The sequence below is a fragment of the Anomalospiza imberbis genome, chromosome 17 (genome assembly GCF_031753505.1).
Source record: "Anomalospiza imberbis isolate Cuckoo-Finch-1a 21T00152 chromosome 17, ASM3175350v1, whole genome shotgun sequence".
In the NCBI taxonomy this organism is placed as follows: domain Eukaryota; kingdom Metazoa; phylum Chordata; class Aves; order Passeriformes; family Viduidae; genus Anomalospiza; species Anomalospiza imberbis.
In genome coordinates, this window is record NC_089697.1 from 11439847 (window position 1) to 11559413 (window position 119567).

The 119567-nt window shown below is 42.5% G+C and overlaps 4 protein-coding genes and 1 long non-coding RNA gene across 11 annotated transcripts; 3 read left to right on the top strand and 2 right to left on the bottom strand.

Moving 5' to 3' along the window:
* The first annotated feature begins 7307 nt into the window (after positions 1–7307).
* APCDD1L (APC down-regulated 1 like) lies at positions 7308–25133 on the top strand. Its single transcript, XM_068208006.1, has 4 exons — positions 7308–7793; positions 19259–19370; positions 20157–20715; positions 23045–25133. Exons 1-4 carry the CDS (start codon positions 7757–7759, stop codon positions 23807–23809), a joined length of 1473 nt encoding a protein of 490 aa, XP_068064107.1. The 5' UTR covers positions 7308–7756; the 3' UTR covers positions 23810–25133.
* Positions 25134–33113: 7980 nt separating this feature from the next.
* On the bottom strand, positions 33114–63537 carry VAPB (VAMP associated protein B and C). Its single transcript, XM_068208014.1, has 6 exons — positions 63195–63537; positions 47481–47633; positions 40039–40142; positions 37759–37839; positions 36484–36660; positions 33114–34350 (listed from the first exon to the last, which is right to left on the bottom strand). Exons 1-6 carry the CDS (start codon positions 63250–63252, stop codon positions 34192–34194), a joined length of 732 nt encoding a protein of 243 aa, XP_068064115.1. The 5' UTR covers positions 63253–63537; the 3' UTR covers positions 33114–34191.
* A 5458-nt stretch (positions 63538–68995) lies between these two features.
* Positions 68996–86374, bottom strand: RAB22A (RAB22A, member RAS oncogene family). Of its 3 annotated transcripts, XM_068208016.1 has the most exons (8): positions 85492–85862; positions 84415–84494; positions 80935–81016; positions 76874–76945; positions 76642–76748; positions 74731–74840; positions 73262–73389; positions 68996–71539 (listed from the first exon to the last, which is right to left on the bottom strand). In XM_068208016.1, exons 1-7 carry the CDS (start codon positions 85657–85659, stop codon positions 73292–73294), a joined length of 717 nt encoding a protein of 238 aa, XP_068064117.1. In that variant the 5' UTR covers positions 85660–85862; the 3' UTR covers positions 68996–71539; positions 73262–73291. The 3 variants fall into 3 exon arrangements, with proteins under 3 accessions (XP_068064117.1, XP_068064118.1, XP_068064116.1); XM_068208017.1 differs by lacking the exon at positions 85492–85862 and adding an exon at positions 86237–86374 and having other exon boundaries at positions 68996–73389; XM_068208015.1 differs by having other exon boundaries at positions 68996–73389; positions 85492–85860.
* A 98-nt stretch (positions 86375–86472) lies between these two features.
* Positions 86473–108154, top strand: LOC137484277 (serine/threonine-protein phosphatase 4 regulatory subunit 1-like). 5 transcript variants are annotated; one of them, XM_068207999.1, is made up of 21 exons: positions 86523–86615; positions 86711–86755; positions 90531–90574; positions 91255–91387; positions 91712–91818; positions 92421–92563; positions 93097–93243; positions 94800–94907; positions 96042–96107; positions 96706–96864; positions 97323–97516; positions 97852–98285; positions 98965–99197; positions 99758–99850; positions 100344–100529; positions 100811–100972; positions 101566–101666; positions 102758–102878; positions 103381–103515; positions 104194–104335; positions 105076–108154. In XM_068207999.1, the coding sequence occupies exons 3-21, from the start codon at positions 90556–90558 to the stop codon at positions 105228–105230; spliced, it is 2838 nt and encodes a 945-aa protein (XP_068064100.1). In that variant the 5' UTR covers positions 86523–86615; positions 86711–86755; positions 90531–90555; the 3' UTR covers positions 105231–108154. The 5 variants fall into 5 exon arrangements, with proteins under 5 accessions (XP_068064101.1, XP_068064100.1, XP_068064099.1 ...); XM_068207998.1 differs by lacking the exon at positions 90531–90574 and having other exon boundaries at positions 86527–86615; XM_068208002.1 differs by lacking the exon at positions 90531–90574 and having other exon boundaries at positions 86527–86615; positions 98965–99051; positions 99765–99850.
* A 2328-nt stretch (positions 108155–110482) lies between these two features.
* LOC137484266 (uncharacterized) lies at positions 110483–117315 on the top strand. Its single transcript, XR_011004805.1, has 2 exons — positions 110483–114076; positions 114404–117315. It is a non-coding gene; the product is annotated as an uncharacterized lncRNA (long non-coding RNA).
* Positions 117316–119567: the final 2252 nt, after the last annotated feature.

The window sequence follows — 119567 nt, forward strand, 5'->3', positions numbered from 1 at the left end:
AGCAAAAAGCAGGAGGAAAAAAACCTCTTGCAATTAGTAGTGGAAAATAAAATTAGGTTTTCAAAATTATTGTAGCCATATGTAAGACGGACTCCCTCACCACTGAAACCACGGGCAAAGCTTGGAGCTCTCTTTATACATGATCCCCAAATAGCTGGGAGCGATTGGGACGTTTTGGGTCCAAGCTATCCCATACAACCACATCAGAAAATACCAGAAAATATTTTCTCCACGTGCTCCCCCTCACCCCCCCCCCATCCTCATTCCCACAGCAAAAGGTTGTACATCCAGTCAAAAAGCAGTCCCAATCCATCATCAGCTATCCAAGGTTACATCCATCTTCTCTCAGGTCTTTTCTTTTAATAATGAGCTCTGCTCTCTGCTGACTTAATCCTCCTGAGAGCCATTGATTCACAGTTTCAAACAGAACATGGATAACATGAAAAGAACCATCTATAAAAAAATACAGATGGCCAAATTCACTGGCTAACCTGGACAATGTTCCTTTAAGTCTAAAACCTCTGTTGTGCTAAATACCCAGCTGTTAACAATCTCTTCTAGAGGCTATTGAACGCAGGAAGGACATGTTTTTAGCAATTAGAAAAATAATAGTACACTTACACATGGCAATATTTAGCAGAGTTTGTTTGGTTAATAGGTCAGCAGTTTCGGACAGTTGGTGGTTGTTATGGGGCAGCAAGGAGGGTTTGTGCAATAAGACATCCCAGCAAGAATGCTGAAGCCCCAGGTACCCATGGGACACCCTCAGATGAACATGTGCCATATAATCCAAAGCACTCTAAAGACACCCTCATTCCACAGCTTCCTTGTATATTTAAAAAAAGCTTTGAAAACATTTTTGATAGGTTTGTACAGTGTCAGGGAAAAGGCACATACATAAACCATAAAAAATGCACGCGGTGGAATGATGTTTTGGGCATATAAGGGTATTACACATGCAAGGCTTGAGCCGAAGCTCATATCCTTAAATAATTTTTAGATAGAGCAAGAATTTTATACGTGATTACGTGCTTTCCTCATGCCTTGCAGGAATATGCCATGCAAGGGGCTGGCCTGAGGCATGAGCAGGTGCATGTTTGCTGCAGAGATTTATGGTGCAGTCCTCACAGCAGCTTGAGTTTGGCTGGTGGCCTTTGTAATTTATCTCTGCTGATATCATTATGTGCCTTGAGAACATTTATTTTCCTCAAAGTAAAGAGTAAATGGTTGTTTTAACAAGAAGAAAACAAGACTTATTACAACAGCCCTGGACTAGGGACCACAGAAAGGCTTGGGTTTTTAACACGCTCCAAAATCAGTTTTGACAACTGCTTATGGTTACTATAGTCACCGAACAAAGATATGGTTATTTTACCTTTCCTCACTGATGGCCCAAGTTCCCTCTTATTTTCTCTGTCTTTTCAGAATGGCAGAGGCCATGCTTGGAGCTGCTGGAGTCAGACAGGTCTGTGCAGTTTTCTGCCTGCAGTGGTGCAACTGGCATGCTGAAATCTCACCCTGAAAATTGCATTACATAAAAGGATGTGAAAAAAGGGGCCATATCCAATCTAAATAATCCATCCATTGACCTTGGTGGTGGTTTCCAGTCTTTTTGGATTCATGGACCCCCATGGAGTCTCTGACAATAGACCTGCTTTTCTTGGTTATATATTTTGCAGAACCTTAAAATTAGTTCAGAGTCACCACAAGGCCCATAGAAAACATACATAAAATCACACATCTAAAGTATTTATAAGACACTAGCACCTAAATTCCTTCTAATGGGTGGGCATTAAAAAATCTTGAGGAGATTTTATTACTTGCCCAACAATCAGAGTTGGTATATGATTATGCTTCCTTGTTGTTTCTAAGCCACATTTTTGCCCTAAAAAACCAGTTTCAGCACAGACTACGTCTGTATCTATAGTAGATTCTCCTCTAGCCAAAGAGAGAGCTACTGGTGATTTTGCAATTCATCAGAATAAAAGCAATTTCTTTCCAGATTTGTTATTCTTCTCCCTTTCTGGCTATGGGCAGAAACATAAAAGAACAGGACCTCCCACTAATCTGAAAAATCTTAATGCTAGAGAGAAGTAAAATGAGATTTTCATAAGGAATCAGGGCTTTGGAGGTGTCAAGTGTTGGAATATGACTGTCCCAGCCCTCATGCCACTAGAAGGGAAAATGGAAATTAATGCTGGACTGCTGGGGTTGTGAGGGAAGCAGCATAACCACAGGATCAGCAGCAATTTTTTTGAACACAGGCCCAGTTTTTACTTTGGAACAAGAACTTGGACTCACATGAATTGTGTGAGGGCCTGGCCTTGGATAATCAGTGGGTGCTCAGTATCTGGCAGGATCCAGTCCATGGTGAACAAGAATCTTGGCCCAGATTTGAAACACCACTTGTCCTGCTTTCCAACCCCATGGTGTAACCACCAGACCACAAATGTCTTTCCTACTTTTTGCTGTTAAGAAAGAAGCGTCAGTTTTCAGGCTTGGAGAAACGTGGTGGACTGAGGGCAGGAAGGATCTGTCATTCATAAGAAAACGTGGGCTAGAATTTCAAGATTTATTTAAATTTTAAATTTCCTTATTGCTGATAGAGTCAGGGGGCAGAAGAAGGTTCCTTGCTCATGGCTCTCACTGCGGCATACAGTGAGCTCTCTCCTCTAGCTGCCTTTTAACATGTCTGCAAACACTAAGGACACATTTAATTCCTTCACACTTTGGAAAACAGTGGCACCTTGCACAAAATAGAAATCTGGCTCATTTTTGATTCTTCCTTCTTCCCAAGGCCCCAAAAGGGACCTTGAATTAATGCGTATTCCTGATTAGCATGATGATATAAATCACAGCAAGCTGCTTTCATGTGGAGATGGGAAGCCAGGCTCCAGAGTTCCCTGCAGTGCACACACTCTCAGCACATGTAGTGCAGTGACACCAAACAGAGATGCTGCTGCTGTCATGTGCTGCACAAACTGTTGCAATTATCTCCAAGGATGTGGGAACTTTATCTGTTTCAACCTTTTGCTCTCAGACATTATAAAGTTAATTATAAAATGTGCCAAGGGGGAGGCAAGGAGAAACCTTGTTAACCTTTTCTTTCTGTGGTTTTCCCCCCTCATTGCATTTACATTGGCCTTGAAGAGCTGGGACATTTTGCAGATGGTTTAGGGTCTATAAATTCTTATTTAAATCATCGTGAGCCAAGTATAACAGGTAGCAGCCCAGACTTCTCTAGAAAGGACAAACTCCAGCTAAGCATGTAAATAATACTCCAGTGCTTTTTAATATATAAATACATACACTGAGCCAGGTACTCTGCAGGGTTTATTCACATTTTCCTATTGTTGCTCTGTAAAATGCAGTGGGTATGCATTGCATGACTCCGCAATATTTTTTTAAAATACTATTTCTTAGTGAATAGTGCAAACTAACAGGCTAAAGGAAGGTGCTACTTCCTTCACTGCTCATCTCAGGTGGCTGGTAAAGACAACCAAAACACTGTCTTTATTCACCAAACCTCAAATGGCCGAGTCCAACGGGTTGCTGCCAATCATGGAAAAGTGAGAGGGAATTACCTGCTCCAGATCAGTAAGAAATGATGGTTGATCAAGGAGAACAATGTTATGCTGTGCTGAGCTGAGAGAAACAGGGTACTCATTTCTACTCATTTCTGCCCATTCCAGCTGGGAAAGGCCCTCAGACAGGCCCTGGTGGCACCTTTCACATGTCTGAGCAAGACATATCCTCCATGGCTCCGGTGTCGCTGTGGGGAAGATGCTGCTATCTTCCTCTAAATGTTTTGAGTTAATTAATAAAGACTCTGCACATTGTATTTTTCATGAAGAATCCTCTGCACATATTAACTATTTTTACTTAGAAGTGAAAGGAATAGCATTCCCACCTTATTTTTTTCCCCTGAGAAATTAAAGAATTTTTTCCAGGTTTGTTTATTTTTATATTTTTTAAAATAACTTTTTGTTTCAGTCTCAATCTTCCAACTGTGCACCATGGTCCATCTGTTGGTGAGCGTAAGACTGTTAAATGTATATAGCTCCCTCCAGAGTTTCCCAATGAGATTCAATGAAATTCCCTGAGGGACACCTAGCTCTTCTCCCACAAGTGCCCCAAAAGAGGGATATATTATTCAATTTCCACCCTTCCATAATATACACCCCTGAAACTGAAACAGAACACAAGTGGTTCTACCGGGTACATATTGGTTGTAAATGCATATACCCAGCACTTCCAGGTCACCCAGCACACCCCCTGGCATTCCCTCTTAGAGACAGGACTCCAGAAGCAGCATTGCTATGGCTTATGGCTTTTTGGGGACATGAGTCTCTACTCAGAGGATCCCTCTTTTCAGACAACAGTATTTTCAGACCTGTGGGCCGATCAGTCTTTGGTTTCCTGGCCTGCTGCCTTCACGTGTGGCTGCCTATCCTTGCTGTTCTGGCAAGGGGAAGAGAAAATATTTGGCCTTTGGGAATTGGACAACTCAATGCCCTGTATAGCTAACAAGAGTGCATGATCCTGAGTTCAAATATTCTGTACCTGTTTTGCACAGGAATGAATATTACACAAGGTGCCAGGCAAGTGAAGCATAGCTAATGTAAAAACACCTTGGTCTGGTTCCCAGTTACCCTGCAGCTGTGTTAGTATTTACAGCACTGCGAGTAAAGTACCCCTGAATCAGAATAGGAGCAGCTTTTATTCTCTTTGAATGCATAAATCAGGCCACATAGTTCTGCTGGAATTACAGGCTATTTGCACTCATTTGTCTCCCTCCACGTGCTTTGCCCAGCAGGTAGCCTGTAATTATTTGATAATAAAAATTATAGGCATTTTTACATTGCTGGTCCTCTGCAGGAGCCGAAGATTACCCAGCCATTTTTACACGAGCTGAGAATGCAAGCCTGATGTCCTGGCAGACTTCCAGGTTGGAAGACTCCATTGCCTGTCTAAATCCTCCTGGTATTTCTAACAGGCTGTGGCACTCTTCTCATCCTCCTGGGGCAGTGCGCGGCCGAACAGCTGCATCGCCGCGCTCGGGCAGCTCCGCAGCACCAGGGTGGCGGCAGGAATTCTTCCCCCCAAGAAAAGAGAAGGGCTCATGGCTCGCTTACTTTGATAAGGTCCCTTGGGAGCCACGGGGATGAAAGAGGCCAGATGAATGAAATCTATCGCTATGCCCATGTGATAAAAGCTTGCGATGGTTTACATATGATTATTAAAATTTTCAGACACCTGCGTGAAAATTACTCTGCTTTGGTTTTATTCCTCCCTCCAAAAAATGCTTTTAGAATACTCCAAAAGAAATCAAGGAGATTAGTGTTAGAGGCTGGAAGTGTCATATGAGAGGTGTGTAGCCAAAATAAAAGTTTGTTAGTGGTAAAAGATTACCTGTTCCATTATTTTTCCCATTTAAGTTAGCTATGCCTGAAAAGAGTAAGTGCTGGTTTATAAAGAAAACTTATTGCAAAACTATTTCTTTCTCTTTATTATCATTATAAAGGACAACTTTTTTTGCCTATGCATTTGAGAATTTATGTATTTGTAAATATAATAAAACTGCAGTGGTTTGGACATTTACCGAGAATGACTGGTTTGGGGAATTTGAGAAACAAAAAGAGATAAAAACATCAGCTAGAAAAAGGAGTGCCTGCATTACAAATGGACTTTGTTATTTTTTATCTTGGCAAGTATCATTAAACTTTAATTCTTTATGCACCCATGACAGATAAGTTTGTCCCACTTCGCATTAAAGACGTTATGCATTATTTTTGACAAAGTCATTAAACCCATTGCAGTGAGACCTCACCCCAGCACGCTGAAGGTCCTGCTTAGCAAATATGGGACTGTGGAATCCGGCCTCAACTTCTCCCCACTGCAATCAGCAGGAATACTGCTGTGAACCTGGAGACGAGCTTCCTTATTTTCCCCTAAAGTTTCCTTTTATTTGGTGAAACAGCCAGTTTCACCAGGAAAAGTGAGTGTGCAGGGTCCTGGGGTTCTGCCGGGGGCACACATGTGTTTTGATTTCTTTGCCTCATTTGCAAAAACTGAAACTAGGTTTTCAGTCTGGAAAAATGCATTAAACTTCAGCCTTTAGTGCCAGCACCATAAGTATTGACCTGGCAGAGCCATGGCAGCTCAGCCTCTTCCCTCACTGCTTCCAAAGGCAGCCAAGCCCTCACACTATGGGACACACGCGTTGTTTTATGTGCTCAAAGGGAGACAACAAGATGGTTTGTTGATACTCACCAAGACAAAGAAAAGTGTTATTCTGTCCCAGACACAGCTAAGTTCAGATTTGTGCTTTGCTTCATGACAAGAGCTGATTCTGAGTCCTTTGTCGGTTGCAGCTCTGTCCCACAGGCCTGGTTTGGGGAATGGAGAGGGAATGGTTGGCGTGGGCAAGTACCATCTGAGGTAGGCATTCTGACTTGCCCTCAAAGGGTCCCGTATTTCTTATGTGTAGAGGGTTGAGAGGGTTTTAAAGGGATTTACCCCATTCTTTTGATGGCCCCGGTGATAATGAAGGGTCTGAGGGTCTGAGGGTGCCAGGGACACAGTGGGCAGAAGGACCAGGCTGTGGGAATGTGGGGACAATCCCCTCATGGATGATCCCCATGTGGTATGGGGCATGAGGATGATCCCTTCATGGCATGGGGACAATCCCCGCATGGCCTGGGGCTGACGAGAAGATCCTCTCATGGTTTAGGGATGGAGGAATGATCCCCTCATGGCGTGGGGATAACAAGACGATCCCCTCATGGCGTGGGGATAGAGGGACGATTCCCTCATGGCGTGGGGATAACAAGACGATCCCCTCATGGCGTGGGGATAGAGGGACGATCCCCTCATGGCGTGGGGATAGAGGGACGATCCCCTCATGGCGTGGGGATAGAGGGACGATCTCCTCATGGCGTGGGGATAGAGGGACGATCCCCTCATGGCGCGGGGATAGAGGGACGATCCCCTCATGGCGTGGGGATAGAGGGACGATCCCCTCATGGCGTGGGGATAGAGGGACGATCCCCTCATGGCGTGGGGATAGAGAGACGATCCCCTCATGGCGTGGGGATAGAGGGACGATCCCCTCATGGCGTGGGGATAGAGAGACGATCCCCTCATGGTGTGGGGATAGAGGGACGATCCCCTCATGGCGTCCCACAGCGCAGACCTGGCCCGCGCCCCCCAACGGCCTCCAAGACCTGGGCTCCAGGGCAGCCCCACGGCCGCAGGTCGGGTGAGGTGGGGCCGGTCCCTGAGGGAGAAGCGCCAGCTCTGAGGCGGGCGCCCACCTCGATCTGTGGAGCCGGGCCGGGGCTGCCCTTCTCCTTCTCCTCCTCCTTCTCCTCCTCCTCCTCCCCCGCGTGTGCGGTGCGCGGCCGCATGTGGGGCGCAGGCGGCGGAGTCTCCACCTCTTCTGGCAGCGGGAACCTGTGGCTGCCAAGCTCCATTAAAGCCATCAGCAGCCGGGGGGACGCGCTCCGCGGCGAAGGCGGGGTGGGCTGCGGTGCTTTATTTTAAAATATATACTTTTCTTTTTTCGCCCCCCGCTTTATCCCTTCTCAAGGCTCGGGCTCAGCAGGACGCCTGCGGGCTGAAGCCGGGGTGCCGCCACCGCGGGCACCGGAGCGCCGGAGGCGGCCCATGGCCGCACCGCCGGGCGCCGCGCCCCGCTGAGCTCCGCGGGCACCGGCGGCGATCGCGCCTCTGGCCGGGACACACAGCGGGCACCATGGTCCGGTGCTGGTGGCTCGCAGGGCTGCTCGTAGGTAGGTGCCACCGGCGGCCGGTGCCGTCCCGCGGCGAGAGGACGGGAGGGCGAGCGGGTGGCGGAGTCGGGGTCGTACCCTCATGGGGCTCCCCGTCACCTCCCTCACCCATCCGGGCACAGTGAAGGGGACGGAGCGGCCAGGAGGGTGCAAGGAGTTGGAATGCAACCGAACTGACTTTATAGGGAGTGCAGAGGGACAGCGAGGAGTGTGCAAGAAGTGTGCGAGGAGAGCGCAGCGGACTGGGGAGCAGGATGAAGGAAAATGCAAGGGGAGTGCGAAGAGGGTGCAAAGAAGCGGCGAGGAGGGGGCGAGAGGACCAGGAGGAAGTCGCACGGCGGGTCTCGGTTGGGCCGGAGCCGGGACGGGGATCCCGGGGTGCTCCCTCCCGGGCAGAGGCACCTGGCGCCCGGAGCTCCCCGCTCGCCGCTCCCTGCCCAGGTCACCCCCGGTGCCCGCCCGGCCCGGGCAGGGTTTCCTTCAGCCTCGGTGCCCGCCCGGCCCGGGCAGGGTTTCCTTCAGCCTCGGTGCCCGCCCGGCCCGGGCAAGGTTTCCTTCAGCCTCGGTGCCCGCCCGGCCCGGGCAGGGTTTCCCCGCCGCGCTCCGGCGGAGTGCCGGGAGCTCCACAGCTCCACCGCCGCTCGCCGGGGCAGGGACGGGCGGGGAGAGCCCCAGAGCCCCGGGTTGCTGCCCCCGAGCTGTGGGATTGGGAGCGGCGACAGAACCCCTGAAGCCTTTTCCGAGTGAGCGCCGTGCAGGGATGCCAGAAGGGCTGGCGGTCCGGTGCTGAGCTGGCCAGGGAGGCGCTGGGCTGGGGCTCAGCCTCTGCCTCCCACCCGAGGCTCCCGGAGTGGTTGGGGTCGCTGCCCCCTCCCCAGAGGCAGTCGGGCATCCCCTTTGCCCCCGCAACTCGTTCCTGTCCCGAGTGTGGTTCACGGAGAGCATCGAGCAGAGTTTAGCTGCAGGAAGGGCTTAGAGGTGATTTTCACTGGAGTTGGGAATTCTCCCTGGGAGATTCCAGCACCTGCCCTGGCAAGGGACAACCTCACAAGTAGCCTCCTGCTCCAGGGACGTCACTCTGAGTCCCAGCTGTGCAGGCAGACTCTCGAAGCAGCACAAGTTGCATCTTTGCAGCTCTCTTTCAGAAAGGCATCTTTCAACCCCACGGTTCTTGGAGCAGTTTCAGAAGAAAAGGCTCTGGCTTAAGAGACCATATGGGAAAACAAAGGCAACCGTGCTGTGAAAAATACACAAAATTATTTCTGTTTATGACAAAGAGCAGAGTCTGAGGGAGACTCCTCCATCCTCAGACAGTATTTTCCTAGGAAATGCAGAGGAGACCCTTGGTTTAGACTCCTGAACAGAAGGGACAGGTGAAAGGAAGGGTGGGAGTATGTCCCTGAGGGACCCGTGCAGTCTGGACACTGAAAATCCAGGCACCTGGTTTCTACTGCTCTTTCTACCACTTAGTTCACTCATCTGAGGTTTTGGGCAGCAAATACCACATTGGATTGCCTCTCCAGCTCAGGGCTTAGTGATCAAGGCAAAAGAACTGTGTAGTGACAGCTATTGGACATTACTTGCATGAAGTGTAAAGGACCAGACTATAGAAAGAAATCTCTGAGCAGGGCACTTCTGTAGAGTTACTTTCCTGTTCTGCTTAGGTGTGACCTTTGTTATGTGTTGTTTGCAAAATAAAGCTGAGAAATATGAATCCTCTAAGTATCTTACTAGCTCAAGTTGCTCTGCTTAGGGATCTGTTATACTGCATTATGTAAGTTTACTCACTGAAGTCTAATTAGAATAATTCTTTCTTAAATCCTCATGCAGTTTCTCTTAGTCCAGTCTAACCTAAACTCTCTGTTTCTTGCATCTGATGTCAGTGAGAGAATTTCCATTGATTTCAGTAAGAACAGAAACTGAATCTCAAAATAACTGTTTAAATACCAAAGTCAGACCCAGAATTCATTAAAATCAAAGCAGGCTTTGCTCACTGCACTGTGAGCAAGACTGGCATTCTGCATTTTGCATAAGGCAGAACATTAGCATGAGCATGACACCAGTGCATAATTAGTTGAAAAACCACTTCAGTTAGGTAACTGGATGTGACTTTGGAGTCTCCTCCAGAAAAGAATCACTCATTCCTGGAAATGTCCCCAGAGACCTGCTGAGTTTTACCTAAGCTTTCATTGAAGTCTGTACATTCCAATAACACCGTGCTGATATTTTTCATGTGTAGCTTCTCCTACATGGTTTTAACATAAAAGATCTATTCTTGCTTTCAATGTTTGTTTTTAAGTTTGAAAGTGACAGTGTTGAGGTAAGATAAGATCACCAGTTGCATTCAGTTAAGAGATTAGCAAGAGAATCCCATAAGTGATAGAACAACACTCAGCATAGAGATGTGTGTCTATTTACACAATAATATATCTGTTCTTACTACTAAACCAACATCATTGTCTTTGATTCAAATATTTATTTGGTTAATGTTTACTTAGCTAATTTTTTTACCAAGTTAGTGGTTTCTATTCTTCATTTCTCATGCCAAAAAAAATCAACAACTAATGTGCTATGCTGGATTGTGTGATACGACTCTATTTGTTCTTTCAATAATTATAGGGTTAGCCTCGTTTCAAAGTATATGGATATAGATAAAAACAGGGCTGACATGTAAAAAAAGCACAAGTGAAAAAAATATTGTGTGGTTTCTATATTTTCCCCACAAGCACAAATTGTTGAGTAAGGAGATTTTCAAAAGCCAGAAATTGCTGTGAAGAAAACCAAAGCTGGAACCCAATGCTAGGGGAGGCTGCATCTGGCAGAACAAAGTTTGGAAAGAGGTTTTGCTTTCAGTGGGATCCTGTGTTTCCCCACAACAGAGCATATGTCATCTATGAAGACAACGCTTTCATGGGTGAGATACAATCACTGCTAAAATCAACCTCAAAATTAGGAAGCACCTATACAATGCTCTTACACAAGTGCTTTGGTTTTCTTACTCATTTGTTGAGGAAGATAAAGGTATGAAAGAAGAGCAACTTCCTGATTTTAAGATGGTGTATCTCAGATATAATAATCCCAAGAAACTGACAGTGAGAACGTGAGAATTTCAATGTGTAACCCTTCTCTTGTAGGCTAAGAGTGCTGCCAGAAACTGAAAATATGATTCATAGAACAGCTCCTTCTCTTCCCATTTTAATTTGTGTAAGATCTGAGGGGTTAGTAAGCTGCAATCTGTGGGGTTTTTTTTCTTTAAGGAGTTAAAAGGTCTCATGGTTTAAAATGCAAAATTAGAGAAGTTCTGTTTCTGTATCTTAGAAAAGCTCTGATATCTATTTGAAATGCCAGAGCTTCAGGGTGTTAAGTGATAAGAGGGTTGAAATCCATCATTATTTTTGAGTTTTAGCAGGGTGATGGTGTGATAATTGTGGCTTTCATAGTGGTGTTTTCTCATTTTCAGTGAATAGCTTATCAAATCATCACAGTTTGAATTCAGCTGAAACTGAATGCTGCAAAGAAGCTCAGCTCCTGTGGCACTGTTAGACAGATATTTGGATTGGTGCAACTTCTACTTACAGCTGGTGTGAGGGGACATAAATCAATAGGAGAAGTCTCACCACAGAGTGCTTGAAGAGATTTGCTTGAGTTTAGATTTTAAAATCTTGCTTTAAACTTGAGTGTATGTCAAGCACTGAAAAAGTCCCCCATGGTTTCTCCTGGGTTAATAAGAAACATTGACAAATGTGTGACATTTTGGCCTTGTCTAATTCCAAGACTGTGGTCTTTGGAAGCAGCATTCTCCTGGCACTCTGGGATCAATGTATACACCAAGCTCCCCACTGAGACAATTGGATTCACCTTGTTCACACTCTCACTAAATCCACAAGTGCTGGACACGGCAAGTTATGGCTTGGCTCTCCCCTGTTGATACGCAAACACAATGACATGTTATTTTTAAAGGTTTTCAGAGAAAAAAAAATCATATTTCCTAGTTAGGCTGCCAGGAAAAGACAGACAAAAATATAAATAACAGCAAGGTTTTGCTGCAGAAAAGCTCCCAGAGTTTGTTAGTTTTGAGTAGCACAAGTCCTGTTATTAGATTATGCAGCACGTAGGTTGAATGTCAGCTCTGATTTTAGCATCTGTCGGCAGAGTTTAGGAGAACTGGAACGCATCAAAACTTGGCTAATGTGGACAGGCTAAACAGTAGACTGAAATTTCAGGCTATCTAGAAACCACACCCAGACCCCAAAACACATGTTAGAAGTAACTTTAATTCTGTGCTCCAGCTGAACAAGTAACCTTTTTCTGTGGTCGCTTGTGGCTCTAAGTTAAACGTGTGCGTATTGCTGGTGTGGGCTCTGGATCAGTTTCCCTCCTTTCTGCAGAGCTTTTTTCCTGAGGATGCTTTCTGCTATGACTGCTTTTGAATGCCCATCTCATTCTTGGCTTTGCAGGAGCCAAGTAGCCTCAGAATATTAGATCCTATTAGATCCTATTTTTATTACTATAAACAGTATCCTTGCAGCAGCGCCAAGAGTCCTGTTGTGTTAGGTGCTAAATAAAGAGAGAACAAAAGGATTGTTCTTGCTTTAGTGGGTTTATAACCTAATTTCCTGGACTTAGATTTTCAGCAGTGAGTACTTGACATGGTAGGGACCTGCTGGGATTCCCGGCTGTGTCCAGCAGTTTAGTACCTATTGCAGTTGCTTAGGTCTCTATGTCCCGAAATGCCTTTGTGCATCCGGCCCTCATTTCTCGTCCCACAGAGGCCAGGCAGGGATTCTGAAGAGCAGGACAGTGAACAATGTGCTTACACAGGAGAGCAGCTGTCCCCCGTGGGAGCAGGGAGCTAAGGCGGCTCCATAGCAGTGGGAGACTGAAAGGCCACTCAGATTATCCTGCCAACTCCCTGCCAAGAGCGGGTTGTTCCCTGCTGAACTAATGCTTTGCTCAGTCCCTCAAATCCTGCCAAGCAAGTGGACTTACGTCCCCTACTACATTGTGCCTTGAGAAGTTCACTCTGCCTTACAAGCCACATGTTTTTCCTCTCTTCATTCACTCCCAACAGAATCTTTTTATTCACTGCAAGGAATTCCTTCCTTTCCTTGGTGTTTGTGCTTTGTGAATATTTATAGGCTGTTATCATATCCATCTTGCTCAACCAGGCTATATGTATTTTGCTCTTTTAATCTTCCTTTGTAACCCAATCCCTCCCACCCCCTCATCATTTTTTGTTGTTCTACTCTCAACCCCCGCCAGTTCCAGTTGCTCATTTTGCTTTGGGTAAATGCTGTATTTATGTTAATATTATGTGGTGGGTGGTCCTCTGCACTCTTGGTCCATGTGAGTGATTTAGACGTTTGAAATGAGGTTGACATTTTATAGCCAAGCCATGGCTGATTACTGGTTCTGCTCTTCAAAGCACTCCAGGAAAAAATATGCTTAGCCATCACTATTAAAAATGGCCATGATAGCCAGCAATAAAGTGTCTGTGCAGGGGTTCAGGGGTATTGCCAAAACCTGCATGGGTGCTCTATACATTCAAAACAACAGTGTGGCATTAATTTCACATCCATGTACTGTTTTTTCTGTTGGGTTTCCGGCTCATCTGAATTAAAGAATATAGATGTAATATGTGCCATTTGGTAAGAATGTGAATTCTGGTTAGAATTTAACTGAGCCATGATGGTAACCTGGGGTACCAATGTTCAGCCTTGGGCTGAATTATTTTGTTTTAGTTTTGGAAAAAAAAAATGCTTCCCCCCATGTGCTCTCCCCAGCTTCTCACTGGGAAGCACCCAGGGAGTTAGAGATTTCACTGTGGTCTCACCTATCTCACCAAACTGAAATCCAAACTTTCAGCAGTTCTCAAGTAAAAAAGCTCTAATATCACCTTTCTCTCCTTTGTTTTCTTTTGGGTTTTGGTTACATATTTACCTGTGCCAGACTTACATGGCAATACTGATCAGAGTTTAACACAAGTCATGGTATGTTAATGTTGTGAGTTCTCAGATTTTGGCTCACAGCAGGACCCTGTTCTCAACCCTCTTGTCCTCTCTCTTGTCCCTAGCTGGGCTGCCCAGTGCAGGGCTGGGCAGCAGGACAGGCTCTGAGCTAAGGGCCAGTTACCCCTGAGCTGACCACAGTGGCTGGGCCAGCTGGGGCCATTGGGCTGCCTGGAATTGCTGCTCTGCTCTCCAGTAAATCTTTTGACACTGACCAGTTTAGCTGTAGAAAAGCATAGACTGGTCTGAATCTGTGCAGCATCTGGGGTTGAGAAGGAGGAACATGAAGTGAAATGGCTCCTGTGTCTATCAGGACAGCAAGGATGTTGTGAGTAGACCTCTGTTGTTTAACCTAAGAGTGATGTTTTGGTGAGCATGAACTGCAGGAGAGCTCTTGGGAGGGTGGACTCACATCTGGCTCTCCTGTTTGGTGTGTCACCACAAGTCCTCTGTACTTGCTCTTACATGTCCTGCTTAGTTCACTCCATTTGAGAATATCATGAACTGTAAGGTCCTTTCCAACCCAAATCAATGTGTGATTCCCCCATCCCATTTCTCCTTCTTTCCTCAGACAGAGTGTTACTGTCAGTTTATGGGGATGGGCATCTTCTAAATAAGGTGCTGATGAGAACTTTTCTACTTACAGACTCCAGTAAAACTGGGACCAAGCCCTTGAATCCTATTTACAGTGTTAGGCTTGGTTGTCTTTGGGGTAAACAGCCAGAGAAGCTGTTTTAAGAAGCCATTTTATTTAAATGTAGTTTATACTGAAGATCTTTGGGGTACTTCTCTTTCCTCCCTTTCCCTACCACAAATCCCATCTGTCTTGACATCTGTTGCTGGACATGACACTTAACAAGAAAAAAACATGATTCCACGATTCCAAGAGCAAAATATTTTCTTCACAAGTGCCTTTAAAACCCCCAGGCAACTCACCACAAGCCCTTCACTATTTTAATATTGGATATGAGACAGAGCAGGCAGAGCTTAGAACAAAGCCAGGCTAAAACCATAGAACGGGATGTCTAAACTCATATGCCATTGTGCTAAATGTATGTAGTGAAAGTATGTTTTGAAAACTTCTCTAAAATCCCAAACTACTTGAGACTTTTGAGTCAGCTGACTTTCCTCTTAGGATCTGCAGGATTTCATGTGTGATTATGCTTAGCTGCACAGAGGAAACTCTGGGTGATGCTCTTCAATGATATTTGTGGGTAATACAGTTACTGTGCCAGCCCTCAGGGCATAACTGAGAAACATTTCGTGAATTCAATGCATTTTATGAATATCATGAACTGAGCACCAGATTGGTGAAACAGCTAAATGTGAATATACCCGTTTTGCAGACAAATAAGAGAAGGGATGAATAATAGAAATACTTTTCCAGAAACCAAACAGTGCTCCAGTGAAAGCACTGGCATCCTCCCTCAACCACTTGACCACATTCTGGCTTCAGTTCAGGGAGGCATTACTAATCAGGAAAAATGCTCATGCACTGGCTTAATTTCAAGCACATGCTTAAGTTTCACTGCAACCAATTAGACTTAAGCATCTGCTTAAGTCCTGTCCTGAACTGTGTTCAATTTGCATATCGGCAAAATGCAAGGTTCCGCTGTGATGCAGTTTTCCATCCCCAGTGGGTTATATTTAAATTTTATAACTTTATTATATTATATTATAAAATTTATCTCTTCCCACAGAGCTATTCTCTTGGGAATGCCTTTTTCTGAGTGAATTAAAGGCACCACTAACTTAATCTCCAAACAAATGCAAGAAAAATTGATTTGCTAAATACGACCATTTTGTTTGCTTCTAAAAGAATGCTTATTCCTTTAGTGGCTAACCCAAAATCCATTCTGTGTGCTCTCAGGAGGGAAAAATGCTAAAGAAACACTGTTTTGCTGTGTTAATGAAGTCTGTGTGGAAAAGTGTAATTCACTTATGCAAAATACATTGATATATTTCTTATCGCCTATTTCTTTCCAGTCTGAACATTCCTCAGAAAATATCAAAGCTTTTATGTCATCTCTAAATGAAGAAATGTGTAATGCTCCGTGACTTCAGGCTCTGATCTTATCCCTGTGAATGGGTGACTAACTGAAACATTAGAATTATAAATGGGAATGATAAATTCTGGCCATAGGAGGAAATAACATGTAACAGATTAAACAATCTAGCTCTGGAGGAGAGCTGATCCACAGTAACTAATTTGTTGCAAACTGTAATATATGCATTTTCTCCTCCATTTATGAAGAAGCAGATGTGTGACTCAACTTTGCTGTTTTCCAGAGTCAATTTGCTTGAGGGAGCACAAACAGGATTTGTTTCCAAGGAGGAATATGACAGCATTTCTCTCTTGGTTGATGGTTTTTTCCTTTAGAAGTGAGAAGTGGCTTCTGCATCTGGAGCACACAGCTCTTGTGTAGCACAAGGCTCTCATTTCCAGGCTTGGCTGTTTCCTCAAAATCTTCCACCTTAATTTTACCAACAATTTACTGTGAGGAGAATTTGAGAATTTCCAGTACTGCCCTTTTCATCATTTGATGCCATGGATCTGATTTTCCTGAAAGTAGTTTGTACAAGTGAGGGTTGGAATGGTTGGTCAGCAGCTGCTGCTGGTGCTGTTTGCTCAAGGCTTGGTCTGGTTTGTGCTGATGGCAATGACGAGCAGTTCCCGGCTCTGCCACTCCTGACTGCCTGAGTGCTCGTGCAGCCCCTTGCTCCGAGGCTTTGGGCTGGTCTTTGGGATGCAGCACGCACTGGGAGGCTGGGAAAAGCCCCTGTTTTGTCTAAGTGCTGTCCTGGGGAGCTCTCTGGAAACGCTTGTGGTTAATCGATACAGACGGACGGCAGAGCGGGCGAGGGGGAGAGATCACAGGCATTTTTTTAGATTTTCCTATGAATGAGGATTTTTGTCTTGAAGATGAATTGTGAATAATTCCTTCCTCCTGCCTGAGCACTCTATAGAGCAGTTAATTTGTGTCTCTCTTAAGAAAGAGGAGCTGCTCTGATGTGCTTTACCAGGGGCTGAGTAACAGAGTGACATATGAGTGACAGCCACTTTATGCCGCTCTTGGAATAGAGAGGTGCTCTAACTACAGAATTTACATCTGGGACTAAACTTTTCCAGCTTGAAAGGATATTTGGATCCGGTGGGGCTGAAGTATTTGAGAGAGAAAAAAGCAGCCACAAATTTTGGACACAAGCCAATAGCTTTTAGTTTGAGGATGCATCCAGCTTGGAGTCTTGTGCACAATTAAGTAAGACAAAATCCTTAGGAATTCCCATCATGTCAAATATTTACATTCTGAAGGGTTTTGTTTCTTTTGTTTTTTTTTTTTTCCTTTCCCCATGAAGTTTGATCCTGATTATAAAAATTCCCTTTTGTATTGAATGTGTCAAAATGCAGTGCTTGCATTGCCAAAGTGTCTTTGCTCCCAAACAATGTAGACTATTAGTGTTTCTGCCAAGGGTAGCACGAAGGGTTCAGCGAGATATTGAAGCTTCTGCTGCAATAAACACAGGCAGAGCTCAGTTTGTGAGTTGACCAGGTTATATTGTGTATATTTTATAGCTGCATTCTATGCATCTTTAGACTGCACTGATCTCTCTAGAGTCTTTCTGTGGTTATGGTCAAGAGCAAATTTGACCCTTATGTCCATTATTACCTCTAATACAAATACAGTTATTTTTTTAGTTTACTGTATTCTCTAGGATAATAATTGTGTGCTTGTTTGAAGTGTGGTTCAGTTTGGACTGCCCTTGTTCTGATGGCTCCCCAGTATTTAGGTCTCTTAGGGCAGTCAAATGAATCTTGGCATATTCTTGAGTGTGAGTTTGAAAAAAAGCCCTGGGAGTAGGGAGCACACAGGACCACGGAGCAAAGCCATGGCAGAGCTGGGATGAGGATACAGATCCCCAGCTCCTAATGGCTCTCCTAAATAGGCACCCATGGGGCAGCCTCACACATGCTGCAGCTACCAAATTAGAGGTTTAACTAATAGCAGTGGGTTTTGTCATCCCATATTTTCCCATTTTCACATGAAGAATCACAGGAACTGCACTTTAGGAAGCACGAGTGCAAGCAATTGTGAAGGAGTTGGCTGTGCCTGCTCACCTCGTCCAGCTCTTAAGGATGGTAAGAGCAGTGCAGTTGTGAGTCTGCTCCCAAAAGAGCCCTGAACTCTAATAATGTGTCTTTCCAGCTGTCTCATGCACTCCAGAGCAAGGGGAGGTACCAGAAAATGCAAGGCTGTTTTCCCTGGCCTTTGGGTACTGCTCTCCTGCTTCACTGGGGACTTCCCTTTCCAAGTGTTTATTCCTTTTGTGGTAGTTCAGGCTTTGTGTGCTTAAGTCTACACAAATATATTTCAAGTGACCTGTAAAACCTTCACAAATGGCAGCACCATAGTGAAGTGGCTGAATTTGTCCATCAGATAAAATTCTGAAGTTATTGAGTGGGAATCCCTCTCCTTTTAGAGGGGATTTAGTGGGGCTCCCTCTCCAGGAGCCTCTGACTTGCACAGCAGACATTTAATTACCAAATTCCCACTTTACTTGGTCCAGAGCTTGTATATTGTGACTCCGTGTGTTCGTCTCCTTGGCTGAGGCACGGGGTGTGCAAACCTTTCACATCCTTATTCTGTGGGAAGGTGACACATAGATATTGGAGCTTTTGTTCCAGGTGATAGGCAGGCTGGAAAGCAACCTGTGTCCTAACACTGGTATGGAGTGAATAAAAGTTGGCTTCAAAATGTCCAGCACACTCCTGGGTAAAATGCAAAGTACAGCTGGAGCAAACGAACTCCATCTGGGCTCATAAAGCCCTGGCTGGGCTGAGCTCCGCTGGGACCAGGGTCAGCTGTACCACAGAGAATCGGTGGGGTTTTGGGAGAAGCTTCACCGAGAGCTCATTCCATGGTACCACGAGGAGGGGAAATCCCAAGTTTCTTAGAGGAGCAAGCCCATAATGAGTGCCACAGAGTGCTTTAGCAAAGAGTGAATAATGTATAGGAATATATGTACATATGTGTGCGTGCATGCAAAGGTCTTCAGGATTTAGCTGAGTGTTCACACATTCCCTAAGCCAATAACATCCGTTGTTATGGGAAATGAGGTAAGTGACAAAATTACTGTCCTTATGGCGGGCGACAGGCGAGGCCAGCGTTCCCATGCTGTAATTCCCCGTTCCAGCCACTGCCTCAACAATAGCATAAGAGGGGAAGAACACGAACAAAGGGGACTCGCTTTAATTTGAGGATTTCATCTAAAAACCAGTTGGATTCAGATGAAACTCAAGTCGGAAAACTTGCGTGAAATAAACCCCCCTGTGTCCTTAGCTCAGGGTTTGGTGCTAGCGAGCCCGCCCGGGGTCCGTTCGTTGTGCGGGGGCTCGGCGGCCGGGGGGCTCCGCTCCGCGCTCCCCCGCGCTGACCCCGCTCCCGCCGTGTCCCGCAGCCTGCGCGGCCGCGGAGCCGCGCTGCCGCCAGCAGCTGCGCCACCTGCAGGACAGCGCCGGGATCGCCGCGCGGCTGCCGCCCCGCCTGGAGGGGCGCTGGGTCTCCACCGGGTAAGGCACCCCCAGAGACCGGGAACGCGCCCCAAACCCCGGGAAGGCACCCCAGTACCCTGGGAACGCGCCCCAAACCCCGGGAAGGCACCCCAGTACCCTGGGAACGCGCCCCAAACCCCGGGAAGGCACCCCAGTACCCTGGGAACGCGCCCCAAGCCCCTGACAGTGCACCCCTAAAACCACGGGGAAGATACCCCATACCCTGGAAAGGAACATCCATCTCAAAGCGCCCCAGATCCCCGGGAACGCGCCCTTAACACCCCGGGTAAGCCACCTCGTTCTTCTGGGAAGGCACCCCCATCCACTGGGAACGCATCCCCACACCCCGGAGGATCTCAGAATGGACCCCTAAAGGCCCCAGCCCCTCAGCACAGCTCCTGCCCCCAGTACAGCAAACTGTCAGGCAACAAGAAGAGAGTTTCCTTCTCCCCTTCCCCAAGCCCTCATTCCCATCTGGAGGAAGGCTGGGACCCCTGGCTGTCCCTAGAACCTCCTGCCACTTCCCCATCGGGGTGCAGCTCGAACGGGCAGAGCAGCCCTGATTGCTGCTGCCCTCCGCACTCCTCCTGTGGACATGCCTGAAGTGTAAGGGCTCTGCCCATCACTTTCAGATTTTAGTAGCAGATGCCCAGACTGTAAAGCCACCCAAGGGTGGCCACCATGTGTGGGAGGCTCTTGCCCAGGAAGCTGATTCCACCTCTGCTCGCCCCTCTCCCACATCCTGGCTGCCCTGGGAGGGATTTCTCCCCGTTCCGCCGTTGCTCAGCGCTGCCTTCCCTGCAGGTGTGAGGTGCGGCCGGGACCCGAGTTCCTGACCCGATCCTACCTCTTCTACACCAACCGGCTCTTCAAGGCTCTCCAGTTCTACTACTGGGACCCGTCCTGCCGCGACCCCTCCTACTCGCTGGTCATCAAGGGCAAGCTCCGGCTGCGTCAGGCCTCCTGGATCACCCGCGGGGCCACCGAGGCCGACTACCACCTCCACAAAGTGGGCATCGTGTTCCACAGCCAGAAGGCCATGCGGGAGGTGGCCTCCTGGATCAACCAGACCTCTGGCGAGGGCTGCCGTGGGTTCCTGCCCCCGGGACGCTCCTGGGCTCCCGGAGCCCTGTACGAGGTGCTGAGTGCCAAGACGGAGCGCGACTGCACCGCGGCGCTGGGCTTCGCCATGCACGAGCTGAGCCTGGTGCGCGTGGAGAGGCACTTCCAGCCGCTGCTGCAGCCGCAGCAGAGCGGGAGCCGGCTGGTGGAGGAGCTGTACCTGGGGGACATCCACACGGACTGGGGGGAGAGGCTGCACTACCGCCCCACCGGCTACCAGCGCCCCTTGCAGAGCGCCCTGGTAAGGATGAGGCCTTTGCACGGTCCCCTCACTGCATCAGGGCTTTGCCAGCCATTCCCTGGCTGTTCAAGTAGCACCTTGCAGCACTTGGGCCCCGCAGTCCCAGGGACACGTGGGTGAGGCAGCGCGGGGCTGCAGGGGTGGGATCCCGGGGCATGAGGGGCTCACCCTCTGCCTTCCTGAGAGAACAGGGTGGGTGAAAACTCAGCAGAACCAACATGGGAAACAAGCCTGCACTGACATGGGCCTGGAGCTACCAGCTTTTGTTTGGCCATGTTTTCCGAGGAAATAGTTTCCTTGTTTTCCGCATCAAAGTCAGTGAAGGCTTCAGGCTGCACATTGTTAGAGCCCGTCTGCTCTGCCCTTCATCTGCTCTGCCCTTCATCTGCCTGCCCTCTCCTTGCTCCTTGGGGTGTGCTCCAGGCTGAGGGGAGCAAGGGATCTGCCGTTAACTCTTCAGCCCTCGCTGCAATGCCAGTAGCACAGGAACTTGCCCCCAGTACAATAATGTTATTACACAGAAATCAGACTTCCATTTTGTCATACATAAAACTGAGCAGCAGACTTGGTTGCCTTTTATCCTATTTTATTTAGTTTTATAGCAACTTAGTTTATTCCCAGGAAAGCAGCTTTCTATCCAAATTAAAGCTGATCAAATTAGAAATGGTGGAGCAGTGAGATGAGGTAAAAAAACCTCTCTGAACTTTGCCAGATAGAAGGGAAATAAATGAAAAAAAATATTTTGGGGCAGCATTTCCCCACACCTCAAACTACACCGACTGATCTTTGAAAAACACAGAGAAACGCCCCTCTCCCTCTCAAAAGTAACATTCTCAAATTGGTTAAACTTGTATTATCTTGGGCCAAAACCATATATATGAGCAAAACCAGATGGTAAACATAAACACTTTAAAAAGTTAATTTAAAACCAAACCTAAAGATACTGAAATTCACTCTCTGAATACAGCCCTGTAATTAATCAGCCAACAGCTCTCCAATGGACCCGCACATGATGTCACCACTTGGCCATAATTAGAAGCTGCCATACATTAGAAATAACTTCACACGACTGGTTTAAGCAAGTAAGGGTTTTGGCTCCATGTCCATAGTGATAATTTTATTGGGCACAGGATTTTTCTTTTTTAATTTTTTTTTCTTATTTTCTGTGAACTGACATCCATTTGCCTGTGCTGGTGAGTTACACAGCTATGTCAGGAATTATTTTTTAACTCTCTTTTTGAAAATATCACTCTTTTCCCCTTAAATTTATATCTGTTTTAAAGAAACCCATTCTCCCCCAAATTACCTTTCATTATCAAAGAATTTCCTGCCGAAGGAGAGCATATATATTTGCCAACTTCTGGGATTATTTAGCCATAATGTACTGTGTACTGTCAGCACTCATTACTGTGACAGTAGCAGTAAAGCAAGCTGAAAATGACTAAATTACAGTAGACTCCAATCAACTTGCATGTAAATTACCCACCCTACAGTTAACTACTGAGTTATTTAACCTTCTTGCCTATGACAGTTCAGTAAAGATTAGCTCGTGTTCTAGAAAATTATATAATGTTCCAACCCTGCTTATTTAAAAATAAATCAGTTGTGATATATGAAGTACAAGAAAAATGTCCAAGCTACACAAAACCCCTGCTGGCAGCGGATCAGGGGCAGGGCTGGTTTGACTCAGAGCTCTGCACCGGCGGGGAAGCGAAGGTCAGGGCCTCCTTCTGCAGAGGGTCCTTTTCTTCTCCCGTTCTGGCTGCTGGGAAAACCCCGCGTGCCCCTCCCTCCCCTCCCGCCTCATCCCGGTCCTCCCCCGCATCCCTGCGTGTGGGAACACGGGCAGGGACCGGGCGAGGGGGAGGCACAACACCTTGGGCTGTCCTGGAGGTGCTGCAGCTCCAGGAGATCCCCACGGCCAGATGTCACGGCCTCCTTCATTGCCAAAATCTGCGGCGTCGTTCTGTTCTGGCACCGCCCTCACCCTCACCCAGCTCGCCATGGAAAACCGATGGGGAACACCCTGGGTGTCCCGAGGGAGCGCTCCCCGTCCTGGCAGCGGCTCTGCCCTTGCCCTGGGCTCCTCCCCGGGCTGTCCTCAGGCCGCAGGGCACAGCCCGGTGTCCTTGGGCTACCAGAATAGCAAAGAGCAGGGCAGCGCTTTATCCCCTTAATCTGCTCGGAGCCTCTGCCAAGCTCCCCGCAGTTCCGCACCCTGCTGTGGGCGAGGGGAGTCGCAGCTTATATTCTAGAAGGGCTTTTTTTGTTTGTTTGGTTTTTTTTTTGCTTCCCAGTTGGCAGAACTGTCATTTTCTGTCTCCTGCAGCACCACGTGCACCCTTGCCCGGCGTGTGGGATCATCTCCAGGGCCGATGAGCACCACCCCCCGCTCCTGCCCGCCCGAGCCGCGCTGCCCATGCAGCTCAGCGGCAGCTGGGTCAGCACCCACTGCGAGGTCCGCCCGGCCGTGCTCTTCCTCACCAGGTACTTCACATTCCACGGCAACAACCACACCTGGGAAGGGCACTACTATCACTACTCCGACCCGCTCTGCAGGCAGCCCACGTTCACCATCTACGCCTCCGGGCACTACGGCCAGGGCATCCCCTCCTCCAAGGTGCTGGGCGGCACCGAGCTGGCTTTTAAAGTCACCCAGGCTCGGGTGACGCCGATGGACCAGGTGACGGTGGTGATGCTCAACTCCTCGGAACCGGGAAGCTGTGGGCTGGCGGGCTCCTGGAGCGCCGGGGTGGAGCAGGATATAACACCCACGAACGGATGTTTGGCTCTGGGCATCAAGCTGCCCCACACCGAGTACGAGCTGTTCAAAACCGAGCAGGACACGCAGGAGCGCAGCCTCCTCTACATCGGGGAGCGGCCCACGGACGGCTCCAGCCCCGACAGCCCCGACAAACGACCCACGTCCTACCAGGCCCCTCTGATCCAGTGTGCCACAGCCTCAGAGGAGTTCTCCAACTACATTAGTCTGAAATACGTGGGAAGAAAGGATGCTAACGGGATCGAAGCACTAAAACCTTTGCCTGTGGCCTTTTTATTGTTTATAGCACTTCTGTTTTTAAGATGGGACTAGTTATCTCTCCAGGTACAGTGCAGAATTCAGATAAATCTTGGTGCTAGCGTGATTTTTATATCCTTCAAATGAGCACATCTGGAATCAGTTTTACTCAGATTTGGAAACACTTTTTAAAAACACCCAACAGTGAACGAAGCCAAGGAGATATGCCTGACTCCACACTGTTTGTCCTGTGGCTTTATTGCCTAATCTCTCCTCTTTGCGTGCAAATTTAATGTACTGACACGGATGCACTGCACATTGCAACAGATAATTTAGCAGCATGAGGGGGAAAAAAGTGACATCAATTAAAATTGCTCCTTTGAGCTTTTGACATTGCTAAGATTTAATCAAGAGCTTGATTCAGATGTAATTCAAACATCCAAAGTGTTGGCTGCTGAGTTTCTTTGAGGTTAAGTTCCCTCCCATCACACTCCTTTTTGCTGTTCATGCAAATTTAATCTGCAGAGTCAGTCAGCAATAAACAGTCAGCAAGTGTTCTTGAGAAGGGCACGGTTCACATGCCTCTCGCAGTTTACAGATAATTTCTGCACTTTGCCTGTGTATGTCACACACAGGGACCCACAAACACTTGGAGATGCCCAGAACAGCCCTCACAGAGGGCTTGACTTCTCCACCTGACCCTGGGCATAGATTACAGCAGATAGAAAACACTTCTGTGCACAACAGCTCCAAGCCACTGCATCCCTGCTGCGTTACCCCAGCTCTCCAGTGCAGTGCTGGCCTGGCTGAGCCATCAGCAGTGTCCCTGTGTCACTGCTGCCATGCCCGGCACAGCCACTGTCACCACGTGCCCTGGGAAGGGAAAGATCCCTCACCAGCCTTCTCAGGCCGTGCATTTCCACTGCCTCCTTTTCAGTTTCTGGCACAGCAGTTGTTATTCCAGCTCTCCTCTCAAAGTGTCACTTCCAGCCTCATTCCTGTACAGATGTTCTATAAATCTGCCTCTGGTGAACAATGAGCTGAAGAGATGCTCAGATCAGACAGCACAGTTAGTCAGGTCAAACTGATTCCTACTGACAAGCAGGACAAATGATGAAATTATATTCCCTGTCTGCTGCAGCTAAGCATCATATAACTTCCTCGAGAAGCCCTTCTCCAGCAGCTAAATCCTCTCCAAATAAGCCTATATATCTTACCCACAAAAGATATTTTGTTAAAGCAGCTATGCAATAGCCACCTTCTTAATGCTGTATTTACAAACTTGCAGCTTGTACTTAGATAAATTATGGGGTTTATAACACAAAAATACTTTGGGGGGATCTGTACATTAATAATTCAAATGAGATGCTTATTAAATGCATTACAGTTGTGACATAAATGTTGTCAGCATGTTCACATGTTCCAGGCATGACCCAACATTCGTCATGCACATGAACAGTTCTACTTGAAGGTGATACACAAAAGGGCCAGGCTTGGCTGCCTTGCCTTGGGTTCCCTCCCTAATCCCTGGAGACTTCAGCAGGCAAATCTTATTTCCAGTCTTGTCGGTTGTGCTTTGTTCCCTGCTGCTGCATGGAGATCCATGGGCAACTGGAGGTGATCCCATTGGAGGCGGTGTCTCCTTGGGGATGTTCCCATGAGAATGCTGTGAACTGGGGCCAGTCCTGGGCAGCTCAGCTGTAAGCTGTAAGCCATGCACTGGCAGAACTTTTCCTTCAGGAGTTTCCCATCACTGTGCTCACCACAGCTCAGGGAAAGGCTCCTGTGGCTCCCATCAGCACGGGTACCTGTTCTGCAGGACACAGATGCCCATGGCAGGAACAGGGAACAGCCTTGTGCTGCCTTTGGAGCGTGGGTGGAAGAGGGACAAGGCAATTCCTGCCCTACATTTACCCCCATGAATCAGAGTTGTGTGCAGATGCTCCTTTACACGGCACAGAAATGGATTAAACTTAACAAGTGCCCAGGTCCTGCATGGTGTAAAAGCTCTTACAAGGCCACAGATCCTTTCCAGGTGGGGATGGGATTAACGTGATGTGAAACACCATCACGCACTTATGCAATGTTAGCAACAAGCCCTTGGGAAGGCTCTGCCCTGCAGAAGCTCAGGCACCACTGGCTCCAGCAGCACCAGTGCCCCACTGCTCTGCTGGCTGAACTGCCCTCTGAAACCTCATCAGGAGCCTCCTTGTCCTCTTCCCCCCTCTAAGTACACCTCTGAGAGGAAAGAAACCCACAGAAGAGCTATTTGCATAAATATCATAACTTTTATTGTTCTCTTCACAGTTTTTGAAGACACATTCCTAAATTACACAGTTATTCTCTCTTAAGAATTTGTGCCTTTTTCCAATTTGAATTTGCCTGGCTTTGACTGCCAGTTGGTGATTCTTGTGTTGCTTTTTAAGATCAAAGAGCTGCAGTGTGCAGTATTTTCTGCCTGTGAAGGTACTAGTGCACTGTAATCAAGAGTCTCAATTCTGGTAGAAAAACTCAGCCAACTGAGTTTTCTCTCACCCTCTCTAAGGCATTTTCACACTCCACCAGTAATTTCTGAATCATATTTTTTGCATCCATTCCAATTACTCAGCTTCTCTTGTAGAATGTAAATTTCCAAATTGCATCCAAAATTCCCAACTCTCCCAGCTGAGACATACAGAAGGATAATCACTTACAGCTAACAGTAATTAAAAACAAGAACACATTCGTATTCATTAGGCTTTTACCCTGGGACTGCACTGGGAATGTACATGGAGCTGTTATTCATTCTGGTCCTGGCTATGGATATTTCTGCAATGTTTTATCAGCAGTCATTTTGTATCTGTGCTCCTCAGTGATCTGGAACCACTGAATCTGCCAGGTCCCTGCAGAACCCTTCTCTGGGCATCCCCATTTCATGGTGGTTCTCTCTGAACTGCAGCAGTGTGTGATTGTCAGGGAACACAGAGCTCTGCAGGGCCCTGACAGACCCAGCTCACTCTGATCCCAAAGAGAACTGAAACCCAAAATACAGAATGAGAGGACTTAAAACAAGCTCTGCCAGGAACATCCATCTCCTTTTCCATCCCTTTCCAGGGTGTCCCACTGTCCTGACCCACTGTCCACCCCCAGCAGCAGCTCAGACACTGCCCCAGGCTCCTTCTTTGCAAACACCGATCAAGGTTTCTGGGCCTCCTGAATTAAAAACTGCTAAATTTTAATCCTGAGCATTGCTAAGGAATGACATCACCTTTCCAGTTCTCTTACATCATCCTTACATTTTATCCACTGCATCTATTTCTTAACAGTTCTTGTCCTATTGGAGATTTCTTCTGAACTTCAGCTCCTCATCACCCTCTCCAACCACCCCAACCCACATTTTGCTTTTGCTTTGGGTTGTGCTTTCCTTATTTTCTACATTTCCTAACTCCCATTTTGAATGGATTGCTGTCTGCTTCCCTTTTTCTTATTTGTTTTATATTACTTTCCATCTAATTTTTCCCCTCATTTCATCACTGAAGTAGGATGGGCAGTTAGCCAAAGTTGTCCCCCTTCTCAATTGCAAAATTATTGTTTTTTTGGCCATTTAATACCTTTCACTTAGAAAACTGTCAATTCTACTTCAGTTTTTCATCTAATTTCCTCCCCACTCCCAGATCTTATATGAAATTTGCTCAGCTATGCCCTTTTGAAGCACCAATTACATTTATTAGCAGCTCACATGGCTGTTTGCTGAGCTCCACTGCAATCAGGATCCCAACCTCATTTCTGACATTCATTTATCTTTATCTGGCATAAACAAGACAAACCAAATAATTTCATCCTTCATGTCTAACACTGCTTCAGAAAAGCAGGTCTAGGATACAGACCAGGAGCTTTAATCCTGACTACTGGATTCCTTTCTACCACAAAACAAATAAATACGTTTTTACTGTCCCTGTGAAGAAAACCCAAGCCAGTGTGTGCTGGAAGTTGATGGTAACAGGCACATGTGTCTTAGTAAACTCTTCCACGTTCACTTCTCTTAGAATAATTTTTTAAAAGATTAATTTTTTTAACCACTCCAAAAAGCAAAAATAAACTAATTTCTCAAGTCTCAAACAATTTTCTGGCTTCCTGCACTGAGACTGAGCCTTCAGTACCTTCTTTAATATCACAATCTCCTCAGACAAGCTGCCTTTCCAATTTTCTGCTTCTTTAGCAGGTGCAGAAGTTTAAAGTGTGAGCCAAGTCTGCCAGACAAACAGTCCTGGGCCTGACACACAGCTCAATTAACAGTAACTTATTTTTCCAATTAACCACCTTCATGCCTCCCTGTTTAAATTTATGCATTCTAGATTTCCCAGATAAAATGAAACAAAAAAAATCTGAAGCACCTTTGGATACGTTAACGGCATTGTGCTACTGCTTTGTCTGAGAAACAATCCACATGGAATATCAGAGTCTGTCCCACACTCTAAATAAATCCACTGCACTGAACAGCAGGAGGAAGCTGCAGACAGAAAGGAGATGGGTGACAAGGCTTGCTGCTCCAAACTCCATGAAGAGCGAAGAGAAGGGAAAACAAAGAGGAAGCAGGAGGTGAGTGGCTGCGTGGGGTGGGGAAAGGCGTCCAGGAGCAGCCAGATCTCCATGCCAAGGGAGAGCCCTGCCAGGCAGCCCAGGCTCCCTGGGCCCGAGGCTGGGACAGGCAGGAGGGAAGAGCAAGCCTGGAAGGGTGATGGGAAGAAAGAGACCCAGATGGAAAACAGGCAGCAGGGAAGAAAAGCCATTTAAAGATGCTCGGCTGAACAAGGGTTTCCTTGCCAAGGAGCAGGGAAGGAACAAGGATGACTTGGCCTGGACCAGAGCGCTGAGGGAGGGAATGGAGTGAGATCTGACAGCTCAGGCAGAACAGAGCAGGAGGGAGATTGGGCAGCAGAGCCTCCAGCCCCCACAGAAACGCTCCTTTGGGCTCAGCACTGAGGCAGAGATTCCTGGCTCCAATCACACTTGTGTGTGGCCTCCCAGTGAAATGTGGAAACAGAAATTGCTGCTTCAGCTCCGAGTTCCTCCCCAGCACGCCAGGAGCTCAGGTCAAGAACGGGGATCCACACATGGAACACAAAGAATTCCCCCAGCACACACATGGGTTACACCCAACACCACAGTGTCACACTGGAAGTTCAACTTTTAAAAACCTACTTATACGTAACTTTAGAGAAATTAGGGTTCTCCAAGTCCAGGCACACAAGGCTGGGCACTTTTGGACAATTTCTGAGCAGCGTCAGCTCAATTTTTGATCACTGAAATGATCAGACACTGCAATGTACTCCCCAAACTCAGAGAGCACAAACCTGGTTCTGCCATTTCCTACCTCCTGAGTGCTTGACTTTGTACAGCCTTAATAATGGTCTTTTAAGAGTAGCTCTCTGTGGGTAATTGTGTGTGGGACATTTGCCAAACTAAACATGAGGGAGTTCAAGAGGCTTTTCTAATCTTGTGAGTTTATCCACTAAAGAAAAAGATTTGATTAAAAAAATGAAGTACAGCTAAACTGGGAACAATACTTTACTATGGGCTGTTCTTCATAGGCACTTCAGAATCTTGAAAAAAAATCCCACTAAATTAGGAACTTATTAAATCAGAATGAAATGTACCAATGCAGAAACATAAACAGAAATGCCAGATGTATAATGTCAACTTGTAATACACAGCTTCAATTAATTCTTCTTAATTCATTTGTTTTCTTAACTTCTTTTGTTTTGCTCTCTGGAAAAAGCCATTTTCTAATGGCAGATCACAGGAGGAAAGATCCAAAGTTCAAGTTTACTCCAAGGAAAAGCAGCCTCATTTCTGTGCTCACAGACCCCGCGTCCCTTTTGTACTTTTCACTCTGCAGAGGCTTCAGGACAAACTCAGGCCTGGACTGGGAGGCAAAGAGATCTATGTGGAAGTTCAGTAAAGGTTTTGAAGTTTTACTCTTCAAGTATAAATGTGAAATTAGCTCTTGAACAGGAACTGAAGCCACAGGAAATGGCAGAGTGACAGGCACACGGTCACTCAGCAAGCGTGCAGGTGCGTGCTCACTGGAGCACCACGTGCAAGATTCCTAGCTGGCTCTCACTTGTGTTATTTTAAAAATAATCTTCATTTATCCAGTAAAAAACCCCAACCCATTAATCAACCAGCTTTTATAGTTCAGCAGATGTGAGCAGTGGAAACACAATTACTTTGTTCTGTGAAGCTGATCTTCTCAAAATCCCAAACACATAAACTGAATTTCACTCACCACCTGCCACTTCTCAACTTGCTCACTCGAGGACTTGGGCCAGGGATGCTTCCCCATTCCCAAACCACGGCACAGTGGCTCTCCAGGCTCTGTGCAGCACCGGTGCAGCACCAGTGCAGCACCAGTGCAGCTGTGACCCAGCCACAACAAACAGGAGCTTCAGAGTGTTTTCTTACAGGGGCTTTAATTTCAAACAGAGGGATTTTTGGGGGTGCTTTTTTCCTCACTTACTTTATAGAGGAAACAGAACTCAGGATGTGGAATTTCAGGACATCACATAGGGGAAGAGAAATATAGTTTCAAACTTAAGAGCACTACAGTGAAGCCACTTTAGTGCCTGAAAATTAAGGACATTTCACTGAAGAGAAAGAAGTGCCATTTCCTGAAGAAAAGGGATGTCAGTTTTCTTCCACTGGGCAATGCAACATCAAGCATGCCAAGACATCAATGATCCATTCCTTGTGCACACCACGATGTAAAATTGCTGACAAGAACTGCAAGTTCACATGTGCAGCAGATACAAACCCTTCATAGTTTATTGACGAAAAGAAATTCTAGTGAATTGCAAAGTGAAGTTCCAACTTAATCCCACTAACAGCATTTCAGGAGAAAAAGTAACACCACCATTGAGCTTTACAATCCTGTATTTTTAGAAAATGACATTATGGTACATCAATCCCCCTCAACATAACATGACATGATCTTGCTCTTCAGCCCCCAGGCTACTCCCCAGTAACCTGAGCTGGTCCTGGCTTGCACATGCAGCTGTTCCAGCTGTGCATTCCCAGCTGACAACTGCCAATGCACAGCAATAATTATGATCATTCATGCACGAAGTATTTGCTTTAAGATGTGGAGAACTACATAAAAATAGAAGAAACCATTTTCCATTCCTTTCCCAGCACTAGGCTTCGAGATATTTCAGGTATGTGTTTATCCCAAATTAGCCCAGTGCACCAAGCAGCCTCTACTGGGTGTTACAAAAATCAACAATAAATGTGCAAGTGGTCATCTTAAAGTAACAGCAAGGACAATAATTAGATTAGCAATGACTTGATTTCTACTACCATGAATCAATCACAGGTTTCTAATATCTGATGTTGTGTGAGGACCCCAGACAATTATCTTATTTAGAAACTCTACATTTTGTGCACAACTTCCTAAGATATACAATGTCCTTCAGAATAATTCACTTTCTGTGAATACTTCATGAGAACATTTGCTCTTGTGTTGCCATGAAAGAAACAACTTACAAAAAGAGCCACGTGGCTTAAGAATACCCATCCAATCAATATTTGCATTCTATCTACAAACTGGCCTTTTAGGAACTGTGGAAGAAAAAAAAATCCTTAAGATTTCTCTCTACTGCCTATGAAAGAAGGGTTTGGTCAAACAGGGAGTGAGAATTCCCTTGATCAGAGACTTTATTTCAAGTTCAGCAAAGCAAAGCATTACCCAGACAATTCAGGGTTACTGTGTTTGGATTCTTGTCAAAAATGGTGAGGGAAAACCTCAGGATTTCGTTAAATTCCAAAATACAAGCAGTTAATTTAAGAGTCTTGTTTGGGACTGATGGTGGGGGTCAGCCCAGCTGCAGGTTACAGATGCTACCAACACTGAAATCCTCTCCTGGTCTCCTTGCTCAGTGTTTGAAGGGCCTGGAAAAGCATGAGAAGGTTTTCTGGGACCTCTTCATGATCCTGGAGTGCAAACACCAGGAACAACTTTGCTCATGAATGATCTACAGTTCCAGGCTGGCACAGATCACCCAAGAAGTCTCTGCTGAGCACTGGGGGAGGACAGAGCTGCTGTTGGCTTTGCCCTGGGCCAGCAAAGGCAGCTGTGGTAGCTTACACTGGGTGTAAAACCTGCCTGGAACATTACTCCAGATATCCTCACAGGAGACCACTTTAAACCTCCCCCTTTATCCTGCAGACACTGATTTTTTTTTAAACTAACCTCTTTTTGGCTGTTTTTAAGCAGAACAAAAGACTCTCAAAAACCCCTTTTTTTTTTCAAAGTGAATCATAAATTCTGATAAGAGAACAAGATATTTACAGCCACTTAAAAAAATCTACTTCATATCTCAGTCTCCCTTCAGCAAAGGTTTTCTCAAATATATTCTTCAAAGCCATGAAAATTAATTCTGCAGTATCACTCACGACCTTGTCTTTCTGACAAGAATGCTTCATTAGAAAGTTTTCTTCAGCTTCTACTGCCCAGGCAATACCTTCTTCTTAATCAATTCTGCCCAATTAGTCCCATAAACTCCCTCGCTTTGTCCGTTCCAGCTCATCTCCCACCTGCCCTGCCCTTTGCAGCCAGGCTGCAGTGGCTCTGTCCCTTCCCTCTGAGCAGACAAGGCACCAGCACTTTAAAATGCTAAAAATACACCTCTCCTTTCTATTGAATCTCCTAGAAATTCCAGACTCACGTCCATAAGCTGAACGCACCAATTAAAAGGTTTTTTTCCACCTATTTTTCTTACTGAGCCTCACATAAAACTTCACTTATTTGCACTTGCAGAGGAGGAAGCCCTTGAGACACAAGTGGGACAAACATTAAGGTCAAGGAGCGCAGCGGACAGGCTGCAACCCCCACCGCTCTCACAGAACCCCAGGAACAGGGAAGGAATGACAGAAGTCATTTGTAAAAGACTCAGCTTCATCTTGTAATATGCTACAACTAATTTTGTCACTGGGTGTTTTTGGGTCTACCATTTAAGAGTAGATGTGAATTTACCTGCTCAAAGACTGTTTAAGCTACTGAATCCATCATGTTAAAGCATATTGAGTTTGTTTACACACCTTGTGGTAAAAGGAAGCTTAGAAACAAAATCACCTTATTCTAAAAGTGCTGTCAAGTGTCTGAACTCCTGAACCCAACTAACCTGGAAAGTGGGATGTTACCTTGCACCTCAGCATGGTTACTCTGAACAGCTTTTGTGTGTCAGGCTCACGATGGGATGGTTTGGTTTGGTATTAAAATTAGTCTTGAAAAAAAGAAATTCAGCCTGAAATCAGACTGCAAGTTTCCTTATGCCATGAACAAAGCTGTTTCCTCCCACCTCTAAAACTGTGAGAACAGGACAAAAGTAACAAAGGAAACATTAATTTGGGGGCTTTATTTAATTTTTCTTTTCTTGCTTTTTTTTTTGTTTTTTTTTTAAGATGCTACATAGTCAAACAAGATTGGTCTTTTTACGGCATAGGACTAGTTTACTACTGATATTTTTGTTTCTCCCCTAAATAGACTTATTTACATACAAAAACAGTTTCCTGACCACTGTTTCCCCAATACTCAGATGATCAAAACTCCCAACAATTGTGTAGTGCCCAAAACACCAGGAGGCAGAAGAATCTTGCACCACTACAGCAGCAAAGTTTTAGTTCTTGTCACTGGCTTTGAACAGGTGCCTCTTCATACCACAAAGAATTAGTCAATTTCGTGATAATAATAAGGAAACATGAGATGAAATACATTAAATAAGTCAAATATGCATTAAACATCTCTGAATAACATTTTAATTCAACTAAATGAACCAACAGCAATGTAGCTTGGTCCCTTGGTGAGAACAAGGCATTGACCTTTATTCTGAACGAGCCCCTCGGTGCTGCCCAGCTCCCTCAGTGTTGCCACAGACAAGTCTTTGCAGCTTCTCACTCCTGATTTAAGTGCCAAGAAATTGGTAACTTGCACAGAGTTGAAGACACCGACAGAAACTGTTAAATTCATGAGCAGAATGGTGGATTAACGTATTTTACAGAAGTTATCAACACCTCCTGCCTAACCCAGCTCCAAACATCCCTAGGGCCAGCTCCAGCAGTGGAGGAAGAGGTTTTTCTATTTTCCTTTTTTTTTTCTTTTTTTTTTTTAAAAAGAGGTAATCCAGCAACATGTATCAGGGCCTAAGAATGTTTAAAATGACATATACAATATTCCATTGTAGTGTTAAATCAGGATTTTCTCCCCCCTTCATCACTGAAGCATATTCTCTTTCATTCATTCCCTCACCATACATTTTGAACTTTCTAGATTATGTTACATAGTATTTGTGCAGGGGTAATTTAAAGGCAAGACCTGTGAGATGTCATACATTAATTTTTTTTTTAAACATTGTTATGAATAAATTTAATCCAATGATATGGCAGAACCATCAAACCAATTTACAATTTCCAGCATGCTGCCTCTACAAGGCTATTTTTCCTATAATTACACCAAAGACAAAGAACAACACCACCAAAGCAAGTAGTCTGGAGCTGAGCCCTTCGTCCTTGACAGCAGCTGCAGAAGGAGATATTGGGCTGTTTGTCTGGGGTACCTTCCTCATCCGCAGTCCATCTTCTTCCTAAAGGAAGAGATGTTGATTATTTCTAAGCTTTAAATATTCACTCTTCTCATATTTCCTTAGGTGAGAGTTATAGAACAGGTGAAAGCGCATTTACAGCTAAGTTAGAGCTCTGTTTCCTGGATAATCCTGAGAAGGAAGGGTGGTGAGGCAGGAGGGGAAGCCACACGCTCTTGGAAGTTTTGTCCTGCTAAGGGAGTGGGGAAGCACTGAGGAACCCTGCAGGAACCCCTGTCCAAAGCCTAGCGATGGCTCCAGACCGTCAGCAAAATGATGGAGGAAATGCCATGAAGGTGCTTTTCTTGCTCTGTAACAAGAAAGGTGCTGCTGGGGAAAATGTTTCTCAGTATAACTAAGATGATGTTGCATGTTTTTCACAAGCCAAGGCAATTACACTCCTCATTCCCCGTGTCACATGTCACAAGCAGATCTTCCCAGCCCTTGAAGGGAAAGCAGCTTCCCCATCATATTAATGCTGACATTTTTGACATGAACCTAATGGCAATAATTAGGATATTTTCTTGATAGGACTTTGGCAGCTCACCTGATTTAAAGATGAGACAACAGATAAAACAAAGCAACACCAGCAGATATTCTCATTTCAGGAGGGAATGATGCTCCCCTCAGCTGTCCCTGAGCTGTTGTGCAGCACAGCTGTGTGTTAGCACACTCCAGCCACACACAAACACACTCAGAGCACTTCAGGAGAGGGGAAATAAGTCTTTTGTGACTTAATTTGTGTCCAGCTGAAGCAACAGTGTTAGACTTTTTAATGTGATACAGTATTACAGTGCAAAAGTACAAGGTACCAAAACAAGTCTCCAGTCTATACTTAAAAAATACCCAAGAAACATAAAATAGTAATGAAAGTTACTGTAGTCTTCAGAATTGTCAGGTAAGTGAAGTTCAAAGGGCTCAGGGTAGGTCAGTGTTTCTCACTTTTGAATTTAAAGGGACACCTACATGATCTGAAGGTGAACTTATTTTTCTATTAATTAATTAATTTATTTACTAATTGAAAGCCACAGGCTACCCAATACCTCACTGCTGCTCTAATTCTGAATGGGGACAACTGACTTTTGTAAACAATAAAATGCTGTTTACATACAACACACTTTACATAGAAACAACAGATTTTCATTTAAAATATTTTCATTTCCTTCTGACAGTGACTCCAGCCTTACACTGACAGCACCTGGTAGCAGGCAGTGATTTAGCATTGCTTTCTGATGTTTTACAGGTGTTTTTAACACTCCACAAAGGGAACAAAGAGCTCACCTATCAGGGACTTTACTGTAAGACATCAGCTCAATTCTAGATAGCTCCTGTAGAGTGTTTAGTCAAGACCAATTTGCAAAAAAAAAAAAAAATCATATAGAACTTAAGAGTACTGAGATGCTGCCAAAACAAGAACGCAAAGAGAAGTTAGGGCACTGTCTGTTATGTACACTTATTATTTCTGTGCAAAACAAAACTGTTTTCAAGAATTCCTTCATGCATCAGCCAGCCAAGCAGCATCAGAGCTGAGAGAACAGAGCTCCTTTCACTGGGCTGCAAGAGTCACAGCATCCACACTTTCCTTGGTGCTGATATCTATGGAAGTAGACACTTACAGCAAGTCCAGCTACTGTAAAAAGAATTTTTCAGCAGAGTGATAAAGGCTTCTCCACTACTGGATTTCCCAGCCATGTGCTGGATATGACAGGAAGCCCATTTCCCATTCATCTGTCTTAATTTGGCCATTTCAGCAGCACATTACAGGTGCAATTACTGAAACACTCAGTATTTGCACAACACTGCCCTCAAGCTCCCATGGTTTGGGAGAAGGGGCCAAGTCCAACACTGAATGCTTAATTCAGACTGAGAAATTAGGTGGGAAAAGAAAAAAGAGGGGGAATTCACTCCTCTGGGTTGCTTCCCAATCACCTTCTGTGACTGCAGGACTTGTGCCTCCTTTCAAAGGAACCATTGATTTCAGCACCTTCTCGGAGTTTACAGAGAAACCTGAATTATCTTTTACTTTATAGACAGTAGTGAAATATTGTGCTAAGGTCAGGTAACCAAACCTTTAAGATGGAAGCTTCTTTTTCAGGAAAGGGGTAAATCTGAAAAGAAAACAACAGCAATCTTTACCTTAAACTGTTTATTCTCCTCCCGTAACCTCTGAACTTCTACTTGAAGCCTCTTATAGTCTTCCATTACTTTCTTAACTTCAGTGTCATCCAAAGAAGAACTTATTGATTTAGACATTACAGAGGAATCTGTCTTTGTTGCAGTTGTGGATACAATTTTATTTATTTCTATGTCATGCTGTTAAAAAAGGATAGAGTGATTTTTGGTTAGTTATTAACACCACACCACACACCTGATACATAGGAGGAGAATCAGGTAAAATTGTCTGTGCACACCTGACACGTGCCTGTATCAAGAGAAATAAACAACGTTTTGCTTTCTGTAACTTTACTGCTATCCCAGAAAACATCAGATCAACAGCAGTAAGTGAAGAGAGAATGACCTTGACTTTTCAGACCCTGCATATACAGAAATGTCCCTAAACCAATGGTCTCCTCCCCCTTCACTCCCCACTCCTGGCTGTCCCCTCTCCCTGTTTCTGTGGGGATGGAGGAATTTGCAACCCAAGCTGGGAAACAAAGTTCAGACCTCCCAACCTTGTTCCCTCTCCTGCCTTTGGATCTTCTCTATGCTCCGAATTTAGAAAGGGTTTCTCATAAAATCAAACCTCTCCCCAGCCAATTACATAAGCCTAATTACAGACTGTTCAGTGCAAGGTAGAACAACTGTGCCTTTAGTACCTGCACATTAGGAAGCATTTTTCAGTTTATTCAATCCATTATCAGGTTTATACTGGACAATACATATTTGCATTACAAAGCAACATGTCCATTACCCTAACGAGAAAGGACCCTACAGTATAGATGGTAATTGCAATATAATTCCTAACTGCATTTGTGTCTTCCTCACCAGTTTTCTATCAATGTACCTGACAAAATCAGAGTTGTACTAAGGAAGTGTTGGACAGGCAAATTTATATTGCTGATGATTATAACTGCTTCAGTATAAACTCTGAGCTTCACAACCAGCAATCAGCACTTTTAGTTTTTTTTATGTATTCTTTATCCTGCGACCTTTAACTAAATGAAAACAGATCAACTCAAAAATTGCTTTGCTACTGTTGCACTTATAAAGTTTAAACTGGCTGTTAGTTACACCAAGGATTACCAAGATTTTAAATAGTTTACATTGTGTTTTTAAAGGGTGATGCCATCCAGGCAGTGAAACAGAGGGATCTGTCTTGTGCTTATACAGCTGTGTGTACAATCATGCCATTTTACAGGACTGACTGTGGTATTAAGTTAAATCACTCAATATGCATCTGAAAATACTCACAGGCTTATCATTCTCTGCTGGTAGCTCAAACACACACCTAAGTTTTGAATCCATGAGTTCTTCCGGTTTTGCTTCTTTCCACTGGAAAAAGTTAATATTAATTTCACATTAAACATATTAGTACAATCAGGCAGACTGGAAATGCAGTGCATTATGTAAACAAATCACATCTTTTCACTCAGAAAGGACCCACAGGTGTTTATCACTCTACCATTAACCACATACAGGATGAAAAATGAGATCAAAACCAAAACTGAGTGGTATCATAGAGACAGACCAGACATTATGAAGCAAATCATTCTAAATAGTCTGAGACTTCCACAGGTAATTTATGAGAGAACTGGGAACCGTGTCAGAGTAATTAGCAGAGACAGGGGGAGTTACAAGCCTGCTAAAAAAAAAAAAAAGGAAAAAAAAAGTAAAAGGAGGAGTGAATTCAAGGGAGGGGAAAGATAACAAGCCCCCAGATAAATCACAGTGAATTCTCAACTCTCTGGCCAGTGAAGTTCCTACTCAAACTTTTCAAATTTCACATGAGCTTTTCTTCCAGACTGGAATGAAATACAGGACTGTTCTTCCCCCTCCTTGCTTTCCACATCCTTGTTTTTCAGCATCAATGTCTGAACAGCACCAGATGTGCTACATACAGAGAGATAACTTCCCTTCACACCTTCTCTCCCCTTCAGCTGGGGAGTCTGCCATAAACAAGATTCCTTACAACTTTTTAATAGGGAGCAGCAGTAATAAATCTTTGCTCAGTATCAGCTGTAGCCCTGAAGTGAAAAGATTTATTCTCAGTGATAATAAACAGCAAGAAGTGCCCACACTTCCATCCTGGAGTTCTCACGTGCTCCTCTTCACTTTGACCATCCTCCTGGTAGCTTGGTATTCCTCAGCATATCTCAAGTAGGTGACAAATTATGGCTAAGCCCATGTAACCTGGAGTAGCATTTAACTCATCCTAAATAGCTGAATCGTAGTTCAGCTCTTCTGGGGCTGAAGTCAGATCTATTTTGAGCTCCTTGGCTGCCTGTGAAGTGTTGAAAGCTTTATAGTACTCCCATAACTGGTCTCACCTGTTCATCCAGAATAGGAAGAGATCTGGAGAGTGGTAACAAAACTGAGAACTGATCAAAGTGTTACAGGAAAAGGAATCCTATCGGTCTGGAGAGCTTTAGAAAATTGAAAGGCCCATCTAGGTACTAAAAAACATTCTTTGCCAGCAGAAAAACATTTGTCATGGTATAAAGTAACTCATAAAAATTAAAGAGCTTGAAAGAAAGGCAGACTGACTTATCTTTCTAGTGATGCAGACATTTTATTACTATTGCTGTTTCTCCCACTGGATCTTATTTTGAGCCCATTAAACAAATACAGTTCCATAAATCAGTTTCAGAAGGGAAATTATTAACCTGCAGAGTGCCCCAGCTTTAAGAAGCTATTCAGAAGAAGACACATTGTAAAGACCACTGTAGAGTATTTTTGGGTTGGCTTTTTTAAGTGGCACACACAAGCCACACACTTTTAGAGTAATGGTCTTTTTCCTTTTTATGTTGTGTCCTCAATAGCCACTGAATGTTCTCTCAAGCTAACAAAAGCTAGGCTACAGAGAGCTTCCTTGTGCCTTCTTCTGGGGGCAAACCTTGCTGAAACCCAGCAGCTGACACAGTGGTTTACTCCTTTGCACATTGTCTTACTGTAGCCTGACATCTTATTTTTATGTCTTTTGTCCTTCTCTGCTCCAGCACCTACATATTTCTACTGCTCTCATTTGTAATCCACAGGACAGAATCTGTGAGGGCCTTTTATTTACAAAGCCACAGCAGACATAGGTAGGAATAAAGAAAAATTCAATACTTGTAAATCATCCTCGTGCATCTTGCAAAAGGAGCTGCTCAAGAGAAGACTCAAGACTGAGAGTAGATGCATAAAATTATGCCACAGACTTAGAATATATTCTGTATATCCTTAGAATATATGGTTCCAGCTGGCCTTTCTAAAGAAGGATATATTGCAAAAAACTACAACTACTTGTTTCATGGCTTGGCATCCCATTACTGACAGCAGCTTCCTAAAGAAGCAACCACAGACAACAACTCTCAGTGCAAGATTCCTGGGGCTCAAAATAACAGAAAACTGCTTGCCATGCAGAGATGGAAATCTGGAAAAGCTTTCAAGGACCATTCCAGTGTGGTTTGACAACATCCCTTAATGCAGTCAAAGGACTTACAAAATCCTACAATTAGAAAGAAATCCATTTTAATTAATTTCAATACTTACTACTGCTTCCATATCTGAAGTATCATTTGGAGCAAACATAGACTGAACCATAAACTTGTGTTTACTTTTCTCATTAGGGTCATAGTCAAAAGGCTGTAGCATCACTGGAAGAAAAAAACCCAGAACACATTGCATTAACATTGCTCTGGTGCAGAGTCTGATGACACAGTTACCAGATGTCAGAAAAACAAACATTAAAATGGTTTCAAGTTGTCCGTTGTTAAGACCAAAGCAGCAGCTGAGATCAGGAACCTCACTTTAAACCAGAATTTTGAAAGGAGGCTAGAGAAACAGACTTCCTCAGTCTGTCTAGACTTTGGTATGAGAATTCTGGAAACGCTGATCACTCTACATAATTCAGTACACAGCTACAGCAAGATAACAATAGTCATTTATAGGAAATAGGATCATTTACATATCTTCTGGGACAGAGGGAAACATTCTCCAAGACAGCATCTTTTTGTCTTGCTCCATCCTTGGGGCAGAAGTAAGAAGCATTTTGATGAGCTGTATACACAGTATTGCTGACGGTGCCCGAGAAAAGCTAGAGAGGCAAAGTCAAACATTGGAAACCTTGAGGTTCAAGTCTCGGGATGGAAATTTCCTCTGCAAAGTTTAAGAGCCTCATGGCATTTGATTTATCAAGTAAAAGTATTTTGCTTCCACAAATAAATTACTGTAAGTTTGTTACCGATTTATAGCTGGAAGTTTATAGTTAAATGTGATGCAAGCTTTGCCTATGAAAGGTATGCAAGGAATGTATTTCTCTTCATTCAGAAAATAAAAAGCATTCAAAAATTTACTTATGCAGAAAATTACTCTGTTTAGGGGGCAGAGAGGAAGGAACAGCAGGTTTAGGGAGTGTATGTGCTTTCATTTAACTTTTTAGAGCAATACTGGGAATTCCCATGTCTTTGATTTTGGGTTAAAACAACCTGAAGAGGGACAGTTGAATCTTTGATCACAGTGGTCACTTGGAACCCCCTTACTTGCAAATGACACCTGGATATTCAGCTATCGGGGCATTGAAAAACATGAGCTTGGCTTCACCATGAGACAGAACATGTGGAAATAAGCAACACAGTTTACACAAACATGTTATTAGACACTGCAAAAAGCCACCACCCCCTCAAATTGAAAATGAAGCTTGCAAACACTGCCATTACTGCTAACAGAAAAAAAATGGTGTAAGGTTTAAAAATTGACATTTTATGACCTGTCTTACTTCAGCCCCTCAATTCAATCACTAAGAAGAGAAGCAGCTCAAGAATGAGGAGCATTTTCAAGTACTGGTGCTATTAACATTACGTGCCCAAATTCATATGCACTAATTGCAGGGGTTTGTCGTATAAAAGCAATATCCAGAGATCCCATTTGTTGCAAATGAAGGCAAGTCAAGCCCATTTGCCTCCCTTAATGAACAGGGTATGTTATGGCTGTGCCATCTTTACTGCGCACACAATCTGTGGCCATCAACAACCACATGCCTTTTAAAGCCCAGAGAGAAGGCAGGCAATAAATTCTCTCAGATGAGGTGCTTTAAAAATTATTATACATTTTTAGCTCACTTTGCAGTAGTTGGATATTATTAAAAAAATGTGTGCAAATTAACTGGCTACCTTTAAAACTATTTTGCAAACAGAAATGACTGCACTGTGAAAGCACAACTATTTCAACACTGCCTGACACATCACTGAAAAGCAGCAGCACAGTTTTTTCCTCCTCTGTAGCAGACACTTAAGTAATTGCAGTGTGTAAGATCCAACTGGATAGCCAGAACTATTCAGCATTTATGGAACTTCTATGATTGTGGGCTTTTTCAGTTCACTTTGCTGAGTGCAACTATCAGCTCATTTGAAAATCTTAATTTCCCAAGGGACAGTGCTGAATCCATCCTGGAATGCCAAATGATCGCTGCTCCCAGCTCCATTCACTGAACCACATGAGCCAGAGAGGGCTTGACAGCACAGACGTTGTTAGCACTTGTATTTTTAGATCAATACATGAAAGCCACATTGACACAAATTATTCAGCAAAAGTCTTGTAAGCCAGATGGGAAGCTCAAAAAATATGTACTTTTTTCAAGAGGAAACCAAACCATTTTAATATTTATCCACATACTATTGGGGTTTCTGTGAAAGATTAGTTCCATAAAACTGCCCTAATTGCTGGAGAAATTGCTAGTGGGAATGTGGCTCCTTTGTTCTGAATGGAAATCACAAACCTTATGCAAAAATTATGTGAGAAGTATGTTCCTACAGAATGCCTTGGAACATCAGTTGTCATATCTGGTCAGAAGCTTCAGCTTTCATCACTAATCAGATTTTGAAGAAACGAAATTATTAATGTGATCTTCAAGTTTACAGTCAGCAGCATCCATCAGGCAGAGATATATCTCAACCACTTCCCAAGCTGCTCACCCCACAGCTCGAGCACCAGCACTGTTTTAACACAAGCAAAAACTGCAGAGTCACTGAGAGATCAATGGACGTGGGTTTTCTCACACATTCCTGCAATATCCCCAGCATTTTATGCTCAGTAGAGAGCTAAGGAGAGGCACTGACCACCCAATACACTCCTTCTTTTCCAGAGAAAAATTTACTGGCAAAGTCAGTTAAAATTAGTTAGTTACAATGACAGAAGCATTAAACTCCTCTGGTTTTCCTAGAATAAACCAGCTTTTTCAAAGAACAGAGGAAATCTGAAGCAGGGAACACCTTTAACACCTGCTAGGATCTAGCTGTCCTTTCCAAGAGCAGAAGGAACAGAAAAGTCTCCCAGCTCAGATAGACAGCAACCTTCCTCTAGTTTCCATCTAAATTTATTAATGGCCTGTTTACTTGGTCCTGGACCAACACTGCCCCAATGCTGAAACACAGAAGGGGAAGAGCCATTTACTTCTGGTGCCCTCCAAGCCATCAATCACAGTAACTCCTGGCCTACTGGTAAACTTCAGCCAGACTTGGTGGGCTCTCTCTGGGCCAGGCTCCCCATTCATCCTCTGCACCTGTTTTGGTTTGAGCTCCTCTAATTACACATGCAGGAAAATTTACTAGTGCCTGGAACCACAGCATTTGTGCCCTCTCACCTCTTCCCTTATCCAGTTGTATGATGCTACATCTGCCTTACTAACAGCCACATAATCTCATTATTATTATGGCTATTATCTTGCTCACCCCAATCAGGCCCCTTCATTCAACAAGCTTGCAATTGCAGCCAGACTATTTTATTCTCCAAATATGTGATTTTCAGATTTTCTAATGAAACTCATCCCGTTTCTCTTACTGTAACCTTCAAGGACACCTAATTCTGCTGTATATCTTCAATCTCTCAACTTTACAACATCAGCGTTTTTAGTGTACTCTTTGTTTCAGAATTGCTTGTAAAAGCATTAAACAAGTTTAGGACCAAGAATCACTCCCAAGAAACATCACTAGTAGCTCCCTGCTATCACATTTCCATCCACAGCACTATTCATTCTTAAGCAACTCATTCAACAGACTACCGATTTGTTTTTTCTTTTCTACCTTTATCAATCATTTTCCCAAGTGGCACTGCATGGAATTCTTCATGAAATCCCAGAAACAGGGGCAAGCCTCAAGTTCCTTGTGGAATTCCATCAGCTCTGGCAAAGGTGAGCAAGGGACACTCACATCTGCAGAAATGAGCAGAATCCATTGCACCATGCCACCTTTGTTTCATGTTTACATAAATAAACATAACATTTCTGTAAATATTTCAGTAATACTAAGAAGTGTTGCATTTGTGAAGATCAAGATAGAATTTTAAAGCAGACAGGCAAGAACAACCCAAAACTTGGTGGTTTTGGCTTGGAGACCTGTGGGAGCAGGGCACAGGAGTGACACTGCCAAGGAAAGTTTGGGAATGCAGCAGTGGATGGGACACCATCCCGAGGGAATGGGGCAGACCCGCTGTGACTGCAGAGCACAGGGCTGCACCTCCATTCCTGCCTTTTCAAAGTCAGGAATGCTCAGAAAAGACTAAAAATCCCCCCCTGGATATTCGACAGCAACCCAAGGCTAATGTCAGCTCCTCCTGCCTTCTAGGAGGCGCGTTCAGACTGCTCTCTTCAGTGGGACACTGTGCACAGATGGCACCATCTGCAATTCCTCTCCCCTCCTTATACATCGACTGCAGACTCACCAGCATCTGCTGGTATTCCTTCACTTTTCCTTTGTAATCCATTCATGGCTGTGATTTAGGTTTCAAAGCCACAAAATCAGCTATCTTTGCTGAAATCAGAGGTGCTTGGCAGCAGTGGAATGTGTGCAAATACTCCTTTCCCAAGCATTGCAGCCCCAGTGCAACGGAATCAGATGACAGTGCACACACACGCTTCCCGACAGTTACATAAACTCAGCTGTTAAAATTACATGCCATTATATAACAGGTGAAAACACGGGCTCCAAACCTGACATCCCAGCAGGCAGCACATGCTGACAGGGCCTCAAATGCTGGTATTTAGCAAAAGCTGTGATATGGCATAAGAAGGCAGCATTTGAGACTCCACTAGATTAAAGTGAGCTTTATTTTTCTAGCATTTTGTGAGTTTTTAAATGAGCCATCCTATTAGTGTGAAATAAAGTGCAACTGCTGCCTCTTAGAGCAAAATATCTTCTCATATACTTAGAGCAAAATAGTACAGACACAGTTTCACAGGAGTATAACAAAGGCATCTGGTTACTACAGAGCAACAAGGAAGAGGCTGTCCCAAATTCAGCTCCAGGCAATAATATTCCCTGAGACTAACAAATGCTGAAGCACTGATTTTTGGGAGACAAGGTGCAGCATCAATGCAGTGCTGTCAGGGGCTGTGGTAAAGCCAGTCAGCAATTGTGAAGGGAACAGATTGCATATAGTAAACACAACCCAATTAGCTTAAGTGTCCAGAAGTTACTGTATTAACTATATTTTAAATCATGTCTCATCAGTAGAATTTTCACTAGATTTGGAGGAATTCAAGTCCTATTTATTCAAGTCCTATTTTTATGCCCTGTGCAAGACTTGAATTAAATGACTGAAAAGGTAACTGATTTAGAGGCAAAGAAACAAATTCTATTTATTTTTCACTTCATTAACTCCAAAATCAGTCTTTTGTTCTGAAGCAATACTACTCCAAAGCAAAGCTTAAACACATCTTCCTCCCTTTCTGTGAATCTGAAAACAATTCTATTTTGCAAGTTAGTAACAGTCCCCTCTTTTGATCCCTTCCATCCAAAGGATCCCATTTGCTGATCAAAACCACAGACACTGCCTTCCTCAAGTCCAAGATTAGGTCCCATGCATGGTTTGAAGGAGTTTAATATATTACTTAAGGAACAATGGAAGTGTGCTACTTGCATTTTTAAATATAATGTTAATGTAAGGACTGGCAATTAAGATTGTTATTTATTACTACTGTTAATATCAGCATGGAAATATTAGAACACACATGTGAACTTGTGATTAAATACACCACAACCACTTTCCAAAAATTTTCCAAATCATAAATCACTATGAATAAGGTTATCAGAAAAGGGAAATCCTTAAAGCTGTGTAAGCAAGAGCAAAGCACAGCTCAGGGTTAGCACAGCAGTCTTCTAAGGAGATACTTTAGCCCTGGACCACATCCACACTCTACCTGGTGTGCCACTGGGAAGGGTCAGGCTGGAAAAGCAAGGTGCTGCTAGCATAACAAGAGATGGCTCCTACAACACTTGCCTGCACTCTATTTGCTCAAGGTGGAGGCTAAGGGGCACTTGTGAGCAAAACTCAACACTAAGATCAAGACAACATTTCAAAAAGCCTGGTAAGAGCCTGCAAAGGAAGTAGGCTTTTAATTTTCAAAGTTCATCTGCAAGATGAAAAGCATCCACATCTTTATAGCACGAAGATAATTTGTAGCTAGAAACCATGCTAATTTTCATTATCATTTCATTGATTTCAGAGCATTTGATATGCTTGCCTGCAGCTAGTATAGATGACAGACAGCTTTACTTGGGAATTGTTCAGACTTTTTAAATCTCCATGTCTCTCCAGAGAGCTTTTTCATTTACATATTAGTCATTTCAGAGCTCACTGGGTACGTGCTGGCCTCTCCTGAAGCAGAAGTGCTTTGCCTGCCCCACCTGGAGCTCCCACCACTCCCTGGTTACCTCCTCACCGACATTCCCCTGGGATTAACTGCAAGGGAGGCACAATCCTGCAGCCCTCTGAACACTCAATTTGACACCACAGAAATCCCAAAGACAACAGATCAATGAGTGTGCAAATATGGGCATGTATAAGAAGACTGAGAGGATTAGAGTTGCTTAATTTTACAGTGCAAAGTGGTTTTGGGATCAATTTTTAGTTTGTTGAAGCTAGCTCTCTCCAAGGGTGAGGTGTTTAAATATTTTACATTTTATTAAGTAAGAAACTGAGCTCTTAATTTTTACATGTTAATTTTTTTCAAGTAAAAAGCAGTGGTTTTAACTTCCCAAAATTTTATCCCAGCATAAAAGAGGTTGGTAGGAGCAAACTGCATAACCTATTAATATTTTTTATCATGCCAATATAATTTTTTTTAGGAATAGCAAAGCAAATCTGAATCTGTATGTTTAGAGGAATAATTTTCTTAACTACAGTCTGACCTCATTCATCCAATATGCCACAACTACATCCTTTGATAGAATTATTTATTAAGAACATGGATCAGAGAAGTTATTGAGAGAATACATTATCAGCAAGTTAATAATATACAGATATTGTTTGGGAGAATACTCAGCTCTTTATGCTTTCAAAGTAAGCCACTCCTTTGCTTTTCCATTACCAATCTTAGGCAAGTCAAGAGCTACTGACTCATTAGAGAAAATCATTAACTTTTCCTATGCAACAGCAAAGATTTACTCATTTGACATTTTTAACACCAAAGGATACTGAATCTTCAAGGCACACGAAACAAGCATGGTTTGAAAGTAAATGTTTTCATTGTTGGTTAAATCAAAGGCAGTTTGGCATCAGCCCACACCAGTCTAAACCAGTGGCTACAGTCCACCCAGTTTTATTCTTCCCTCAATGTGCTCATCCAAGCACTTGTCTGAGCCCGTGGTGAGCTGGTTCAGGAAGTTAAGCTGGCAAAAAACTAACTGTACAAAAATAATCCCACAGGGAGGGCAGGGCTGCTGCAGGAGTGGTTTGGATACACTGGCTGAGGCTGTTAATGAATCATATCAATCAGTTATGTATTTCCGCCTTTTTCCTCTCCAAAACAAGATGCAAGACCAAATCTATTACTGCTGGACCAAGAGAAAGGGAAGTAAGGATACAAGAAATGGTTGCTTCTCCATGAGATCATAACCTCTTGGATCCACCAAAATACTTTCAGGCTGCAAGGCATTCCAAGAAATAACTGATTATAAGAAGCTATTTTCAATCAGCAGAGAACCACTTGAATGGCTTACCAGAAACATTAATTGATGTTCCTGCATCGATAATTCCACTGTTGGGCCTTACACAGTATCTACGTGGTGCTGTGGTCTTAACTTTGAAGCACACATTTCTGTCCGTGGGGTTGCCGAGCTTCAGGTTTGTAGTCACCACATCTGTGAAAGGACCTGAGGAGGAGAGCAAAAGCAGACTTGAAATCACACAGAAAGCACTTTCCAAGCAGAGGCTAAGCAGGCTGTAAATCTCTGTTCACAAATCTTATAAAGTAATTAGATGTTCAATTTCCATCTGCAGCACATACAGATAATTGTGCACGCAAAGCTGAGGCTGCAGCCAGGCCCCAGCCCAAGAGCTCATCATTAACAGCAAAACAAAAGGGGGAAATCATCAACACATTGTGCCAACCCCACAACATGGCATTCAAAGGATGCCAAATTCCCTGCTGTGTCACAGTTGCTCCATTCTAGTCACAGAAACCCAGGCCAGCAGAGATAGCACATATACCCATGCTGTAGATGTAAGTAGTGAGTACAGCACAGTTTGTTAACCAGGCAAGGAATGGGAACCAAGGACTACCACAGATCCATCTGCACACGAAGCTGGATCTCCACAGATCCAGGATTCCACCAGGTATTCAGGAATGCCATATCAAAACCAGCAAGACAAGCATGCAGGGTGCACCTCCTTTTGCCTACCAAGGTTTTTATTTTTTTTTTTATAAACTGTCTTGGCAACTGTAAATTATAAACCAGAAGAAATAAAGTAGCCTACCTCACCCAGGACAGGAAATAACCATGTGGAAATAGGAAAATTTTTAGACACTGAGAGCACTGGCAAAGATTTCCATATTAGCAAAGCCAAAATCAAACCATTGTCAAGTTCTCCAAAACCAAGTGCAGGCAAATCCTTTTTCCTCAGGCTCACTACCTAATTGAAATTCCCAAATCCCTCAGGCAGAAGAAAGGCTGATTTCCTACAAGACACTGATAAATCAGACAGGTAGCACCCAACTACAGTGCTTCACAGATGGTAAAGAAGTAAAATTAAAAGAAATATAACCACACTTTGATCAAGTGTCTTCTCCACAGAAGTGATTAATTTGATGCCTGAATAAAACACCTTCATTTGTCCTCAGGAGTAAAAGCAAATTAGTAAAAAAAAAAAAAAGCATCAAACTTTTCCTTTCAGAAATGGCAACCTTAAATTGAAAAAGGGTGAATGATGATGACAATAAAAATACTGGCAGGCAGCATTCCACCACACTCCTCTCCCAGCATGGATGCCTTGATATAATTTAAGTCTTTTTCTTATTCAACACAAATTTGTCTCCTAAGACAATATTTAATCCAGCTGTAACAGTCCTGCAGTCCTGCAACCTCTATCCTTGATCCAATTTGTTTAAAGTAATTAGAAGGGGAAAAGCCTCAAAACAATCACACACATAATAACCCCAACCAGACAACAAGGCAGCACCACTTCTGTCTGCACCCTGAGCAAACCAGCTTTGCAATGCAATGGGAGCTAAAAAAAATCTGAAGCAATAAAATTTTTGGATCCCATGGCAAAGGTTTCACTAGATCTGTGCCTGGTGAAACACTGAGATGTGAAAGAGAATGAAACACAGCTGTAAAGTTTTCTCTGTGTTCTGCATGCAGGGAGAGACTTTAATCAATGGAAAATAACTGGCCAGAAGCAGCCACGAGTTGTTGAAGAAGTTAAGCCAAACCATCAGAAAAATCCAGCAAACATTTAGGTGTGTAAGGACAGTAGCAGATCTTCAAACAGCCCTTACTGAGAGAAATCTGACATTTCAGAAGAAATTATAGCACGCCTATGCAATAAGGAAGTGTCTTTACTAAAAAATTACAGCTTGAGCTGTTCCAGCACAGGGGGAGGGCTGGCTGTACAAAGCCCTTCATCTGCAGCTGCATCCTCAGTAGTGCTTTACTGGTCTGCATGCTGGGATAGATTTCCTGGGGGAAATACCATGTTTTTACTTGGTTGATCCATGAATGTGTGCGGGATTTGTGTGCCCCAGCACAGAGCTGCTGTTTGAAATAGTAATACAACAACAATTCTGTGTGGAAAATAATTTCCAAATGGAGTTACTTACTGCTAACATAGATCATACCGAAATATTTGGCAGCAAAATCTTTCAGCAGACGGAATTCATTTCTTCTTGTCTGCTTGGTGTTTCCTCTTCTCTTCTGTCCACTAAACCCTAAACAGTTCCTTTAGCTACATTCCCCCCAAATTACAGGTTTTACAGCCACCACAACTGTACTAGAAGGTTGACATCTGCTTCCAGCAAACCTGTGGGCAAGCACACTCATTCTTATGGCACTGCTGTTCAAACTCTACAGCAAAGCAAAACACAGCAGACAAATGCAGGATTAACATGCCAATTAAGGTCTCCTGAAGTAAAAAAATAAACAGACCACAGGGTATTACTCAGGGGTAACTGGGGCATGGCAGTGAAATATTATCACTTGGCTGGCCTGCCTTTTAAGAGCAAGGCCCATGGCCTGCTAACTCAGGCTGAAATGAAATCTTGGTCGCCTGTTGTTGGATTACTACAGCCAAGGTTACAGGTTTTTGGGGAGGTTGGTGTACGTGGGAGAACTTATCCCAGGAGAGACACAAGCTAATTCTGGAGATACACCTTTGCTTTCCAAAATCTGGATTTGAGTACTGCAGATAAAGCTGGTGTGGGTATTAACAGTCATATAAGATATACATCAACCCTGGAGCTTCATTTTCCAATGCAAGGCATTGGGACTTTGGGAATCCTACCCCAACACAGTAAGAGAAAACACTCTACAATCTTTCTGGTGACTTTGTCTTCATTACAAGTGGATGGACTATTTATACAAGTATATGCAACACCTGGACAATGCTGGTACTCCCAAGGTGGCCGAGAGCACAGTTAAGCCAGACTGGTGCATCTGGATGGTCCTTGGGTGAAAGCAGCAACTGAAGACTGACTCTTAAAACCCACAACCCTTACTTAATCACATTATTTTATTTTGAATGTTTTTTCGATTGCTCATAATATTTCTAGATAAGTAGAACTCATACTAAGGCAGGGTGCTTTCCAAATGACAATTTGCTCTTTAAAATCATCCCAACTGTTTTTCTCATGTGTTTTTTAAAGATCATGAGAAGAATGCCACTGGTGTCATCCCAAGGACAAAGTTATGGGAAACAGGGTCTGTACATGCATCATCTGACATGGGGCTGTCATGGGAGCATGGAAGAATGTAGTAAATTGAATTTGGTGTTGAAAATCTGAAATACTCCACAAGGGCTTGGTGACTTTCTCCTGCCAAAATAAAGTCAACTCATGTTAATACAAAATGGGCATCTAGTGATACACAAACTAGCAGTATTACTGAAAAGAAACATCACCTCCTATACTAATAAAACAAATAGTAAGGGATATCCTGGTTTTTCATAGGACTACTTTTCAGCAGGGTTATTTCTGAACTGTGGCTTTTCACCCACAAATCCAACCCTTCACGTCTGAAGATCACAATGTTACCTCAGAATTTTCCACAGTCCATTTCCTATTCAAACACCAGTGCTGTATCAACCTTTCCTTAGAGAGCCGTTCTGCAGCGTATGGCATTGTAATATCCCACACCATTTTAGTAATGATAAAAAAGTCTGGGAATTAGGTCAAAAGAACATGATGTCAACTCTATTTAAATTTTAAATAACCCTCACTGCAATAGAAATTGCCCATAATTGTTTCAGCAAATCCAGGCTGATAACTTTTTGATGAGCACAGTACTCACTGTGAGTTCCTTGCCACTCGCTCCTCAAAGAAACCATGCTACTCAGCCACATCATTTGTACTACATTTTATTGCAACCATCCTCACCTTAACCAAAATTCCATGCTTTGGCATGGCAAACAATCAGTCCTCATGCTGTTTGGCACATGAAGGAGTTTAGCACAAGTGCCAGCAGAGGGAAAGCTTTGATAGCACAGGCTTGGGCAGGAACGTTCAAACCCAGCAGGGACAGTCCTCTGCAGATCTGTACCTGCAATTATCACTACATCTTTACAATTAACTACACACATCAGGTGAGCCACAGGGTTGCTTAATTCCTGCATGAGTCCATCTCACTGCTGAAAGGGGAGGTGGTCTGGCCTCTCATCTCCACCAGCTGCCTGTGCCAGTTGCACTGTGTTCCTCTGCATGGGCCAAGAGCAGAGCCAGGGCGCTGCTGGGGCTGGAAATTAATCCACTTACCAGAGAGAGGGAGGGGGCAGTGGGGAAGAGAAAAAGGAGAATCAGTTTCAGCAAAAACGAGTAGCACTCAGAACTGGCATCAGGGAAACTGCATCTTCCTGCACAGCATTCTGCCAATTTAAGGTCTCACAGCTGCAGGTTAAAGCACACCTGGGCATATGTGCTGCAGTCACACTTGTAGTGTTGGCATAGCTGCTGAAAGTAATTAAAGCACATTCATCACTTTTTTTCTGCACTTAAATTTAATGCAAATTCTCATCTGATAAAAGCTAGGCATTCCTAAAAAATGTGGTCAACTTTTCAAAGAAAAGCACTGCAGGAATACTTGACACAACTGGCAACCATAGATCCACAAGACTAAGAATTAATTCCTATCAAGTTGCCCATGTTATTCCCAGAGTGTTTTAGATGCACTTTCAGCATCTTCCCCTAAACAACTTTTGCAACTCTAGCTCACCACAGACATGTATCCAACAGCAAGGTAATTGGAAACAGCCAGAAATACAGGCAAAGCTTCTCATGAGATAACCTCTCTTGTACTTCCTTTGTGGAAAGCAGTGGAATGCAATAATAGGAGGGGAAGGATGTATTTCACCATGGTTTAATCCCACTGATGTGTCAGATGGAAGTCATTAATCACCTGACATATTAATCAGCCATAGAAAGGTAACTGAAGAATCTTTAATAAGGGAGATGGTGGAAAGCAATAGAGGGGAAACCTAAATTGTTTTGTGACTATTCTCAAGAGACCAAATCCTACTGTGACTGGTAGATGACCACATGGAGCAGTAATGAATCCAGTGAAAGAGCGACAATGGCCCTGTGTGAGGGGAAAGGATGGGGGCTGAACGTGATACTCATCCCTTCTCCATCCCACACCCTACACTGGCCCCTCTCCCATGGCATTAAGTGCCTCCCCCAGCTCTGCCAGCGCCTCAAACTGGGGATGCCCCTTACCCTGTTCTAGAGAGAGGTGTCAGCACCAAACAGCCCCCATACCCATCTCTCCATCTGATCAGTTCAGACTTTCTGCCTGCAACTTTTTTCATCCTCACATCCGAGTGGTTTCTCAGTTCCTTCACTGCCTCTGACAACACCAAGTGATTTCATTTGATTTCCATGGGCTTTCCCATTTTATTTTTGTGGATGTCTATCAGCATTAGAGAGACAGGCAGAATAAAACCAGTAGTGATGTGTAAGAGGGCTCAATAACAGGTGAAGACCTTGACTTACTGCACGCTTCTTTTAAAGTCATATATAAAGCTGATGACCTTTGAAGATAAACACTAAAATGAAAAGAGCTAAAATGTCAAGCAAGACATCTTGAGCTATCAGCCAGGTGCCTGAGAAACAAGAACACCCAAGATCCAATCAAACTCTCCCACCACCTTACTTGTCTTTAGACAAATCACTTAAGGGCTTGATCTTTGCTATTAAGAGCCTTAAGAGTTGACAGCAACTCCAAAACAGAAGCAGGTTTGGACCCTTATAGTTTCCCTCTCCGTCAAGTAAGGAGAATACTTACCTAATTGCACAGAATCTTGTGAAGATTAGTGTTTTAAACAGTACCGTGTGCCAAGGTTTAATCATCATCATCACCTGGCTCTGGAGACTTTCATAATTAAGTGAGCATCCGCAACTTTTGAAATCAAAGAAGCCAAAAAATCAGAAGCAAGAAGAGCTCGTGTTGCATAAATATCTGATTTCACAAGTAACTCACTGAGACAACCCAAATCCCCCAAATTTGGTAATTATTTTTTTAAAAAATCCTTATGTAAACCACATGCCAACCTTTTGACCTCAGCTCAGATTTTAAAAGGAATTAGCTACAAACCCCCAGCCCTGTGGAATCAATACTTTTACTCCCAGCACCCACCTCCTCACCCAAAAGAGCTCTTGAAACAAAGTGACAGGAGGGGAGTGGTCTCTTCCACTTCTCCTGTGTCAAACAGTGGATGCCTGGATGAAAAAATATCACAAAAATAGAAGCAACATCCACATCACTCCCTATGCAATAGCTGATGCAGTGGAGTAATTTTTTAAAGAAGTATGCAATCAATAAAGTGACTTGAGAGGAAAAAAAAAAGGGTGCAGAAACCCAACAAAATTACATGATTCAGATGCCAAAGTTGGAGCAAGGTTGGCAGTAAGTTACTCCATTTAGATGGATTAATCAGTGTCCTTCCCTGGCCTATTCTAGCATAAACTATTTTTCTCATGCTTAATTGGGAAAAAAGCCCAAACCCCAAACAAATATGAGACTGAAGACTATTTTCAGGCTATCTGTTAGTATGTAATTTTTGTCACCTTTTATCCCTCAGAGGATCATTAACAGTCTGACTTCACAGCTGTAAGAACTGAGAGGCCACACATAAGCTTGCCAAGAGAAATAGAAGAATATGTCCTTCATATAATTTTGGTTCTGGTGTCATTTGTTTTTTCCCAATTGATCTCTTCAGAGTTTTTTTCCACCCAAACATTACCTACAGCAAACTTCAACAACAAAATCACACAACATGAAATATCTTCTCTGCATCATGAAGTTAAACCAGATTTCTGCACATCCTTGCATAAACAAGAGACTGAGAGCAGCCCTGGGGAGCTTTCAGAGGTGCATCTCTGTTTCAGCTATGCTTTCAGATCCTTTCAGAACCAAGTGCCAAACAGATTGTATTACCTTGCTCATTCTCACACAAATATCACATGAACCAACTCTGTCCAGGTATGAAAACAGCTCAGGAAACAGTGGGGCAGCAGCTGCAGCTGCATCTCTTTCAATAACCACGTTGTAGCCAGATTCACTTAGAGTAAGACATCTCCTTTTTGTACACAGCCTGGAGCTCCATCCGTGGGCTATGGAAAGGACAAAAACAAAGCCCAGACTCCCAGGAGAAGTGGGGATGCAGCAACAGAGCAATGAAGCCTTGATGTGCAAACCTCCCTGACAAAAACACTGCTGAAGACTGAAGTCAATGTAAAATGTTTCCCTGGAAGAACCACCCTGATTTTAATCACCAATCCAAGCTACACTTTTTTTTCTAAAGTGATTTTTTCCTGGTCTAATTTCATCACTAATCTCCATTTCAAATGCACATTAAAATGTTAGGGAAGGAGCAACTTAACTACTCTAATTTTACGCTCACATATACTCCTCAAATAGAGAAATTTGATGTGCAACTTAAATAGCAAATGAGCAAATATTTTAAGTGCAAACTGTGCATAAGTTGAAAATACCAGAAGAAACAAACACAATTAGATATTCTGGGGATGTACAAAGAATAGCTGCTTTTCTAAAAAATTAAAAAAAACCCAGGCTGCACAAAATAGGCAGTGGGATACTATTTATGGCTACCAAAAAGGAAGGAATCCTGAGTTTAGCAAGATATATTTCAGGGAAGCCACTTGAAAACCAGCCTGTTAACTGTACTTTCAGGACCAAAGGGTAAAAAAAATCCCAACAAAACAAAACCAGAAATTTAGCCAGCAGCAGCAAAAAAAACTGAATCAGAAAAAAAAAAAAATATCTGACAGCTTATATGTGTGGCATGGAATAAGAAACAAATGTCAAGTCTTGTTCTTCAAGCCTAAACTTCTGTCTTTTCCAACCTAAACAACTCCACAGTTCTGTGGTCATCTGCACCACTGTATGACATCATTAAGCACAGTGTAAAACCAGCTATACAAAAATTAAGGAAAAAAATATTACTGCCCTTAGATCTTTGCTCCTAGTCTGGTAAAAATACAAAAAGGTCAGAAGAAAAATCAAAATCCAACGGAAATGCAAATGGTTTGAGAAAACACAAAATATATTGCTAATTCACATAAAGAAGAAGAACTAACTGCAAATATCAACAGACAACAAACATGAAACTGCACAAAGGAGAGGGTGAACTGCTGGGAGAAACATCAGAAGCACCAACAAGGATGAAGCTAACTGGTATGATGAAAAAAGTAGCAGTCTTGGGAAAACCAAGAAAATGAAATTTTTTTTTCTTAAAAGAATTACATAGTCATTTGACATGCCTTCTACAAGCACAACTAATTTGTCTTTTAAATCGCTTGCAAAAAACATAAGATTTGGCTCCATAGTGATCCCCACACCTACATGATTTTATAATCTGCATCCTAAATAACTGGATCACCAGGCAAACCTCCTCCTTCTCTATTTTTCCACCCCTCGTGGAAACCAACCAAGAAAACAGGATTAAATTTAGAATGATAAAATCTTTAATCCGTGCACCATGGTCTGAGGGACTTCATTTACAGCTCAGAGAACTAGACTCTAAAGTAGTTTAGTGAAGAGATTATTTCCATAAAGTATTTATAATAACGTGGGGTAAGTACTGCAGGCAGCAGCAGTACCCCATCTGTACAAATGTGTTGGAGGCCAGGAGAATTCCAGCTGAATTGAGCAATTTTCAGAACAGCTCTAACAGAAAGAACAGAGCAGCCCTCAGTCTGGGTGGTGCTGCTGGTGTGAACACACCATCACTTTTCTCCCCGCACACCCCTACCCTGAATTACACAGGGCAATGGTGATTTGCTTTGCACACATTGCCAGTGACAGCGAGGACTGCGACAGCTGCTCCAGACCCACGGCACAAATCCCTCTTTACAAAAGGTTGCCTAGCAGGCCAAATTTTAAACTCAACAACATCCCAGGCCTCTCAGAAAGTATCTTATATGGTTCTACAGACATCTTGGTCTACAAAGCACTGAAAGGGTTTATATATTGAAAAAATACTGGGTCAAATGCCAGAGGAAGAGACTTAGCATGAATCTAACCCCTAACTTGGACAAACTGGTAGCTAAATATTCAAATATGTATGTAAAATAAGCTTCCTTTCTGCCTCTGGCCAGCACACAGGAAGACAAAGGCCCTTCAGTGTTGTGGTAGGAACTGTCATACCAGTGCCAGTCCCTCATCCAGAGGGGAGAGGGCTCTAACTGGGAAGAGCTCCTGACTTAATCAGTGAAGATTTACTTGCAGAGGAAACCCAACAAAACAACAATTGCAGCAGCAAGATGATCATGTTAAAGATCATGTTTCTTACAAATACAAAGATGAAATTTAAGTCTGAAACAACAGCTGTCACCACAAACAGAACTGTTGCAAACACCATCAATAAGGCTTTCAAAGCCAAGCAGCCACACTGACAGGGAAAGTAAAGAGACTGTTATTGTACCAACTATGAAATGCATTCAGTAGTTATTAGCTGTTCCCAGCAGGCAGCAAACATAAGACCAATATGGTAACAAGATAGTAGAAAATGAGTGTGACTGCAAGATGTGGGCAGAATTAGCAAGGGTCATTTGATTCCTGCACCGCCTCAGCTGGGCAGAAAGCTGTGCTCAGAGGCACTCAGAAACAAGACAAACCCTCCCTTGCCCAGTTTCCTACAAAAACTGCATTATAACATATGTAGAAGTTGCTCATTTGATCCAAAACTCATTTGATGGAATCAATATCTTCCAGAGCTGGCTGCATAGAACAAATTAAGCTGCTTTTAAAATTGGGTATTTGTTCATAGATGTAAGCTGACCTGAGCTCATGAAGTTGGATCATTTGCTATGGTGATGATGCCTTTTTTCCAGTTGAGTTTCAAAACAGATCTAACAATCTATTTAAAGGTTTGTGCTTGAATTTTTACAATCCTAATTGTGTGTTAGAGAGCAATTAAACAGAATTCACTCTTGTATTTAACGGCAGCTAACCTATTTTAAAAGAAATAAGGCATTACATGATTACTGGTAAGTTTTTAATTTATAAATCTTGTGCTGTGAGGAAAAATAGGTAATAATTTATTTTTCAATGATGAGGCACTATCAAGAGCTCCTGTATAAATTTCTACTCCATATTCCTTTCACGGGTGACAGAACACTGCACATGGCATGCAGGGCAGCAGCTGGTAAATACAATTTACTGCTAAGTACCAGTGTGAACCTGCATCCACTCTGACACATTAACTGTGTCTTCATTTTGCCATGATAGCCATGCTCCCAGGACTTGAGAGAGCCACCCCTTCCATCTGTATTTTCAATATAATCTGTTATCAGATATATCTTCTGAAGTGATGAATAGAGGTCACATCACAGCAACCAAATCAGACTGGCAGGCTGCCATCCTGATGAGCTTTAAATAACAAACTTGAAAAACTTTTCCACGTATCATTACAATAGTTCCATAGCTCAAAGTGAGCTGAAAATCCATGGACAAACACAGGATTCCCAAGGAACAGGAAGTTGTGAATGTATGTGGCTCATTCTGTACAGCAAAGGCAAGGAGTTGATCACATTTAAAACACAAAATCCCACCAAACTAACAGAAGCAATGGCCAAGTAACAAATCTTATCACTGCATTAGGTCTTTCCCTGGAATAGTAATACTTTGATCCTATTAATGCTCATAACTTCAACTGGAATTCTTAAAATCTGTGCAGTACAAAATTATTCAGAAGACCTTAACCCATAAATCACATTGACCAAAGCCTTCAAGGAGATTGTGGTATTTTTGGAAATAGTCTTGGGAGACCTAAATACATTAATTAAATTTAACAGAAAGTGCAGTTAAACCTCCTTGACTGCTTCACACACTGTCAATTGTTCTTTGGTGCTCCAACCATCCTATTCAAAGTTTCAAATTTTTGTTAGTCCCACATGTACAATTCCTTTCTCCTTTCCCAGCGGAGCTGTTGAGTGTTGTGTACAGGACATGAGGAGATTAAGGAAGCTCAAGAGAAACACAATCTTCAACTTATTCCACCTTTCAAGAAAGAGATGTGTTGTAAGAAATTCACAATGCATCACTACCCTCCCTTACCTCCAGTTTTTTCCCTCTAACACCTCTCTTCTAAAGTGAAGAGACTATGCAAAGTGATGAATTAATTATCAAACCAATGGAGTACGTGAAATCAGAGTAATTCGGTGAGATGCAGCAGGTCTGTGAAACTAAACAAACATTTAAAGAATATGTTAGTGATTTTAGCTAAGCTGCAAGAAAAGTGAGTGCAACATGAGCTGCACCAGAGAAAGACTGATTTTGTTTGATAACTGGGATATATTTTAGGATAAATTGGTGTAGATTTAGGAAGCCTATCTGTTATTTAAATACTATGTCCTCTTTTTAAGACTATGATTTGATAATTAAATTCAAATATGTAGAGAGATGCAAAGGTTTACTCGTATTTAATGCGGTAACAATGACTTGACTTGGAATCAGGCCAGACAAAGGGAAGCAAGGGCTGGTACATATTTCAGCAGGAAAGCAGACAGCCATTGGCACAGCAACCTTCAAAGAGTAAAGAAATCCTAGTACTGGCTGCCATTCTGCTGTGAATACCAGGAGGGCTCTAAGAGTTTAAAGAAAAGAGCACATAAACGTTCAGCTTCAAAGATGCATATTAATTATCCTAAACAGGCAACTACTCACAATAACGTCACTATTTTACATTCTTAAACGTGGCCTGTGACTAGAAGCTCCTATTTATCCAGTACAGAAGAGAACGAGCACAAAGTCAAATTCCTCCCAATACCTTCAGTGCAGGAGTGATTCAACCATTCCCAACGGATCAGGACAGCGACAGAGACATAAGTGAATAGTCCACATGCCCTTAACCTCTCTTCTGAGACTTGGCAACTGCTGCTTCGGCAAACACTAATCTCACATCCCAAATGTTACTGGCATGTTGGACTGAAGAGCCTTTGCCTGGTATCTGGTAGGAACGGGATATTGCTGTCAGACACAGGAGGCTTTGCACACCCCCCTGCAACGAACAGATCTGGCTGGAGTTTACTCAGGCTGACCCGGAGGAGCTCAGAGAGTCTCAGTAGGGAGTGGCAGCCACCCAGCCACGGAAACGCAGGTCACACAAACTGCACAGGACCGGGGCTAAACAACATTTCAATGCTGCAGATGCACTGCTGGACTGAGTACACCGATACAGACCGAGGCCACACCTTTGGGCTGCAGCTCTGAGGTAGCCAGGGCGTGCAACTGAGCCAGTGACAGGTGACAGCCCCAGGTCAGGGATGAACCCACTCTGTTAGCAGTGGAGAGGATCGGCTGTTCTGGTTCACTGTTGTGCCCTTAGCAGGAAGCAAAGCTACAGTGACATATTGTATAGGTACAGGACCACATACTGGGGATGGGAACCTGCATTTCCAACTGGCACGACTTGCAGAGTTCAGCAAGGCACTAATCCCTGCTTGGCAGTACTGCCGGGAGCCACTTGGGGAGCACGGACGGAGTGCTGAGTCATAAGTCCAGCCTAACCTGGAGCAAACCTCCAAAAACGCCAGCAAAATGTCCCTCAGCCTCTGCCACCTCCCATTTGTGCCACCCCTCCTGAGCAACACTGCCCCAGCACCCCATGTCTGCAAACATGCAGCAGCATCTCAAACACTACAAACCCAGGGGAGTCCTAAAATATGCTGTATTTTAACAAAGTTTTACTTGCTAACATTAAACAGCTGATCTGTTTAATCCTGGTGGGCACATATGGTGAAAAGACAGATCAGCTTCAGTGGGCAGCCATTCTGTGAGGTGCAGGAGGCATCCTGCACCACAATTCCACATCCTTTTCAGGTTTAAACCTAGCAACTCTTAAAGTCAGCGTCCCAAATGTTGTAACAAATTCTCGGCAGATTAATGTAATCTCTTAGAGTGAAAAAAAGAAGAAAGAAAGGGAAACATAAATGTAAATGTCACGTATACCACCACCAAGGTTCTTTTTCACCATTTGTTACCAGTAAACGCTGAGCTGTAAACCTTCAGCTGGATAATTTTTTTGCAAGCCTACAATGACCAAGAAGTGGAGGAAGTCACTGGCAAGCCAGTGAAGCTCCTGTTTCACATGGTATCAGAGACCAGGGCAAGAAGTGGGCACCTTCAGCCACCTAATGGTGTCCTGCCTCCCACAGCTCACAGCTGCATTTCAGCACAGCACACGCTGATGCTATTTTGGAGCATGTGTGCTCTGCTGTAGGAGATGCGAGGCGGGAGGAAAGACAACCCCTGCTCATGTTCACATGCTGTGAAAAAAAATTCCAGCATGAAAAACTCCTTTGATATTTTTTTCAAACGAGACACAAGCACAAGTATTTTGAAACAGAGCACCAAATGAATTTATGAGATTCACTGCAAAACCAAGGGGGTACAAAAGCTTCTTTAAAATGGTCTTCAACCCTTACAAACTAAAAGTGCAGGCCATGCTCGCAACCCCAAAGTGACTGGGACACATTACAGAAGACATCCTCATTCACGGTATTATTCCCGACATCCTACCTCCCTCTAAATTTTATACTGAAGAGCTACACAGAGCCTTTCAACAGCATTAGAGCGAACAATTTTCTGCTTTTTCTATCTGCCTGCATTTGGATTCAGCCCTTTACCATTTCAGGTATTTGGTTTACAGCCCAATCTCAGTTTCCTACATTGAGCACCATGTCTTTCAGCACACAACATGAGGATGCCTGTACCAGTCCAGTCAGCAGCTCCATGACCTCTGTCAGCCTGGATCTACTTATACGGGGCCAAGGAACACTCTGGAAATAAATGCAACTATTTACAAAGGTAACAATATCATTTCAGCCCTGTCACCAAGCAGTATGCCATCACAAGATCAGCAGGGCAAGAAATGCTTAGAGCAGAATTTCCTTCATGAATACTTCAACCTGGAGTTTCCTGAATGAAGGACAGCAGTCAGCACTGCTTGCCAGAAAGGACTGTAAGGCAGAGGTATTGCCAAAGCATATGAATGCTGCCCGCAGCATTAAGTCTGTTTGAACATTAATATTTAAGTGTACTTTGAAACTAAGCCATTTAATAGCTGCAGTTAGTCAAGTAGCATTTTATGTTATAAGGAGTATGTGTTGCTGGCTAAAGATCTGGCAACCAAAAGCGCTATGGTTAGCTGATTTAACTTCAATGGCTACTGGTTATTTAGCCCAGAACCTCATCTAAAAGAAAGACAGCCTGACAAATTATCATTACTTCAAGAAAAAACAGAGTCTGGCAAGGTTTTTATCTACCTGTGATGAAGAAAAGAAAGAAAAACAAGCCCTGAACCACAATTACCTCTCATTAGCAAGTCAGTGCCAATTAAGGCCCCGCTTTTTGCCCACCTGAGCTTGGATTTGCTTGTTTGCTGAAAGCAATTTTATCCAGAACAAGAGGTGATTTAATCTAATCGTACTTAACACAAAGAACGTCAAAACAACAATAGTTTCCTTCTTAAGCATGTTTGATACTGCTGCCATAACAACTTCAGCTTACAACAAAGATATATTCATTCCTCCCAGTGTTTATTAACCAGGCTGCTTGATAAAACTCACTTCGTATTAATAGTTCCAATATATTTACTAATAAAAACTGGTAAAGACCTCCTCTATATTTAAAAATTTACATGAAAGCTTTTTTTTAAAGAAGTATTATTTTTGCCAGAGGCCAATAAACAAATCCCTATTTTTTTGTTAAAAAGCTTATTTGCCAGATAATCAAGCGAAGCTATAAAACACCTCTGACTCTGGTCGCATAAATAAACTTGCTGATTGCTTATTTGTAATCCCAGAATATTGTATTACAGCTGTGCTGTCAGGCTGCAAGGTAGGAATTTCAGCGCCAGTGGAAGCCCAAACCCATTCAAGACTTTTATTTAAAGGATGGATTTTTGCACAGGCAGACTAATTTAGCCAAAGAGCTTGCTAAATCATAATAATAAGCAGGAAAAGCCAGAAGTGCTGCCCAGCACCTGGCCAGAGGCCTCGCGTTTTTGGCCAGAGAAATGATTGCAACCCCACAGTGCCTGGGACACATTACAGAAGAAACCCTTATTCGTTATCTTATTCCCAACATCCTTCCTCCGTCTAGATTTTATACCGAAGAGCCACGCAGAACGCTTAAACAGCTCCAGTGCTAGCAATTTCCTCATTCTGTCTTTTGATTAAGCCCTTTATCCGTTCCTAGGGTTTGTGGCACCTGGGTTCCCAGTCCTGCCTCACGGACATCGCTGTCCTACATTACAGCACCAGACCTTTCGGCCGGGGCCGCGCACACACCCCCGGCGGGGCCTGGGGAACGCAGCCCAGCTCCCGCCGCTGTCCCGCGGGGTCCCCCCCTCTCCCCGGCCGCCGCCCCCGGGAAGGTCAGCCGGGCACAGCCCGGTGCTCTCGCCGCCGGCCGGGGAAGGCGGCGGCCGGGACCCCCCCGCGCCGTCCCCGCGGGCCGCCCCCACCCGCGCCGCGGCTGCGGCAGCGCTGAGGGCGGCGCGGGGGGACCCCCGCGGGCTGGGGGCGGCTCCGCGCCGGGCGGGGGGCCCCGGCGGGGCGGCGGGCGCGGCGCTGAAGGACATTTTAGCTGCCGGCGGTGCCCGGCCCCCGGAAAATGGCTGCCGGGGAGCGGGCCCCGAGCGCGGCCGCGCCGCCCGCCCGGCGCGGGGAGCGGCGGCGAGGGATGGCGGCGGCCGCCGCGTACCTTTGAATTTGAGCTCGTGCTGCGGTTCGAGGCTGAGGACCTGCTCCGCTTTCGCCATGTTCCTCCTCCTCGGCGGTGGCGGCACCAGGCGGAGAGAGGAAGGGACGGGGAGGGAGGGGAAGGAAGAGGGGAGGGAGGGAGGAAGGGAGGGAGGAGGGAAGGCGAGCGGGGGGCGCGCCCGCTGGCGGGTTCACTCCTCGCCCGGGTGCTGGTTCACCGTCTCCCGGCTGCTCGTTCGCTCGTCGCTCTGGTGCTGTCTCACCCTCGCACGGGTGGTTGTTCACACTGTCCCGGCGGCCCCGGAGCGGGGACAGGCGCGGTCGGGCGGCGGCCGGCGGCGCACACGCTGCCGGGCAGGGCGGGCGGGAGGCGGGATGATGCAGCACGGAGGGGCCCGCGGAGAGGCTGCGGCGGCGGCTGACGTGAGCCCGGCCCCGCCGTGAGGGGCCGCGGGGGGGTGGAAGGCTCCGCGCCGCCGCTCCTCGGGCGCTCCTGTGGCCGGAGGTGCCACCCCGGAGCGTTTCGGGAACAAAGAGGGCTAATAAACAACGTTTAACCGTCACTGGAAAGCGTGGTTTGTAATAAACGCCTTGTTTTCCAGAAGCAGCGTGTTATTGTAAGCCTCTTCTCCGAGTGGCCTCAGGGCTGCAGGGGAAGCCCTCGGGCCCCTCGCCGCCCCTGCCCGGCTCCCAGCGCCGCCGGGAGCTCCGGCCAGGCTCGGGGAAGGGCGGGGAAGCGCTCCCGGGAAAAGGAGGAGCTCCCGGGGCCGCAGGGCTCGGGGCGCAGCCTTACAGCGCCAGGGCAACCCTGGGAACCGGCATCGAGCTGCAGGCGGTACTCGCTTTTTGATGAATAAAACCAGAACTTCAGGTCACCTCAGATTTTAAGACATTCCCCCTCCACTTTCTTAAAGTTTTGGGTTACTCGTTGGGGTTTTATGTTTGTTTTGGGGTGGTTTGTGGTGGTTGTGTTTTGGGAATTTTTTGGTTCGTGTTTAGTTTTGGTTGGTTGGTTTTTACTCCAATGTTTTAAAACATTTTTTGAAATATACAGCATGGTTTAATAGAAAGTGCAACTTTATTGATAGCCCTAGGCCAGTGCAATTACAGCAACACTAAGCTTTTTGCTCTTCTCTCTCCTCAAGATTGTTTTAAACATTTGACAAGTTCCCAAGAATTTATAAAGCATTGCTGTAACCTGTCAGAGGCAGGAGTTTGGGATGCCCTTGTTAGCAGCAGAAATATGCTGGTCTTAAAAACTGGAATTTATGTACACTAAAAGTATTCACTGGACTTTATACACACTGAACTTTATACATACTGGACTTCAGGAGGAGATGCCATTTGCGGAAATAAAAAGCTTCCAAAGAAAATTCATTTTTCACACCAGTATAATCTACATGATGCAGGGCACCTTTCCCTCACACAAATTTTTTGTATCACATTATTTGACTTAATAAATGCCAAAACTGCATAAGGTAGCTGAAAAGATCTAGAATTACAACAAGAGCGTTGTTCTCCTTTCTAGCACTAAAAGCAAGGTCAAATGAGTGATGTGTGTGTTAAAATTAACACCCCTAAGCAGGACAGTGGCATTCACTGCTCTGAGCACATCTGCAGTGTTTATACCACACCTTCAGCTGCTCCTGTCCACCACAGTCTCTGTTTCCCTGCTCATGTGCTTTACCACCTCCCATCCACTTTCATCTTTTTTGTTCCCAGTCGTCTTTCATTCCATGCCAAAACAAACCGAACCCATACCTGTATTTAGTACAAAACCCTTAGTTTTGCATGATACAAGTGAAACCTGCCAACTCCTTCCAGCCAGTTAACTGGACTGATTTTTTAAAGCTTCAGCACTGCAGTACAATACACTCAAATATTGCTCTTGTTCCTTAAATTCCTTCTTTTTTTGGGAAAGAATGGTCACATAACATCATAAAGGGGCACATTTTCTTTTCCAGGAAACTAGATTTGGATGATCTTGCTATTGTTGCTCCTTGGTGTGTGGGGGGGTAATTTTAAGCCTAAACTACAGGTTGTGTCATAACATTTTAGATCTCAAGTCAGGAGAGAATTGAGTTTACTCATAATTTGCAGCTTTCTTGGCTGGTACTATGGGAAGGTTACCTTCTTTTACCTAATCTCTTAATTTTTATTTTATAAACAGATTTTCTTTGTAAGCCAGGCATTCTTGAACCAGTAATTAGTAGAAAAGACAAGCTTTATATAGATCGGTAAGTTAATTGCAAACTAACGGCGAGGAGTAAGAGAGAAAGCTTTACACAGCACAGTCGTGCATAATAAAAACCCTGAAGTAAACAACTATGAAGTGTTGCTGCCCAGACCCTTCCTGAGTTCTACTTTTCCTGAAAGAAGTACAAAGAAGCCCCTGAAGCGTTATGATCCACCTCTTAAAGGATTTGCCAAGATGTATCACCGTGCCCTAATTGGCAGCTCTGAACGTACCTGTTTGTATTTGAAGGACTCGCCCACGTTTTCATCCAGGCTGAAGGTTTTATAAAGCACAGCATTGTTTAAGCTGAAAATTTATGAAGTCTAGTGAATGTAGGTTGTCAGGTTTTTGTTGCATGTAAATAATGTGTGTACATTTAATGTTGTGCAGGTCAGGTTCACTGAACTGGGTGTGCACGGAGGCCGCCTGCAATACCCCATCCCCGTTCCACAGACAGCTCTCGCTGGAAACAGCTCAGCCACAAGACTAAAAGGCAACCTCTTGCCCGTGTGGGTTTTTGATTAACAGGAGAAAACTGGGATGAACACTGCAGGGAAATCCTGGACAGCACCTGAAAGCTTTGTACTGAAACAGTTTTAAAGAACAAGTTCATTGGTTGCAAAACTTCTACCTTAGAAGCTATGAAAGACTTGATCCAAGTGAAACATTCTCATTGTGTATGTGCAAACCAGGTGGTTTGCATTTAGTTCCCAGACTCCCTATGCAAACATATACAAATATATTTTTCTCTCTCTTCCAGCATATTCCTTGTGTCTACCTTCCTTTGCTCTCCCTGATGCACATTCATGCCATCTTACACAAACCCATCTGACACTATTTAAAAGCAGTTTGTTCACATCTAAGAGCATAACTTAAAATTGCAGGTAACAAGAAATTTAAATTATACCAGGTCTCCATCAAACAAAATATGACATGGTATGGGTTTCCTGCATAGGAACTGCAGCCACTTGCTTAGTAAAAACTTGTACCCAAACTTTTCATGTGAAACAGCAGTTCAGACTTAATTAAAAAAACAGGACTTTTTGTTTATTTAGCTTTTGAAGGCTGTTATTAACTCAACAGATTACATGTGCTTCCCAGATTGAAGCAACCAAACCACATCTTTTAAGCATCATGTAAGACAAGTGAGTTAACTGCAGCCAAATCCATATTTTTGAGGACTACATAAGCAACAGAGCAGTGGTATAAAAAAGCAATCTACCAACCAGCTGGCTGTATTAACAAACAAGAGAAGATCCCTTCCCAGCACAACAGGCCCATGACACTATGCAGTTATTAAAAGCACTTTACAATTCTGATTGACAGAAACCTGGCCTAAGCAGTTGAGAACTGTGCATTTCATGCAGTCTAAGGTAAAAGCCAATGTATTAAATAACTTGGCCCTGACAGAATTTGTCGGGCCTTGCCCTGCTTGACAAGCCTGTGTGTGGCCTGCATTTTCTCAGGCATGGTGCTGCAAAGAAAGGAAGTGTTTCACAAAAGCTGCATTCTCTCTGCTGTTTGCCCCCATCCCTTCTTTGCACAGGATCTTCTGCCTTTGTCTGTGTGTACATAAACCAGGGAAAAGCTCCAGTTTCTGAACAGCAGTAGTCAGGACTTCTGGAAAACAGCTATTCCAGTCATTTGTACATGTAAGCTATTGCTTACATTCCTCTTCTATAATTATATTGCTATAGAGACTGTTTTTAAGATGTGGAGAATTTCGGAAGCATTTATAAATAAGCCAGCATATTTATAAACAAAGCTTTTTATTAATAAAATGTTTACACCTTTTTTTTTTTTGCACAATACATCAGACTGGTAGTGATTTAGCATGTTATTACACTATAAAAGTTTATTATGAATGCTTAGGCTGAAAAGGCTGTTTACATTATGTCAAATCAACATTTCTTTATTTGCATTCTATGCACTATATGGGAGTGTAACGACTCAAACAAAAAGGAGAGAACAAAAGCCTGGTTTTCCTCATTAGCATCTACAAACCAACAATACAGACAAACCTGTACACGCTCTCAGGACCAGCCCAAGAGAAGACTAAAAAAAGTCTCAAAACATTCATAAGCTTGGGAATTCATCACTACAATATTTCATCACTAGTAATCTGACTACACTTCATGCAGTGAAGCAATGGGTGGAAATTTGTGCAGTTTACAGTGCTGCAAATGCTCTGTAACTTTGAGCGGCTTACGTTTGTTTTAGTAAGAGATAATATTGTAAGAAGGCACAGACCTTTCAACCCTTGTAACAGGTTAACCCATCCTAGAATGAAAAGGCAGAATGTTGTTATGAGTGACAAGAATTGCTGATACAAAGGTTAACCTTAACACATTTCACAGGCAAACATTTACGACACTGTAAGAGCTCTATGCATATCAGGTTATTTTTGGGTCCTGAACACACAAATGCAGTTTCTAATTCAGAAAAACCCATTTTTTTTTCTTCATTGTCCTCAATGTGGGGGACTACAAGTGGGAAGATTGCCAGGAAATCTTAAGCATCTTAGCTACAGAAATGCAATCCATTTCTGTGCCTTAAATCAACTCACCATCACGGTGTCAGTGTTGGATACACAATTTCAGAAAGAGGAAGCACAAGAAAGAAAGTTAAAGTACAGACGACTGGACTATAGGCTTACAATAACTTGCTCCTCCAGGTGAATGTGCTTTTAGCCTTCAGTATGTAGTAAAATACAGTCATGGCACAGATCTCAGCTACTGTAAGAGTTTCATAAGGCTGTGCTAATGAGTTACCCTTTTTCTTACAAATATTTGCTGCTGTGACAGATACTTCTAGAACTTTGTAGCAAAAGAGACACTCACCACCTATACTTGTCTAAATCCCATAAGGAAACAAAGAACAAATTGCCAAGAAAACATAATGGATTTAATAGGAAATACATACTGTAACATGAGTAAAAGTGAGGCAAGATAGTAGCAGTGAATCTATCAAGGTGTCAGAGTTACAGAATATTCAAGTGCAACAACTGGTTGGAGTATCACACCCACAGTGATGAAGAGCATGACAGAAGAGTGGTCCATGTCCTTCCAAGAATTGAAAAAGTTGGTTTGTTCAATAATACGTATGTGAAAACATCAACAAAAGCCAAGCAAAGCAAACCCCAACCTTCTTAAAAGAACATATTTACAAAGGTAATTAGCTCCTTAAATAAAATTTATACTTAGTGTTTAAGCAAAAATTTAGGTACATCAATTTGCAGGTTGATGTAACAGGAACAGCAACAATGTTTCTTCTAAGAAGACTTTATTCTACACTGAGAAAAGTCATCCTACTGCCTCAATTCTTCATGTAAAATAGGGAGCACCAAGTAACTCTCAGCCACTAGAACTTTTCTGAGTATTTCTGAATAGCTCTTTATAGCATGTACACTCTGACAACACCATGATAAAAATTCAGGGTTGGGTGGGGTGGGAGGAAATGGAGTAAGGGAAGGAGGAAAAAGCTGACCCTAGGAACATTTTGACATGTCAGAGGCTAAGCTCATAAGCATTCTTGGATTTCAGGATAGTCTTATATCCCTTGAAAGATTTGTTATCTGTGACACTTTAGGGATAAAGTCTGGAAATGCTTGTTCAATTTTTTCCAAGTCGCGCATTTTTGACTGCAGCTGAGCAAGAAGAGGTTTGCATTCAGACTTTTGAGACCTCCAGAATATCAGAAGGGATTTTTCAGAAACAAACATTAGTGTCAGAAGGCCTAAAATAATTTTAGGGAATTATGTTTTGGCACCTGAATTTTTATATTATATACAAATATGTATTTTCAAGCATATTCCTTTAGACAAGCTGGAGCCAGATGACTCAAAGGAAAGCTAACAAGACTATTTTAATACTAGAACCTGTACTTCCATCTTACATTGGTAATTCACACCATCATCATATTTCTGTAAATCTTCTGTCACCTACCATCACTAGGCTGTGATCTATTACCAGAGATGGGATCTGAACATGAAACATCAACAGTTTTCTATAGGGAATATTTTGCAGATTTTTTAGAGACTTAATTCCAAGTACACAATTCTCCTGCTTTGAGTAACTGACTTGTGATGTACAAATCATCTCAGGTGGCTGTACAATGACCTCCTGCTAGAAAAGTTAAGAAAGTCTGTCCTTTTCTTTCAACTATGAACCAAAAAGCCATTTTTAGAGGCTGTAAGTATTTGGGAGAGATACGGGAAGCCTTTTTACAAAATAAGCAGGCAGTGTAGAAGTTGAAGCCAGTGAATTATGCAGGTTCTCGTGTTGGAGATGATTTTGCTCTGCTTGTCTGTGGCTATTGCTGCTGAGTGAGGTTCACTCCAGGGTGAGGAGCTCCACTGTTCTGACAGCATCTGTCCTGTAAATCATCCATTCCTGTGCAGATTGCTGACACAGCTCACCACAAATAGCCTACACCATCCTTAACACACACTAAAGACTGTTTCACAAGCAAGTAATTCAAACATCACTGCTAAAGCTTCTTTTTCCAACTAGTAATGTGTTATACTGGAACTAAACACTAATGTAGAAGGAATAATTTAACCTTTACAACATAACAAAAAAAAAATCTTGCTGAGGCCAACTTTTAAACCATTCAAGATTTTCACCGTGAATTACTTTTTGATAATTAAAATGAAGCTTTAACCAAGATTGTAGTTCTCCCTCAACCAGGTTAAAGGATTAGACTTCCAAATCAATAAGTAGGTCCTGTCTCCTCTCCTCTCACTCTCTTCCCAAGCAAGTAAATAATCCTTCTTGAGCAGGCTGGTAGCATTAAATGTAAAGCTACACATCAAAGACTCCAGTCTGCATAAAACATCCCTCTGAACCATTAACTGTCTGATCCTGCAGCACTTAAAGCAAGGGTCTCACTGATGTCAGCAGGGATCTGGAGTGCAGTGATTTGTTGGACCTAAAACAAAGTCTTTACCTTCACAGTAACAGCAAAAGTTGTTAGAATTGTCTTAGAACTTTTCAAAGCACCTATAACAATTTTCAGTAGAATGGTTACTAAATGCTACTAAATGTCAGCTTCCAAATTTCACCTTCTTGGGTACTTGATATACCAGTTTTCAGCATGTATATAAAATATCCTACAAAACTACCAACAGCACAGATTGGGAACCTAGCAAGTCAGCTAAGTGACTGTTTCAATAGAGGGTCAGATGAAGACATCTTCCAAAACCTGGAGAGCACATTCAAGTTGCTCCAAAGCTTAAGACGGAAATATTTATCCAATTATATTTTTGTTCAATTCTGTAACTTTCATGAGAAGGAAATGGTGGTGTTTAGAAGTTGCAATAGTCATATTTTTTCAGCTAAAATGCTCTGGATCAGTGATACAACATACACCGCGTTACATTTTTACATACATGACACTTGGCCCTTTCAAACATGTTCTGCAGAAATTAATCTGTGCAATGTGCTCTGGGATGACCCTGCTTGAGCAGGGAGGTTGAACCAGATGACTGTGGTCCCTTTCAACCTGAACCATTCTGAGATTGTGTAATCCCCTTTGACAGTATCTGAAGGTTGAATCTCTCTGATGAGCTCCACTCATTAGACAGAAAGATATGGTGGAATAAAACTTTAATCCTGAGCTTTTTAAACAACTTCTTACCTGGAAAAAAGTTATAAAAAATTTAGCTGGAATGGTTGACAATCAGCACTCCAAACACTTCAATACCAATGTCTCTCCAAATAGAGAAGCTATGTTAGGACAAAATATAATCAATTCCAGCAAGCCAAGTGCAAGATCAAAGCAACTGACCTAACAAATTATTAATACAAAAGAAACCACTTTTCTCCACCAAAAATGAAACAATGAGCATGTGCATCTCATGCAGGGAAGATTGCATTCCAGCATTCAGCAGGGCCAGTGATCAATAAACACTTATCTGGACTCAGAAGAACTTACATCAACTGTCTGTCTTTTTAAATAGCCAAGTATTAAGAAGCAGCCTCACTCCAGGGCTGGCAGCTTGGACAATCTGGAACACACTTTACCTGCAGCAATTCAAGATCACAACTGCAGAAAGAGTAGGGTGTATACCCATGAAGTTGGATTTCTTGGGCTCTCTAGAAGCATGGAGCCTGTGGGACTATGGCAAAGAAGGCAGAATTGGCAATGCAGGCAGGGTAAGGAAAAGGCATGACAAAAATGTAGTCACCAAATATCATTAAATTCACTGACCCGTCCAAAAACCTCAGTGTACCAGTTTGCCTGTTCTGCTCCAGGTCTCCAAGAATTTTCAGTAACAAAAATGAATCTGAAGTACAAGTCCTTTCATTTCTTACAAATTTTCCTACATTTCCTTCAGAGAAAATACTTGAGATGATAGAAAACCAGATTAAAAAAAAAGAGTAAGCATCATCATGAGCTTAGTTGGATACTAAAGCTAACCAGCATATTTTTGTATATACTCAAGTCTATTAAGCTCTTTTTCTTCAAAAGTATAAAAGTTTCTCACTAGTGCTGGTAAGAAACAAAAAGTAAAAATAAATAAAATAGCACAAACAGGTATGGTCAACCTATAGTTTAATTGAAAGCCTACTAAAACCCATACAGAATAAGCTAAACACTGATTTGCTAAAAACCCTCACAGATGAAAAACCCCAGGAACCAAGAGGTAACGATCTACATTACCACATGTCTTAAGGTTACTTCCTATGTGTATTTTTGTGCCTAAAATAGGAAAGACTGGGTGCACCCCAGATGAAAGCTTGTTCAACAGACAGGCCTCATGCTGCCCCAACAGGATGTTCTATTGGCCCTTTCAAATGTCATTGAAAGAGAAAGACTTTCATCTGCCTCTGGATTAACTCACAGTGACAATACTTAAAATGCAGGAAAAAAACCCCGATGGAGATTCCCCAAGAGCTTATCCCTAGGTGTGGAATGGAAGGAGTGTAGAAGATTGTATTATTTTTTACTGTTTTTACATAATTTATAACACTTTAAACACTGGTCTCATAAATATAATATGAACACTTTACACATGCCAAACAATTAAAAGCTTTCCCCAAAACCTTGTAGGTCTTATCAGAACCACTGGCAGCATCTGTTTACAGCATCTCTTTTTAGTCAGTAACCACTTCATTTAGTCAGATCTACAAGTAATTTTCTTTAACCAACATCTTAATATTAAAAAAACTTGTAACAACAAAAAGATGCCTATAAGCATACCAGTTTGCCTTAAAGTGATTACAGTCAGCGTGAGAAAGAAGATTGTCTGTGGTTTAAGATCTGTTGCTTGTGTCCCCACCCCCAGTGCAGATCATCCTTAAATAAAAAGTGCAAATGGGATTTGGGGACTGGATGGACTGATTTGCCTACTATTTGTCTTCAGTTGCTTATTCTGTAGCCATCTCACATCAACTATCCCATCATACTTTGGATTAGCTACACCAAAATTTAAAATAAGGCTCACTGAAGAAAAGGAAGAAATGACATCTAACTTCCAGACTCCTCCTAACCCAATCTCCCACAAAAGTGCTCATTTCCCTTTTTACAAAAAAACCTCCCAAAGCCTTGATTACAAAACTATGAAAACATTTCAGTTCTACCATCCACGTAGTCAGCTTCCAATCAAGCAAGGCCAAAAAAGTGATGATGGATTCCCTTTGAATGCAAGAGACACTGCACGCTGTGGAAGCCAGCAGGCTGCCCTGACCACTGCAGTCTTTTCTGCGTGCGCAGGTGTCAGATGAGCCGGTCCCTTTTTGGGGACCTCGGGTGTACGAACACCAGCAGATAAAGATCTAAGACTGATAATATAAACCCAACGTGAACTATTAACTTCCAAGACCACCTACTGTATAAAGTTTGACTTTCTAAAGGGTCAGTCAACAGCAGCTGCGCTTTGTCACCGATGGCTGTCGTCGAAGTTTGAAGCCCTTCCCACTGGAAGCGGGGTTGGTGTCAGTGGATGGAATTCTGCGACCTACAAGGAGGCAGGAAAAAGAAATATATAGGAAATGTTACACTTGAAACTAATTCTAAGCATCCGGTGTATGCTCTGTATGCAAAAATGTGCCTTCAATTAGCTATAGGCCACTAGGGATGACATTCCTGCCCAGCAGGATGACAGCAACAGTCTGTATTATGTCTGTAAGAGGGACGGCTGCACAAAAGGACAGCAGAGGCTGTTTGAAGTTAATTTAGCAGCAGATACACTTCAGATTCATCTAGACCTGGACAGCTAAGCTGTAAAAGCACTTGGAGAATACTTTGCAGGATGCAATACCATCTGGAATAGCTTGAGAACAACCATCTTGACCTGGATTTCCACAGATTACCTGCATCAGGCTTAACAAAGGAGTGCTTGTAGGCAGAGCTGCTTTACTCATCTCATCAGTCTTTAAAATAGACTGTTCCTGGTTGAGCATTCTCTTCTGAGGAAGATTTATGATTTTTTCCCCCATAATTTATTCAAGATCAATTTTAGAGAGCAACTATTAAGTCAATAAATCAGGAAGCTAATCTACAGCACATACTTTTTACATCAGCTTCAATATAGTCAACTGCTTCTATAGACCCTATTTTTTTTCTGAAGTCTGATATTTCTGTAGTTAGTCCTCTTTTCACAAACAGGCTGACACACCTGCACACTGGTGCTGCTACTTGACATGTATCCTCCAAATAATATCGCACAGAATTCACTTTGGAATACTGTCTGCTTTTTATTCATACATATAAAAAGTATCATTGTTGTCCTCACCACGAATGGGACAGAAAAGATTTGCAATTTAATATAAAAAACCCCCAAGGTACTATGAACATACTTGAGGAAAATCTACGTACAGTAGTTGCTATTCCCCATGCAGTAATCTGGCATTTATGAATTTTTGTATTTTTAAAAATACACTTTTTTAGCCTAAGTACAAGCACTAAGAGTGAGAACTTAATTCCTTTTCTCAGATGTATAAAGTCTGGATCGTCCTCATGCCATTTCCTTCCTCTTCCATAACCTTGGAAGTACTAATTGGAGCATTCAATAACAGACATGGTAAGATGACACTGACTTCTGACACGAGTACCGAGCCTGCTATTTATCCAGCAGCATCACAGTAGGCTGAAAACCTCTAGAGGAATATTTAGAGGTCATTAGGTGACCAGAAATTCATGCAGCTCATTTTGCAGTTTGTAGTCATGTTAGACTGTAATGAATTTAGTGTAAGTCTGTAAATTTTCACCCAAACAGCACAGAAAGTAATATAGAAATCAAATTTCTACCCAAGTTTTTTTTTTCAGAAGAAAGTACATTAACTGTTTAAATACTTACTAATTTCTATAAAGAGTTCATTAATGTTTATTGCATTTTTCGCACTTGTCTCTACAAATATTGCATGAATGGAATCTGCATAGTCTTTAGCATCTTTTTCCATGACTTCTCTGGGAAAAAAAAACAAAGAAAAATTAATGAATGCAAAAGAACCCCATTACTCAAAACCTTAAGGGGCAGACAAAGTTTTTAAGTGTCTCCTATAATGATTATTTTACCTGTTTAGCATCACAGTGCTCCCTCATGCTGAAGCTGATGCTCATTCTTTACTCTGTGCTGTCTCCCTTGCCTTGAGGTATGAGCACAATCATGAACTACCCAAGGCCTTAATCCATCTTCAGTGATTTTGTCTGGAGTGCTCTAAGCTTAGGTCTGCAATCAATCCTTCTGGTGCGTTATTCACCCCACCAACTTTATATGTCCTAAGAAGATCCTAAAGCATTATTTCCAATCATGCTGTGCGTTTCTTATGACTGTTTACAAAACCAAAGTATCTCCCCACACTGCACAAATCATCAGCACAGCATTTACTTTGCATGAATATGTAGCTATAAAAAAGGAATATTGTTATACTTAGCACAAAGAGGTGTACAAGTTATTCTGCACCCCAAAGTAGGCAAGTTGATGATTTTGTATCTTTCCTTAAACAAAATGAAAAATACAAATCCCTGTAGCTGTAGGGAGGTCTGGACCTTATGTTGTATCACTTCACATACAATTTCTACAACACACAGGCTACTTGCAGTAATGAGGGACTTTAGGATATCAAGAGCATGGACTTTGAGCAGTGACTCAAATATTGCCACTGGCTGAAGTACAAGGAATCTTCCTCATTAGCTTGAAGAGCAATGTTTACACTTACGATGCCAGCTGAGCACGTGAGATGTGAATTCTGTTCTAAATAATTTTACACTCTTATTTCCTTCAGAAGACATGCTACTTCTAATGAAAGTTATTAGAGCTCAATAGATAACTTCTAGGTATTAACAATTTGTAAGACCTTAGTCAGAACCACCATTGCAGTGGTTCTTTAAACATATAACCAGCTGTCTCCTTTGAGACACCAGCTGTGGTGCCTTTTCCAGCAAAACCTAAACCCAAGAAGTTTACACACACCTTCTTTCTGAATTTTGGCTTATTTAACCAGGACATCAATAAAAAAGGCCTTCTTTTGTTTTTAATACATGCCTTCCTGAAAGTCTGGCTGTTCATAAAGTTTCTCAAGAGCTTTTCCCGCTCCCTGCAACTATTTTGGCCACAGCCAATTCCACCCCAATATTTAAGCAGGGAAGGAAGGCACCTGAACAAGCAAGTTAGGAAAACCTACACAATGCTTTCCAACAGGCTTGGTGTTTTTCCTCACAAAATGAGGTGCTACAGACTGACAGGGGCACTTCTTGTAAAGTGAGGTAAACAGCTTCTATTACACTATAGTTTCACAGGCAGTTTAGGTTTGTGTAACTTGGCACTGCCACCAGAAAAGGTAATCCTGTCTCCCTATAAACTGCTCATTCCTAACTCTGCTATCCCCACACCGTTATGCCAGTAAGTGTTCAGGGTGTGAGAAAAATATACTTGGATCAGTTTTCTTTTTTTTTTTTTTCAAGGGTTAGTTTTAATCTGGATCCATTTTACAGCCCAATTTACTGCCCAATCACACGTGAAGTCACACCAGCACGGGGGAGGAAGTGGGTGAGACCATCCAAGGGCACACTAACCACATCTTCTGACAGCAGAACCAGCTCAAACCCCATGTCCTCTGACAGCAGAATCAGCTCAAACTCCTTGTGAAACGACAACACTAGAGTAGGACAGCTTAAATTGCTCTATACCTTTCAGCTGCTCTAAAATCTTAAAATATTTAATGCTAGAGCTTAAGGAAAACCCTCAAAAATTACAGCAGTTATTTACCTGACATCATTAAGATCACACTTATTTCCTGCAATAGCTACAACAATGTTGGGAGGTCCATGCTGGCGAAGCTCTTTAACCCAGTTCTTTAACGTTGAGAAAGTTTCCTAATATGGAAAAAAAAAAAAGGAAGAAGATTGAAGGAATTAAGAAATTAAGAGTCAGAACTGGCCCATGACACAAATAAAAACCCCCAGAAATTGTAATGCTGGGTCAAGATCAAGTTTCTTACCTCTTTTGTGATGTCATACACTATAATGGCTGCTGCTGACCCTCGGTAATACATCGGAGCTAAAGCACGAAACTGGAAGAAAGACAGCAGACAACATAAACCTGATCTTCCACTGACCTCCAGAACCTCACTCTCATTAGTATTACTATTGAAAAAAGTGAAAACCAAGATCACAGCAGTGAAAAACTTCCCTTTGCAGTCACAACTAGTCTGTGCAGTAGAACACATACTCTCCCAGGAAGGCATTGCTCTCCTAAGGCCAGGCAATAAACCGTGTGGGGCTCAGCAGCAGCAGCACCTACTGCAAACAGCAGGAAGACAAAACTTGATCTTGTTTTGCCTAGATTAGAGCCTCTCCCTTAACAGACTGTCTACACAAACAAGCATGTGCTCGACTTTAAACACCAAACAAGGGCAAAAACGCAGGGAGTAGCAAGGTCAACTTTGACTAAGATGAAAATGTTAAGAAAACTAGCATATATTAATTGTGATCTGAAATGTTCAGGAGCTACTGTCAACTTCTAGCCCCATGGATCAGTCATCAGTCTTAAATGTTAGAAATGTTGATTTCTTCAGAATCTAAATTATGGCTTTAAGGATTTTGCTTCAGTTTTCCCCTCAAATTTAGAAGCATATTTAAACCAAAAAACTGCAGAAGTCCACAACTATGTACCCTGTTGCAAGCAGAGCTTTAAGGAAAACACTAGATAAAAGGCTGTAGTAATTTTCTTGTGATTTTCAGAATTAAATTTACAGCAGGTCTGTTTGCTTTATAGGGCTGTACCTTTGAGTGGACAGAACCTTATGCCTCCAGTGCTAAAAAAAGAGTGATAAAGTACACAATCAGGCTGCATCAAAAATATCAATGAAGCATTCTTAAGAACAGTGGGATATTCTGCCAACTTTTAAAAAGCCAAGACAACTAATCTAGCAACCAGAACTTGCCTTCAAAGTGCAGAGTAAACTGCATGGATTGGTTTCATGTAAGCATTATGATTTAGAGCTTTTGTGCATCTTATTACTCAGGGTAAAAATAATGAATTGGATACAGTTTTTCATAAAGGCTTATTCATTTCTAATAAAATACCAATTTCCTTTTGCTTAGTACAGTTCAACTGAGAGCAATATAATAAATCATAAAAATGTTGCTATAAAGCAGAATTCCAGACCATTTACATTTGGCTCTCAAATTCTGTTTTGAAAATAGGATTTTGAATGCAAAGTTCAGAATATAAAAATATTTAATAGTGGGAAAGGGAAACATGGGCAGGCATTCAGTTCACATTGGGACATAATCCCTCTCTTCCTTCTAAGTACTAAAATATAAAGGGAAACATATTTGGTAAACCACCACTTGGACTGGTTGCAACCTGGCTTTTTGATTATTTCACTATTTATATTGGGAATAAACCAACTTTCACTTGCTGATTTTGTATTACTCTCATTTCCTGTCTGCTAACACTTAGATACTTTTTTCCACCTAAGCAGTCGGCAGATAAAATATATTAACAAAACAGATGTTACCAGAAACACTGGATTTTCCTTTTGCAATTTTTCCAAAGACTTCAGCATGCCCCCCAGCCTCCAATTTGTGTTTTGACAGAATTATTAATGTAATTATGCAAAATGCAATTATGCAGGGAAACTCAAAACTGTTAGGTAAGAAGGCAAAAATCCTAATTACTGTGAGTGACCTCCTATCAATTGAACTCAGTGTAGCAGAAATGACAGAAGCAATAAGGTACGTGTGTAGATGAGGTGTGTGAATGACTTGGTGCACATTTCCACCTCTGGAACAAGGCTATCCAGCCACCCCTGGATAGCTATAAAGGGGGAAAGCTATAAAGCCACTGAGAGCCAGGGGGTGCCCAGTGCAGTGCAGCACTATTTGCAGCTGGGCTTTTGAAATAGGAAACAGCAAACACTCCTCAAGAAGCCAGGACTGTGAATTCCATGCATTCCACATCATAGCTCAGCAGAGACACTTCAGTTCCAAGAATGGTGTGGACATTTTTAGTATTCCAGATCTATTCCACAGAGGGAATCCCTTCCATAATTCATTGGCAGATATGTTGCATGACCAGAAAACTGTGCTACAGATTTCAAGGCCAGGCAAGTGTACAGCCCATTTGTGATAGCAGTTTCTTCTTTTCTGGAGAAAGAAACCTTTGTGAAGATACTGAATCATTTCAAAGTAAACACCCCTGCTCACATTTCACTGATTTCCTTGGTTATATTGGGGTCTCAAGTGACTTCTCTCAGATATGAAATACAAACTTCAGAGGTATCACGGCTCCTGGGTCAGAGTCCTGGTAAGAAACCTTTCCTTTTTTGATTTCAATAAAGATATTAAGCAACTTGTATGGAAGAAAATTAAAGAGGTATCACTGAGAGTCCAAAATTAGATCAGGAACATGCTGGTCATGTACAGAGATGCTTCCTCAGATTAGATGTGCTGAATGCAAATTACAGGGTCCTCCCATTGCTTGCACAGTTAAAGTGAACAGGATGGAATGCTAAAATGTAATGGATGTTTCCTGCCAAATAGTGGCAGGCGTGTTTATAAAGCTTTTCATTTAAGAGTACCAACCTCTAAAAATTCATACTTTACCTCTCAGAATATCACTTTGCAGCAATAACATTCCAGAATGGGCTACGATGTTCACTTAAGACAAACTATTTACAGCAAATGCTGACTGACTGCTGGGAATGGAAGGGCTCAGGATATTTTTGATAACACAGATGCTATTGGACATATTCCTGGGAAACATCCCTGACAACTTCAGTTTGCTTTGTATGGTGCTGTTGGAAGGAAATAAATTGTCATTCAAAATCAACAGCACTAAATCACAATACAAATACACTTGAGATACTTCCTAGCCATCAAGGCTGTTATCAAGCCAAAAAGCTGGCAACTGTTCCACCATGAATCCTAAAGGTCAAGTGCCTGTGGATAGGGATGACTGCGGCTTTACAAAAATGTTTGTTTTGTTTGTTATTATTGCGGGGGTTGTTTTGTTGGTTTGTTTTTTTGTTTGGGCTGTTTCTCGAGCCAATCCTGAAAAGCAGTACAGTTGTATTTGCCAGTTGTTATCCTAAAGTTATAAGCCAACCTTTGTCACAGTTACCTCACATCCTAAATAAACTCATCTTGAGTAATTGGCAGCTGCCAGTAGTTCACTTGCAGTCAAGAAACAGCAAAAATAAGCACTGTCAATACAGCTACTGCGATTTCTACCACTCTTACTAGTAATCCATAAGCAAGCAAGTTCCCTAGCAAAGTCTTCCTTTTAATTCCAAGTAAAAATCATGCAAATTAATTAGCTGGGATTTCATCTGATTAGTTGTTTTCTTCAAAGCTTTTGTTGCCTCTCAGAACTATGCATGCTGCAGAGATCAAAACCCCAAACTACCAAATTAAAATTTAAATTTCAAGAGAGATTCCTTGACAAAGCTTCTAACACCATCAGATTTGATTAGTAAAACTTTACAAAAGAATAAAAGAGTAGTTATCACCTATAACAGGGCTTGAAACTCTGCTTTGGAAAGCCTAAATCTACATCCTACTCACATCTATAACCCTAACAGTGAAGCTAACAGGATGTGTTAGCAGTTGTATATTTGCCAGAATCAAGGCCTTACTTGTACTATGAAACATGGTAATTCATCTCACTTTGAATCTTGTGTTGCTGCACTGACTGCAAATATTGCAGTTGAAGGTTTAAAACTCAGCTAGAAATGGTACTAGAGAGAGCTGCTGGCTTTCCCCCACACCAGCCTTGTTTTCTGTGGAAAGACCATTCCTTTCAGTGAATCTAAACCCAGACTACTGTTTCATAAACTCCTCTTAGGTAATCTTCCTTACCTTTACACTTTAATCATGACAACAATGAAAAAATAAAAACTTATCTACAGCACCCACATCTTGATAGGAATCTGCATAGATACAAGTGTTCTAATACATATTTGTAAAACCAGATCACTTTGTGACTTTAGGGGCAGAGTTGCAAACAACCCAAGCTCTGGCCCAAACTTTCTCCACAGATATTGATTTTACTTACCCGCTCCTGTCCAGCTGTATCCCAAATTAGGAATTTGTGCAGCTCATTTTGATACTGTACAGTCTTGGTCATAAATGAGGCTCTGAAAAAAAAAAAACACAGATCATATTTTTTGAGAATATCAATACATCCTTAGAACATTCAATACCACCATGAGCTTTCAGAAAGGTTCACATTCCAATAAAAGTGTTTTCCCCACGTATAAACACACAAATTGATGAAGCGTTTCAGATATAAAGGCTGAAATTAAGAGAGAATGAAATTTCCTTTCAGAGACTGACAATCAACTACCAAAACACAACATATTATAGGTTTTGTTTATAAGCTTTGGATGAAAAAATATGGGAAGTATGACCAAAAAACCCAGAAAGGTCAGCCTTTTAACAACATCCTTCCTCACAGCATCATAGCAATCACTACAGCGCACACTGGAAGCTTCGGGGGGGAAAGAGGTCAAATTCTTCCCTTTGTATCATCTTTTCCTATCTCTCTACTAACATTCAGATAAGTGCTGGTAAATCCATACTCGTGAATAAAATAGGAGATGGATATCAGTATTGGTAGGTGTTAACAGGACAAAGAAATCAATAGGGTAACTTGCTTGTTGTCTGCACCCTGTACAGCTCCCCAGTTACATATTTTAGTTTGCAGAGGCTCTTGGACTTCTAGAAGACAAAAAATATCTCTCCTACTCTCCAGGTTCCTTTCCCTTTGCCCAAATTCTAGATGTTTTACAGTTAAATACTGCAAAAAACTTTTGTGGTTTATTTGATCTGCATTTCCCACAAGAACATGAATTCAGTGACCTTACTCTTTTACAAGAGGGAGTCCTTTGCTGTATCTCTCACCTGCAGGCACATTTTTCACTGGAAAAACCACACACTGAATTCAAATCCTTGTACAGCTGGAACTATAGGTGACATAAGTGTTTTAAGTACATGAGATCCTACACTGTGAACTTGAACACCTCTTGTGTGATTAATTCCTGCTACTTGAAAATACTGCAGACTTCCAAACTTGTTCTTCTGTCTGTTTTGACAGGATTGTGAAGACACTGGAGCTTCTTACAGTACCCCAAATTTGCTGTACAGTCGGACTCAGAGAACAAGAGTGCTTCAGCACAATCAGCATTGAATACCTGGACCCAGGGCTCTGAACTTCAGTTTATCTTGGGGCTTAAGAACAACTTAATCATGACCTTGACACTTTTGTAGCAAAAGTAACCGCAGGTTTTGGACTTGTTTCAATGCTGTAAGAGGACAGTTAGCTAGATACATTAAAGAAAAGGAAAGGGAGCAGTTACACAATGTTTCAGCTGTTAAGAGGTAACCTTCTCCCCATTCCTTAAACCCAGATCATTTACCAAATAGTGCGTCAATCTCCAAAACTGATTCCTCTTTTAAGAGGCCGAATAGAAAGTAACAACACCCCTAAAAAAAGAGCCTAATTGCAATGCATTTCAATAACATTAATTAGCTGATGTATTTCTGCAATGAGTGAAGAAAACCAAAGTGATAGGAGTATCTCTTGTGAAGCACAGCAGAGACTTTCACTTCTTTTAAGACTGCTGCAAATTATGCATCAAATCTGAAGTCTCTGGTCAATATGGAAACAGTTTCTTAAATCATAGACTGTCACATAGGGTTAGTTTCATATACCAAAACATCCCTGTACAGTCAATCTGAACTGAAAAGTTGTGTTTCTGTAACTCATATCACAACTAAACCATCCCCAGTGGTACCTGACAAGAGGCTAAATGCTTCTCAAAATCCTTTGGCAACTGGGTCAACAAAACTCTCCAAATTGGAGTTATCCTTGATGACTTTAGTAGGAATAATGGCTGTTTTGTTACTAAATTTCCCAGCTGCTTCTCCCAGCCAAGCAGGCACTATAACTTGTTTGATATTCCTTTTTGATGCTACAATGAAAGCCAAGCTATTCTGCAGTACCTAGAATATGCTGGTTAAATCTGCCCTCAGCATCCTGAGGGGAGAAAAGCTGCAGAATTCTGACAGGGCTTCTGCAGCTGCCTAGATCAGAAATTGAGCAATGAATATTGACAACAACAAAGTGTGATTGCTCAGCTGATTCTAAGAGGAATGAAAATAGGACAGGAAACAAGATCATATCTCATGAACTCAAAGACCCAGCGAATAAAGTTGAAACATTCTCAGCTTTAGTTTTGCAAGATGCTCAAAGCTCTTCTAATCCTTTGTCCTTTCCACCTACTAGTCTCAATTAGGAACTAAAAGGTATAAAAAAATTTGAATTTTTTTAATTTTAATATTAAAATTTAAAAAGTAAAAATTAATTTACTTTAAGTTTTCGGACTGTATATCTTGTTGGAGCTTCACATAATCCCTGCATTTTGGCAAGTTTTGATTCATTTATATAGCAAATTACCAAAATAACAAGTCCTCAGACCAGTGAATGATTTTGTCAAGTCTGGTAAAGGCCAGATTTTCAGTCTGTCATTTCAAGTAACTATAATGATCTCAGTACTGTCTATAAACCTCTGTTAACTGAGAAATTTAAACAAAAGCAAACTTCTACAGAACATTCTGCAGTTCAATGTCAGTAATTATACTCAAAAAAGAGGCAGGTGTAAGGGAAAAGAGAGAGATCACGGAGACCCCAATTTTTCAGGACAGGATGACACACAGCTGATCTTTATCAGCAGGATCTTTTTGGTTGAAGCTGTAGCAGAGCCTGTGTGTCACCTGAGACAGGAAGTTGTACTGACACCCCCACACACCTCTTGGCATCAAGCAAAGGCTGTCCTCCTATAAGCAAAAAATTGGTTCTGATCAAAGCAGCCCAAAAGACACAAAAAAAAAAAAAAAAAAAAAAAAAGAGACAGCAAAAGAAATAAAAAATCCAGCCACTCCAAGAATTCCTTCTATCCATTCAAAGATTTGGGATCAATAATTTTGCTACTCTGAGGCTCAAATTTCAAATATCCCCCTTACCTATGAGACCAACTGCAAAAACAGTTTCATCAGTTAGATTTGTGTGTGCATTGCATAGAGATGTGTAACATTTTAACTAATTAATGGCGAGTCCTACCTGATTTAGTATGCTAACCACCCTCAAAAACCTAGGAGACTTATAGTACTTGAGTCTTAAAAAAAATGAATTAGAAACTATGGAGTTGCATAATAATTAGAATTTGAAATTTAAGGGTTGTGCATGAGAAAAGCATGCTGTCCCTTTAGCAGAAGCATCTGAAGTGTAATTTATTCATTGTTAGCTTAGATTAACAATGCAAAAATGGGTCCAGACCTTACACTTGAAAATGAAAGCTGCAGGAGTGCTGAAAACACTCCTACATGTCCTGAGGTGGCTCACAAGCTTAATTAAGGCTGCAGTTATGTTTATTACCACATTTAGCTGCCACACACAAAGAACTCCCAAGTGATCTATTCGGGTAATTTCATTTGGTTCTTGCATAATTCACATTTACTTCATTTAGTTTCTTACCCTATTGTTGGGTTGATGTTGGGATCAAAGCTATCTTCGACAAATCTCCACACGATACTTGATTTGCCCACACCGGTGTCCTAAAAAAAGAACAGAAACAGTTGAAAGTGGTATTAATGACTATAGACAGATGATTCTTTTAGTCCTCAAATCCTGCAGTACACTGCAGTGAATAACACGTTCCTGCAGAGAATCTCAGAGAAGTTGTGAAATACTTCAGGTATTATCTTAATTTAGTAGAAAATGAAAGGTCTGTAACAAGTTACAGTTTTCTAAACAAAATAGTTAAGATTTTTTTTGAAGGACCACAAAAATCTGCATTCACACTTATTATTACTTAAACTCTGGGCTTTTTTACAAAGCTGTGCATCTTCCAGCGGAACAGCAGTGGGAAAAGACCACTTTTGGTAAAATACACAGTAATTCAGTACGGCTTACCAGGATTGAGGACCAGCGGAGTACATGAAATTAAACAAGTGTGACACATGCATCCAACCTCTGACTAATGCTGTCCCACCCTGCTTAATGAAAGACTTGAAATTTCTTCTGTGACGCACCTGAAACATGTTACTAATGCTACTCTACAGTGCTAAAAATGGTGAAGGAAGAAACGAACCATGAAAATTCTGGATTGTGTATATTTTTGCACCACTGACTCCATGGTTAAAAAGCAAAGGATATAGAGAAGTCAAATTTAGAAGTGACAAACTTTTTGCTTTACATTTCCTGAGTCATTAAAACTTTAAGAAATAAACCCCTGAGCAATTGCTGCACTTAAAATGAAGTTTTACATCATTCATCCTTTTTTTAAAAACTTCTGAATATTGCAGTAATTTGGATACACTATGTATGATTGTATTCCTCTTGCCTCTTGAGAAAAAGCACATTATTATAGCTCTGTATTTTACACTGTTTGCAGTCTCACTAATCAGAGCAAATCTTAAAAAGAGAAACACAGATGTGGCTCCTGGCTCGGGGAGCTCAAGGACAAGTTCTCCTGGGTGCTTATTCTCCTTTTCTTCCGTGACAAAAGGTTTCTCAGGCCAGGTAAGCACAAACAGTAGTTACCCCAAATACCTTCATAACACGAAGGGCACACAAACACATAATCTTCCCCTCTGAAGGGCAATGAGGCCATTTAGAAGCAGAAAACAACTCTGAACAGAGGGTTTCAATGCTGCTGGTGACACTCCACCTGTTCAACGTGGGTCTCTCTGACCAAACCAAGCTAACACACAGCTTCATACCCTTCAATTTTTAAACTTCTGCTTCGCTTCGCTCCACGTCTCCTCCTTCCACCACCTGCAAGACTTTCCTACACACGTTCTTACACTATGTGTTCAGGCCCGCCCCTCTCTCCCACCACTTTGATTTCAGGTGCTTCTATTTATTTTGTGGACTCCAACCCCGAAAGAGCCTGGGAGGAAGAGGGAAGCAGGCATTAGACACTCGTGTTTCCTCTCTTGTTTTTTAAAAATAGAACAAGGCAGAAAAGGAGCGGTATCGACCCCGGGCAGACGCCTCCTCCCTCGCGGAGGGGAAGGCGCGTCCGCCCGCTTCCCTCAGAGGGACTGGGCGAGGGCCACGCAGCGCCCGGGGAGAGCTCCCCAGCTCGGCGCCTCTCCGGGCTCTGACAGAGGCTCTCCAGGCTTTGAGAAAAGCTCTCCGCCATCGCCACAGAGCCTCTCCAGCCTCTGACAGAGGCTCTCCGCCATCACCAGAGCCTTCCAGAGCTCTGACAAGAGGCTCCCCGCCACCACAGAGCCTCTCCAGCCGGCCTCTCATTCCGCTCCCACCCTCCCTCCCGCCGCCCAGCACTTACCCCCAGAAGGCAAACTTTCAGCTCCCTCAGAGCCATGGCCGGGCGGGCAGCGCCTTCAGCGAGCGCCTGAGACGCGGCCCAGCACGATCATCGCCGTCCCCGCGGCGGCCGCCCCCCGTCCGCCCCGGTTACCCGCACACCGCGCTCCTCCTCAGGCTGCGCGGACGCGCCGCCATCTTGGGCGGCCGCCGGAGTCCCCGCCCGCGCCCCCCGCTCGCTGTTGTCCCCCTCGGGTGCTGAGGGGCCACTCGAGCCCCGGCAGCCGCTGCTCCTTCACCCGGTGGCGTTTCGGGGCTGACCCGGCGACAGGAAGCACCCGCGGCTCCTCCCTGTGCCCTCCCGCGGCTCCTCCTCGCCCATGTCCATTCCAAGATGGCCGGTAAGTGGGGCCGGCGGGCGGGCGGCTCAGCCGGGGCTGCCACCGTCCCTCCGAAACCAACCCCTTGGTATCTCTCTTCTGTTTTTTGTTTGTAGGGATCCCTTTGTATTTTGTGGATTTGCAGGATGACTTAGATGATTGTGAGTAACTGTTTTTTATTTTTCCGCTCCCTGTTCAGGCCCGCGCTCCCACCCCGGGGTCCTCCTGTCGCCCACTTTTCCTCTCCGCATTTTCACCCCGGTGAGGGCGAGGGGAGGATTTTGAGGCAGTTCTGGCAGGTGAAGGGTCCCGGGGTGTTGGGACCATCCCCGCTTGGTTCCAGTGAGGCTGGGCTCGGTGTAAACAGCAGCTCCGGCAGCGCCCGAGCCTGGGCAAAGCGCACAGGGGGATGAGGGGATCAGCCCCGCTCCTGTTGTCGGTGGGCATTAGAATGCTTAGCCCAGGGATTGCTCAGCTGCGCTGAGACTTTCTAAAGCTGTAGAGGCTGTGAGGACGCGTTTTCCGCTGCTCTTGCATCCCGGGGATGTGCTGCGAGTGCACTGCGGGATGAAGGGATCATCTCCGTGTGTGCTCCGGTTGGATCGCACTAACCGGTGGGTTTGGGCTGAGTACCGTGCGCCGGTCTCAGAGCAGGGAACGGCTCCATCACACGCCGGTGTAGTCCAGGGCTGTGTTCCAGAAGAGCTGGGCACCTGTCAGACGTGAACCAGCCTGGTAAGCGCTGTGACTTCAGGAGATAAAGCTTTGACTGACAGTGATACGAACTTCTGCTGCCTTGGAAAGCAGCTCGCTCTGTGGGGCGGCTTCCTTGACACGTTGGATGCTGGATTGACTTTTCTATTAAAAACGAAAGATGTTACTTGTATTTCTCACAAGACTTTTATTGTTTGATACTGCTTGGAAATGTGAAACAGGTGGACCCATCCCACCCACCTTCCCAGCTGAGCGTGAGAAAGCTGATTTAGGAGAAAGGTGGTCTTCAGGAACACCAGGGGAAATGTTGGAATACAACTGGGATCTAAAGTGTTTTGTTTGGAAGATGTGCAGGGAGGTTGCCTCTGTGGGAGGAGCTGGCTCTGTGGAATTCTGTTGGTTGTTGCCCTCAGTCTTTGAGGTTTCTGCTTTTCCCTAGTAGGTAGCAGTGTGTAAAGTGCGAGAAGCAGACATAAATGCAAACTTCAAAGTAGTTTTCTTATGGGTTTTGGCCTTGGACCTTCCCTGGAAGTGTTTGTTGTCTGTTAGTGTTCACTCCTTGGCTGTTCTGTTTAGACTGTAACAGATTTGTCTGCTAAGTTGATTAAGAAGCTTGATCCTCGTAAGGCAAAACATGAGTGACTAAAAATTTCCAGATAAAGGCAGTTGTGCCATAAGTGGTAATTCATAAAAGAAGTTATCCATTCCAGGATGAGCGTGTAAATAAATGTACCTTTTAGAGTTTTAAGAAAATCGAATGATGTGATTTAAAAATATTCTTTGATTATGTTAATTAATTTGGCATCACCTTTAGAATTATGGCATCAAAAGCTCTCTGTTGTAGCAGAGTTCAGGTGTCCCATGACTAAGATACTGTTGTCCAGAGACTAGGCTAGCAAAAGGCTCAGGATGTGTTTTAGGAAAGCCTCAGTGAAATAAATCACTGGAACTGGATTCTTACTTGCTGAAGTAAATTGTTGAAGTAATGTCATGCACACTGAATTGTGTTGAAACAGGAAGTCTAGGGACTTATTCTGAATGTGGGAAAAAGCTGTAGTAAAATCTAGCGAAATTCAAGTGCAACTTAAAACTTGTTTTTCATAAGATAATGGGTCATCTGGAAGAAAGAATTAGCTTATTTATGCCCTTTGTGTAATTAATAAGAAAGTATTTAAATAATTTGTTTTTCCTTCTACAAACAGGAGGAAAAATGACCTTCTGGTGCTGATTAAACCGTTGTGCTGGGTGCTGTTATTTACTGGTTTGTGCTGTGAAATCTGAATAGTGACGCTGGGTGATGACATTGAATTGCTCCACTAGGTCCTGTGACCCTGAGTTTCTCACACCTCTGAGCAGCTTTTAGGCACTGAACTCAAGTTCAGCTGTGAATACTGTCACATTTATTTCTGTTTATAGGTGAACGGATTTCAAGCTCACTTGCTTGATCTAGTTAGGGGAAAAAATACTGAATAATAGATGTACCTATGAAGGAACATTAGATAAGAGATACTAGTTCAGTATTTGGGATTTACTTTATAGTACTTTGTGTATTCTGGAACATGTGAGTACCCGTGGTGTCCTATTTTATAGAAAAAGAAGACCAAATTCTTGAGAGAAGACAAAATGGATTCTGCTGTGATTATTACTTACTTATGTGTAGTGAGAGTGTATGGAAAAAATTTCAGGTATTTAACTCTCAGTCCTGATCATAAGTAGTGGTGCTCTGTTTTCTTTCTGCTCTTGGAAGCACTGGTGTGTGTGCTTAAGTACTTTAAATGAATAATGGAGCTACTCCATGCAGCAAAATTAAACGTGTACATCATGTTTACAAAATTAGTCCCAGGTGTGGTATTGTAGTCAAAGTTACAGCTGGGATTTATTTCATCGTTGTTTGAATTGGTAGGAATTCTGAACTGTTTGAAGTGAACTAATAGCTTTAATTGTTAGCGAGTCTAATTGGGAACAGGTGGGAACTAGGTAAAGCTAATTACAAGTATATTGATTCTAATCAGTCTGTGTAACAGGTGACCTCAAAAATCAGCTACTAAGTGTCTGGTCTGTGTGAAATTTCAAATATATATACTATAATTGCACAGACATAAGGATGGCCAGTGTTTGTTGCAACCTCAGAAGGGAAATCTGCAATCCTACAGACATTGTGCAACTTCCCCTGCGCTGTCAGGGACACAGCAAGTTTCTTCTGAAGCAGCAAATCTGGATGTTCCCTCTTCAGATGCTTTGACTGGGGGAAGTCCTGGAGCAGATTTATCCCAGACAGACCCGGGCTCTGGAAATTGTTTACACTTGTGCAGAAAAAGGTTTTGAACCTGACAGACCCTTCTGTAAGCAGCAGGCATGAGAAATAATAATGACCAGTGGAGAGGATATAAGGGTGTCAGTGCAATATGTCATCATTCTAAAACGCTGGGAATAATTAGCATCTGTTTCCTATTGTGTGGCTGCGGGTTCACTTGTAGTATCTGTGTGCACATTTGAAATGTCAACATTTAATCTAATCCCACAGTTCTGTTTGTTTGAAGTCTATTGAACTTGTTGAGTGCGTTGTCTGTGAGAAAAGCAGAATTTGGAACTTCTGTAGTATTTTAACTCACCTAGGGTTCCTTGGAGACCTTAAACCAATCTGCTTTTTTTCCCCTGAAGACCCAGATATAGCATTTTTCTCCAAGTATGTCCAGATGATTTCCTCTTTTACTGAGCTGCATTTCTGAGAGTTTTCTGACTTTTGCTGAATAATTGGAAAGCAGAATTTTACATAGGAAATGTTGGAAGAAAACTGAGGCTTGGAACAGAGGGTTTAACATATAAAGTGATTTATAATGGGTATTAATGGAGTTTAGACCAAAGAAGTGGCTTCTTGTCTTCAGTGGTTGTCACTGTCAGCACATGTGCTGCTTTGTTGTAAGATACTTGATGCATGTGAGAAGCTGTGTTGGCAGATGTTGCATTTACTTAAGTGTGATCCCAGTTGCTCTATTTGTGTGAAAGAAATGTGCCTGGCTCTAGGAGTGCTTGGGACAGTTGTAAACCCAGAGCAGCAATATTAATTACTCCAGTGCAACTCCTTCTGTGGAGTTCTGTATCCAGTAAGGGCATTTATGTGAAAGATTTGCATTGCGGGCACATTATTTCACATGGTTGTAGGGGTGAAGGATTAAAATAGGTTTGACAACAAAGTTCTCCCATTCCCTTTCCTTTTCACAGTCATACCTCCTGCCTGTGGTCTGTGATGTTGACTGTCAGACTTGGTAAGGCAAATTGTAGCAGTTGCTGTAGTAATATTTGAGTAAAAATCTGAAGCTGCAAATACAAAAAAGATTGAGAAGAGTGGGCTCACACAGAAAAAAGTCCATAGTTGATGGGTGCCGCAGGGAGCACCCAGCATGTTCACAAGTACCGTGCAGTTGAAGTTTGTTCCAAAAGTCTGTTTGATTTAGGTATGTGGGACCCAGTAACTACGGTGAGAAAAATGTACCTCAGGAACTTTTGGAACAGATATAAGAATTTGCTGGTTTAAAGCAATACAGCTTAAAATTTGCTATGATTGTTAAAATTACAGTTTCTTCTAATGGGACGGACTTTTCTTTTGAATGTGTGGGTCGGTTTGTGATGTGCAATTGTGTCAGCTGAGCCCTCTTAACTCAATGCATGTGGATCCTCCACTGAAAGGGCAAAGTAAGTTGTGTTTAAAGCCAAGGATTTTGACAGTCAAGTTAAATTTTAAAGCTTGAATTTACAAGTCTGTATGCAAGTGTTGTACTCAACTTCATTAGATACAATTTAAGACGGTTTTGTAATCTGTTTCCAGTGATGTGCAGTTACTTTTCTTTTAAAGAAATAGTTACTGATTTGTTGTATTTACATTGTAACATCTCTTGCTGACTCTTGGATTTTTTTTTTCTTTTGGTTGCTTTTCATGTCTTTCAAGTTGGCTTTGAAGATTATGGACCAGACTGTGATAGCATGAGGATAACAGCATTCTTGGATATTCCTGGACAGGATAACTTAACTCCACTGGCTCGTCTAGAGAAATATGCCTTCAGTGATAATGTATTTAACAGGTAAGGGCACAACAGGCACAGTTGGTGGTACCTGAGTCTGAGTGCACTGTGCATGTTAAGATGTTGCTGTGTCTTTCATTATTCTCCCAAATACATGCCTGATGTTATTTCTACCTGAATAACTTGTAAAACACTTCCATGAAAAGAGATTTTCGGTCTTGGTTATCAAATAAGATCTCTCTATTCCTACTTTATTTTGTTGGTATGTGGAATGTTCAGAGAACAGCTTGATCTGTTTTATGGTGCCATTTACATTTGATAAGTTCCCCTTGCATCCCATCTAAGTGTCACTGGATTAAGGCAATTATTGTGTTCACTCCACAGGCAAATTATTGCCAGGGGTCTTCTGGACGTCTTTCGAGATTTCAGTAACAATGAAGAAGACTTTCTGACTGTAATGGAAATAGTGGTCAGGCTCTCTGAAGATGCAGGTTTGAAAGTTTGCTTTTGTTTGTTTTTTAATTTGTGTAAGTTATTTTACATAAATTGCAACATCGGAAATGCTGACTTCCGATTTTGAGAAGGCAATGAATGAACTAAGGAAGTTGAATCATCCAGCAGGAAGATCTGTCAATGGAAACAGATTCATTTTTATCTCTTGTTTTTGAAATATTTTGTATGGTAAATGTTAAATGAAAGGCCTATTCTTAGTATAGGGCCTGAAGCAACATTTTTCAAGAGATCTGTTACATTTGATTTATTGTATCTGGTGTAAGTGGCCCAGAGCAGTTGTGTATTTCAATAGTTCTTGTGCATGCGTTCATGGTGACTGGATTTTCCAGCTTGTGATCTCATTTTATTGGATTGATCTGGGAACTAATCCCAAGTCTCTGAACTGTGATGATGTATGTAAGGCTATTCTGTTTTATTCAGCTTTCCTTTAAGAACAGGCAATCTCAGTGATGCTATTTCTATGTTTTGGTTATTTTAATTTTCCTTTGTTGTGAAAACATAAAGAAAAATGCCACTTTTTTGTCTTAAGTTACCTATCTTCATTTCATATTTACTAATGTAATCTGACTTTTATTTCCAGAGCCAACTGTTCGCACAGAGCTGATGGAGCAGATACCTCCTATTGCCATCTTTCTGCAAGAAAGTCGACCAAAATTCCCAACAGCATTTTTTGAATACCTTATGCCCATAGTAGTGAGGTACCTCACAGATGTTAACAATCAGGTAGGAAATACAGACAACAGGAGTTGAATCCTTGGACAATTCTGTGTGGTTCAGTAAAATTAAGGAATGAGGAAGAGATACAAGGAAATTCCATGTTAGTTGATATCTGGCTTTTATGTAGTGCTCTGTATTTATTGGTTTCAGCACATTCCTCTAGGGATATCTGATTTTTGTTTTGTTTTTGTATTTTTGGGTTTTGGTTTTAATACTTCCCTTAGCAGATAATGGAGACTTCAGGATTTGCCTGACAGCACATGGACAGAATCTGTTACAGGAGTCATGACTTGAAAACCTTGTCTTCTACTTCATCTTTTGTCTTATTTTGAAAATGTGATGAAATGTCATCTAATGATTGCATTAAACTTTAGTATTTGTTGCTAATTCCTTATGATAATAAAACTAAGACCTTTTTTCCTGGGTTTGTTTTTTTAAGCTTGTACCTGGGTGTCCATTCAAAGGAAAGAGGGTTTTGTGGTTCTTATATCTGTAAGTGTTTTTATAGTGACAAACTGGTTTTGTGTGTTTGTTTATAGGTCAGAAAGGCAGGCCAGGAAGCACTGCTGATACTGCTGGAACAAGATCTTGTGGCTCAGAGTGACATTGAAAATAAGGTGTGTCCAATTCTGCTGGACCTCTCTGCTCCTGACAGTGATGATGAGTACAAGGTGGAAGCTGTCAATGTAAGTTGATAACATTAATTTATAGTGGTGATTAAGATGAGGTCCAGGAATAGAACTGACATTAAATAAAGTAAGCCATCAAACTTTTTGTGTTTATTCAGTAAGATAGTTGGATTTTTACTTTAACAAAACAAGTCTTTAATTTTTATTCTGAATTTTTGAAAACACCAGATTTTAAAAGAGACCATCTTTATGCTTCAGGATCCTATATTATGTCAAAATAGTAGCTGAATAGCTTTAAAATACAATTGGTCCTTGGCAGCCTTTTTTAAAATTCTTGTTAGGATTGTTACATTCCCCAGAGTGTTCTTTACATTTGCTTTACCAGGTTTCACAGTAATGTTGTAGAAATATGACCTGATCTCTGTTCTGAAGTGTTTTGAAAAAAACATTGCCTGCTGACTTTCAAGAAATCAGTTGACTCCACAGAAAAGTGCTGGTGTGTAATTACATTTCAGCATGGATATCTGACACTTGACCTGTAAAATATTTTACCAGCTAGATTTTCCTCTTCCTTGTTTGGGAGTTGGGAATTGCTTAGGCAATTTTCCAGGATGACATCTGAGCACCAGCTGCCTTTTAGGAGTTTGAAAATTTGTAGGAAAGTCCTTGAATGGTCTTTTCCTTAGTTGTTATTTAGCATTCTATTACAAAGGTAAGCATTTATTCCTATAAAAAAATAAAGCTTATTTTTTGTGAAGGTAGAATGCTTCAATATTTTTTGAAAAATAAAAACAGAAAGATGAGGACTGTAATCTGATGATGTTTGTGTAAGCATTAAACCCCTGGTGCATGAGAGCCCCTTGCAAATACAAGAATTATAGCAACTTCTCCCAGAAAGTGGGAGCTGAAAGGAAACACCCAACCCAAAACACACGATTTGCACAGCAGAAGCATGGTTTGTGCTGGTACTGGAAATTGATGGTTCCTCAGAGAAAGCTCAATTAATGAGTGTGTTACTGACTTCCTTTAATTATACACTGTTAACTCCTAAAATTCCTGGGCATCATTACTTTCCTGCACTCCCTTTTTTTGTCTCCTGCTGTATGACAAACTTCTATTTTATTGTGGTATCCGAGCCTACAGAGCTGGGACTGTGCATGTTTTTAAGTACTTGAGCTGTTAAAGACCAATGTCATACTTTCATCCTGAAGCTTGGGATATTTCTAATATGCTTAAAGAGTGTGGTTTTTATAAGATCCTTAGTGCAATGGAACTATTGTCTTCTCCATACAAAATGCCAGTGTTTGCCACATTGCAAACACCTTGAAAACAAATCTATTAGTAAAAATCTATTTAACCAGATAAAAAAAGACAAGGGATTAAATGCAGAAATGTTATGTTCTGGCATAGAATGATTTAAAGTAAAGCTGTGTTTGTGCTTTACATAAAACAGCACAAGGTGTATGGAAATACAAATAATTTGTAGCAGTTTCATCTGTTTGATTGTAATCACGGTCTTGCTCTCTGAGGTAATTTTTAGGAGGAATATTTGGCTGTGCTTAAAAGCTTTATAATTTTCTTCTCCTTACACATATTCCTTTCCTGATTTTCAGATAATCTGTAAAATGGCTTCTATGTTGAGCAGAACAACAGTTGAGCACATGCTGCTTCCTCGTTTCTGTGAACTGTGCAGTGATGGGAAATTGTTTCAAGTCCGAAAGGTTGGTGTGTGTTCAACCCTAAACCCCCTGCAAATGAATTTGTACACTGCTGTTCAAATGCCTTCCTGCATAATTTAGTCATAACTCTAGCTGATGGACTTTCAAAGCATCTGGAAGAGAAGTTTTGATTTATTGACAGGGTTCTAGTTTCTGTGGTGCAGTAAAGAAACAGATAATAGACTTTGGCCAGTAGGTTGGGTCCAGTAGTTAAACTGGTTTTGCATATTTAATAGTTTTGCACAATGTTTTTTTGTAAGCTGCTGTGCTTGGTTATGGGATGGTAACAACTCTTATAATTTCTAGCATCTTATTTCAAAATTCAAAAGTAATAGACATTTGAGACATCATTTCTTTAAAAAGAAATCTGTTATTATTGAAAGGAGAAATCCCCAAAGTGTAGGACTTAGTTTAATTCATGTTTGAATACAAAAGGAAACTTGTAGCATAAGAAGTATTAAAATACTTGTTAAGACTTAAGGGTCATGCCAAGCTTCAGCTTGGTCTGCAACATAAGCTGCACTTGCTGGAATTTGAGCTGCTTTTATTGCCTTCTAAATAAGCACAGAGAGTGACTAAAACGTGTATTAACACAGCTCTATCTTAAATTATTTCAGATTTTGCCAACATCTTTTTCCAGCCTGAGGGGATGTCCCTTTTGCCTTAATTAGAGCTTCTGTAATGGCCTGTAAATGGCACGAACTTGAGACCTTGATTAAACTTTGCTTCAGCAAAGCACTTAAGCCACCTTGAGCCAGGGTAGTGCTGTCAGTACACCTAAGTCCTGACCCTGGTATCATGTTCTGGCCTGCTTTGGCTTTGACAGCTGCTGCTCGAAGTGATTTAAACTTTCATGTGGGCTTATTGTCCCTTCTGGTGGTTACTGGAGCAGATGATGCTCCTCATGCAGAAACCTTTATTACTATTGATCCCAGAGGCATGTGGCATATGGACGCTTGCTCCAAAGAGTCTTTGTTTGGATGAGTTAATATTACATGATGCAGTTACAGGCCTGAAATTGGAAGAGTCAAAACATGTGCGGTTGTGTGATGGGATAAATAATGCATGGTGGAGTTGATAATCAAACTAATGCCCTTGAAAGAGACACGGTATTATTAATGACTTTTTATTTCTTAGATTTGTGCAGCTAATTTTGGTGACATTTGTAATGCAGTTGGGCAAGAAGCCACTGAAAGACTGCTGGTATGTAAAAACCAAATCAATTTGCAAGACCTGTATTTCTCAGTTCAGAAAGTTTAATTATGAGTTTCTTTATTGTCTTCTCTACAAATTAATCAGTGTGCATGCATTTTCTTAATTGATTTGGCTAAAGCTGTGGTTGCAATTACGCAGCAAAACTGGGAATTAAGAGAAATGCAAAGTTCTTGCTTTGCAAAACACGTTTAACAATGTAACTGACAGCATATATGTGTGTGTATATATATTCACACATATACTTATGTATACACACACATTACAGAATTACCACTTTTATTTTTCCCTGAACTAGATGATCATCAATGCAATTATGATTTCAGGGAAAATAGGCCATTAATAACTTTCTATTCTTTTTTACTGTAAATAGTTGTACACACATTCCTAATGGAGTAAGTGAGAGACAGATGGGTTTTTTCCAATTCCTTTAATTAGTGCATGCATTTAACCTGTCCCTGTTTCTTCTGTTCTTTACTTATTTTATTCTCTGAGTTGTCATTGTCTCCAGTTTTCAAACAAATACTTTGATATTGCTGCAGTCTTTGTTTAGTCTTTAATTAGTTTTGGATTGGCTTCTTTTTGGCAGATTCCCAAGTTCTTTGAGCTGTGTTCTGATAGTGTGTGGGGAATGAGGAAGGCTTGTGCTGAATGCTTTATGGCAGTGTCTTACACCACATCCCCAGAAGTTCGCAGGAGCAAACTGTCCCCACTGTTCATCAGCCTGATCAGTGACACCTGCAGATGGGTGAGTAACTCCCTCTGGAATGGAAGCCTCCTCCCAGGAAGATCCTAAACAAGTCATGGGCAAGTTTAGTAGTGCTCTGAAGTGTGTTTGCTGAGATCAGAGCTTAATGTGCTATAAACTAATCTCTAATGAGAGAGTTTCTTATGTTTCCTCTCTCTCAGCAGTTTATAAATGTAAATACTCTTCTGAGAAAAGGTTGCTTGTGTTAAATAGATGAGTTGAAGTAAGCAGATGTCCTTCAAATGTATAACTTCCAGAAGATTTCTGTACAATGGTTGTAGATATATGCTTAGGTGTATCACCCTTTGCTTAAGTGGTGCTTATTTGGTAATTGGTTATATAAATGAAGCTGTTATATTAAGAACCACTTGGTTCTTACTGAAAATTGCACCAAATTTAGATTTTTAAACTCTGTGAGAGTTGCATGAAGCCTGACTGTTACTCTTACACCACCACAGGTCCGTCAGGCTGCTTTTCAGTCTCTTGGCCCATTTATTTCTACCTTTGCGAACCCTTCAAGTGCTGGTCTTTACATTCGAGAAGATGGGACACTGAGTATCCGACCACCAGCACAAGATGTGAATTCCAATTCCTGTCAGCCGAGCAACAATATCCCTGTGATGTCTTCCAGTGCAAATGCTGCATTGCCCAGGTAAATCCTGGGAAAGGTGTGATGTAGTGGAAGGGGTTAAAAACAAAGGGGATTTTGTTGCTCATCAAGGCTAAAAATTTCAATTTGAGAATGCAGTTCCAGAAAAGGTCTTGAAGAGTGAGATCACACATTTGAATGTAACCACATTATTGAAAAATTCACTTTGGCTACACAGGAGGGCAAAGGGAAAACTGGTGAAGTAAAGCATAGTGGTAACAAATTGTCTTTCTTTAGAGAAAAGCTTCTGTTGTTGCTACTGTCTTTTATGAAGTATTTCACTGAAAATCTCTTGTTACAGAGTACTTAAAGTTTACTTTCAATAACTTTATTTCTAGCTCAGAACAACCAATGGAAATCAAACCGGAATCATCGACTGAGGAGGCTTCAGCAGAAGTTCGTACAAAGCTCTCTGAGGACCTAAATAAAAATTCATGGGAAGGAAGTTCAGATTGTTGTGCCAGCCCTGGAGAAGATGTGTCTGGCTTGTGTCAGGGTGACAAAACTGCTGCTGGTGCCTCTGAAGGCACGAAGGAGAGCAGTTTTCCAGGGCTGAGCTCAGGGCTGCCGTCTGCCGAGGACGTGTTTAACACATTCCTGTACTGGCGCCCTCCTCTGCCCGACATAAGTCAGGACCTGGAGTTGCTGCAGTTCAAGGCTGAGAAGCACAACGATGCCTGCTCTGTGCCATGTAATAACTGTGTTGCTAGCAGTGAAATAAAAAAGGTTCTAGAAAGCTTACAGGAGCACATAGATGATCCAGATGTTCAAGGTGAGACTCTGTGACAGTAAAATTGTGTTTTCTCTGAGCAGGGTTTCTGGCCTTTGCTAAAAAGTTGGCTGCATTTTAATTAGCTTGGTCTTCATTGGGTGATGAGCCTACTTTGAGTAGTAAATTATAGTAGAAGGTTATGCAACAGCATTTTTTATAAGACCTAAGTTATTTCTAGAGCAGCTGGGGAAATGTTCCTGGCTTCTGTTTGCATGAAAAATAAATTAGTCTAACTACAAAGCAGCTTGTTAAGTACAGTTTCAACAGGTTTTGAGTGTTGTAGGTACTGTGGGTTTAGTGATAGTGCTGCCTGTTACAAGCTGAATTAATCGAATATTGGCTGACTGAGAATGGCCCTAATTTCAAGTTCTTCCTCCTTACCCACCTGAAACAGGCCCTTTGTCAAAAGCATTGAAAGGATATTGGCCTGATAGTGGGATCTGTGCTTCATGGGCCAAATCCGTCTTGTCATCCATAGTCAGCTCAGTTTCTTGTTTCACCAAGTCTCAAGTGCTGTGCAGTAAAACACCTTTTCTTTCCAAGAGCAAGTGTTTGCTAATACCGCCTTTGTGTGCAGCTCATACTGGGCTACCTTTTACCTTTTCAGAGGAGTTAATTACAACTTTACTGCCTTTTAATAAAGAAAGGAGACTAAATAACCATCTTTTGCTTTATACAGCTCAGGTCCAAGTGTTGTCTGCTGCTCTCAGAGCTGCTCAGTTTGATTCTGTTGGTGACTGTGAGGCCAAAAAAATGGAAGAAAGTGGTGACAACCCTCAGAACAAAATGATTTTGGATGAAACAACGGTTTCAGATGCTGCCTGCAACCAGGTGCAGGGGAACACTCTTCCATCCCCTGCCTCCCAGGATGACATCAGTGACCAGTCAAGCACCAGTGTGCTGAAAAGCACAGTAAGTACACGTTGTGCTCCATGTCTGAGCTGTGTGGGGTTGTGTAGTCCCTGGCATAACTGATCCACTTTTGATCCAAAGCCTTTGAACATTACTAGACCACAGCTATCATATTCTGCTTACTCTAATTAACAAAAGAAAAGCCACTAAGGGTTATAATTTCTGTTTGCACACAAATGACCCAGGAGTTAAAGTTTGGAGTAGTCTTGTACGTTTTTTTTTCCTGATTAAATTCTGTTGAACATAATTTAAGTTAATTTCAAGAATAAAAGCTATTTAAAAGCAACCATCCAGAATGTGTGTGAATGTTGGGTTTGTGATGTTAGATTCTTTTCTTTAGAAGTAAATCTTAACTACTGCTGCCCTTGTTGTTGCTGCAGTCTGTTTGCCTCAGTGTGCAACTGTTGTCTTTCTGTACTTGCATAAACACAGTGAACAAGGCTCTGCCTGTGCAGGGCTGTTCTGAATCTGAGCTCTGTTGTTCTGCACTGTGATGCTTTGAAATAGCCCAAACAGCACCAAGTCTCCTTCATTTCACTACCTGGTACCTTCTTTTACAGGACTCAGAGGAGCAACACAGAGGAACCAGTGTCTTTTTGAGGAAAGAGCAAGAAAATAATCCACCATTTGAAGATGACAAGTCAAAATTACAGGTGATTAAAATGGTATTTAATGGATTTAGTGGAGTACTGGATATAGTTCATCTTATCCTTAATACAGTGATACCTTCTGTAATGGATCAGTTGCAGAATGTGAAGGAATGCTCCAGAATTCAAGGACTACCCTGATTAAATGAGAAAATTAGAAACATTCTGTTGCCTTTTTGGTGCCTTAGAGGCAACCTGTCCAACCAAGGTAGGCACTGACTGTCCTGTTCTGTCACTGATTTACTGTTTGGCATCAGCAAAGAAGGAATTTTCGGCTTGGTTGATGCAAGGTGTTGATAAAGCCATAATGACTGTTCCTTGCTGCCTGCTCTGTCCTAATGAGAGGATAAATAACCATTGGAGTCATGTACCCTTGGTGAGAGTAACACATACAAGGGGTGTCTTGTCTCTTGTGTTTTGGTGCTGGCTGATTGGTAGAACTGTAGCAGAGCAGCTGTATTTTCTTTCTGCTCTTAAATTGAAGTGTGTCTGTCTGTAGGACATCATCCCTCAGCCTTTACTGGACCAGTACCTGTCCATGACTGACCCTGCTCGGGCCCAGACTGTTGACACTGAAATTGCCAAGCACTGTGCCTACAGCCTGCCTGGGGTTGCCCTGACACTGGGCAGGCAGAACTGGCACTGCCTCAAGGACACCTATGAGACACTAGCTTCAGATGTGCAGGTAAGAAAAGAAAGCTTTGTTACAAAAAATCAGAATTTTAAGGAGGAGATTTTTTTCTTCAGTCTGTACTGTAATTATAAGATCACATAATTTCATATAGAGGAATAAACATGCACTAAAAATATAAAATTCCAGATTTAAATCAGACTTCATAAATACAATTAACACTTTCTACTAGCCCTGTTTGTCCTGCTCTCTCAATCCTCTCACAGGGGTAGTTCAAAAGCTTGTTTATTGTAGTCATGGTGCCTCATGTAGTTCCCTTGCTGGCCCGTTTGCAGTGGAAGGTGCGGCGCACTCTGGCTTTCTCCATCCACGAGCTGGCTGTGATCCTGGGTGATCAGTTAACAGCTGCTGATCTGGTGCCAATTTTCAATGGCTTCTTGAAAGATTTGGATGAAGTGCGTATTGGTGTCCTCAAACATCTCTATGACTTTCTGAAGGTAGGAAAATGTAACAAATTCCTCAACATAAAATTTTTTTGACTCCATTATATGAAGAGTTTTTGAATGAGCTGTGCATGTCTCAGTATCTAATCAATGTTTAGTTTGTTGCAATGCTACCATTTTTTGTGTGTGCCTCTATTCCTTCTTTTAATGTGCCTCACTTCTCTTTTCTCTCATATCCCAACAAAATACCAAGCTGAAAACCCTTTGTAAATGTGGTTGTAAATGCTGCTGGCTGTTTTAAACTGGGAAAATTGGCCCGGTAGCAATTTGTGTTTGGGGCTGGGAGAGAAGAGAGCAGATCCTGGTGGGCTGCTGTGGAATACACACAGATCCTCAGCTTTTGGTTACTCACTGTCATGCCTGGAGATGGTGCTTTGGGTGTTGCTAAAGGGATGACTTCTTGTACTTTGGATGTCACTTGTGTGTGCCCAGGCACTCAGCTGACTCTGCACAGTTTTTAGGGAGCACCTTGTCATTAGTCACTTGCTTTCAAGTAGGAAAATGCACATAGGTGTGAATAGTGACACACCAGAGAACTGCAAGTCTGAAGTTTTATCAGTTTTATACCAGTAATGTTTTTCCTTTAGCTACTTCATGCAGACAAAAGGCGAGAGTATCTTTACCAGCTGCAAGAATTTGTGGTGACTGATAACAGCAGGAACTGGAGGTTTCGTTACGAGCTGGCAGAGTATGTAATTTTGTTAACTTCTGATTTTTAACCTGTATTACTAACTTGGAAATAAGTAATTACATTCAGAAGTTAGCACATCTTGATTAGAAGCTAAAAGTTTAGCAAGGAGAAAGCCACTGGCTGTTAGGGTTGTTTGGGGGGAGTTGAGGTTGTTTGGGTTTTTTGTGTTTTTTTTTTTTTTTCCACAAGTTGTGCTGTAATGTGTGACTAAAACTTAAATGCCAGTGATATTACTAAAATGGAGATCTGGTTCACTTGCAGCTGATGAAACATGACAATCTGATAGATACTATTCAGTGAGAATTTATTAGTTCAAGACTCCCTTGCAAAAATTAGTGAAACACATGTAAAAAGTATTTTTTTTTTTAATGTGTAGGAAAGAAAAACCAATTTTTAAAAAAACAAGTTGGGCTTTTTTGGTACTTCTGTAAGACTGGGTATATAACAAAGGTAGATTAACATCCCACAGTTCTTTTTCTACAAGCCCTGTTGATATTTGCAGCACCACTGTAGCCATAGTTTGCAGATAGAGTCTGACCTTTGTGTTTATTTTGTTGCTGTGTTTGGGCTGTTGAGGCCTTGCTCTCCCTTTGTAGTTTGGCACAACAAAATCAGTGGTACAGAAGTTACACAGCAGCTCCCTGAGCCCTGGTGGGGAGCTGCCACTACCTGGGCTCTGTGTGGCTGCTGGTTCTGTGGCTGGAGTGAGTTCTGTGTGGTTCTGTGATAGGAATTATTTTCTGAAATGCAGATTTCTACACTGAGGTAAATATTCAGTGTTTCCTTTGCAAGAATGTACAGGATATTGTTTTGAAGCTGGAAAAGGCTTCTCATGCTTATGTTTGTAGCTTTTGGTTATTCTTTTGGATAATGTTGATACGCTGATACATGTAGTTTGGATCACAGTTTCTCTGGGCCTCCCTGATGGATTAAAGCCTGTACCTGTAAAAAGTGAAGAGAAGAACAAACTGCTCAAGGGCTCTGTAGTAACCCTGGTGCTTTGGTGCTCCTTCCCCACTGTAGGAGCTGGTGAATGGCAGCAGGCTGGTGCTGCACTTGGTACAGTAATGGTTTCCTTTGTGTTCCAGGCAGCTGATCCTGATCCTGGAGCTCTACAATCCCAATGATGTCTATGACTACTTAAGGCACATTGCACTAACTCTGTGCTCCGATAAAGTTTCAGAAGTTCGGTGGATCTCCTTCAAACTGGTAGGGGATTTAGTCTACTTCCTGGCAGGAGAGCAGGAAAATCCTCCTGGAGAGGGTACCTGAAATCACTGTTTTTTCAGACAAGTAGGGTGAATAGGGATGTTTTGATAAACACAGGAATCAATATGGAAAAAAGTGAAGTGAAAAGTTTATAAAACATTGAGTTGTCAGACTGCCACAGATACTGAAATTTTTGTCTGTGGTTGTATGTGAATGAGAAATCCTTTGAAGTGAATGTAAGCCAGTATATGTGATTTGGAAAACCTTCCCCCATTCTGGGTCCAAAAAAAAAAAAACACAAGAAAACACAGAACAACCAACTACTGACCTTTCCTCAAAGTTGATTTAATTTGTTATGAAGCCTACAAGCAGAGCTGACTACATTGAATAGTGTCCCTTGTAGAATTCAAATGAAATAATGTCTTTTTAAGTCTATGGGCTGAAGCTGAAGTTTCATTTCTTCTTTTTGTTCCCCTCTTTTTCCCATTCCTTTGGCTCACAGGTTGTAGCAATATTACAGAAGTTCTATGCAAACAGTGCCAATGCCCTGGGATTAAATTTCATCAATGAGCTCGTAGTGCGGTTTCGCCACTGCTCCAAGTGGGTTGGGAGACAAGCCTTTGCCTTCATTTGTCAGGTTGGAATGTTCTCTCTCTGTTTCTATGTGTACATTACATTTGGGGCTTTGCAGCAATGTGGGCAAAACTGAAATCTGACTCACCATTTTTTTGGTTATTTTTGGTTTGGTCAGAGTCAGTGTGGTCTCAGGGCTGGCATCTGGCTGTCCCACCCCAGGCTGTATCCCTGGCTGGGTCTGTGCTTCCAGCTGCCACAGCTGATCCTTGGACTGTCTGGTATCCCACTGGCAAAGCCAAGAGTTAAGTCCCAAATGGGGACAGGTTTGTTTAATCCTTGGCCATGCTAGGCTAAAAGTTCACAAGAGCTCTTCATACCACCAATGGGTGCTGGGTGCCAGGAAATATTTCCCTCTTTATTGCCACCTCACCTTATCCAAACCAAAAATGCTTACTTGGGTAGCAGTGAGGGGCAAGGGTTGAACATTAAAAGGGAAAAGGGTGATGACAGGCAACAGGCAAGAGAGCAGCATTTCCTAAAACATTCTCGAAAGAAATTAATCTGCTCTTCCTGGCCCATCTTTGGCTGAAATTCGAAATGGTGAGACACAGGGTGGGATGTTCTTGTTCAGAGCTTTTTTTAACAGGGCAAATTAAGGACAAGGTGGAAAGAAATGGAGTGGCAAATAGTGTATTTTTAACACAAATCTTGCTTTTTCTGTTGTGTGTTTGTCTTGTAGGCTGTAGTAGAAGAGGAGTGCATGCCTGTGGACCAGTTTGTTGAACACTTACTCCCCAGCCTTCTAAGCCTTGCATCAGATCCTGTGCCAAACGTCAGGGTCCTGCTCGCCAAGGCTCTCAGGCAGACATTGCTGGAGAAAGGTGCAGTCCTTCATTTCCTTGGAAAGATCCAGCACCTCGGGCTCTCCTCTGGCAGCACAGCTCTTGTAGCTCAGTCGGTGCAAGGCTGTGAAACAGTCACGCACTGCGATCTAGGGTTTCAATTCAGATCTGAGAGTACTCGAGTGGCTTTGCTCATGCAAATTTGGGATCCGTTTTGGATCGTGGGATGTGGGAACGTGGGATGCTCATCCCGAGAGGGCTGGAGCTGCCCTGGCCGGCGCTGCAGGTGCCGGGCGGCCCCACACGGGGGCAGTGCGGCCCCGTGAACCGCAGCTCTGCGTTCGGGATCCAGCCTTGCTCCTCAACGCCGAGCTGGGTTATTCTGGTGCATCTCCGATCTAATTTGTGTGCTGCCCTCTGATTGCTGAGAGGAAGAAGCACAGAAATCTCCCTTCTTTTTTTCAGAATAAAGTATGGAGAAGGGTTTGGAATGCGTTGTACAGTAGCAGCTTCCTGTTGCTCATTGATACATTTCTATTTAGGTCTCAGCAAAAAAAAATTCTTAGAAGTATTTAAGTACCTTATAAGATGAATCAGAAGCAGCATATTTCTCTTTCTCTGTCAGCTTCCTTAGTTTCCTGTAGTTTCTGTAAGGGGACTATAAGCTGGATGAGCTGCCCCAGATGGTTTTGGCATTCTCTGTATTTCTGCACTACATATGCTCTAGGGTTTATTCCTTTGGATTTGATTAAAATTTTTTTTTTCTCCCCTTATTCCAGCTTATTTTAAAAGTGTTGGCAATCCTCATCTAGAAGCTGCAGAAGAGACCATTCTAGCCCTGCAGTCTGACAGAGATCAAGATGTGTCTTTCTTTGCCACCATAAAACTGAAACAGGATAACATGGACAATATCACCATTGAAAAACAAAACTAAGGGGTTGTTGTGCAGTGAAGGCTGAACAGCAGGATGGTTTTTCACCTTGTTTCTGTTAGTGTGAGTAATGAGGACAGATAAGGTGGGTTGTTGAGCAGGAGAGAGGGGGTGTTGAGAAATGTTACAGTCTTCATTTCATGACCTTGTTTCATCTACAGCAGTGTGTTTGATTCCTGTGAGTAATTCCTTCCTCTTGGTTTTCCCTTTATAAACTGAGGTGATAACTCTGACCTCACCTGCACTTCAGTATTGTCTGTAGAGTCCTACACCACACTGTGTTTAAACGTAATTGGAATTTACATTTCATTTTTTTAACAAAATATTTCCGTTAGTACAAGTTTGCTATAAGCTCAAAAAGGTTGCTAAATCTTAAAATTTGATTATAGCAAGCTTTCCTGAAGCTGTTCCTTCCTCACTTTTATTATCTTTGTACTGTTCCACCTAATGCATTTATTCGAAAAAAAAGTGTATATATGTGAATAGTTTTGAATTGTAACAAAAAATTATGAAGAACTTAATTCTGTATCAATGGGAATAGTTCAAAACTAATTTCATTTTTTAAAGTAGTTACACCGCTAGAATGAAGTATTGGTCGGTCATTTTTATGTGTGATATTTTTCAAAGCACAGAAAGCTCAACATTCTTTGTATATTGTGAGGTTTCTATTAGTTTGTTCCTTCTGAGCTATACCCTAACACTGTTAACAGATCATAATAGCAACATTTCTGACTGCCCTTACAGGTGTTCACAGGTCAGTTTTTGTTGCTGCTGCCTTTCCCAGGAGCAGGCAGACCGGAGATTTCCTAAGCGGAAAATTCCTCATTCTGCCCCAGCAAAGGTCACTTGAGTTGAGAGATTCAATGCTGCAACAGGAGCTGGAGCTGTGCAAGGTATTACAGAGAGATACAGGCTTGAGTCTGTTTGTTCTACATGCACACCTCATTTAACAAACACCTTTTAACCTGCCCAGTGGTTAAACCCCAAACAGCTTTTCCTAAGAAACAAAGGAGCTCTAAATTCTGCAAAACCCCAGTGCAGAAATGTTCTGGGGAAAGGTGGTGCCACAGTTTGCTCTGCAACCTCTGTGGGTTGTAGGGCAAGGTCTGGGGCAAACACCAAGTCAGACATGTAAGGTCAAGTGGGATGTCTCCTGTCTGTTGGAACAGGGGCTTGCAAGAAAGAGCAGAATTGTGTTAGTCAAATTGAGTAGCCTCAGAAAAATTAGAAAGCTTATACTCCTCCTGGACCCTGCCTTCTTTTGGATCCCAAATCTGCAGTAACGTGTGTCCTGAAAAAAAAAATAGTCTTTTTTTAATTGTGGATTGAAACTTTGTCCTGCTCAAAAACTAAGTTAAAGAAGTGGTTTCATGTAATAACAGTTACTTTCTTCCTGAGAGCAGAGTCCTTTCTCCTCAGCAGACCTGTGTAAATACTCACCCTTGTTTCATCTTCCATAGTAAGTAGTTCACATGGGGGAAGGCTTTCACAGAAATACCTGTTTTGGTTGGATGTGGCAATACAGTGGGTAGGTTCCTCAGCTGGGTTCTGTATTTTGGGAAGGCTCACTTTTGTATGAGTTAACCAGTCATGTATTATAATGTGTACAGTATTTGTAGCAAATTGTTTTCTTGTAAGATCACAAAATGCTCTTTGGAAGTTGCAGGTGGAAATACACCACTGCTATTGCAGCAAACAGTGTAAACTCTGCAACATTCTACATTTAATTTTTTTACAGTTTTTTTTTTATAATTTAAAACAAATGCTTCTTCAGTACAGACATTTTATGATTGCAATTTCTTAACAAAATGACCCCTCAAGTTAATTTTTTCTAGTTTGAATATCTTTTTCTAATGCTGGCATTATACTGATATTTTCTAACAGTTCAGATTTTCTAAGGCCTTTCTGACAAGGTTTCACTTCTGTTTTTTATTATCAGTTCATTAAATTTCTCAGCACTGAACAGATTTTTTAAAGTGTGTGTATATGTAAGTATGTTTGAAATATACTGTATATAAATTAAATACCTTGAACGCTAACCCAACCCGGGCTGCTGTTTGTCGGATCACCTTCAATAGTTACCTTGACTTGCAATAATCCACTGGAAAACACAGACTTCCATAGGTTTCAGCATGTTTGGTTTAGTGGTCAGTAGGAGTTTTTAACTAAGGTGTGTGTAAAGGGTAAGCCACCAGCTACAAAAGTTCACTAAAAGGCTGAACAAAGTTCTTTGCTTTTTAACAATATTTTAGTACCTCTCTGGCTCCCAAATTCAGGTTGGCTTTGAACGAGGCGATTTTAGTGGAGCGTTTAAAACCTCCTGTTACAACTCCACAGTTGCATGCTCTAATGGGGGCCAGCATAGTTCTGGGGTGGGTTTTTTGTAGACAATGTGCAGGTCTGTTACCCAGATTTACCCTCTGCAAATTTGTCCTTTTGGTTCAGTTTTAAACTAGAAATGATTTCAGCATGACTAAAGGCTGCACTTTACGTCTTGTCCTAGACAAATGTATGCAATGAGTGTGTTCACGTGCAGTTCGCTGGGGTGTTTAAATTATGCAAAAATATGTATTTAAAAAGCCAGGTGGAGCGAAGTTAGGTAGTCCATCCACTTGCACAGCAGCAGTAAGAATATCACTTTTCAGCATTTCCAGCTAAGGAACATGACAGTAACAGTAGTTGGTGCAATATTGCTGGGATGCTGTAGGGAATGATCCAAAGCATGTTGGTCATGTTGCTTAGGTTTGAGCCTCACTCGTGGCCCTGGTGGGATGAGCATGTGGCAGCTGTGTCACGACACCGCGGTGTTTAGAGTGCAGTTAAGTGGGGACACTCTGGAAGTGTCTTTCATTTGTCAGAATAAAGAATCTATGTAACTTTCTATTTGTATTTATCTCAATAAATCCTGTGACTGTTTTATAAACCAACTTGTGGTAGCTGATTTTTGTCATGGGTGAGATGTGAGTGCATTTCTTGGTTAATGAAACCTGTCCCAGGTGTAAGCACTGTTGGCTGTCAGACCAGGGCTGAATGTGGAATTCTTCGTGTTGTGTAGTAAAAGAATCTTCAAAATGTGCCATCAATTGCTGGAACTTCCCCTACCTGTGGGGATACAGAACTTACAGGGAAGCCTCCTTCCAGGCTCAGGCAGCACCTGAGCAGAGTTTTGTGTTCTTGGCAGCTTCACACCACGGCAGGTCTTGTCTTACCTGTGAACTCCACTCTGCTGCACATTTCCCTATGGAAGCTGAGTGTTGGAACTTGGGAGCACAGACCTGTTCTTGCTTTGGCATTGCATAAACAACTTTTTAGCTCAGGGAATTTTTAAGAAGAAAGAAAGAGAAACTGTTTTTACACCTGTTCCATATTTATCAATAGACACCAGAGGCTCAGAACACTGTGGCAATTGTTACATTCCTTTCTTAAAGTGAACCAAATGAACAGAAATTGTTAAATGCCAGAGTACAATATAGCTTATAAAGCCCAACAGCCATCAGGAAACTGGTGCTGATTGGGCTCTTACATGTTTTCCTCTTGCTTAGGAAAGAGAATTGTAGTCAGCTTGCAATCTCCCTGACATTGTTCCTGATGGAAGCAGACAAAAAGTACCAATGAAACAGAAGGGCTGCAATTTAGTTAATTTATGCAAAACACAATCAGCATTCAAACTGGGAGTTACCAAGCAGAAATGTATTGATAGAAAAGCCAAAATACTCTGTGCATAAATTGTGAAATATTAAAACAGGATTTCAAAGAGACTCCTGGAATTCACATAACCCTAGGTCAGAGAAGATTCGGGAGGGAATTTTGTCACTGTCAAACTCATGAGGAGGGGCAGAGGGGCTGTGATTTAGTCCCCAGCACTCAGGCCATGCCTCTGTGTGCTGCAAACCAGCACAGCTCTGCTGTGGCACAAGAGTTTAGAGCAGTAAGGAAAAACAGAAACAGCTTTTTCAGAAGAGTGATTAGCAGGGAGGATGATTGCTTATGAGGGATGGCTGCTAAGGATCTGTGGTAGGGAGAGGATGGAGAGGGAAGAGCAGTGAGAAGATGGCAAAGGACTGAGAGAAATGGCACTGCAGATGAGCTGGGGCGCACAATTCCAAAGATACTCTGTCTGTAGCATGTCCACACATTCTCTGCCTTCATTTTCTGAATTTGCAGTGTTGTGAGGTTGTAACCACCAACTGTGTTCAAAGGCAAGCAGAAGCCAGCAGTGAGCTGTGCCTGAGGATCTGCTGACCAGTAAGGTTTAGGGAGGGTGGTGGTTTGCAGAGGGGAGCCAAAAGTTATTAATTTCCTACTCTGCTTCCAGCAGCCTGTTTAGGTTGGTTTGATGCCTAAGCCAGGCTGCAATTGAGGTTTGTGCTTTGGTTTCCCTTTAGGTTCCAGTTCTCTGTACACTGTTCTGTTTGCAGCGTTTGCTTGACATGACTGTCTGGTGTGGGTTGCTGGTGTTTTTCTGGAATTCCTGTGTGTACAGGAGCTAACAAAGGAACTGTCAGCTCAGAAAGGCCATAAATACAGTTCTAGTGGCTTGGGATAAGAAATGCAGAGATCCCTTGGCCAAGCCTGTTCCATGGAATTTCTGATACTATTTCAATTCATTTGGTTTCCAGTAGCCAAACAACCACTGGGGTCAAGCAGAAGTCAAGGTATAAAAATTCATGGCTTTGAGCCCCCTTACCTGTGAGCTGCCATATGTTAGAGGAATGATCTACACCATAGCAGTTGTCTTCTGTCCCCTGATAAGTGTTTGTATTCATAATTCAAACGTGTGCATGTGTTTGAATTCCAGCTTTTATTGATTGAATTGGGCTCTGATGATAAACAGGATAAATAAATCAGGAGGGAGTTAAAGCACTGATGTGCTGGGGGGGTTGGAATTAAAATGAGTGCAGTGACCTCGAGCAGGATGTAATTTCAAAAGTGCCTGAAATATGCTGATGACATAAAATAAGGCTGGGCAAGTTGGAGGGGCAGAGGAACAAAACAAACTCATTCAGAGTGATTTGGATTTATCAGAATTACAGGCAGGTAAGTGGCTTACGCAGTTTATGTAGGAAAGTGTGAGGTAATGAGGCCAGGGACCAAAAGTAATGAGAGTGGCGTGGAATGTGGATCAGAGCTTGTGGGAGGGCAGGTGCAGCACTTGTCATTGGTGTCAAACTTGCAGGAATCTCTCACACTGCTCTGGCAAAGCACAAACCTTTCAGAGGCTAAGATGTGTCTGGTGGTTTGTACATGAAGAGAGGAGAATCCAGCTTTTGATGTTACAGCAAACATGAACTGAGCTGCCTAATAGTTCATCACACTGATTTCACACCTAGAAAAATTAAAAAATCCATTGTTTTGGACTGATGAGCGCCCTGACAGCCACAGGAAAGCAAAGAGAAATTGCTGAATCCTTCCAGTTGGCTAATCTAGAGGTGGATTCTGTGGTTTTGAAAGTACTTGTTTTCTTCTGGTTTTCTTTCCTTCTTTTTAGTCCTAATGTCTATTTTAATTTTTTTAAATGTTTCATTTATCTCCTAAATTGTAAGCTTTGGATTTTTCCTCAGTTGTGGCCAAGCAGCTTTTGAAACCAAATCAAAGGCAGAAACAATAAAAGGAGAGCTCTGTGTTGAATTCTGTCGATGTCCTTGCAGCTTTTATTGTTCTGGTAGAATCCATATTAATTGTTCCTGTTTAAAAAGGCTTTCTCTAACTTGACCTAAATGCCATTTTTACACTTATTTTTCACTGAAGAAATTAGATATTTGAAAATATAATTTTCCTGTCTTACCTGTTAGTGCCCCAGTTTTACATATATCCTGAAAGATTCCCAGTAGTCCATCATTTTCAGTATCTTAATGCCTATCATTAAGGGCATATCAATAACACAGAGACTTCTCTTTTCCTTTGAGCTCTCTGTGCTGCATCCCATAAAATCCTTTATTGTCTGGAAGCCACAGCTGAGTAAGACAGTGAGGAGCTACAGGGAAAACAGAACTGGGAAGGACAGAAGCCAAGGCAAGTCACAAATAATAACTTAATCTCCTACCCTAATCCTTGTGTCATATCAGAATTAAATCAGGAGTGGTGAACAAATCCTTGGGGAAGTAAGAGATGCACTTGGGATTTTTTCTTCTTGGAGTGTCCTCAGGGGTTTGTGGCCGCTGATTGACATGGTGCCCCTGCCTGGGACACTGGGACCGTGCTGGATGCCCTTTGAGATGAGCTCTTCCCCACCCAGACGTGAATCTTGCTGTGATTTTGAAGTTGTTACAGAAATAAGGACAGAAGGATGCCCTCCATGTTGTGGTATCCACTGGTTCTCCACAGCAAAGGATCAGTGTTTGCTACAATCTGCAGCCTCAGAGTTGTCAGCTCAGGCTGTTGTCACACACTTGGCTAATACCCTCCAGTAATTTTATTTCTTATTCACATGCACACTTAATGTCCTTAGTCGTTAGGCTGAAAAATGTTAACCTTGTCATAGTTAGTGACTGGAAGCAGAAAAGTCCATTTAATTCTCAGGGGAATGAATTCTAATTTTCTGCTTGTCAGAAAGTGGCATTTTACATATTTTTCTCTTTTCTCCCCCACCAGTTTAGTGCTAAATTTAAATGTGTATGTCATAGGAATAGACCTTTAGTCAGTGCTGAACACCCCAAAAGCCTTGGCAAGGGTCCAGTGTCTGAGAGTCTTGACCAAGAGCTGCTGCTTAAGCTCATTTCAGGCACTGCAGAGAATGAGGGGCTGAGAATGAAAAGATATAAGAGGTCAGCACAGAGGGCACATTAACATTGCATGTCAGGATGCATTTTTTCCCCCAGCAAAAATGGAGGATGAAAAGCAGCTCATCTGGAATAAAATGTCCAATGAAGAAATAAATTATGTTAATCAAGCAGATTAGTACTAATATTTGTCATTAAGGTGTGACATCTTCTAATTAATGCCACAAACTACTGTGAGCCTTTAAAAACCATACTGGTGGGAAGGGAAGTTGTCTGCAGATACTGAGTTCCCTGTTCTATGAAAGGGAAGAGCTTGTCTTGAAAAATAGATGGCATTTATGGCAAAGAGAAATAATCCTCCCACTGATTACAGCTGTTCACTGCATTGTTGTGCTGGTGGTCTTATCTCATCAGTGGATGTTTTATATGGTTCTTTGTATTTTATTTTTTTGGATGCATTTTCATAAGGCTGTTCTGAGGAGGACATTGTGTACTGAGAGCTGGATGTATTTTGAGAAAGAGACACCACTACAAAGAACTCTGAGTTTAAATTGCAGAGATGGATGAAGTAAAAATGAGGGATGGTTATTTTGCTTTTTAAGGATGGGAGCTGAAGCAGGGGAGGTGACTGTTGTGGCCAAAGTCACCCTGGGAGTCTGTGGAATTGCATCCTGATCTTTGAAGTGCAGTTCCAGTATTTTACCATATATTGTCTTCTGCTCCCTTGCTGCTGAATGTGGATTTGATATGCACATGTGTAATGAGCCAAGCATCTTCTGCATATGTTTAGCCAAATTGTGACCTCAGGGACATGAGGGGGGCACTCCCTGGTCTGGTTAGGAGAGCTTCCATGGCTGGGCTCATCCAAGCAAAGCAGTGCTGGCATTTACTTTATGAAATTAAAGTTTGGTGTTTCAGCATCTGTGGGTTCTGGAGAGGCCTGGCAGGGCAGTGGGTGCTGCTGCATGGCTGATTGTGTGACCCCTTGTACTGTCTGAGCACCAGATGCTGATTAATGATTAGTGTGTAACAAATTAACAAATCAATACCACAGACAAATAAACATCCATTACAGGGGCCTCTCAAGTCTCTCTCCTCTGGGGGAGAAGGGAGATCTGCAGGCATTACATTCTTCACTGGACACAAATGCCTCTGGACTCTGTGCTGTCCTGACACCTTGCAGAGGGAATGTACGCTTGAGATCAATTATATTCCATAGGTGGTTCAATATGTGGTGGAAAAAACCTGACAATTTTGGCTTAGTTTTGCTGTGTGCAGACGTTCTTGCAGGGAAGGGTGAGTGGTCAGCACAGTCAAAGTGGGCTCAGGAGGAACAAGTCCTGCCCTGAAGGGGTTTATCCACAGGGACTCATTTCAGACAACACCTTTGAAGTCTAAAGATAAGATCTCATTGCCCAAGCTCCCTCCGTAGCTTTGTGGAGAACAAGGATCCTGTGGTGTATCATTTAAAGTCTGAATTTGGACTGCAGTCCTGAAAAAAGTAATGCATGTGGCACACAAACACCGCTGACCTGAGCCTCTCTCAGCCAAAATCAGGCAAGAAATTGAGTTACTGTGTTGTCATCATTGGGCTGTCAGAAGCACAAAAACTTCTATGCATCTGGCCTTGTTTTTCAGAAATAGAAAAGCATTTAAAGTTGGTGTGATACATTATGGAATGCAGGTAATTAATGCCCTTGTAACGACCAAAGGGAGAATTCAGACAAAATTCAGATGTGGTTTCTGAATCTGTACAAACACCTACAAATCCAGAATGGGACAGGGGAGTAAATAAATCTCTGACTTTTCCATTCTTCTTACATAAGAAGTGTGTGTATATTTCTGTGCTATGCTTGGGGCATGATTTATGTATTGCAATAAATAACAAGTATATATGTGCATAATTAGAAGGGACAATAAAGAAAAGCAGTTGATGAAATTGAATTATGCATAATAAAGCTGTAATTTTTCAGGGAAGGCTGTAGTCAACAGGAGAGAAAGTGAAGCTTGTTTGTTTTGTTAGTGTTGTGAAAGACTTGAGCTGAGACTAGAGTCTTACAAGTCTGTATTTTTATGTCTCACGGGGTTTGGGCAAGACCAGGTGAACAAACCATCATTTTGGAACCTGAGGTATAGGATAAACTTTGCAATCTGCCCTTATGGGGACTGTTCAGGAGGCTTACAAGACAATACTGTGTATTTATCTACTTTTCCACAGTAAAAATGTATAAATCCTCATTATAGAGCCGTTCTTCAAAGGAGAAAGATTTGGCTTACTAGCTTTGAAAAGCTGTTCTCATATTTGGATGCTTTTACACATCCATGACCATGCTGCATGTGCTTTATTCAGCTTTAAAACAAGTCCACCAACACTGCCAAGCACACACATGAGTTGCATGTAAGATGCATTCCAAATAATTGCAGTATTTATGCAATTTGGTGTCCTGTGTGTTCCAGAAACCCTCAACAGCTGGTTAACCCCTGCAGGACCAGTGAGCTGAGAGGAGCACAGCGAGTGCCAGGTTCTGGCTGCCCAGCAGAACCAGCCAGGTCCTGTCTGTCACTGCTGCCAGGTAATGGATTAGCAGCGACTCCAACAGTGCAAATGAAAGGAAAATGGAAAGCAGATTTAGGAAGTTCTTTCTCCTTTGTGAGTACTTCAAGTGTAGAATTCTGCATCTATGCATGCAGGGCATTTTAATTGAGATTGGATGAGTATGAGGAAGGGGGTTCACTCTCAAGTTGAACAGCTCTGGCCCAAGGTGGAGGAGTAGGGCTCAAGCTGTCCATTGCTTGTGGCTATCCCAGTAAAACACTGATCTGCTCAGCACTCCTACTTTAAACAGAAGGGCAAACATAGTGAGAAACCTGGTTTGGTCAAATCTATGGCAAGAGCTTTTCTCATTTGCACATAAGTAACTGGAATTATTGTGGACACAGCTTCTGGGAGAACAAAAGCATCAGCAGTGCTCTTTGGGAAGCAGGTTGTTGTCCAGTCTGCACTGCAGTGTGTTCCCTTTACCTGGCACCTGGCTCAAGCCTCCCAAGAGTTGTAGGTTAAAGTGAATTCTCCCACTTTCAATATTCAGGGCCCATCTCCTGGAGCAGAGTTCTCCGACCCAGCAGCACCACTGCCCCTGCATCCTGTTGTCCTGTGCAGAAGCAGCAGAGCCACCCTGACTTCTCAGGCTTTGGGCTTAAGCAGCAAGGGCTGGTTTGCTGCCACAGAGAGCTCCCAGCTTTGCCTGTGGCTACAGGCAGGGAGGAAATGAGGTGGGGGAGAACATCTCCATGTCCAAGTGAACCCATAAACCTCGTCCCTTCGTGCTTCCTCACGTGCCAGTCACTTGGATCTCGGCGTCTCCTGAGAGACTGCCAATATGTGGGGTTTGTTCATTAACCAGTGCAGTGCCAAGATGGAAGCTGTGATGCACGTGATGGGAGCAGAGAAATCACACAGCTTTCGTGAAACAAAGGACATGGCTGGGCTCTGGCAAGAGGAGCGTAATGGCTGTTTATTTTTTCCAGACGGGGACTGGAGCTCACTGGGGTTTTTTGGGCTCTTGCTGTGTTTTTGTTTTGCTCCAGCTTTTAAGGATGAGAATGTTGTGTCTGACGCGTGTCAGCGAGCAGAGGAGATTCACGAGCAGAGCTGGGCTCGTCTTGCTCCCCGGTGAGGAATAAAAGCATCGCCCGTCTCTCACTTCGGGAGGAGGAGGAGGGGCTGCGGGAAGTGAGAAGGCATCGTCGGGCTCGGGTCGGGCTGGAGCAGCGCGGATTAGCCGGGTGTCACTCGGCAGCCCGCAGGCATCGCTGGGAAAGGCGCAGACAGAAATGTGCGCGCAGGGGCTGCGGGGCGAGGGCTGCCATGGCTTGTTCGGGGCCAGGGCTGCTCTCCACATTTATGATCTTTTGGGAAAGCAGTCAGGAAAATGGACTGAATAAAGAGCCCTTTATCAAGGAAGCAGAGAAAATGGCCACTTCTTCAGCCCTGTATTGGAACTCTAAAGGATGCTGTTACTAGAGCTGTTAAAAACTTAGTTTAAGAGTTGTGTCCACATTTAATCCCAATCTGCTACCTGCAAATCTGATTTTACACCCAGAAGCTGCTGTCAGTGGAGCCACCAAACTGAAAGTGTGGTGCTGGTGGGAGTGAAGTTTCTTTGTTCTGTTTAATTCTTCATGGTTGCATCTGTTTTTGTGCTTTGAAGACCACAGGTTTATTTCAATATTTAGTGACTTTTTAATTTATTTCACTTCTTTAGTGAGGCAGATAAAGCAGTGAGGGGGGAAATATGAGGAAAGGGGCTTAATTCAGAGTCACTTGTGCCACACACACAATCTGTGACCACAAGGTGTAAAGGTGTAATTTCCATTAATAAAAGCACACTATATTGACCCATCACTTCCAAATTTCTGCTAGATCTCATATGGAACTGCAAGGTGCTCACCTAAAACAAAACACATGAGGTTAACAGAACTGTTATATTTTAAAATTATTTCTCAATACCATTAGTCTTTTCCGTGTATGACTGAGGAACGATGTTTTGTTCACTTCCATCACAATCAGTTTCACAGCACAACAGCATCAATTTCCAGTACTGTTAAATTTATTCCAGTTTGGTCCTGTGAAATGGTCTGACATGCTTTCAGCTAAACGACAATTTGATGGGATGTGAAAACCACAGGAGTCAGGAAGAAGGTAATAGTCTGTGAGCAGGCCTTACCTGTTTTGTTACAAGAGCTTGGCTTCAAGGGGAACAAAACACAACCCACTGAGGAACCTAAAACAAGGAGGGGCTGGGCCGGGCTTCACAGGGAAGCAGAGGTTGCTGGTCTGGGTGCCAGTGACTCTGTTAGATCAATGTTTGTCACTTTGCTACCTTGTACAGTGTGGAAGGAACCAAAAAGAACCTTCACTAAAGGAGGAAAATGATGTGTGTGAATGGGGAACCTTGTGTCTCTGAAAATTATAATAATGTAATCTGCATCCTCTGTTTTGTAAGGAAACAATCTCAGAACTAAAGTTACCTCAGGCAGACAGAGCAGCCAATAGGACGGACTGGAAACAGGAGTCTGTTGCTCAGGCTTAGGACTGCAGTGAGTGTCATTGGGATGTCACAGATGTCTCATGCAGAGCACTGAAGTTTATTCTCCAAGCACCCTTTTAGGCACTGGATCACTTGTCTGTGCACAGGCTGTGGATGCTTTTCACTTTGGTTCTTTCCAAATGTACAGCAACTCTTGTATGGTGACTGCAACCTCAGCAGTGCTACTTACTCAGAATCACCAACGACTATGACCTAATAAAAAATATCTTTATTCTCTGTAAAATGCATTTTAAATAAATAGCAATCTTTTGACTCTGAGCTCCTGGTAAAGTATTTTACATTAATGAAATTATAAATAGCAAGTGCCAGTTCTGTGCCAGTTCTAACAGCACAGAAAAGAACACATTGTGAAGCAAAACACCATGTTTTTGTCCCCCAGTTTTGTTGTTTGTTAAGTGAGTGGTTGTGAAAAAGATACTTTTGATTTCATTGTTCTTCAACTTAAATACAGCTGCCATTTAAGCCTTTGCTGTTATTTCATCACACACCCAGGAGAGCACCTGCAGGGACACATCCTTGGTGGCAGATGTGAGGCTGACCTGTTTCCACCTCTGGCTCTGGTGACTGGGTATCAGATCCAGTAACATTTCTGTGTGTGCAGTTCTGAAAGACCCTCCGCAGCTCTTCTGCAAAATGAGTCTGTTAGCAAAGTTTACCTGAAAACAACACTAAAGGCCAGATGGCTTCAGCTTTCTGAGACATTTCTGTCAACCAAGGAGCTGCTCTGCAGCTCCCTGTGCTCACCAGAAGCTTTGCAAAAGACTAAATGAAATTTTGGTTGGAGCATCAGAGACATCTAAATACTCTTACATTTTGTTCTCCTATTTTCGTTCTGCTCTGACTTGCACAGAAACACAGGTCAAACACTTTTATACAGAATTAAAATTGTTAAGACTTTTGTTGCACTTTTGAAGTGATTTAATTTTGTTTTGAAGCATTTTCTGGTGTATGCAGAGTTTACTGACGCTGTCCTGACCTTGGAGACGTGTGATATTTTACAGTGTGCAGTGGCCTTTATGTACCCAACCTGGCTCCAATAAATAGGTTAATTTCCACAAATTAAAGGCCAGGTTTCAAACATAACAAGGTGATACAATGATTCTGTAACAACCTTTAGGATTCACAACTGGGGCAGATGACTGGGCAGTCCTTTGTCAGCTGCAAATCCACAACTTCTACAAATTTTTTTCATGTAAAGTGTTAGAAGTTTTGGGAAAGAAATAGTCAGGTTTGTAGTTTCACATAACACCAAAAGCCTGGATACATGGGACAAATAACAACTGACAGATTTATGATAAAGAAATGGCTTGAAATACTGGATTATATTCTTTGCACATCCCAAATTAGTGTCTATCAAAGTATCTCCTGAAGTAAAGGTACCTTAAATGACAAAATGTACAATACAAAACCCTTAATGTCAGGACAGAGTTAATATTCAGACATTGGAATAAGAGTCAGGAATGTCCAACTGTAGATGCTGGGCAAAGAATTTATTTTGGTTTTCAAAATCAAACCATGGCTCATCTGGATTTGGATTTCACTTCATACAAACATCCAGTGGGTATTTGGTGCTTTGATTCTTTAATATAACTCTTTAAAAGCCAGTGAAATTCCCCTTTTACTTGGCCTGAATTAATGTCATTTAATTGCTGCTAAATGACATATCAATCATTATTATACCTGTTTATATAAATCAGACAAGAATAAGATCTTATGACCTTAAAATAAACTGAAGAACCACATACCACATGATTAAAATTAGCAAGATACACAAACCTGGCCATGACAAAAAAGCACACTGAATTTAAATATTGTTCTTACAATTATCTTGGTTGTCCAAAGAACAGTGTACACAGGTTATGGTTAGTAGCTAAACTACCATTTAACTTCAATTTCCAGAGTCTGATGCCAAGTTATTCTTTATTCTGGTTTTTAAGTAAAGTGTCTGAAGTTACTTCTGCTATGTGTTCTCCTTCTGGGGTAATCTTTCCAAAGGATATGACTCACTTCTCCATTATTTGTAAAGAGTATGGAAAAAAAGTAAAATATTATTATTTTGTGGGCATTTGAAAATGAATGTAAAAAAAAAAAAAAGAGGTGGGATGTTGATCATTGTGAGTCATTTCTTGGGAAGAAGGGAAGAGCAAACACTGGCTGCTGCCTTACTGCTGCGAACGCCAAGGACTTAGTGCTGACTCAAGCAGTAGATATTGATGGCAGCAGAACACAAAGGAGATCTTGCTGCAGGGTTAAAGAGCAGCACCTTTCCCCTCTAAGTGATAAGGAGTTAGAGGGAGCTGCCTGTGTTCATTTCTTGGAGGTTCTTTTTTGCTTAAACAACCTTCTGGTTTGAACACCTTGGCCAGTTAGAATTACATTGTGCAAACAGTTGCTGCAGCTCAATGAGTTTCCTCCTGGGTTTCCAGAAATCCTGGCAAATCTTCAGGTGCACAGTGAAGAGCAAGAGTGAACTCAGGGCACTGAGGGAGCTACCCCAGTAACTCCCAGAG

What these genes read in the sequence shown, in the direction of transcription:
- APCDD1L (XM_068208006.1), top strand. Translation starts at nt 7,757, where the DNA reads ATGGTCCGGTGCTGGTGGCTCGCAGGGCTGCTCGTAG. An exon ending in GCTCGCAGGGCTGCTCGTAG is followed by an intron (nt 7,794 to 19,258) that starts GTAGGTGCCACC and finishes CGTGTCCCGCAG; the next exon opens with CCTGCGCGGCCGCGGAGCCG. An exon ending in GCCCCTTGCAGAGCGCCCTG is followed by an intron (nt 20,716 to 23,044) that starts GTAAGGATGAGG and finishes TGTCTCCTGCAG; the next exon opens with CACCACGTGCACCCTTGCCC.
- VAPB (XM_068208014.1), bottom strand. Translation starts at nt 63,252, where the DNA reads ATGGCGAAAGCGGAGCAGGTCCTCAGCCTCGAACCGCAGCACGAGCTC. An exon ending in CTTCAGATATGGAAGCAGTA is followed by an intron (nt 37,840 to 40,038) that starts GTAAGTATTGAA and finishes AACTTTTTCCAG; the next exon opens with TGGAAAGAAGCAAAACCGGA. An exon ending in CAGCAGAGAATGATAAGCCT is followed by an intron (nt 36,661 to 37,758) that starts GTGAGTATTTTC and finishes CTTTTTTAACAG; the next exon opens with CATGACATAGAAATAAATAA.
- RAB22A (XM_068208016.1), bottom strand. Translation starts at nt 85,659, where the DNA reads ATGAAGCTGTGTGTTAGCTTGGTTTGGTCAGAGAGACCCACGTTGAAC. An exon ending in ATACAGCTGGACAGGAGCGG is followed by an intron (nt 76,946 to 80,934) that starts GTAAGTAAAATC and finishes TCTTTCTTCCAG; the next exon opens with TTTCGTGCTTTAGCTCCGAT. An exon ending in TGTGATCTTAATGATGTCAG is followed by an intron (nt 74,841 to 76,641) that starts GTAAATAACTGC and finishes TTTTTTTCCCAG; the next exon opens with AGAAGTCATGGAAAAAGATG.
- LOC137484277 (XM_068207998.1), top strand. An exon ending in AAGCCACTGAAAGACTGCTG is followed by an intron (nt 96,108 to 96,705) that starts GTATGTAAAAAC and finishes TCTTTTTGGCAG; the next exon opens with ATTCCCAAGTTCTTTGAGCT. An exon ending in CACTAGCTTCAGATGTGCAG is followed by an intron (nt 100,530 to 100,810) that starts GTAAGAAAAGAA and finishes GCCCGTTTGCAG; the next exon opens with TGGAAGGTGCGGCGCACTCT.